Genomic DNA, 101804 nt, shown 5'->3' with positions numbered 1-101804 from the left:
AGGTATTAGTAGAGGTATTAATGTAGATTACAGAAGGTACTACAAAATGCCAATGCAGAGAGGTCCAATGTAAGGATCTTCAAAACAAAAATAATTCCTATATAAGAAGTCATTCCTACAACTGTATAACAAAGAAAGTTTTGTTTGTTTGATTTTTCCCTTATCAGGACATAGGCTCCACTTGGAGGAAAAGCAGATTAGTTAGACATTAGACAGATAGAGACAGATTGGATTTACAGACTACAGGGAAGCAATCTGGATAAGACGATTAGCCAAATATAGCTGAAAGGCTACACTAATGATATTTACTGTTCTTAGCATGGTGAAGACAAAGACAAATAATGATATTTTAATTTAAGTATCCCATTCTGTTGACAAAGGATGTTTTTGCACACATTTAGGTGAGCACCCAAAATTAATAACAAAAACAAACATAAAAAGATCAAGAGACATTAGTCAAGTTTCTGCAAATTTCTTGACATGCTATTTCAGCAATTGCAAAATTTATATACTGAGGAAGAGTTAAGATGTTAAAGAGCTATCAGTGATAAAGTGACCTGTCCTTTACATATATCTCAATAAAGCTAACAAAAATACATCATTGGATGTTAGGGCATCATGGGTCCTAATAAAAGTATCTTGCCGTCTAGTTTACTACCTGAATTGATATAACAGCTTAGAAGGTTACAAAAAATGAATTTCCATTTGGTATAAGCCAAGAAATATAGTTCTAAAGATATACAAGAAAGAACTGACCCATGGTCAATGGTCCAGTCCAGACACTTGGAAAAACACTGTGAGCCATCTCTAAGAAAGTGAATGTAAGAAAGTTCTTTTGCAGCTGTGGAGTGGTAGGATAGCCACTGCTGCTTTCTTTCTTCAACATATGTACATTGCCACAATATTTTTTAATCCTTGAGTTCAGGAACAATTCTGGCCACTGCTACACTCAAAGTAAGACAAAGAAATTCTAAGAAAGTGAACTCATAAATATATGCAGAAAGGAAAATAACTTTGAGGACCATCATCTTGCTGAGTTCTTAAAAGTTGGAATATGAAGGTAATGTTCCTAACACAATCTCTCCATCATAGGAGAATCTGGCTATCTCCATAGTAGTTTTCATCTTTGCTTAGGTTCAGCAAGGCAGGATTGCTGTCAGCGATGCACTTGAGGATAACAACAATGATTTGTAAGACCACAGTGATTGTGAAATGACAGTTCAGATGAAGTTTGGAAAGTGTCTCTGAAGATTATCTAGTCCGAACCCCAAGGTCAAAGCATGGTCAGCTGGAGCAGGAAGACACTATAACTTCTCTGGGCAGCCTGGTCCAACATTTGACCACCTTCACAGTAAAACAAACAAACAAACAAATAAATAAATAAATCTTTTTACTGTTTAAGTAGAATATCTTACATTTCAGTTTGTACCAATTGCCTCCCATCCTGCCACTGAGCAGCCTGAGAAGAGTTTGTTTCTGTCTCCTTTACTTCCCCATCGGGTGTCTACACATGGGTAAAATCTCCCTGAAACATCTCTCCTCCATGCTGAGCAGTCAGCTCTTTCAGCGTCTCCTTGTATGACAGATGCTCCTCCTATCTCTTTCTCATATTTGTGACCATTCACAAATGTTCTCACTCCAGTTATGTTCATGTCTCTGTTGCACCAGGGAGCCCAGAACCAGATGCAGCTCTCCAGAAAGGTCTCACCAGTGCCGAGTGGACAGCAATGATCGCCTCCCCCAGTACTAGTTTGCAAACAGCACTTATCCAGGTTAAGCTGTGAAATTTATATGCAGATTAATGCTGAATTATACTCCTACCACTTGTAACTTCTGGTTGTGAAATAAAAGTAGCTACTACTCTGGTTTGGCTTTGTGGTCATGTTGTCCATGGCTGTAGGATTTGTTAAGCTCAGTTGGAGTCTCAGCAAACTGCCACATTAGATAACAATACAAATCAAAACAAAACAAAAGCCCCTCATCCACAGTTGATCAAAAGGTTGGTACAAGAAAGGCAATAACTCAGAAAAAATAAGGTGATTGGAATATCTAACAGGGGTCTAGTGCAGGTTCTGTTTTTCTCCTACTCAGCACCTCTATCTTTCATGTGAGTAGACAAAAGAAAATCAACAAAGCCAGTCTAGGGAGAGGTGACTCCCCTATCTGCCATCATTGCTGAATATTTGCTAAACAGAAAATAAAACAAGGTTGTATCTTTTCATGAACAAAGCCCCAAAATCTCCTTGTCTGCCTGGAAAACAACAGTAAGTCATCAATGTGTCCTTTTTGACTTTTGAAAGCCTGTGGAACAGAAATCCTCACATAACCACATTTTATTTCTATCCTCCCTTCACGGACACTGAAAATTACTATTAATACTTTTGTCTTGTTTTAAGCAGAAGAAAAAGATGAAGCAGGTAAATAAAGGCAAGAAAAAATACTAGGGGCCTATATACAAAAGTGTGGAAATGTAACCCTATTCATAGCTCTCATTAAGTGCCTGGAGAGGGGGAAAAAAAAAAGGTAGCTGAGACTATGCCTGATGCTATTTTCCCAGATGCACAAAACAGTGCCTTTTTGTGTGTTTGTGTGTGAGTCACATTGCAAATATTAATTTTGGTGTCAGAGATGTAAACCGAAACTAGGTCATCAATATAGAAAATCTAATTCTTACCTCTTCAGTGGCAGTGAGGTTGTGCATGTTCTTAGGTGCCATTATGTAAGATATCAAAGGTAGTTTTAACCTTTCATGCTGAGTGAAGGGAAATAGGAAGCTCACCTGTGATAATACTCAGTTCTGTTCCTTACCTAGTTGACCACTCTTACTCTTACGATCCCTAAAGAGCATGGGCAAGAGCTAAGCTGCGGGGCTACATACCTTGGGATAGGAATAACTCATTGACATCGAGTTGTACTAGTTACCAGGTCAGCCAAATTCGAGGAAGATATAAACCTGCTCTGCTCCAAAATTAACTTTAGAAAGATTCTCAGTAGAGGATGGAATATTTCTCAATCACTGCCTAATATATTACAGATTTTCCCTCCATTTCAATTTTACTCAATTTTGGAAGTTTTTGTAAGCACAAAAAATATTATAAGTGAAACTACTAATCAGGACAACTTTGTCTAATACAAAGCAAGCACGTACATGCAGTGGGTACAAATTTATATTTGAATACTTATGATTATCATTTATGAAATTAAAATGCTGTGTCAAAAAGACTCCTGCAAGGGTCTATCCTAGGCCTGGTATAATTTTATTATTGATTTGAATTATAGTCTACAGTGCACAACTAGAGGTGTTATGGGTGTCAACAAACTAATAAATGCTAGAATGATGTGGTACAGGTCATGAAGTGAAAAAAATCTTATAAATTGGAGACACTGTCTTCCCAAATGTGAAATTCACTTGGAAAAAAATATATCAGTTTTATAAATATTGGGCAATAGTAGTTGACTAGTACCTGAGTAGATCTGTATCTTTAGGTTATACCTATAACCTGAAGTTATGTATTTATAACTTGACAATGAACCAACTATTTTATTAGGTATTAAGGATAAAACACGATATGTGTAGTGAGTATACAATGATTGTATCTGCATCACAGATGAAGAAGATCTTCCGCTGTAGTCAGGACTGGTATAATCTCATTGTGTATTTTATGCCTAGCTTTTAGTACAGAACATCAGGGAATAAGAAGTGGAAAATAAGGGAAAAAATAATAAAAAACACAAAAGAAAGCAACAGTAACTATCAGAAGTCTAAGAAGTATTCTCTTATAGGAAGGCACATACAATTGCAGGTGCCTGTCTCAAAGAGAAGGCTGAAAACCTGAAATTCCTTCTTGCACACCTAAAATATTAAGAGGAGAGGCATTATCTTTGCTGAGTGTACATTGTGGGAAATACAATACGATGTTATTTGCTGCAGCAAATTAGATAAAAGGAAATAATTTCTAATACAGAGTGACACACTGGAAAATGTAGCTTGGGAGGACTGTGAAGTGTCCAAGAATCAGTGAGCAACTGTCACTGAGCAACTGTCAGAAATAAAAGGGGTACAATTAACTGTTGATAATGGGTGGAGGGCAACAAATAAATGCTGATGTCTAGATACTGGTGATTAGCACAGAATTATAGATCAGAGAAAATCTGTGTGCGCAAGGGAAGAGTGCACTACACTTTGCAATTAGTAACATTTTTGGAACAATCTTCCACAGCATTTTCGTTTGGGATCTGAGGGAGTATGGGCAGGATCAGCAGGCCATTAGATGTTTGAAAATTGGCTGTAGCATGGGGTCAAAGCACTGCAGTTAACAACTCAATGTCTGTGGACACTCATAAAGGAGAAGAAATTCCCAGGGCCTAATACTTGGTATAATTTGGTGTTTTCAGTAATAACCTGGATGACAAGACAGAATGTTCCCATAGCTTGTGTGATAGACGCTAAGTTAGGTGGAGGGTAGAGAGACAAAAGTAAGATATTTGGTTCCAAGGGACTTTAATAAACTTGAAGATTGGGCCAAGATAAATTTCATGCAGTTTGTCAAAAAAAATGCAAAGCAGAACAGATACTTGCATCAGCATGGTCTGGGAAATGACTGGCTTGAGCCCTCCTGCAAAGGACCTGGGGCTTAGGGTCATCTTTCCCAAGTACTGGGTGACTGGGTGCTTAAAGGCAAGTCCATTGCTGTGTCCAGAGCTTAAGAATAAATAACATTCTGTAAGCAGCTGGGGTTTCAAAAAAAAAAAAAAGCAAAAAAAACCACACCCACCAAGCACATCTGGGTTTCCAACCAAAATATTAAAGAGACAAAGACAAAAGCACAGCAGTAGTGTCTGGAGACACTGACACGATGCATACCACCATTTTACAGACTTGGCTTCCTCCAAAAACAGACAGCCCAAGACAAAATTCAAGACATTTCTATAGGCATGCCTACAGTAGATTCATTTCTTGGAAAACTATGCCCCAGAATGACTGCTAGGATTGAACAGTACTTTAGCTGCTTTTAAGTATTTACAACTGCATAGGAGTTGGCAGAGTTCAGCAAGAAAACTTACTGCCCAGTGCAGCTCTGCAGGACCCCAGGCAAGGGAAAAAATTTAACAGTCTCTGCTATGTAGGAAACTTCATGCTTACAATGTATTAATGAAAGGTTTCTCTAGTTTAAACAATGGTCAATATATCAGGAGACCTGTGCTGCTTCAAATGCCAGTTTAGAAAGCAAAGTAAGAATTTAAGAGAAGCAGTTAAGTATCAGCAGAGTTGTTGAGCAGGTGGTTGGCTGCCCCTCACCTGAATGTAGGAACAGATATGCATGGTGTGCTCCAGAGCTTTGACCTCCATCGACCACCCTGCTCCTGGAAAACCACTTGAAGCAACTGTTGGTGAGATCTGACTGGGCTCAATCCTTTGTTTTCTTCTTGGAAGAAGCCCAGAGCCCAGGGAGGACAACATGGATGGGTAAGGTTGTACCTGTCCCCAGTCTCAACTTATTGTCCCGTCCCTTCTCTGCTGTTTCCTAAAACAGTTTCATGTGAGGAACTAGGTACGCTAAAATCTTCCCAACTCCCCAGTACTGGTCGAGGAGCTCCTCCAGCCTTTCTTCATAGAGGTATTCAGCTACACCAGCTATTCAGTTAACCTGCCAGCACCAGCCCATGCCTAGGTAGCCTGGGGGAATTGCCAGGCTGCAATCACAAGTGGACGTCTCCTAAGACTGTAGAATCATAGAATCATAGAAACACAAGGCTGGAAACGACCTACAAGATCATCTAGTCCAACCATCCTTCTATCACCAATACTACCCACTAGGCTATTATATAGTGTAGTGACAGGGGAAAGAGGGACCTCTATATTTCAGCTAGCCTGCAGCTGGTATATGATGCGATGGGGACAAGGCCCGTGGAAGCCTTCTCCTTACAAGGAGATTCACTACTCCAGAGGCATGCTAGTCTGACCATGAACTTCAGTCCTGAGAGCTGTTATTGTTGTTGTGTGTGAGAAACACCCTATAAAGTGTGTTTTTGTAATTCTAGCACAAACAGTCTTACCCGGGCCTCCGAAGGCTCGTAACCTGTAGAAAGACTACACAAGCTGCAGGTCTCCCCACTTTCTTCAAGGTGCTCTTGTTTTTTCCCAGCTTTTGCACCCCAGACTTCATTCTTTTTCTTGTCTCGTGGTTGTTTTGGCTGAATCTTGGGGTTGTTAGCACAGCATACAGGACATTTTTTGGTTTGCTATAGTTTGAATTTTTGGTCCAAACTGAAAAGCGTTTCAGACTATCTACCGTGGCATCAGCACCAAAGTGTGTTCCTTCATTCTTGCTTTGCCAATTATTTAAATCTGCCCCTAAGGTGGTCCCAAATAATGTGGGGCTATTCTTGAGTTCTTGTGGTAGTACAGTCCAACGTATTTGAGTCATTTTTCCTGTTGTGGGATTTTCCCGTTCAAAAGCAAATGTAGTCTGGCTATCAGGCTCCAGGCTTATACAAAAGAAGGCATCTTTAAGATCCAATATTGTGAAATAAAAATCTTTTTCAGATAGTGTTGTTAGGTATATGGGTATAAGGGTATATGGGTTTTGCAATACAGAGTGGATGTCTTTGGTTATTTTGTTCATAGCTCACAAATCTTGCACAAATCTGTATTCACTGCCTTTTTTTTTTTTTTTTTTTTTTTACTGGCAGTATTGGGGTGTTAAAGCTAGATTGGCATTCGTGGATTAGTCCATAAGATAAGAAATTGTTTATCAGAGGCTCCAGCCCCTTCCTTGCTGTAAGGCTAATCGGATATTGTGGCACCTGTACAGGTACAGCTCCTGGTTAAAGCTCAGTCCAAACTAGAAGTGTGTTTTTCACTCTCCCAGGCTGTTTTCCTGCCCATACAACAGGATTCACTGCATTCAACACCTCTTCAGGGATCTGTAGCCTTTTCTCTGCCTTTGGTTCTGTCAATAAACAAATTTATGCCTTCCATGAATTCTCAGATGGAATTTTAACTGTTATCACGTTTGTGGAGAAGGTTACTTGTGCATGCAGTTTGCACAGCAGATCTCTTCCCAACAAAGGGAGAGGACATTCAGGCATATATAAGAACTGGTGTGTCAAAACCTTCCCTCCATCTCACAATCCATAGGCTGTAAAAGGGGTTTTAAAGTCCATTTCCCAGTCACTCCTATAATTGGAACTTTTGTTTTATATAAGGGTCCTTTGCAATCTGTTATTACTGGATGAGTTGCTCCAGTGTCTAAAAGAAAATCAATTATTTCCCCCCCTAGCTTAACTGGAACCAGGGGATCTGCTGGGGAAATTGGAAATTCATCCCCTGGTCTCCTTCAGTCTGGGTCCTCTAGCATAATCAAAGCCTGCTCCTGTTTTTCACTGCCTGATGTTTTCTTTTTCTTCCTCAGCAGACAGTCTTTCTTCCAGTGCCCCTCCTTCCTGCAGATAGCACACTGGTTGTGGCCCAAGTGAGTTTTTCACTGTGCCTTCCTCGCCTTCTCTTGCCCTTGCCTCCCTGAAAATTCCTCGTTCACCCCTACCCCTACCTCCGTCTCTCATGACCACTGCTATCAGTGATGCCTGTACTTCTATTCTCTCCCTGTCTTTCTTTGCTTCCCAGTTGTTATAAACCTTATAGACTTTGTTGATCATATAGGATTAATTGCCGATATTGTTTTATTAATCGCTGACCCCTGCTAGTATTTGGGTCCCACTTAGGATCTTTTGTAACAGGTAATAGTTCTTCTGCATCCTCTCTCAGGTACAAGTTCTTTGTTTCTGCCTGAGCTTTTTCTACAACTATTCTCTTTTCTTCTACAGTCAGCAATGTATTTAACGGGGCTTGCATATCCACCCAGTTAGGGTTATGAGAAGTCATAATACTTTATAACAACTGGCACATTTCTGTTGGATTCTCCCTATAAGGCCCGACAGAGTGTTTCCAGTTTAACAAATCCAATGTTGTAAACGGAACATGAACAAAAAGAGATTCTCCTCCTGGTCCCACTTCCTATCTTAACAGAGCCTGGATAACTGGCCCTGGCCCTACCCTTTGTCCCTGTAGTTTGACCCACAAGCTACAGGCCTTCCTATTTTCTTCAAGGTTTCCTTGTTTGTTGTGTTGTTTTTTTGTGTGTGTGTGTTTTTTTTTTCTTCCAGCTTTGGGACTACACATTCACAACTACTAGTTTGAAAACTATAGACACTTTTCTAGAAGTTTATTTGTATGTATTCATACCATAGGAAGTCTGACTTTTTTTTCCTTTTCCTAATATTGATCTAAGAGCTGATGCTTGAAATGATTTTTCCATTTCACTAATGATATTAGTTTTATTTTTAAGGTCAGGATTAAATTAAAAACTGTGTATTCTAATTACTTACTCTGAAGTTATCAATGCATACATAAAACCCTCCAGCCCTATCAAATAGTGCGAAACACATATGAAAAACTACATTAGTTAACTGGAGGGTGAAAAAAAAAACAACAAAAAACAAACAACAACACAAACAGAATATAAGTGTAGCAGTCAAAATCTTACAAATGGAAACCAAAAAATCCAGAGTACCTATCACATGCATAGATAGCAAGTGTTGTCAACACACCAGAGTCATTTGCTTCTGTCTCACAGAATTAAATCAGTCTTGATTCCATCTTGTTGTGAATCTTTCCTTAGTATGCATTTGTACAAAACATTAAAAAAATGTTAAATGCTCTTGCAAGAGCACTGTCACTACTAAGTATTGGCTGATGTTGGGGAGCAGAAGTGAAAGACTTCTGAAATGTGTTCTGTTGCTAGCAAGGTACTACTAAATGAAATAAAGACAGTATGACCTATCAAACAAACAAAAACCTTACACGGTACTGGAATCTTCCTTTAGGTTAGTAACGGCAGAAAATGCCCAAGCTTGTGTAGTGTTTTGTGTCTTGACAGGAACCGAAGCAAGTATAATACTTGCAATCATAATAATGAATACATATATACATTTTTATTTTTTTTTAATATTTTTAAAGCCCCAGTATTGTACTTACATTGCCTGTTAACTCCTCCCAAGTAGAGAAAGGAGGTATTAATAAGACCACAGCAAATCTACAGGAATGTAGATTATACCACTATATCTAACATTACTTGGTACCTCTGGAACAGCAAGCAGAGTTGGTACAGCTTAGAGAAAAACTGTGAATGCTTCTACTAGGTGTAGTGTAGCAGTTGATTAGAAGGTTTCAGTGAGGGGTGGTTCACATAGGAAGACAGAAAAAACAAAGATAATTCCCCTGTTTTTTAGTATACTGCTTTCCTGCGGTAATGCATGTTAGATAGAAAAAAAAAGAAAAAAAGAAGAAGAAATTCAGCTTAGTAGTAATAATGGAAATATGATAAAAGATAAGAAAAAAGTGCTCAAATTAGTAAGTGCAAATAAGCAAAATAAAGGTGATCACCTAATATAAGTATAAATAAATAAATAAATAGATTCAATTCTGTCTTCTGGTTAATGTGTGTATATAGACTGAAACTTACGTATGTAAAAATGGGGAAAGAGTATCACAGTCACCTTTTTAGAAACGAGAGCTGGAAACCAAAAGGCAAAAGCAATATATCAGAAAATCTATCAGCACAAATATTGTGAAAAATCCTCCGAAGTACAAAGCCAGTCAGGCATGATATCAAAACATTAAAACTTTTGAAGAAAAGTTCATCAATCTCTAAATATAAACAAAATAAACCAGTAAACGAACAACAGGAAGAAATTAATAGTTCAAAGTAACTTAAACCTCAGTCAGTGAGAGAGAATAGAAAGCAAAAAAGGCGGGAACCGCGCCCCTTGCCGGCGCAGTCCCCAACCAGGTCGGCTCCCGCGCTATAAAGGCCGCGGCGCGGAACCGGGCCGCTCACAGCTCGGCTCAGGCGGCGGCGGCAGCAGCAGCAGCAGCAGCAGCAGCAGCAGCAGCAGCAGCAGCAGCAGCAGCGCCATGTCCGGCAGAGGCAAGGGCGGGAAGGGGCTCGGCAAGGGGGGCGCCAAGCGGCACCGCAAGGTGCTGCGCGACAACATCCAGGGCATCACCAAGCCGGCCATCCGGCGCCTGGCGCGGCGCGGCGGCGTCAAGCGCATCTCGGGGCTCATCTACGAGGAGACGCGCGGCGTGCTCAAGGTCTTCCTGGAGAACGTGATCCGCGACGCCGTCACCTACACCGAGCACGCCAAGCGCAAGACGGTCACGGCCATGGACGTGGTCTACGCCCTCAAGCGCCAGGGACGCACCCTCTACGGCTTCGGCGGCTAAAGCGCGCAGGCAGCTCTCGGACCCTCTCGACACACCCCAAAGGCTCTTTTAAGAGCCGCCCACCTTGTCTTCAGAAAGAGCTGTGTTGCTTTAGACGTAGTAAAAGAGAGTTCCATGTATCTAGATTTTGTTAAAAGTTCCTATTTTAATTCGTAATTTATTTGCTAAGCAGCCTCAAGTGAGACATACTTAAGGACCCAATTATTGGTTATTTTCATAATAAGCAAGTTAATTCTGAAGTGGGCAAGAGAATATACAGTGTAATTGATTTCCCTTTCATCAGTGTAACGGAAATCTTAAGGTTAGGATTGGCTTATTTTCCGAAAAATACATCGAATGTCAAAGGGGAACCCCCTGAACTTACTGCTCCAGGCTGGAGCTGTTGAACTAGCCTGGGGGCAGCTCTGCGCCGCCTAGCAGAGGCCTCCTATGCAGGGCAGTTGTTCTCAAACGCTGAGTAACCAAAGAGCGGATGTAGGCAGCTATTTGTATTTAAATCACCGTGCTCCCTGCGTTGCCTTACAGCAAATGGAAGTGTGCTGGGGGGGAGAGGGGTGCTGGAGGAGGGGGAGGGGACATATACCTACAGCTGCTCGTCCACTGAACACCTCATAAACTTGCAAATACTGGAATGACCCCAAGTGTCCGAACGTATTTTTGAGAAATCATCCCCAAACGCTCTGTATGTCCAGTGTTTTAAAACTTCTCAAGTCTCTTCTTTCAATGCAATGCCTGAGCAGTTCCGTGCATCCAGTTTTCATCACCGTTCTTCATTTCACCCGAAAAACCCTCCCTCTTTCAGGATCTCTCCCGGCTGGGGAATGTAGCACAGAAATAAGCGTGATTATTATAGCAAGCTTCATAGTAATCTCTGTGCTAAGAGAAATTCCGTGTGTTCAAAACCTCATTCATTGGATTAGAGCATCTTCAATTACAGTTTATATCGGTTGGAAGGCATCTAGCACACACGATGCGGTATTAATTTATACTAGCTAAGGACTAAGTTCTCTTTGTGAGAAAGGATCTGTTACAAGGATTCCTGTTAAGGAAAATCTGCGGCACGCTTAATGTTCAGAGCTCGGTTCCAAGTGAATTGAAAGAAAAGGAACGTGAATCGCCCATGCCCTGGAGAAAGCGTAACAACTTCTTTCCCGCAGACCGCTACAGGTCTCCATTTTGGAGATCCAACGTGGAGATCTCCTTCCGCAAGGAACAGACGCAGCTGAAAGCAGCAGCGGCGAGTCCGAGGAGGGGGAGGGCAGGCGCCGCTGGGCGGTTAGCGAAGAGGCGCGCTTCCGAGGCGGGCTTTTTGAATTTGAAAGCACCCAATGGGACCGGAGCATTCCTGCCAGCCAATCGAGGAGCGGGGCACGCTATAAGAGCGGCCGCGGAGCCGCAGCGCTCTCGTCGCACGGCTCCCCTTGCAGCGGCGGCTGACCCATCGGTGGCGGGCGATGGCGCGCACGAAGCAGACGGCGCGTAAGTCGACGGGCGGGAAGGCGCCCCGCAAGCAGCTGGCCACCAAGGCGGCCCGCAAGAGCGCGCCGGCCACGGGCGGCGTGAAGAAGCCGCACCGCTACCGGCCCGGCACGGTGGCGCTGCGCGAGATCCGCCGCTACCAGAAGTCGACGGAGCTGCTGATCCGCAAGCTGCCCTTCCAGCGGCTGGTGCGCGAGATCGCGCAGGACTTCAAGACCGACCTGCGCTTCCAGAGCTCGGCCGTGATGGCGCTGCAGGAGGCGAGCGAGGCCTACCTGGTGGGGCTCTTCGAGGACACCAACCTGTGCGCCATCCACGCCAAGCGCGTCACCATCATGCCCAAGGACATCCAGCTCGCCCGCCGCATCCGCGGGGAGCGCGCCTGAGGCTCCTGCCCAGCCCTTCCCCCCTCTTCTGCTCCGGCAGAGGAGGCTGCACTCAGACCCAAAGGCTCTTTTAAGAGCCACTCCATGCACAATAAAAAGAGCTGTAGCACTGTTCTTAAATAGTTTTCAGAAATATTAACTTTAAATGTTTATTTTTTCCAGACTGCAGCACTGGGTTTGAGGCCCAGCCCCTCCAGATTCTTCTTCAGTTATTGCGCGTATAAAGATATGTATTTCCCGAGTATTTTGAGGTGCTGAGGATTTCTGTTTTATTAAGAGGTTTATAAAAATCTTAGAGCAAAGATTGTATATTTTTCCAATAATCAGCATATCTTACCTGTTTGAACTTGCACTTCCATATGCATTAATGAAAAGATAGGTACTCTTAAAGAGTTAAAAAATATTGAGCAGCATTAGAATTCTAGGATTAAATAGCAGGTAGCGGTAGCATAAATGTATGTATACATGGCTTTCTCAGTTAAGAACATCTCCGATATAAGGACTTGTTCAAATCTTCACTGACACATACGCAGGCCTTGTATTAAGCTTTGGATTTGTAACAGAGAAATAGGAATTTCTCCTATTAATTTGAAAAACATTTTCCCCTCCTCCCTTGTTTGCGAAAGCTCCCATTCATTACCTGTGGTATGACACTAAACCTGGGATGGCACTGAACATGGGCTAGGAGCAAAGGGTGCTCCCCTGTCAGAGCAGTCACCTGATTCTAAGTGGTATTTGCACTTTCTCTTAGACATACTTGCTGTGCCTTACAGTCTCAGAGATAACACTCCAATGGATGAGAAAAGGAGAGGGCAACAAACACTGACTGTAGCAATCTGCCCAGAATGAGGTTGTGGATTCTTTCCTTCTTGTGCCCACCCCACCCCACCCCCACCCCCCAAATAACAAAAGTCTGCCAACACATTTATTATCTTCTTGTCCTTAGTTTGAAGTTAGGTTGTGAATGGAGTAGAGATGAAAAATTACCAAACGATAAATGGAATGGACGGAGGAGCTACTCTGTTTTTTGGTTTTTACGTGTCAGGAACAGAATGTGTGTGTATATATTTATATATATAACATAGATTTCATCCCTATTTATGTGTAAATAATGTAATAACGTTTCTAAAGTCATATTCAGTCAAAGAAAAAGAAACTCAAAGGATACAAAAGAATATATTGGCAGTTTTCGGAGTTGAAGCTTTATGGTAAGTCATAACAAACATTTCTCTTTATCATGCCATCATGAAGTGAGAAGAAATATTTAATTTACAATCTGGAAGTGAATAAAAGTTCCGTGTTCTCTCAAAATTCAGGTGACAAAAGCATAGCCTGACTTCTTATTTGTATTTCTGTTCTTCTAGAGCATATTTAACATTCACCAGAAGGAAAACAAACAAACAAAAATGCTGCACTGTTTTATTTCAAGTTCTATCCTGCTAACTCATCATATCTACCTAGTCTTTTTGGAGCGATTTTGCTAGATACTGCAGATACATGACCTGGGAACACAGACAAGATATTAATTAATCATCAGTCAAGATGAAAAATTTCCACATTTGTTGTAGCAATTAGATTCCATGGGCTACTATCAGTGCAGGCTCCACACCGTGCCCAGGCATGGCACTTTACATAGGCAGCAGTGTCTGTTGCAGTAAGGTAATTTTTGTTCACACCATGATCTTCCCCTTCATTTAGATACATACATAACAAGGCTGCCTGTTTTGCCATTTTAACCTTTGCTAACCTCAAAGTGGTACTTTGCTACAAATTTAAGTCATTTCAGCAAAGAATCTCCTGCCAGCATGGAACAAGGAGAACAAACGGGATGTAGCCTATTGTCCAAAGCCTTAGAGTATAGTCAGATACATAGTTCCTTTTAAATTACAATTAATAATAATTCCTTTTAAATTACAATTATGGGCACAGTCTGTATGTTACTCTAGCCCAAGCAGTTCCATTTAATCAAATTTTCACCCCTTATTGTGCAAGTGTTAATGCACAAAAAGAGTAGATTCTTTTATTTTTTTTTAATCAGTATAACAGAATAGATCAGAACCTCAAAGAGTAAAACCAGATAGAATAATCCAGGTGGTTCTGAGACATAGGGAATTTGGAAAGAGAGGATGGTAGATGGATACTGTGTGAAGGATAAAGCATACATATATGTATGTGTATGTACATTCATGTCTACATATAAGATACGTATGTCTGTATGTATGTACTGCTACCCTACACGTGACCTTCACAGCAAAAAAAAGAATTGCTGTTTTCTAGTCTCTATCCCTTTCATATCTATAATAATGTTGATAATATTTCTTGTATTGGGTGTTTTATGTCCTGTGTAGTGTTTCTGAAACATACCCTGTGAAACTTACCACAGAGTTCCCCAGATGCCATCCTCAAATAGCTAAATTTTCATTTCAGACCAATTTGGATGATAACATTTACAGCAGCTTATTGGATAGACCGGACTGCGTGATCAAAGGCAGAGGAAAAGATGCCATAAGAATCAAAATCACAGGAATCTGAATGTTTTATTTGTGAATGAAAAGAAATGGTGACTTCTCTGAGACGTTAAATAGAGACTGAAAGACTAGACAAGATAAACTGGGAAATGAAAGTGAACTACAGGCCAACTGTAATTTCCTGTCTACAAAAATCTTGCACTAACTAAATTCTAGTAAATGTTGACCTCACATTGTATTCCTCTTCTGACTCTACCTTCTTTTTAGAATCAAATACAAACTCTTATCCTCAATTCTCAAAGCCATTAAAGATGTTTCCTACAGGCCTCTAACAGAGCCTCAAAGGCTTGGCAGCTGCTTCCCCTCCCCTAGCTCTTTTGGTCCGAATGAACCACAAATATTTCCCCTGTGCCAGCGCTTCCTCTTTGCAAAGGGCAGGAGGGGGGGTGGGGGGGTGGGAGAGGGGCCTGAAGAGGGGCGGGGGGCAACTACACTTCCCAGGAGCATCCTCCAGCTTCTCTTCCAGCTTCTAGTTTGTCTCTAGCTTTCCCAGTCTCACTGTTTTCCAGTACTCCAGCCGGATTTCTCCAAGTCAGGCAAACAACATTGAGAATATAAAGAGCAAATAGATTCATTTGCTTGAATTTCCTATTAACCCTAACATAAGGATTTCTTTAGTAGCGTTTTTTATTCATGTGAAACTTAAGGAAGTAGGACTCTCAGATATCTGATTAAAGTCTTAAGTGACCGAGTATATTTGTATCAATTTCTTCAATTAAAAAAAAAAAATGTAATGTTAATCATCGATATCCTAACACAGATCATGCCTTCCATGTCCCTTAAAAGTAGAAACCAGTGCACGGGACAATAAAACTGCCAATCTTTTTACTTTTTTTTCTTTTTAATGAACAGTATAGTTCTCAACATTCTTAATGAAGAACTCATTTGCTGATTTTCTCAATTTCTTATTCAGTGTAGCTGAACAGATATATTTCCAAGCCCTTCAACTAACACAGCACATAATGCTGTTTGCTTAAAAACCCAACGGGATACTCCTTTAGAAACATTTATAAACACTTTTCTCTCTCGACTGTCGGTAACGAACTGCAGAGTACAGGGTGGGGAAGCTAACTAAAATGAAGGTTTAGGAGTACTTATAAAACAGTCCAAAATTTACAATACCTTCTAAGAACTCAAGAATTTTGTCATATTCAAGTATCAGGTAAGGCAGTGTCACAGCTCTCTCGAGTGGCGAAGTGGTGGCTCTTAAAAGAGCCTTTAGGGTGCAGGGATGAAGTTGAGGATCAAGGAGCGGGAGGCTGGGCAGGAGCCTCAGGCGCGCTCCCCGCGGATGCGGCGGGCGAGCTGGATGTCCTTGGGCATGATGGTGACGCGCTTGGCGTGGATGGCGCACAGGTTGGTGTCCTCGAAGAGCCCCACCAGGTAGGCCTCGCTCGCCTCCTGCAGCGCCATCACGGCCGAGCTCTGGAAGCGCAGGTCGGTCTTGAAGTCCTGCGCGATCTCGCGCACCAGCCGCTGGAAGGGCAGCTTGCGGATCAGCAGCTCCGTCGACTTCTGGTAGCGGCGGATCTCGCGCAGCGCCACCGTGCCGGGCCGGTAGCGGTGCGGCTTCTTCACGCCGCCCGTGGCCGGCGCGCTCTTGCGGGCCGCCTTGGTGGCCAGCTGCTTGCGGGGCGCCTTCCCGCCCGTCGACTTACGCGCCGTCTGCTTCGTGCGCGCCATCGCCCGCCACCGATGGGTCAGCCTCTGCAAACAGGAGACTGCAGCCAGTTGCGGAGCGCCGCCATTTATAGAGCCGGCCCATCGCTGATTGGACGAGAGGAGCGCCAACCCCATTGGGTGCCTTGAGAATCCCGGCCCGGGCCCAAGGAAGGCGGATGCTCCGCTGCCTGCCCTTCCCCTCCTTCCCCCCGAGTTACGGCGCCCTCCGTGTTCGCACCAGGCGGGGGGGGGGGGAGGGGGCGCGTTTCAGACACAGCGCTCACGTCGCTTTTGCTTCTCTGGCTTTCCCTCTCTCCCAGGTTCCTGACCAATTAAGAGCCGTGTGGAGGCTGGAAGAAGATGCAGTTTTATATAAAGTAGTTTAATAGTTTATTTTGGTAAGCTGATTACAGAATAATTATAATTATAATTATCATACTACTACTACTAACACTATTTTATACATCCCCCTCTTACAGTAACAGGCACACTAACCCCACAGCCTCAAAGAAAAATCCCCTAATTCCCCAAACAGAGAGAAACGCCTAAGAAATCCTATACTTGCCACGGCTACAAATTTGCATTATGCTATGAGCTGTAACAATCAAGATGAGTCTTTTCAGTTAACTTTCTTTAGCAACAAGTAAATGATGTAACAAAAGTAACGTGAGATCATAAGCATTGTCAGCTAAAATCTTGACTGAGAAATTTTAGACAAGGGACATATTGGTGTAATAAAAAGCACTTTGGAATAAAGACTTATTTGTTTTGGCTCTACTCCACTGGTGAGAGCTTAATCTGTAAGAAACCCAGAAGTGACCATGAGCATCTATTGACACCCATTTGTGAGTGGACATTTGTAACCAATATTTTTATATAAATATAAAAGAAGTTTTATCTGTTTTTTACATTTGATCTTCCTCTATGATGAAAGGAAGAAAACATTAAGACTTCCTGGACATCTCAGTTGGGAAGGAGAGCTGTATAATGACAAGAGCCTGTGGACAAATATCCTTCTGATAAAACAACTAAAGAAACGGGATTATTTTTTAAGATGTGTTGCCAGATACATGAGGGAGAAAGTTGAATTAATATATTTTTTAAAAAGTACTTTAAAAAAAATCTGTATTAAATACCTACACTTGAAAGGGACTTAAAAATAATTCACAAGAAACTGAGACCAGATTACAGTTAAGAAAATTTATTTAGAAATATTATCAGAAAGGTAACATTCATATGGGACGAATTTTCATTTTTTTCATGAGTTTCCCCTTTTTCTCTAAATGTAGATAACCTGTATTCAGCTATAAGAAAAGATTGTAAGTATTAATATATTGAATAGTATTCCAGATTACGCATAGTTCTGTGAAAAGGAAAAATTTGTGATTAGGAAATCATTGTTTTGGTCACAAAGCACACTAAGTCTTAGCAGCGTGCTCAGCATTCACAGGGGAATTAAAAAACCGAAGAAAGAATCTTTTACACAACACAAGCAACTTTGTAATTAATATTGGGAAGGGAAAACATGAAACCACCATTACCATAAGCTCTTAGGAAACAGTAATTGACAATACAAAGACTCTACTAAGAGACAGAAACTTCAGCAGACGGCCCTTTCAAACAATACACGCAATATCACAGCTCTTTCATAAGACAAAGTGGGCGGCTCTGAAAAGAGCCTTTGGGGTGTGTCGAGAGGGTCCGAGAGCTGCCTGCGCGCTTTAGCCGCCGAAGCCGTAGAGGGTGCGCCCCTGGCGCTTGAGGGCGTAGACCACGTCCATGGCCGTGACCGTCTTGCGCTTGGCGTGCTCGGTGTAGGTGACGGCGTCGCGGATCACGTTCTCCAGGAAGACCTTGAGCACGCCGCGCGTCTCCTCGTAGATGAGCCCCGAGATGCGCTTGACGCCGCCGCGCCGCGCCAGGCGCCGGATGGCCGGCTTGGTGATGCCCTGGATGTTGTCGCGCAGCACCTTGCGGTGCCGCTTGGCGCCCCCCTTGCCGAGCCCCTTCCCGCCCTTGCCTCTGCCGGACATGGCGCTTCTGCTGCTGCTGCTGCTGCTGCTCCTGCCGCCGCCTGAGCCGAGCTGTGAGGGGCCCGGTGCCGCGCCGCGGCCTTTATAGCGCGGGAGCCGACCTGGTTGGGGACTGCGCCGGCAAGGGGCGGAGCCTGGGTTTCGCTCCCGCCGAATCTCCCTGCCGTGGCTTTAGCGAGGCTCGGTAGCACAAAAATGAGGGGTTCGAGAGACTAGTCCTTCCTGGGGCTCAAGCTTTGACGCTACGTTCGGATTTTTGGTGTGTGGTCTTTTTTTTTTTTTTTTTCCAGATTAAAAAGGTATCGGGTAAGATATACCTGTAGAAGTTTTTATTTTTCCTCTTTTTTTCCCCCCCTAAATCTGCTATGTCATGCTCAGTTGGAACTAAAATCTCTGTAATATAAGGGTATCCTGGTTACTGCAACTCTGAAATTTCTCTTTCACCTATAATTTTTATTTTAAAATATGGGTACGTATTTTGTACTGGAATTTAACCTCTTCGATTATTTTTCCAGTAGCATTGATTCTTATATATGGATGTAGTATTTTAAAAAGCTGCTCCTCGGGGTTTTTTAATGGAGTGTCTTGCAGCAAAATCTGTCCAATAGCATTTCTAAGAATTTTTTCCTCCTCCTTGAATTTCTTTCTAATCTCTATTTCCTGCCTTTTCTGAACGTTCGTTCAATGAAAGTCTAACAACAAAAAATGTATGTTAAACGAGTTTAATCTTATTTACTGCATTTTATTATTTTTTATGAGTAAATGTTTTCTTTAGACAAATACTTGCATAATATTTTCCATTCCTATGGTAGTTTAAACACCAATTTAGACATTTTTAAAATAGGTTGAAAGATTAAAGACCTAAAAAGCAAGGTGTTTTTATCCTTAGGGGGAGGGTATTCACTTCTTTCTTTGTTTTCTTTTGGGGTGGAAAATCTGCTGCGGTATTACTGTTGCAAGCAGTATTTAACAAAGATCTCGGCGACCGACATTAAGTAGCTGGCTTTCAAGCTGAAAAGGATCATGTGAAAAAGATGTTTCCATTGTTGAGTGTTTGCTGCCCTCTCATGGACGTTTTTTTATTCCCCCCTCCCTTCAAGCTGAGAGGCTTCATAAAATGTATCCTTCCATAAAGATAGCACATCACATTAATCTATGAACAATATACATTTTCGGCCTTTGATTTCACATGCTTCTTCCCACCACCACTGCCCCCATTCTCTCTCACTGCACAGCTTTTTGTTTGACCGTACCCAGCCAAATTCCACTCCTTTTTAACCCGGTGTAGGCAGCTGGAGAATCGCATCGGACCCAGTCTCATCGGGTCAGTGTCAGCAGTAGGGTGAAACTCTCTAAAAATTAGTTGGTGTGACACCCGACAGCCTTCACTTACGGTAACCACAAGAGCGTGTTAGGCACACCTCCACTCCAGAGGCAGATGCGTCTCAGCTCAAGAATTTGAGCTGTCAGGGTGCAGGGACGTGGCCCGAGAATCTTAGGGGAAGAAAAAAAAAAAAAAAAAAGTGATGTGCATGCAGGTTTGTACGTTATGTAGAGGAAGAGGCAATTTCAAACAAGGGCCAAAATGTCAGCTGTATTCTAAGTGGACATGCAGAAGAAGCATAAGAGAAGCGTTTCAGTAAAATGTCTTTATTTTAAGACACCTTCCGCAACCACAAACAGGGAAGGGTCTGTTTTGTATTCATTCCCTTGTAGCACAGGGACTTAGAACGTTTACTTATTGTTTTTTTCAACAACACGGTAATCAGGTCTCAATTTCTTCTCTAAACTGCAGGGACCCCGTTTTGGGGTAATCGCTTCGGATTTACGAGCTACTGACTTGAGATCAAGCGTTTTTGTTGAGAGCTGAGCAGATAATTCTACGAAATTCTTCCTTCTTCCTTCTGCTGGGGAAACGCTGATACCAGAGCCATGACTAGAAGCGAGGAAACAGCTTTCCCGTCCCGTCCCTTTTCCTTTCTCCTGCCACCAAGCACCCAGCCACCGCTAAGGAGAGGGAAAGCATCCCTTGAATGCGGTAAAGGCAGCGGGAGGAGGGCACGGTCAAATCGCCGGGAGGAGGCGGCGGCTGCAGAAGGGTGGGGGGGGCGATGTTGGGGGGCAGGCGGGGGACGCTCCGACCCCCCCGCGGGTTCCGACAGCGCCCGGAGCCGCCTCCCCCAGCGAAACGAGCCCCTGGCTCCCGGCCAAGGACTGAGCCTAGCGGCTCTAAGGGACAAAAACCTCAACCGGACAGCGGGGATACGGGCAGCTCAAGGGGCGGCACGGAACACCCCCTTGCCGCGCGGAGCCCCCCCACCCTACGACTTCCAGGGGGGGCAGAATTAGACTGGGAGTGAAAAAGCCCGCAGAGGTGAGGCAGGCTCGTAGCAGGAAACTCATAAACCTCCTCCTCCGAGGGAAGAACCTAAGTCCCCGCCTGTCGGATTAGAGACGGGACGTCTGTTTAACCCGAAAACTCCCGTGCACCAGAAAAGCCCGAGAGGCGCAGCCAATCTACGAGCAGCGCGGGCTTTTCGAAACCAGCACGGATCCAGGGGCGCGGGCGGGAGCGGCCCCGAGCGCGGACCCCCCCGGCGCAGTGCCCGGGCTGATGAGGGAGGGAGCAGCGGCTGCGAGAGCTGCCTCCCGCCACCGGCCGGGTCGGCGAGCGCTGCCCGAAGCCCAGCGTGTCCGGGATCGCACCCGGGGGGCTTCCCGCGGCTGCCCTGGAGCTTTTCGCACAGCGCCCGGCTGCAGCGAACGGTGCCGCGCTCTGCCGGAGCCGCCCGCGGAGAGCAAGGACGCGGAAGTGCTTGTGTGCACCGTTATCTGAGGGACTGCCAGCAACAGTAGTGCCAGAGAGCGGGAGTTACACTGACAGCCATATATAAAAAAGTAAGAAACAGTGTTTCAGCTCTTTTGCGGAAAAGTTGGGTGGCTCTTAAAAGAGCCGTTGGGGGTTGTCTGCAAGGCAGACGGGAGTTTTTTAGGACCGTTTACTTCTTCTTGGGCGCCGCCTTCTTTGCTTTAGCCGCTTTCGGCTTGGCCACTTTGGGCTTGGCAGCTTTGGGCTTCACCGCCTTCGCCGGACTCTTCGCTGCCGTTGCCTTTTTGGGCTTGGCAGCCTTGGTCGCCTTCTTGGGGCTCTTGGCCGCCTTCTTGGTGGCAGCAGCCGCCGGCTTCTTGGCTTTCTTGGGGCTCTTCTTCGCCGCCGGCTTCTTGGCGGCGCCGGCGGGCTTCTTGGCCGCGGGCTTCTTGGGCTTGGCCGCGGCCGCCCGCTTCTTGGGCGCCTTCTCCTTCACCTCGCCGGGCTTCTTGCTGAGGCGGAAGGAGCCGGAGGCGCCGGTGCCCTTGGTCTGCACCAGGGTGCCCTTGTTGACAAGGCTCTTGAGCCCCAGCTTGATGCGGCTGTTACTCTTTTCCACATCGTATCCACCAGCAGCCAGCGCCTTCTTGAGCGCGGCGAGGGAGAGCCCCTTGCGCTCCTTGGAGGCGGCCACGGCCTTGGTGATCAGCTCGGTGACGCTGGGGCCCGCGGGCTTGCGCGCCTTGGAGCCGCCCGCCGCCTTCTTCGGCTTCTTGGCGGGGGTTGCCTTGGCCGGAGCCGAAGGAGCGGCGGCGACATCGGGCGCAGCGACGGGAGCGGTCTCAGCCATGGCGCCTCCTGCGGAGCCGGCGAAGCAATGGCGCGGCTGCTGCCGCCGCCCCATTTATAGCAGCGCCGCGCGCGCTGATTGGTGCGGCCCGGCCCGGCCCGGCCCCGCCGCCTTCCGCCATCTCCCCCAGGCGCCTTCTCCTCCCAGACTCTCCGCCCGTGCTCCTCAGCGGCAGGGGGGGGGGACGCGGGTGCTGCCAGCGTTTCCCGCTGGAAGGAGGAGAGGCGAGCGACCAGCGACTCGAGAGGCCCCGCCGCGCGGGGCCGTTCCTACCCAGGGCGAGGGAAAGTTTGGCTTTGTCTTTTAGGTTAAAACCCTCCCAGCTTCGCGCCGGCACGGCCCGCGGGGCATCCCGCGCTCTGGGAGGTCCCCTCCAGAGCAGGGCCAACACCGGAGCGGTTCCAAGGGCCGGACGCCGCGCGGAGCGGGGGTAACGCCGAGGAAGTAACGCAGCGGGGCCCCCCGTGCGGGTGCGGGAGCTCAGCGGCCCTCCGGCCGCCCCCGCGTCTGGCAGAAGTCGGCGCTCCAGCAGCGTGTGGGAAAGCCGGCGTTACATTGCGCCCGCCTGGGTGTGAAGCGGCGCAACGCACCGCTGCGCCTCTCTGAGGGCTGATGTTCCTGGGAATGTGCTTTCGATACACACTTCGGGGAGCTGCCTCCGTCTGCTGAATTCGCGAGTCAGGATACTTACTATTGCAGTACACCGTCTTTTAATCTTAAAATGTAAGAAGTATGTCCTGTGTATCGCAAACTATTAACATTCCTTGAGAAGCAGAATCTGGGGCGTAGTGAAAATTTGACCTGAGCTTTACCTGGTGAGGTAACGCTGCAATCCTTTCCTTGGAGAGTGCGATCAGGGCCCTTTATTATGCAGAATTGATTTCCCTGTTCTAATGAGGGAATGTTGATGGTTAAGTGTATTGCTTTGCTGACAGCATCCGATGACTTGCCGCTTTGATCTTTTTAGAAGAAAGATAGCTTTTTACACCATTTCAAGAGGTCTCTTTCTCCTCGACAGTGGCAGCTCCATATCCAAACAAACAAACAAACAAAAAGAATTCTCAGTTTCTGCCTTCAAGCCTTCAAAATCTTCCCTTCCTTTATAATGGCATGTTGCCTTTTTTTTTTTTTTTTTGATATGAAACATTTAACAGCCTGCCTGCGATAAAACTGTTTCACGCAATAGATAGTAGGCTATCATCAGCCACTGAAAACAGCAGAGCAGATCTATCCAGGGCTACAAGAAATTGTAACAAGGTAAATCAAATGACTGTACGGCATAGAATTCCAGAAGCCCGGGGCTGGGAAAATATACAGATACATTGTCTTGAGTCACCATGTTACATTCAGGAAGTGTCATGTTCTTTTCTATTTACACATGTTTATATGAAACTGCATGTCTCTAAGAAATATCAGTAACTATATCCTGAGAGTAACTCCTGCTAAACGAAAGATGGGAATATCGTATGACCCCTCTGAACATTTTTTAATAATTGTATTTTCTTAAAGTCACTCAAGAAGCAAATCATGTGGAATCTCTACACCATGGTATGGACTTGAATTATTCAGTAATTTAATATGTGTATTTTTTATTTTATTTTTCTGTATTTGGAGGTGAAATGAATGAAGAAATACATGGCTATGTGAGGTGTCCCAGAGAATGCAGATCAGCCTGTAAAACAAAGGTAAATATGTCTTTTGAAAGATCTGGCTGTGATAACAAGCAAGACAGAAATGCTAGGTATGAGGCTGCAGTATTGCGTATTGTATGAACACAGAAACTGAAAAATAATTTTTATGCCCATTTTATCTGGTGGTTATTTCTTAAAATTCAGGGAATTAAGTTCCTCAGTGACATTATTGAAGACTGTCTTGTAAGCAGTTCTGACACTCTGAGGAAAAGATTTTTCTAAACTAGTAGCAGTGACCCCATTGTAACAATGAATATCAAGTCCTCACAGAGACAGAGGAGCTAAGAACTCTCTAGTTCATCAACATTTGCACACGTGTGTTTTTCTTTCTTGCTCACTTTCTTGCTTTCTTTCTGTTCAAACTTATTACATTAAATGCCAGCTTTCTGTCAATTCTCTGAACTTGTACAGTAAGCAATATTGTCATCCTTATCAGTCTTTGAAAGATTCTTAATAAACTTCACCATAAATTGTGGCTTATTGGCTGTAGTTCATGGCGAGATATGCACAAGAAAATGTTCCAAAGAACCTGTATTCTACATTTGAAGGAAATTTCAAAATCACATTGTTCTTCATACAACAGAACTTGACTTATCAGGAAAACTTACCATTTTTAAATCACAGAAATGCTATTAAAATACAGATGAAACCTACTTCCCTGTCCTTCCAGCCTTTTTCACTATCACTCTCAGAGGACTGAAACATTGCTACTGAGGAAACAGAAGCTGCATGCTGCATGGGCTGGAACTTCTAATTTTTCTCTTTCTCCTGCGTGGAGCAAGAACAGTTTCTGATAAAGAATTAGACCAAACGTCTGCAGCTGAATCTGACACAGCGTCACGAGTGGAAATGAAAAGAAGGAACAATTTTTGCTTATTCAACAGTATAGGTCTAGGAATAAGGATGGGCTAGAAAGAATTGTTTTTCAGTTCTCTATTTCCCTAAGCTGGCTGAAGAATGAGGTGACTTAGAGCACTTTTCTAAATATCAGATTAGAGCTCCATCCAGAATTGCAGAGTTAGGACATGAATGGGGCCATCTTGCCCACAGGCAGCTGGTAGTTATTGCCCTTTGGAAACTCCAGTTATGACACAAGCAAAGTTTGAGTATAGTAGTGAGGGAAGCCAAGGATGCTTGGGGAAAATCCTAATGCACTTGGAATGTCTTTTATTTTCCCAAAAGTGGCAAAAAGCAGTAAATGGAGTTCCCCAACACCACTGATACCAGTAAGCCTAATTCCTTCTATGGTATAATCGGTCAAGCTCTTCTGCGGCCTACTGCAGCCCAAGCCTAGGTATTTCTACACTAAAAGGAGTGCCTCTCTAGTTCAATGCCTATTAGTTCACTGCTTTAGTTTGACTATTTAATAAACAAACAAATTAATAAATGTAATTGCAACATAAAAACTTAACAAGAGTTTATTTTTCTACTCTATCAACATAAAATGTTATTTGGATCTTCTGCTAGGATACAGAGATGGAAATTTGTCCTATAATTCTTAAAGCTCCTCTTCTCCTTTAACTCCGTGACTGATGAAACCTTCAAATGATCATTTGCATAAAAGAACTATTTACTTAAAATCTAGTAACCACAACTATGAGACCTGACATTGGAATCAGAGAAAGCTTTCAAGAGAGCTTCCATCCAGTTCTTGAAGCTTGGCATTCATGAATAATCCCCCAAAATTCAGGGGACAGTGGATTTCTGTAATCTCAAATAGGCCCCCTGCTGCTTTGCTATTTTGTGAAGATTTTAACCCTTGCACTTATGAATAGATTCACAGATGAATATTTCAGCATATACTGAAGTGGAAACAGTAGGGAAAAGTAGCAAGGTGATACATAAGTGTGTGGAAATATATTTCAGAAAGGTGTGAAATAAGATGTGCATGAAGTACTGCTTTCTAAGGCTCCAATATTTGAAAGAATTTAGGGAGATAAACAAGAACAAAGGAGAAGGCAGACCTTTTGAAGTGATTTCTACTGTTTATTGCTTCTGTGTGTAACCTTTTGACATTCATCTTACATCTGATGATCACGTTTCACATCTTCAACTCTGGTCTTCACAAGAGGTTGACTTTGTGTTTGCAACCTATAAATAATATTTTCACCCTCATTTAAAAGTATTTCTGCACTAATAAAACCTCTCTGGTCTCTGTAGTAATAGTCTATATTGATGATTTATGAAGGTGAAGCTAAGAAGAGTATTGTAAGAACAAGTAAAAATGGAGACAATTTAAGAGAACAGGGAACAGTGATCATTAAGAAAATCTGCAAGGAATGCATCCAGAATTTACACAGGTACTTAAAAGGATATTTGCTATAGTTGGCCTATTCTTTTTATGAATTCTTTACAAAATATATTAGTTGTAATTTATAAAAGAACTACAAAAGAACTACAGATGAAAAGTTCAAGGATTCTCTGCAATGCACAAATGAAGAAAAGAAATCAAAAATCTGTAAGACCTGCAATCTGTCTTACAAATAAAACTTACTCAAGAGCTACAGGGTAATTTACACCCAAGGGTAGATATGTTAATAATGAAGAAGCCGTGATGCAGGGAGACGAATAAAGTAATAAACAAAATATTCATGATAACTACGAAAAAAGATCAGCAGAACCAAAAAATTCAATACATGCTGCAGAACTTTCTCATCAAATCTAAAAAGTCTCGGAATTTATTGATGAAAATGAACTCACGCCCAGCAGATGGCAGAAGACTACAAGCCAGGCAGAGGCAGAGGAGCGGGGCTCCCGCACCGCTCGGAGCCGCTGTCCTGGGACGAGCCCGGGGCCCGACGAATCGCCCCGGGGGCCGCCACCGCCACCGGCTCCCTGCGCAGGGACGTACTGGGGCGTCCACCGAGGCACGGAGAAGGCAGCACGCCGACCTCGGGGGCGCGCTCGGCCCCGGAGCGCCACCGCCCCGCCCGGAGCCGCCGGGGCTTGGGGGGGGCGCGGCCGAGGCGGGGCCGGGGCCGCGGCGGGGCCCGGGAGGTGGCCGAGAGCGGCGGAGGAGGGCGAAGGCCCCGCCCCGCCCGCAGGAGGGGACGCGTCGCCGGCACCGCCCCCGCCTCGCGCCCGCCCCTGCTTCCAACCAGGTCGGCTCCCGCGCTATAAAGGCCGCGGCGCGGCACCGGGCCCCTCACAGCTCGGCTCAGGCAGCGGCAGCAGCAGCAGCGCCATGTCCGGCAGAGGCAAGGGCGGGAAGGGGCTCGGCAAGGGGGGCGCCAAGCGGCACCGCAAGGTGCTGCGCGACAACATCCAGGGCATCACCAAGCCGGCCATCCGGCGCCTGGCGCGGCGCGGCGGCGTCAAGCGCATCTCGGGGCTCATCTACGAGGAGACGCGCGGCGTGCTCAAGGTCTTCCTGGAGAACGTGATCCGCGACGCTGTCACCTACACCGAGCACGCCAAGCGCAAGACGGTCACGGCCATGGACGTGGTCTACGCCCTCAAGCGCCAGGGGCGCACCCTCTACGGCTTCGGCGGCTAAAGCGCGCAGGCAGCTCTCGGACCCTCTCGACACACCCCAAAGGCTCTTTTAAGAGCCGCCCACTTTGTCTTCAGAAAGAGCTGTGTCGTCTTTGTTTCGTGTTGTGAAACCTTAGCCGCGTACAAAATCTTGATTCTTTTAACATCCGCCCCACCAACGTTTTGGTGCCTAGCACCGGATCAGTTTGTCGCTGTGCTTGAGGCCGTTCTGCAGTGCTGTGTTACGTGATTCGTTTCCCACTTCCCTTGCTGCTCCTTGCTTTTAGTAGCGACTTTAGGGAGACTCAGCCGGGCCGCTTCTTAACTGAGAGCGCTGTACGAGCCGGTGGCTTTCCGAAGGAGGCACCCACCCACCGCTACGAAGAGCAAGCCCGCAATGTGTTGAGGGCAGGCTCCGCCTCTCCCACGGCTGTAGCCGCACCCGGAAAAGCCGCGAGCGAAGGGGCACCGAGCCCCTGGCTCTAGCGACCAAGGCGGGGGGAGGTATCCGCCTTGCCAAGCACCATGAGGGCGCGGGGGAGCCGACTCTTTCCTCCCATTGACTCTGCAGCCCGCAGAGAAAAAGCGCAGCGACCACGCGCGCTGGGCTCTCTTCAGCAGGCAGAGTCCAGCAGCTGCAGGGCCGGGCCGTGGCTCTGGCGGCGAGTGGGTTGAGCGCCCTCGCCCTTCGAAAAGCCCGCGGGGGGCAGCCACAGGCTCCAGCTGCTCCCGCACCCCGGGAGGCTCAACTCGAGCCCGGCTCGCCGGAGCTGGTGGTGCCTGGGCTCAGAGCGCTGCTCCGGGAGGCAAGTGCGGGGCCCACGAGAAACGGCCGGTACTGCTCGGCCGCAACCGAGCTCTCCCATGTGGAGCCTGGACCCGGGTGCAGGGGAAGCAATCCCACACACTTCCAGCCAGAAGGGCGAGTGCACCCCCACTCCCTCCTCTACCCCTTCAACAGGAGCGTCTCAAGCTCTTTCTCGAGGCTGGGGGTGGCTCTGAAAAGAGCCTTTGGGTTTTACTGGTCTGCTCCGCGCCTGTCTCCGGGGCCTCTTTACTTGCTCTTCGCCTTGTGGCTTTCGGTCTTCTTGGGCAGCAGCACGGCCTGGATGTTGGGCAGCACCCCGCCCTGCGCGATGGTGACCTTGCCCAGCAGCTTGTTGAGCTCCTCGTCGTTGCGGATGGCCAGCTGCAGGTGGCGGGGGATGATGCGCGTCTTCTTGTTGTCGCGGGCCGCGTTGCCCGCCAGCTCCAGGATCTCGGCCGTCAGGTACTCCAGCACGGCCGCCAGGTACACCGGGGCGCCGGCGCCCACCCGCTCCGCGTAGTTGCCCTTGCGCAGCAGCCGGTGCACGCGGCCCACGGGGAACTGCAGCCCGGCCCGCGACGAGCGCGACTTGGCCTTGGCCCGCGCCTTCCCGCCCTGCTTCCCGCGCCCAGACATCGCCGATCGCTCCCTGCGCGCTGCACACACACGCCTCACGAACCGCCCTCTCCGGGTGACTCGCCCGCGCCCTGCGGCCCGCCCTTATATCCCTTCCCTTTGCGCGGCCCGCGCCTCCTGATAGGCCGAGGCGCTCCCGGGGAGGGCGCAGCCAATGGCCGAGCGAATCTCGCCCTGACCAATCGCCACGGCCCAGCGACCCTTCCCGCCCCACCTCTGCTTCTCGGCCCAGCCAATGACGCCGCTGTTTGCAGCGGGCGGCTCCGCTCCGAGCGTGGTGCGGTTGCTCGGCGCCGTCCGCCGCTGCCCGCTCCCGCGCCGCCCCCGTCCTCCTCGTCCCTTTTGTCACCGCTCCTTTGTCCTACGGCAGCTCGGCCGCTGAGGCGGTTGGGGGAGGAGGGCAGACCTGGAGGGGGACTTCAGTATGGGGCGGGCTGTCTGGGCGGGCGCCTCTTAGCGGGTAGGGAGAGATCCGGCAAAGGAAACGTCATACTCCTTGTTTGTACTAATTAATAACCAATTTATAGACTACTTTCAGAAGGGTAGTCTGTTTTACCCAATACCTATACCTTAAAGTAAGGTTTAGTTTTGAATTAAATTCCAATAAAGAGTGCCACAGCTCTTTTGATTGTTTATGTATTGGCTCTTAAAAGAGCCTTTGGGATGATGATAGTTTCTTCTCCAAGTGAGTTTTTGTGGCTTAAAACTGCTTATGCACGCTCCCCGCGGATGCGGCGGGCGAGCTGGATGTCCTTGGGCATGATGGTGACGCGCTTGGCGTGGATGGCGCACAGGTTGGTGTCCTCGAAGAGCCCCACCAGGTAGGCCTCGCTCGCCTCCTGCAGCGCCATCACGGCCGAGCTCTGGAAGCGCAGGTCGGTCTTGAAGTCCTGCGCGATCTCGCGCACCAGCCGCTGGAAGGGCAGCTTGCGGATCAGCAGCTCCGTCGACTTCTGGTAGCGGCGGATCTCGCGCAGCGCCACCGTGCCGGGCCGGTAGCGGTGCGGCTTCTTCACGCCGCCCGTGGCCGGCGCGCTCTTGCGGGCCGCCTTGGTGGCCAGCTGCTTGCGGGGCGCCTTCCCGCCCGTCGACTTACGCGCCGTCTGCTTCGTGCGCGCCATCGCCAACAAGAGCTACAGCGAGTGAAGTAACTAAGGGAAGTGAGAGCGCGCCTGCACACTGCCTGTATATATAGCAGCGTTCCCAGCTCTGATAGGCGGATACGTAAACGCTTAATCTCATTGGTGGATTCTAATTTTAAATTTACCGCCTTTGGAACGGACCACCCACAGGTTTGGTCTTTGTTCTTTCCATGCACTTAGTCACGCGGACAATTTCTTATACACAGTATCAAGTGATTCTTCTATTTCTGGATTACATTCCCATACTATCTCAAGAATCTTTACAAAGCATTTAATATATTTTACTTTAAGTTTTCTATATTTCTTTATTTTCCCTATACAAAAAAATTATGTATTTTTTTTCGACATCGATGTTTTCATGCAGAAAGGCTTAAGTTTATCACTAATTTCTAGGAAGGCCTTACTTTAACTTTTTTAAATATTGTAGTAAGAAAATAATTAGGAGGTAGCAAAAAGTGGTATCGATGGGACATAAAAAATGGAAAAGAGCGTAATGGAATTAAAGTGAAAATTTCTACTCTCTTTTTCCGATAATATTGTAACAATGCTTTAAATTTAGTCAGAAAATGAGGACTAGGCGCTGTTTAAAGTCATTGAATTTTTGTGAATTCGACTGAAGTTTACCGCGTTTCGTCTGCCAGACACCATCCCCAACCCCCGTACTCCCCCCCAAGTCCCCCCGGCTCTGCCTTTCCCTCCCTTCATCCCCTCCCGCCTCAGCGGCCGAGCTCTGACCGCGATAGGTCAGGGCGAGATTCGCTCGGCCATTGGCTGCGCCCTCCCCGGGAGCGCCTCGGCCTATCAGGAGGCGCGGGCCGCGCAAAGGGAAGGGATATAAGGGCGGGCCGCAGGGCGCGGGCGAGTCACCCGGAGAGGGCGGTTCGTGAGGCGTGTGTGTGCAGCGCGCAGGGAGCGATCGGCGATGTCTGGGCGCGGGAAGCAGGGCGGGAAGGCGCGGGCCAAGGCCAAGTCGCGCTCGTCGCGGGCCGGGCTGCAGTTCCCCGTGGGCCGCGTGCACCGGCTGCTGCGCAAGGGCAACTACGCGGAGCGGGTGGGCGCCGGCGCCCCGGTGTACCTGGCGGCCGTGCTGGAGTACCTGACGGCCGAGATCCTGGAGCTGGCGGGCAACGCGGCCCGCGACAACAAGAAGACGCGCATCATCCCCCGCCACCTGCAGCTGGCCATCCGCAACGACGAGGAGCTCAACAAGCTGCTGGGCAAGGTCACCATCGCGCAGGGCGGGGTGCTGCCCAACATCCAGGCCGTGCTGCTGCCCAAGAAGACCGAAAGCCACAAGGCGAAGAGCAAGTAAAGAGGCCCCGGAGACAGGCGCGGAGCAGACCAGTAAAACCCAAAGGCTCTTTCAGAGCCACCCCCAGCCTCGAGAAAGAGCTTGAGACGCTCCTGTTGAAGGGGTAGAGGAGGGAGTGGGGGTGCACTCGCCCTTCTGGCTGGAAGTGTGTGGGATGCTTCCCCTGCACCCGGGTCCAGGCTCCACATGGGAGAGCTCGGTTGCGGCCGAGCAGTACCGGCCGTTTCTCGTGGGCCCCGCACTTGCCTCCCGGAGCAGCGCTCTGAGCCCAGGCACCACCAGCTCCGGCGAGCCGGGCTCGAGTTGAGCCTCCCGGGGTGCGGGAGCAGCTGGAGCCTGTGGCTGCCCCCCGCGGGCTTTTCGAAGGGCGAGGGCGCTCAACCCACTCGCCGCCGGAGCCACGGCCCGGCCCTGCAGCTGCCGGACTCTGCCTGCTGAAGAGAGCCCAGCGCGCGTGGTCGCTGCGCTTTTTCTCTGCGGGCTGCAGAGTCAATGGGAGGAAAGAGTCGGCTCCCCCGCGCCCTCATGGTGCTTGGCAAGGCGGATACCTCCCCCCGCCTTGGTCGCTAGAGCCAGGGGCTCGGTGCCCCTTCGCTCGCGGCTTTTCCGGGTGCGGCTACAGCCGTGGGAGAGGCGGAGCCTGCCCTCAACACATTGCGGGCTTGCTCTTCGTAGCGGTGGGTGGGTGCCTCCTTCGGAAGAGCCACCGGCTCGTACAGCGCTCTCAGTTAAGAAGCGCCCCGGCTGAGTCTCCCTAAAGTCGCTACTAAAAAGCAAGGAGCAGCAAGGGAAGTGGGAAACGAATCACGTAACACAGCACTGCAGAACGGCCTCAAGCACGGCGACAAACCGATCCGGTGCTAGGCACCAAAACGTTGGTGGGGCGGATGTTAAAAGAATCAACAGATTTTGTACGCGGCTAAGGTTTCACAACACGAAACAAAGACGACACAGCTCTTTCTGAAGACAAGGTGGGCGGCTCTGAAAAGAGCCTTTGGGGTGTGTCGAGAGGGTCCGAGAGCTGCCTGCGCGCTTTAGCCGCCGAAGCCGTAGAGGGTGCGCCCCTGGCGCTTGAGGGCGTAGACCACGTCCATGGCCGTGACCGTCTTGCGCTTGGCGTGCTCGGTGTAGGTGACGGCGTCGCGGATCACGTTCTCCAGGAAGACCTTGAGCACGCCGCGCGTCTCCTCGTAGATGAGCCCCGAGATGCGCTTGACGCCGCCGCGCCGCGCCAGGCGCCGGATGGCCGGCTTGGTGATGCCCTGGATGTTGTCGCGCAGCACCTTGCGGTGCCGCTTGGCGCCCCCCTTGCCGAGCCCCTTCCCGCCCTTGCCTCTGCCGGACATGGCGCTGCTGCTGCTGCTGCTGCTGCCGCCGCCTGAGCCGAGCTGTGAGGGGCCCGGTGCCGCGCCGCGGCCTTTATAGCGCGGGAGCCGACCTGGTTGGAAGCAGGGGCGGGCGCGAGGCGGGGGCGGTGCCGGCGACGCGTCCCCTCCTGCGGGCGGGGCGGGGCCTTCGCCCTCCTCCGCCGCTCTCGGCCACCTCCCCGGGCCCCGCCGCCGCCCCGGCCCCGCCTCGGCCGCGCCCCCCCAAGCCCCGGCGGCTCCGGGCGGGGCGGCGGCGCTCCGTCCTTCATTCCCTCCGGGGCCCAGCGCGACTGCATACACTTCTCCGATATTATTTTAAACTCTTATTTATTTATTTATTTTTCAATATCTTTTTTTCTTTTTTTGTTTGGGGATAGCTGTCATCATTGGCACTTAGAGACAGCCAACACTTTTACAAAACACAGATATTAATTTCTCATGCTTTCCTATATAAAAGCACTAGCGGTAAAGTGATGTCTGGGCATGTCATTGAGAATAGCAGGTATTGAAATCAGTTTAGAGACTTCATATTATCCAGAGTTTTTCTTTCTTTTTCTTTTTTCCTTTTCCTTTTCCTCTTCCTTTTTTCTACCTAAACATCCAGATGATTTCTGCTACTGTTTACGTGAATACAGTATACGGTTTATTTCAGACATCTGATTATCTTCAAACATTTTTTAGCTTTCTCATTATTATTTTTTCACTAGGGACTCCAATATTTACAGTTTGCAAGTTATGATCTACGGTAATAATATTATTGTAAATACTTCATCCCATTATTTACATTTCTAAGTAAAATGCAAATGAAGCTATAAAGAGGCCAACCCAATGTACTTTTGGAGCAATCTAATCTTGAACCAACGACATATTACCTTTGTGTGAAATTATGTTTGAAGTCTGATTTCATACTTCACTGATAAAATCTCCAGGAGTTGTTTCCCATGTCATATATTGCCAAAACTACTAATTTTTCTAGGTAAGTTAATGATGACATATTTACTTTAAAGGACTTCTTAGTTGCACGATCAGCAACTTTTCAGCAAATAACTGCCTCTGTTGTTCCTTGTGAATTGTATAATAGATTATAATTTTCTCTTATTTGTTGTTAAGTGGCCTGTTTGACACACAGAGTACTTGGTAAGCCAAGGAGTACATGGGTGGCAATCAATTGTGTGAAATCAATCTGTTTTCTTGCACCTGGAACCAAAACTTTGAACTTCACCTACACAGATCATGTATTTATTAGTAAGTATAATAAGCAGATACAGTTTTCTAGCCTAAAATACCTGTCCACTAATTTGGGTACATGCTTACTATGCATGCTACTCACAGGGAAGTTTGTTTTTGGTGTCCCTGCAGATCTCTAAATCCAGTCCTACAGTCTCCTCAATTCATAAATGAATGTGGCATGTAATAAAGTTTGTGGCTGGGACAATGCACACAGCATGTCTCCCCATATCCCCTGGAGCACCCATGACTTTAGAATTATCATGGCCACTTCCAGTGGCTTGTTTCGGTCATGTTTACACGACTCTTGGGGACTGCTCTTGAGAGCAGAAGCTGGGAGGTCACCTCCCACTGGGCCACTGTGTTTCCACATGATAACTTCTCTGAATTACTGCATTCAAAACACCCTGCATGCTGCACTAGGCAACTGTAGGAAAGCCATTTTCCCCCAATCCATTGCTGTAAGTTCAAGAAAGCCTTTTGTCATTCATTCCAAGATATTTGTCTTCATCATAGATAACCCATTTCCTTATATAAGTGACTATGCTACATCACTTTGATACACATGAGCCTGGGAACTAACTTAAGCACAAGTAAGAGATAGAAACAATTTCCAGATGGGGAAAGAAATTCTTAGCTCACCTCTGCACAACCATGAATTAGTCAAAGACCCATGTTAGGACCCACTTTTTGAAACAAGCAACTTGTGTGTGTGTTGCTGACGACTGCTGTTGCTAAGATGTGAACCATGTCTCAGTACTTCTGAGGTCACGTTGCAGGAACTAAATGGTAGTGCTGAGAACTGGCTGCTAAATGTAAGGTGTGATGGGTCACCTCCATGGCCTTATGCTAGCATCTGCTTTGTGCTACAGGGCATTAAGAAAGCCACTTCTATGCTTTCGCCTCAGGTCAGAGAAAAGTGTACATCTTGTTGTAGAAGCTGGCTATGCCTGACTCTCAGACTGTGGTATCGCTGTCGAGTCCATGATGGGTTTTAGCAGCATGGAGCTGGAGTTGATCCTTTTCTTCTCTCCTGTGTCTGGAGTGTTGCTTAAGATTAAGTCACAAATATCCCGGTCACGCTTAAAAAGGATTATACATCCATCTAGATCACTGCTACTAATTGGATGAAAATTAGTCATGCACATCAAATGCACAACAAAAGTGGCTACTTCAGCTATGTGCATATGTACCTCCATGACTGCAAAGATCTGACATCATTCTGAGTGGATAGGTATTTTTTTTTTTCCATGTAATATGTCTTCGTTGCTGTGATACAACCTCATGACTGAAAATCAGTCATCACAACAGTTAAAGCCATACCTTAGTTTCTGCTGTCTGTCCTTGTAGGGCTCCTTTCAGTAGCTCGAAGCCCTCTGGGGCTGTAAGATTTGCATAATTCCAGTATGGAGAGTGTGACTACAATCCTGATACACACCTCATTATCCAGAGACAGAGGAAAGCCTGTCAAGTTGAAAGGCTCTGGGAAATCTGACAAGCCTTTCTCTCGCTGGCATTGGCATTGGTTCTGCCTCAGTCCTGGTGACTCCAGGAGGGAAGGTCTGTGCAAGTGATGGGATCTAAAAATATAATGATGAGGTCATTCTTTCCCAGCATCTTTCAGCTCAGATATTTTATACAGAAATCTCTCTGCCTGGCCTTGAAGGCTTCTGATTTTTTCCTCTGTCCTTTCAAATTACTTGTCGTTCCCTCCCCTATAGACATATTCTCTTCACCTCTCCTCAGCCACAAGAAAGGGTGTTCAGCTCTCCCACTGTTCTGGTTGCCACTTTGTCCTGCTTCATCTGCACCACAGAAAGTACGTTTTCCAGCTTTTTGCAAACACACACAGACAAGTCACTTAACTGCATATAAACGAGATTCTCCTCAATGAAATGGATAAACCCCACTTAGTATACATGTCCATCAACTGTTTCCCCATCTCCCACACTCACTTTCAATGTCCCTGTTTCTCAGCCTCTTATTATTTGTAATGCTAAATCATATCCTAAAGCAAGAGAAATGAGAGATGCTGTATACAGAGAAAGTCAATAAACACTGGATAAAAAATCCATTCAGGGCTCTCCAGTTCAAAGACATCCCCTCTGACTCAGGGTGCCTCCGGCCTACAAATCATTAGGAGCTAAGGGATCATTTTGGTGAGATAGTCTTCTTATACTCTTTTTTTTATTTTTAATTTTTTAATTTAACTGGCCTCTGTCACAGATGGGATATTGGCCCACAAGACAGTTTTTTGTAAATGACTCAGTTCTTGCACTGTTATGATAACAAGTCGCTATCTAGAATCCATTACAAAGGGCAGCGGAATCTCAAGGCTGCCCCATTCATATTGCTCATTCATTTCTCCCTGCTCAGGATCCAGGATTCCCTAACTGCAGAATCAAGTTCTACTACTACACCTTGTATTCCTCCTCTGTCCCCTCCCAGAGCTACATCTTATGTGTCCCTGACCTTATCTGAGCATGAGCAAATGTCTCCCTCATCACTGAAGAGGCCATAACCAGGTGGTCCTATCACCTTAGTGGGAAGGAAGTTACAAAAAAGAGCTAAAATCATTTTCAAGAATCACCACGTTATGAGAATAAGCACATGTTGTAAAATAAAAACAGAAAAACCTAAAAGTAATATTTTTTAAGTACAAGAATCCGTAACATTTTCCTTAGTGTCAAAAGCAAACAAATAATTCTGGCCTTGTACAGTGATGTGGCTGACAGCAGTAACCCTTGAAAGCCTTTCCATGCACCCAAGCATGCCAAAGCCTCTTTTCTTCTAAAGAATTAATTAAAGAACAAGCAGAGATTACACCTTTGTCTCCACTTAGGTTTTGGTACAACTGTTTATCCTACACTGTTTTTTTTTTGTTTGTTTGTTTCCATTTTTTCTTTCTCTCTCTTCCTGCCCCCCTCCCACCAGAAGATGCTTATTTATGTGAACATGCATTAAATCTAGACAGTTGGTATCAGAATTACTCAAATAATGAGCAGGCCCTTTTATCAACAGATTTGGATTATGGGGCCTATGAAGTTTCTTTCCTTGTAAGGGCCTCCTATTGCAGTTTGGGTAAATCCACAAACCCCAAAACCCACCTGGCTTCTCTTTACTTGCTAACTCTATAGAGCTGGACAGAGGCCCATCCCTGCCCATAGCTGCTCAATGCTGGCTTTGTTTCCTGGTCTTTAAACCTTATAGTTAAATGGAAGGTGTTACAGACGTCTAAATTCAAACAACACACTAGTTAAGCTTGTTATTCTGCTCTTTATTTCATGTACAAATCAACAAAAGATTCATTACATTTTCAGTATGTAAAAAAAAATAATATCTGTATCAGGAAGGCCAAGGTTTAGACTTTAATACACTGTACTTAACTACTTCCTCAGACTAGCATACACATGGCAAGTTGCAGGCAAAATACATGAAATAATAAAACGCCAGGACTTCTTGAATGTGCCCACACTGTACACACATATCTCACTCATCAGCCTGTGAAGCCAAATTCCTGGCTTCCTAGCTGTCTGATAGCAGAAGTGCTGAGTGACCGCCCTCACTTGTTTGTTGTGGGAAAATAGGGGCACCAGCCAGCCATACCACTGTCCCTGGCAGTCTGGGTGACCTCCTAACCAGGGACAGTGCCTCTCCAGCACCAGCACTTAGCTTGCACAGCTACAAAGCATGTGCTATAAAAAACATAAGCTACAGCACAACATTGAATCCTCTTCAAAACTTTCTTTGCTGTCTTCTGCAGGAAGGCAGCCAGCCTACATCGCTGCCAACCTAATGCTACTTTGTGATACTCCTGCTCTAGAATGATGGCATAAACAGCCCTATCTGGAGCAAGGACTTGTTTCACCCCCACAGCTCAGTAAAACTGGCAAGGCAGCATCCCTTAGCAAGAGCAACTTCACAAGGTGTATGACAAAACACTTTGGCTCTCAGTGATGGCACGTGCCCAGCCTACATGGTATTTGGGTACCACTGTCACTGCCTGTGTGACAAAAAAAATGGGTGGTTGTTGGGTTTCAACCCAAATCTACCTTGCGTCTTGTCTCATCAGCAGCTGGGGTGTTACCCATCAAGGAGATGGTGAACTGTGGACCTGCTCTGTATGCATGTACCAGCCCAAAGTCACTTTGTCCCCTGAGAAATGTCAAACATAGCTCTAACTGGAGGTAGGGGAACATGTAGATTGATCATATTGTTCCCTGCAAGCACCAGTGCTGCTCTTAGCAGCATTCATGGGGAGCACTGGCACACAAGTAGGAAAGGGTGGAGAGCAGAAAGGGTGCAGAATTGCCAAGGGGTTGTGGGGAGTAAGAGCAGGCTGCTCAGCATTGCTCTGTGTGGGCTGCTCACTGGTCTGAGCAGTCAGGCTTTCGTGCTGACGGAGACACTACTTTGAAAGGACAATGTGGTAGCCCACTTTCTTGGTGACATTCACTGCTATTAAATGAGGGTAGAAGAAAAGCACTGCCAATTTGGGTGGAAAGGCGTTCTTTGGGGAGCCATGGTTGGTTGAGCTTCTGTTAATGTTTCTTACCTATCACAGACAGCTTGCCTCAGGGCCTGACATTCTTGATCTCTGGCTGGTGACTACATTCAAAGCGTGCCAGGGTGGTCCAGAAGTTCATCTGTCAAATGCCTTACTTTAGTTTTGGAAGACCAAAGTTCTTTAAGACATGAATAATACTGTTCTTTGATAGCTGACTGACAATGAGGACCTTTTCTTTGCTGGTGTGTGAGAAAAGTAAAAATATTTTAACCCGGTCGACAGTGAAGGCTCCTGTATGGTATGGAGCAAAGTGCATCTTTTTTTCCCCTTGCTCCAGGGGAAGGTTTTGACCTCCAAATTTTTGTTGCTTATTTTCCCTTCCCCTACAGACAACACCAAGAAGGGCATCCTTCCCTGTTCCTCTATTGCCATATCCAGGTTAAGGACTAGGTTTTCAGTTCCAAAATAACATGGCATAGCAATGATGCAGGGAGGCCTCAATAAGTGCCCCATCCCTTAACCAAGAGTACAGGGAGGAGTGTGCAACATTCCAGGAAGCTGAGTCTACAGAGACAGTCACCCACTGCCCTACCCTACTTGTCCTGCCCACTACAGATGCTTAGCCCTATGCTGGCTTAAAAAGCCCTGCATGGCCTCATTACACCTGGGAGTCTTAACAACAGCATCGGCAGCAACATTGGTATTATGCAGGCAAAGACTTGCAGAACTGCAATGAGTTTGTAGTTTGGTAGGTACTACTTTAAAATTGCTTATCAAAGGGTTAAAAAGCTGTTAAACTGTGCTGGCTGGTTGGATCACAAGAGCTATTACATTTGTAACTCGGATAAAGGATGAAGTCACTGAGGGCAAGTAAGACATGGGTGTAACGTTGTAATATGAGTGTAATCACGGTTGCAGGGAGTATTTACACCTCATTCCTGGGGAACATGTACACAGGAGTGCAGCACACAGCGTAAAGACCCTCACCTAAATCTCTGGAAATTGTTGCTTGGAGGAAAGGAAGGGGCTGTGCTGCTCAGGCATACCCACTGTACTTTCTCCAGGTGTCTAAGAAAGATCCATCACAGGACTCTCCTACAGCTGGTAGAGTAGCCCATGAACCATGTTTGCATGGCTAGCTCTCATGCTAATGCCTCCTAACCCAATTCCTTGAGAACAACTGCCATGTTACCCTGCATTATTGCACACACATCTAAATATAACCCAAAGATCATTTTCTGAGGAACAAGTACTGGCAGGTCCTAAACTGGAGATGGGAATGTTTGATAGTTCTCACGTGCTGCACCATCTCTTGGCTGTAGTTCGTGTCTCCTTGCTTATACCAAGAGGTCTTAATAGAAAAATGCAAAAGTGGGACAGAGCTGGGCATCTGAAGGGAAGTGACTTGTAGTGCTCAGATTGCAATCACGTACAGGTTTGTGATGTAGTGTGGCCTGCTGGGCTGCCCATGAGGTGAGAAGAATTGAAGTCATTCAGATATAGCAGATATTACAGTGATGATCTTTCCAAAGGCATCTCTGGAGATCCTGATGTCATTCTCCTCCTTTTCTAATGAATGAGGGAGTCTACCTCCCTCCACTCTCCTTATTGGGAAAACCAAACTGCAGGCAAGAGTTTAGGTAGGGCCTTCTTGTTGAGGTCTTTCTATAACAAAATATGCCTAAAATGCCTAACATGCATAAAATAAGATTTTTTTTCCTTTTTCTCATTTGCTGACCTAGAGGTGAAACTGTGATTCCTGTTTTCTTTAGAATCCTTCACCACATTTTTTAATTGCCTGATTACATTTCTCCATTCCTTCTTACCTATCTGTTCTGACTGTGGAGCAAACACCTTTTCAAACTGCCAAATGCATTATAGCTTTCCAAAATATTGGTCCTGCATGTATTTCTTTCACATAGAGAAGATGTGTTCCAAACATCAGTTCTGTGTTGCTGAAGTTATTTGCTACCTTTGCTGCAGAGCCACTAGAAAAGAAAGAGCAGAACTTAGTGTTATCCCCGTGTCATGAAATTTCTGAAGTTACTTCAGTTTCTTTTAAGGTGGCAAGCTGTAACTGTCGTAGATCAGAAGCTGCTACCCATATTATTAGCTGGCCCTGCTGGGAAAGGTAAAGGGTAGCAAGTGCTGGGAGAAAAGCTAGGCAGACAACTGGGACAGTGACCATCTTAACCACTTCAATTTGAGCCCCCAATAAACACAAAACAACACCTTGTAAAGCCACAACTGAGGGGTGCAGTATTTAAATCTCCTTCAGTGAAGGTTACTGAAGTTAATGCCTATGAGTTCAAAATAACAAGATTGGGCAGGAACAATTTTAATGCTGCGGGCACGTCATACATGATCTACACCTTTCTTCTGTCTTGATGTGCCGTGAAGTCTCTTGGCAGCTGTTAAATGTCATCTCCAAGCCCTGCTAGATATTGCCCTATGTAATCAAGTCACTGAAACATCTCATTCATTGGTTTATGAACACACGTAGAAAATGAGCTAACAAAAATTCTTATTTTACTTCAATTTTGGTAACTCATAGAGGTATGTCTTCAATATCCCCATTCACTCTGATATATTTCATTCTCATATCCTTATCTTGTGCTGCATAATTTTTACAAATAAGATCCAGAAAGCTCCAATGAGATACCTCCTTCTATCACCTTCCTCTTGTAACATTACAGAGCTCAGGTGCACTTTTCCTGCAATCTTTTTCCTTATAGTTTTGTCTTCTAGGATGCAGGTTGCTTTGTTTCTCTTTATTGTATTTGGTTTACAGTTTTGTAACCAGTGAAACCCAATTTAACAGAAAACTAATGTTTTCATGTTGTATACATGTTTAGTATTGACAAAACAGCAGCTGTAAATTAAAAACAAAATGAGGTGGAAATAGAATTACACTTATCTAAAGCTAAGCATTCATACAATTTGAAATTTTGGTTGCCAATATCTGCATAAACTGTGTTTACATTATGTGCTATATCTGGTGATATCAAAGAAAATGAGAAAGCTAGGTTAAAGTGTAATATTTGTGTGATTCTTAAATAACTATTAAAAGGCAACGGATAATATACTTCTTTATAATCAGGTACAGATTCAGTAGTATTATTCCAGAACTCCATCCTGTTTTCAGCAGATTACATGATCTTCAAGCAGATATCAATATTGATTGAATTCTTCCTGGTTCTTTAGGAGTGAACTATGGCCTACCACTCCCCTAATTGAAACCCAGGTTATCACAATGAGTTCTTGTCAGGAAAGCAGTTCCTCGTTTCTATGACTGTAAAATGCGTAAGAAAGAATTAGGTGGGCTTTTTTTTTCTTTTCTTTTCTCTCTTTTTTTTTTTTTTGACAGACAAGAAGATTCAGCATTGGCTTTATTGAAACCTTTGTCTACATACACTGTGTGAGAGGTACAGGAAAAAAAAAAGTAACGTGGTTTTAAATTTTCCAGCTATTACAGAAAATACACAACAAGATAATGCTTTCTGGGCAGTAAGAACCTAACTACATAACTGCTACGTTAGGTCCTCCACATCTTAAATTACTAGAGACACAAAAGTAATATCAGTAAAAATAACCAGAAGTTTAGGAGATTGCTTTCTGTTAGAAAGCTGCTGTTTTGTAATGTAGGGTATTGAGTTACTTGAAATAGAAATGCAACATGAAAAAAAAAATCTTGATCTACTTAATAATTAGTACAGAAATTCATATGGAAAACAAACAAAGGAAAAAAGCACAGGGCAGCAGGGTAAGTTTGCCTCCCTTCTAGTGAAATTCCAGGAAGACAAAATAAAACAACTACATGTTCATAGATTTCCAAACATTAACAAATTGCTTATGGCTGTATAATAAGTGCAATAGGAGGTAGTATGAGACGCTATTTCAATAGACTTTAGCGTTTTAGGAGGTAAAACACATGGTCAAAGGAACCAGTTCTTAATCCATATTCAGAGCTGAAAGAGGAGTCTGTGTTACTTCCTCCTCTTCAAAATCAATTTAAACAGTCAAAATAGCTTTAAATCGGCAGATTTCGGTTTGGACCACAAGAAAACCCTCTAAAGAATCAGACATAGTCGTTGCCGTGACATTTATGTCTAAAGGAAATTTTTAATTTGCAATGAAAAACAAAAGTTTCTCTGTTCAGAGGTCTCTCCAGCAGCAGCACACGGGATTTCTGGCTTCTCCTTTATCTCAGGGCGCGTGTCCGCGGCTGGAAACTCTCCCGAACGCAAGTACCTGGTCTTCTCCTCCCTCCCCGGGGAGATGGGGCGATTTGGTGGCAGAAATTCCGAGGAAAATACACTTTTGTTAGTCCAAAGAAACACAAATCGAGCACACCGAAGGGCTCCCCGGCCGTGCAGCGGGGCGGGCTCTGCAACGCACCAATCACCGCGCGGCTCCTCTCTAAAAATACGAGCATCTGACCCACGCCAGCCCAATTGTGTTCGCCTGCTCCGCAGAGGACGCCGCCGCGATGTCCGAGACCGCTCCCGCCGCCGCTCCCGATGCGCCCGCGCCCGCCGCCAAGGCCGCCGGCAAGAAGCCGAAGAAGGCGGCGGGCGGCTCCAGGGCGCGCAGGCCCGCGGGCCCCAGCGTCACCGAGCTGATCACCAAGGCCGTGGCCGCCTCCAAGGAGCGCAAGGGGCTCTCCCTCGCCGCGCTCAAGAAGGCGCTGGCCGCCGGCGGCTACGACGTGGAGAAGAACAACAGCCGCATCAAGCTGGGGCTCAAGAGCCTCGTCGGCAAGGGCACCCTGGTGCAGACCAAGGGCACCGGCGCCTCCGGCTCCTTCCGCCTCAGCAAGAAGCCCGGCGAGGTGAAGGAGAAGGCGCCCAAGAAGCGGGCGGCCGCGGCCAAGCCCAAGAAGCCGGCGGCCAAGAAGCCCGCCGGCGCCGCCAAGAAGCCCAAGAAGCCGGCAGTGAAGAAGAGCCCCAAGAAAGCCAAGAAGCCGGCGGCTGCTGCCACCAAGAAGGCTGCCAAGAGCCCCAAGAAGGCCGCCAAGGCTGGCCGCCCTAAGAAGGCAGCAAAGAGCCCGGCCAAGGCGAAGGCGGTGAAGCCCAAAGCTGCCAAGCCCAAGGCAGCCAAGCCGAAAGCAGCCAAGGCGAAGAAGGCGGCGCCCAAGAAGAAGTAAAATATCCTAGAAGAGTCCTGCTGTACATATTTTGTTATCCAACGGCTCTTTTAAGAGCCACCCACACTTTCCCTAAAGGAGCTGAGGCACCGAGGTCGTCAGTCACCTGCAGCAAGGATCCAGAAATTCGTAAGTCGTCAGAGGTCAATTGTCTTTTTCCCCTGCGATTTCTGAAGTGAACCCTAACAAGCATGGTATAGCGCGGCGGCTTTAGGGAAGTGTAGACTTTTGCATCTTTTGCCAAGTAATTGGTTTGACTGCCATGACGAAATGTTTTATAATGATTTGATAAAAATCGGATGTAACTTTTTTTAAGTATATATTTTGTAACAAAAATAATGGATTTGCCAGGCACGCTACTACTGAGCCATGTCTAATGTATTGTATTATTTCTTAAGGTGCCTCCTTAAATGCTTCTGTGTACTACGGGGGGAGGAGGGGAGGCTTTTCTTACCGACCCGAAAACAGCCCTGAGCTCTCCAATTCCTTTTGTCCCCTTTGAGAAAGAAAAGCAGTTCTAGGTATTGGAAAAGCCCGCCCTGACCAAGGATTGGCCAGCGCCGAGCCCAGCCCGCTGCCCCCTTCCCCCTCCCCGCGCGCTTTCCCGGAGAAGATCGCGGCTGGTGCGGCGGCTGCTGCCGCTCGTAAGGAAGGAAAACGCGGAAGGGGGACGGGATGGAGGCGGGACCTGACACCGAAGTGGGTTGTTTTCACTTTCTCCGGTTTAAGAACTAAACGTATTCTGCCTCGTCCCAGGAAGAACTTGTTTCGGGAGAACGTTATGGCACGACTTTGTTAACGAAAACATGGAAAGCGTTGCTACTATGGCCCAAACAAAAATACCGATAATAAACGTATGAAAAAAAAAACCAGCACGGGTTGAGTAATTCATGCAACTGCGTAACTGTATTACGGATTACTGAGCTCTTTTATGATTTTGTGGGTGGCTCTGAAAAGAGCCTTTGGATTATCGTCTCCAGGCACGACAACGTGCAGCTTTTCTGTTGCGTTCACTTGGCCTTGGCCTTGTGGCTGTCGGTCTTCTTGGGCAGCAGCACGGCCTGGATGTTGGGCAGCACCCCGCCCTGCGCGATGGTGACCTTGCCCAGCAGCTTGTTGAGCTCCTCGTCGTTGCGGATGGCCAGCTGCAGGTGGCGGGGGATGATGCGCGTCTTCTTGTTGTCGCGGGCCGCGTTGCCCGCCAGCTCCAGGATCTCGGCCGTCAGGTACTCCAGCACGGCCGCCAGGTACACCGGGGCGCCGGCGCCCACCCGCTCCGCGTAGTTGCCCTTGCGCAGCAGCCGGTGCACGCGGCCCACGGGGAACTGCAGCCCGGCCCGCGACGAGCGCGACTTGGCCTTGGCCCGCGCCTTCCCGCCCTGCTTCCCGCGCCCAGACATCGCTGCGAGCCGCTCCGCTCAGCAGCCAGCGGTAGAAGACAGTCCGCAGCCAGGGGCGCTCGGCTACACCCCCTCTATGGCCCGGAGCCCCCGCGCTGATAGGCTGGCACGTAGGGCTTCGCCGCGCAGCCAATGAGGGACCGAATCCAAATCGGACCAATAAAGGACGGCTGTAGAAGAGGGATGACGCGACGCCGCATACTGACCAATGACAGAAGGCAGAAGGAATGCTGCTCATTTGCATAGGGGAGCTATAAATAAATGGCCCGCGGCCGCTTCCCCCTACGTTCGCTTTCCTGTTGTCAGCTGGGCGGAAGTTGGTCTCTGAGACGTTCCCGCCGCGAGCAATGCCCGAGCCGGCCAAGTCTGCGCCCGCGCCCAAGAAGGGCTCCAAGAAAGCCGTCACCAAGACCCAGAAGAAGGGCGACAAGAAAAGAAAGAGAGCACGGAAGGAGAGCTACTCGATCTACGTGTACAAGGTGCTGAAGCAGGTGCACCCCGACACGGGCATCTCGTCCAAGGCCATGGGCATCATGAACTCCTTCGTCAACGACATCTTCGAGCGCATCGCCGGCGAGGCGTCGCGCCTGGCGCACTACAACAAGCGCTCGACCATCACCTCGCGGGAGATCCAGACGGCCGTGCGGCTCCTGCTGCCCGGCGAGCTGGCCAAGCACGCCGTCTCCGAGGGCACCAAGGCGGTCACCAAGTACACCAGCTCCAAGTAAGCTGCCTCTGCAGCCCATGCTAGACCTGCTCGACCCAAAGGCTCTTTTAAGAGCCACCCACCTTTTCAATAAAAGGGCTGTATAGTCATATAAGGAGGGGTGGGGGGGACGATTCGAGATGTTATTTAGTGTGATCGTGCTTTATAGAGTCATCTGAAGTTACAGTTAAAACTAATTACAGTAAAAAATTCCCAGCTAGTTTTGTGTACCAAGAAATGAAAACTTCTTTAAAAAAAAGAAGTATGTGCAAGTAATGTCTTTATTGTCATGGAAATATTTTTTTTTTTCTGTAGGTGAAACTCTTAACCGTTTACTTTTTCACTTTTGTTTTAAAAATTATATATTTATTGTATAATGCATTCTGATCAATGTCCTGTTTCAGTTCCCCTACGGTTTTCATGTATCTGCTGCAAATGTAAGGAAAACTTTTGTGTAGATTATTAGCTCTTGAGAGAGAATTCAATTTGCTTTATTGTTAACGGAAGCTCTGTGTACGGTGTTGTAGCTGCTGTAACAACGTCTACTGCTCGAGGGTGCCTCAGTCCGTATATATTTTCAGAATTGAACTGAAGGAGGTGTCCACAGTGCACTGTAATGTAAAAACTTAAATAGTAACAATTGCTTTCTTGATAAGCTGTTAATCACTGTTACTAGCTACCAGCCTCCACATCTAAAAAAGCATATAATGGTTAATAAAACACAAGTTTTTTTCTAAAAGTTACCTATCTTCAGCAATTTTCTTCTGTACATGTGAATTTTGCAGTAGTTTGCACAGCTTCTCCCTACATCTTCTTTAGGAGAGAATATTCCCCTCATTAATGCCAAGTGAAGATGAATATTATTTCATATGTACTTCATGTTTCCTATATTTATATCTCAGTTACAGTGAAATGATTCAGAACTTCAAAAGTAGCCACTGTATATCATGAGCTTATTGTGGTTACTGAGCAGCCCTGAAGTCTTTCATTCCCCAAATCACTGTTTTTCTGAATTTCCCCATCACATATATTCTTGGGTAATTAGACATTGCTGCAAATGCAGATCTGAGCCATAATCATCCTCTTCCCCAAATGGATCTGAATAATCCTTAATTCCAAATGTTAACTGGTAGCCTCATCAACACGCTTGGCCCCATGCAAGGACAGCCGAACCCCAAAGTCAAGCTTTCTGGTACTGACTGACTGTTGTTTGGTAGTGCTGGTACAGGGGCAGGGGCAGGCACTAAGTCTCTTACATTGGTCATTAATGTACTGGAATTAATTTCAGCTTGAAGGCTGGTGGGGGACATCTTGGATTGGATTTTAGACATCTGATGGTAAGAGCCACACTCCCTGTTCTGCAGTTTCAAATTGTGTCTGGAGATCCGCTCTCAAAATGCCTTAGTATAAACTCTGAAATAGTTTTCATTTTCTGGGCCTCTCTATGCATCCAGTACTTAAAAGGATGAATAAAATATGCTGTGTTCCAGTCTCTAGGCTCTTATGTAATGGAATATGTGGGTGGCTAGAGAGGGAATTTAGAAAATATCTAAAAGCGCTCATATTTTGACAGTGGTGATGATCATTAGAACAATTTGTCAGAAGCTATTATTCTTAGTAATCAGTTATGTAAAAGTCAAATTCATTCCTGTTGTTCTTAAATAAATAAATGATAAAAACCTTAGTTTAAACTGCAGCTATCACAGGAGCCCAATGGTGCATTTCCTCCCCCTAACTCAGGAATCCACAAGCATTATTACAACCTTTCCTGTCTTTGTATGCTGGCTGCTTCATTTATGTAGCTTTCACATAAATTTTGTGTGATCGTTCTTTCAGTCTCTCTATTTTAAGACTGTTCAGTATATGCAATAAGACTGTTTCAGTATGTGCAGTTCTTGCTGGAGTCCTGAAATTTGTCTCCAGAGAAAATATTGTTTATGATTTCTTCCTCCAATCTTAGTACAATATTTAAATCTCAGGAACATTACTGGGCTATAATGTGAACAAAGCATTTCAACCTGCACACATGCATCCTCAGATCTATTTGTAATCCAACCATTGCTCTGTATCCCAATGCTGAGACGCAAGTCACTGCAAAGATGAAACCCAACTACTGTGGAAAATGTGTACTTGCTTTTTTCACCAGCAGCAGTAGCAGTAGGATTTAGGCTGGGCAAGAATAGCAAACGTAACAATTTAATTCCACAGGAGGATGAACATTGAAAATTAATCAAGACAATAGTGTGAATATAAAATCACACGATAGTGCATTCATACATCTTTCATGTCATTTAATATTTACTATTCAGTTCAAAGCAATTTTCTTTGTCTTATATGAGACATTTTTCTCGGATTATATTGCCCAGGAACTGTAGGGTGGCATAATCTTCAAATACATCATCCTAGGAATTGCTATAAACCGTGATCTTTAAACAGGCCATTTATACTGTATTTTTTCTACTGTCTGTGCCTATCTTTAAAATCTCTCTCTATTCACAGCAACAGAAATACAGTGTGTACATATATATATTTTTATACAAATGTAAAAATACTTTTTTTTTTATATATATATCCGTACCTTCTTCTATAGGAAACGGTCAGAGTTATGCTGTTATTTATGCCTGTAGTGCATTATCAGCCACAATAATCTGTAAAGAGAACAATCTAAACAGTCAAAAAATGCCATTGTTTTTTTTTTTTTTTTTTTTTCAATAGACTAGTAGAGTTTGTAGCATTTTTGGAAACACATACCTTCTCTAGATCAGTATACCCGCAGTAAATTTTATATTTATCATACGTTATGGGTTAAGCAAAATGAAACAAAAACATGCTTTTATTTTTTTGCTAAAGTTAAATACACCACCTAGAATAACAATGCTTCTCTGATTAACTGATGGGGCGCTAAATTAGAATAAGTTTCAGAAATGATAAATAAAATGATCGATGTCATAGACCGGATCCAAAAACTGAACAAAACACATGCCTGCTATAACTATTTTATACTACTTCATATTTTATTATTGTTGTTGTTGTTGTGTTTTTTTTTTTTTTTGAGTAAGTCAATATTTACTCACCTACTTATCAAGTTATTTGTCCTAATGGCCAGAGACTATTTATTATTAAAAATAGTGACAATTATTGCTATTTTAGTCTAGCCACTTTCTCAGAGACTTTATTTTCCAGTTTTATTAAGAAAGAGTATATTTCAAAATAATTAGAATTCAGAGAGAAATTATTAGCAACAAGTATGGAAAAAGATTTTGTCTTATTTATACCTTGATGTAATGTTTTGATCAATAATGGAAATACGCCTAGTTCAGATTTTAAATGAAAACGTGGAGTCCTCAGCACCAAAAATGTGATCTCCGGGTTGCGCTGTATCCAAACACAGGGCAGCTCAAGACATGACACAAATCTCACTGCATAAAATGTCTGGAAGTAGAGAGGAATCCAGCTGGGAATGCTCCTTGTTCACATATATACAAGGAGAGAAGAAACATAAAGAGCAGGGCAGCTCTGTCCTTGGGGACAGGGGTCACAGGAACAGAGGCCTACATAGGTTCAAAACAACCTCTGGAAGTCATCTGCTGCATTATCGTTTTTATTACTATTACTATTCATTACTATTACTATAATTTTGTGGCTGCAAGTAACTTGTACTTCATGACCCCTCCTCCTGCTTCCATCAGAGAGGTTTTAAAAAATATTCCTTGTAAAAAATGACGTTGAAATTTAACTAAAAAGTTAATTCCACTTATTTTTGACAAACACAAACACATGCACTACCTTTGTGCAGCATCAGAGGTATGAAGAAATGTATACCTCTCTTGTGTGCATTCACTTTTCCTTTTGCAGCAAGTAGCAACCACTGCGATGCCAACCCATTTGTTCTCTGTTCTGCAATTAGTGTGTGGTGGTTTTTTTTTCGATCATTACCATAGGAATGAGATATCCCCAGTCTTTCTACACATCAGAATAGTTCCTTGGATAGGTCAGCTCCCGGTGTGCTCTGCACAGGACCAGGCTAACAGCACTGCAGGCAAATACAGTTGCCTGGGCTGAGCCAAGCTGGCTCAAGAAGCCCAATTTGTCCAAATCTGTTTCACTCCCTGCACAGAGAAACTCGTAAAGTCTGCTGTTTGAAATCACTGATACAAGCCCATGGAAGAACAGAGCTGGTCACATGGTTGTAATGCACATTTAGGTCTTGGAGGAAAGAGCAGGCCAGTTACCAAAGCTAGAGCAATTTTAGTCTTACACTGCTACTTAAAATGTCACAAAAATCCCATGGAAAAACAGCGTGTGTTGTACTGCAGGTTTATAATAGCAACCGTCAATTGCACGTTTATTGATACGGACAAAAATCAGACATTGATGTGGTCTAAAATGCTGATAAAAACAATCAGAGCGATTAACCCTTCTGACAACACCACGAAGGCAGAGGAGTCTTCAGCAGCTCTTTAATTTTGCATAATTTTCCACTTGGGAACATTTGCATGACAGAACGGATGTCTCAGGAGGAAATGGTTCAGGGCTTAAGGAACAGTGGACATCGGGAAGCTTCAGAACAACGGGTGGTTATTTACAGTTTTTATCTGCCCTTCGCGGAAACCCCCGACCCTTTTCTTGCACTTCCCAGGCGTCTCTTGCAACCCCGGGCTTTTCGGAGGCTTGGGCCCCGAGTCCCTCCCCGCTTGTCGCCTTGAATCGGCCCGAGCCGTGCCCTGCTGGCTCCTCCGGCTCGTCCCTGGCGGCCGCCGGCCCCCTCCGCCCCGAGGCCGGACCGGTCCTCACAGCCCCGGAACGGGGCCAGGCCGCCCGCAGCCCCGGTTCGCCCGGGGTGCTGAGTCCTTCGTGACTCCTTGTGGCAGGCATTCGATCCTTCCTCCTTCTTTATGCCTTTTCAGAAACCAAGGTGACAGTATGGAAGCGACCGATAATTTCTCTGGGCCCTTTAGGCGAGACGCTGTGTGTTCACGCTCACCTTATAACAAAAGTTTTCAAAAATAAAAACAAAAGTCCATCCACTTACCTAGTTCTGGAAGTTCACATTTATGAAGCACCTCCACGGAAGTGTCTGGCTGTACAAAATGCATTCGAGGCCTGAGACCCTTCATGGTTCAGACCTCACACAGCCCTATAGGCTTATTTACTGTTTTTAAGGCTCTGTTTTCCGAATATATGATTGGAAACTACAGATATATAACACAAAAATTAATTGTGCAACAGGGAACTAGGAGGGACATTTACAAAAATAATTATGAATATCGTATCGTCCATACCTTTGCATTTGAACTTTTGATCCCAGAGTACTCATTTATAAGGTAAAAAAATCCCCAAAGGTTGTTCTTCTGAAAGTCTCTACAGTATAGGAGCTAGAATTAAGATCCTCTCACACAACATCGGGATGATCCAGGTGTACCCGGGGGGGTTCAAAGGGCCCCTCCTGTATTTCTGCTGCAATCCTCAGTGGCCGATACAAAGACAGTTTCACACCGTGGAACAAACAGATGGGGAGTGGAGACTTTCCTCCCACGGACTGGGAAAACATTCCCAAGTCAATTTAAGGAAAGCTAAAGTCAATTAACACCAGGTGTACAGATGTGTTAGCCCACATCTTTCTTGGGAAGTACCGGGGGGTAGAGGAAGGGAAATCCGAGGAGCCTCGCTGAAGCCAGGAGAAAGACGCCGGAGGCAAACAGAGCGACACAAAAGAAAACGCTGAAGCTGCCATAAGGGCGCATCGCATCCCGCTGGGAGCCCGACAGCCCTTCTTCGAGCCGCTCCCGAAGCCGGCCGGGAGCTGGGAGCTCCCCGCGCGTTCCGGGCCAGACGCGGCGCATCCGGCCGGGAGCGATGGAAAAACGAAACCGAAAGCTGCGGCAACACCGCAGCGCGGGGGCAGCGGGGCGACGGCAGCCTTCTTCCGCCTGAAAGCCTCGGGCAACTCTGCCAAGCTATGTAACAGCTTTAACGAGCCGATATAAAAAGAAAATTACTGAGGGGCCTGAGGCAGGGAATGATAATCCTTCCCCCTGGGAGAGAACCAGGGCTGCATGTTATTTTTTTGGTATGTTTTTATTTTGTTAGCGTTTTTTGTTTGCTTTCCTTCCCTCCCCCTGTTTGGAAATGAGTTGCCTGTGAGAGGCTCCGTACCCCAGGCACACGCAGCCAACAAGCGCTGTGGGACGCCGGTTCCAGATCGGTGGAAACACCACAACCCCTAGTAGAACTCATGCAGCACCCAGGCTGAACGCCTCAGCCCTGCATTTGACAGGCAAATAAGAGCAAAAATAATACAGAATAATGCATTGATTTTATTATGTATTACCCTGTAGTTACAGCCATATGGAGACTTTACAGCAACACCAAAGTACTAAGATATGTTGCAAAAGCTTAACACCCTGAAAGATCTGTTCTCCCACCCCACCCAAAAAATAAAAAGTCACAAAAGTAACTATCACCACCCAGACAGGTAGTGTTAGGACAAACACTAACATGAAACAACTTACACATTTGCATCAGCATTCATTATAAAAAACAAAATTACAAAGTATGACTCAACTCTTTATGAATTTTGTGGGTGGCTCTGAAAAGAGCCTTTTGGGGTTGTTTCCAGATCTGTTGTAGACGTGTTTACTTGGCCTTCGCCTTGTGGCTGTCGGTCTTCTTGGGCAGCAGCACGGCCTGGATGTTGGGCAGCACCCCGCCCTGCGCGATGGTGACCTTGCCCAGCAGCTTGTTGAGCTCCTCGTCGTTGCGGATGGCCAGCTGCAGGTGGCGGGGGATGATGCGCGTCTTCTTGTTGTCGCGGGCCGCGTTGCCCGCCAGCTCCAGGATCTCGGCCGTCAGGTACTCCAGCACGGCCGCCAGGTACACCGGGGCGCCGGCGCCCACCCGCTCCGCGTAGTTGCCCTTGCGCAGCAGCCGGTGCACGCGGCCCACGGGGAACTGCAGCCCGGCCCGCGACGAGCGCGACTTGGCCTTGGCCCGCGCCTTCCCGCCCTGCTTCCCGCGCCCAGACATCGCAGCCACTCCGGAGAACGCAGCACGCAGCGACCTGGCCGGGGCCGCCCCCGCCCCCTTATATTCAGCTCGGGCGGACCGGCGGCGGCGGCGCTGATTGGCTGCGGAGAAGGCAGAACGCCGGCAGCCAATGGCAGCGCGAATCCAAAGGCGTCCAATGTCGAAGTCCGGCGTTCGGTGACGACACAAAGCCAAACTTCCAGCCAATGGCGGCGCGCAGCGGTGGAGCCGCTGCTCTGCATCGCGCCGCTATAAGAGCGGCTGCGGCGGGCGGGTGCGGCACTGCGCTGCTGCGAGTGGGAGCGAGAGCGGTGCTGTTGGTGGGGGGAGCGTGATCGCCATGCCTGAGCCGGCCAAGTCTGCGCCCGCGCCCAAGAAGGGCTCCAAGAAAGCCGTCACCAAGACCCAGAAGAAGGGCGACAAGAAAAGAAAGAGAGCACGGAAGGAGAGCTACTCGATCTACGTGTACAAGGTGCTGAAGCAGGTGCACCCCGACACGGGCATCTCGTCCAAGGCCATGGGCATCATGAACTCCTTCGTCAACGACATCTTCGAGCGCATCGCCGGCGAGGCGTCGCGCCTGGCGCACTACAACAAGCGCTCGACCATCACCTCGCGGGAGATCCAGACGGCCGTGCGGCTCCTGCTGCCCGGCGAGCTGGCCAAGCACGCCGTCTCCGAGGGCACCAAGGCGGTCACCAAGTACACCAGCTCCAAGTAGAGCGCCGCGGATCCTGTTTTTAACCCAAAGGCTCTTTTAAGAGCCACCCACCTTTTCAATGAAAGGGCTTTAATTTCCATTAAATATTACCAAGGGCATGTTTTCTGAACTTAAATACATCTTCAATATGGATGACTTAATAGTCCTTGTGTTATAGCTATAATTTTGTCTGCTGGTCCTGATGCTTTGGTTGCACACAAATTAATTGCTTTCTATGCCATAGTCATGACTCGATTTTAGTAGCTTCTTTACCACCACCCTTTACTGTACTACTCTGGGCTACACTGTTAGTTACTTGTGGCAGTTCTTGCGCATGTGTGATACTGCTCAATGAGCATCCCTGGTGTGTGCAAGGGCAGAAAGGGAAAGTTGTGTCGATGTTCAGTCCTTTGTTCTTGCTCCTGTATCGGCTTTACTTTAGCAGTAACGTACATAAGCAAATATACTTAAACCCTTTGAAATCTTTAACAAATCCAATAAGAAAACATTTATCTTATACTTAAAACATATATTAGAGGAGATTATTAGGTATTTCATAATATTTCTCTATTCTAAGGTTGCTAATGCAAGACCATGAATTATTTTAGCGGGGAATAGTATTCAGATGGATGAGGTCTAGCATTGTTACTGTTTGTGATTTCCCAGCCTCTACTGCCCCCTGACGGGCTTTCCCGAGTTTTCTAGGCACCGTACGTTTTATAAGGTCAAGTAACAGATCTCATCTTCAGTGGGAAAACTGCAACGGCAGAATGAAAAAAAAATATATATTTAAGGTGGTCTTGAAAGGCATTATGCAAGCTAGGTTTACAGGACAGAGAGCACTGAAGAAGCCTTTCAAATGAAAAAGTGGGTGGCTCTGAAAAGAGCCATGAGAGTCACAAAGGTTTGATATGGGAGCGATGTACCTGAGCTGGTGTAATGGGTGACCACCTTAGTGCCCTCAGAGACAGCGTGTTCAGCCAGCTCAAGCCGCACGACTGTCTGGACCTTCCGCAAGGTGATGGGCGGTGCCTGGGCTGGCACAGCTGCCACCCGGGAAGAGCCCCGGGCCCACGACACACGGAGCCAGGAGGTTAAATCCTAACGGAGGAGGTTAATTGTCTAATGAGGCAATTTAAGCCCGTGCGGCGTCACTCCCCGTTGGCCGGAATGGCGGTGGACGCTGCCGCCAAGGGTTGCGTCACTCATTGATGAGAAAAACCAGCGGCGGGAGGGCCCTAGCCCGTGGCCAGAGATGTTAGGGTATTTGTTACCCACGGATGTTACCGTTAAGGGGGTGTACGGTTGTTTTCTGGATGAAAATTGGGATGCAGCAACACCAAGCAGTCTCAAAGATCACTGTAATAAGCCTTCCGTGCTGGGACCCCGGAGCGCTTGGGCAAGGACATCAGGTCTTCCTTCTGCTGCGTCAAGACACAGAGTGCTGTGGTGTCCACCTCACGTACAGCATCGTTCACCCCTTTCTTACTGGATTACTGAGCCCATCCCTCACAGCAAATAACCACAAATGAAGAATCAGAGAGGACAGCCCGCAGCAATCAGACTCAGGACTGAGTCACAGCAGGGCACTGACCTGCTTGCACAGCACCAGCCCCCACTGCTCCCTCTCCTCCCCATTTTCCCCAGCTGTTTCCTCCTCAGTTCCCTTGAGTTTTAGGCCTGCACACTCACTCCATTGCCTCACATGGTAGCTACACCTGCAGCTCCAAGCTCCACACACGGACAGCCCGGCAGGAGGGATCTCCGCATGGGAAGGGAGGCTCCAGCAGAGCTCCCAGCAGGAAGTGGCCCCTCACCCTGTGTGGCACAGGGCAATATGCATAGGCGGCACTCGGGACAACCCAACACCGTGCCTTTCATCAGCCAATATCCTTCACCCAGCCCACACTAGGGGCAAGTTTTCCAGGAGTCTTCCAACCTCCCATCCATCAGTAACGCTTTCTCATTTGCACAAATTATGCAGGAAATCCACCCTCTGCCTAATTAAGAGGTACACATGATAGTTATCATTCATTGATTTTCTGTGCTATCGTTAGCCACACAAGAACAAATTCTTATGGGCCCAGCATAGTTGAATAGTTAACAACTGTAGGAACATCTTGGCATGAGATGAAGATAAAGTGTGAAAGTGCCTCCTTTCCTCAGAACTATGACTACCATCACTGATATGAGCAAATATTTTACCAAAAAACTTAACACTTTGATTTGCATATGACCCGTACCCTTAGAAACTCTCATTTTTTACTATTATTATTATTTATAAGAGGAAGAGTTTTTAAATTTAAACCCTATTATTGGATTTTGCAGACAAGCAATTGTCATCTCTCTGCCACTTATTGCCTGCCAAATACTCTGTCTAATAGACACAGGTGCGTATTACACATTGACTGGGAGAGAAGGGTAAATGCCATGGAAAGAGATGGTAAAAAACAGCTGGAATCAGCAACATAAGGTTCACCAGGCAGCATAAACCAGTTTTCTTTTGGGAGTTCACCAGGCAATCACAAGCATAAGAAAACAAAAACATATTAGTCACCAAGGTTTGTTAGATGCCTTGCTAGACACATTGTGCTAAATTAGATGGAAAGCTGAGAAAGAGGAAGCTGAAATCATTCCTCAGGCACGGGTCTACCAACCTGATGTCAAAGGAAATGGGAATTTACTTAAGACAAAAAAGAAATCTGCACATTTTAAAGAAGCGGTTTTAGCACCCTTTTGTTCGCTTGAAGCACTGTCTTTCCCACAGGAACAGCACGCAGAGACACAACCAGCCTGTGCTTCCCCTGGCCTTTTGTGTGCTTTCCAGTTTTACCGAAGAGTGGATTCCCTGAGCACAGAATGACATTTGGAAGAAGAGTTTTGGGTTCTGGTTCCATGGGATGGAAAATCCGACCCTTATCCAGCAATACAGAACAAAAATGCCTTGTACACCGTGTTAACTGCATAGAGGAAGATTTCACTCCAGTTCTGCTTATGCCTCTGCACTCGACAGGACTCTGTTCCCACAAGGAAACCATGCTTCATTTTTCTAGGTCCTTTTCCCCCCTTTCTGTTTGCCAGACTGGAAGGCAACTTGTGGCAGGATATCTTGGATTCTCAAGATACCCGCTGCTGGGTTAATATCAGGGTAGATTCCCCTTGATTTGTGTAAAGATGACCTATTGCTTACTTGGAACGACCCAGTTCAGGATTGCTGTTTGAATGAATATTGACTGTAAAGTATCATAGGTGTCAACAGTACCGCCCATCGGCCTGCTCTGTCTTTGCTTCCTCTTTCTTTCGCCTCTTCTCCCTCTCATCCACCTCACTCATTTGAAGGTGCCTCCTGCTCATTTTTTCTCGTTTCCAGGAATCTGCTACACACCAGCACTCCTTCTCCCAGGGATGAACCATTTCTTCTCTACAGCATGCAAGCAAAGCCTGACATTATTAAACATGTAAAATCTACCGCCTCCCTGCCTCATCAAATGCACCCACTTTGTGTCCCTGGATTGAGGTTTTGAACTATAGCAACTCAGCAAAGAAATGTGCTGAACATCACTGTGGTTGGTCTAGACAGACAGGTGAAGCTTGTAGCAGGTATTAAGCACCAAAGAAGATATTTTTATCATTCCTTTGTCCAACTGAACAAAGAATAGATACCACCCTCCCCACCCTGCCTCAGTTGTCTGTATGCAGTCAAGCACACAGGGGTTGACCTACAGCAAGAAAAGAATGGACAAAGGAGGTAGACAGTGGCAGAGGTGACACAGTGATGTAAATGGTTGAATAGTTTAAGGAGAGACCAGAACCCCAGGGAACCTGTGAACCAAAGCTGAGCAGCACTGACCACCTGCCTCAGGTGCCCATATGCCCAGGAGATAGTTGGCAGCGTCCTACAGGGAAGTGGATATTTCTGGTCACCCACACAGTCCTATGCAGTGGTCCTACTGACTGGTGATGTAGCCAGGGTAAGGACCCACAAGCCATGTTAGGAAGGCATCACCAAAAATAGGAATATCCCGGTGCTTTTGCTGGTACCAAGACTCATCCTGTGAATACTGGGCTGCATGTAGAGAAACCTTGCTAGGGAAGTTTCCAGAATGCTGTAAGGCCTATAACATTTATTTATTTATTTATTTATGAGGGGGAAGGAGGAAACAGAGGATAGGGACTGGAGGAAACAAGTGAAAAAGCTTATAGGAGGAAAAAAAACCAACCAAACAACCAAACAACCACACACACAAAAAACAAACAAACAAACACAAAACATAACAACACAATACTATAATTCGCTGGGTATCACCAAGAAGGAAAGGACTACCAACTCCTGAAATACATAGGTTTCCCAACCTCAAAAAGTCTGGGAAGGAGCCATGAATACCAACTTTTCAGCATCTCATCTGTGTTCTCAGTGCTCATCTTGCAGTCCTCTGCTGCTCATACACCGCAGGCTACAAGGAGGAAGGGTAGCATAGATGTCTTCCTCCTCCTGAAGTACCGCAGCTGGTGGCACTATTCCCATCTATTTAGTACTTCTTTCCAGAACTGATCAAAGATTTTCTCCTGAGCCAAGGCACCAGGCAATTAGGAAGCAGCTCAACCACACCGCATCTGCCTGCACTGCCTACTGATGTAGAAGACCATGCAGGACTTTGGAGTTCTGCAACGAGGTGTACTGTCACACATCTGCCAATTATTATTTCACCCTGACAAAACATATTCCCACACTCCTGCAGGTGCCAGTTAGAAGTCAAAATTAACATCTCGTTCTCACAGTCTTGAAGTGCAAGTAAAGACTTGGCCAGGTAAACCAGCACTTCTACTGAGGCTGTTTGTGGAGTGGACAGCCTAGGAGAATGCCTCCTCCTTCTCCAGAGTAAAGCTGCAGTGGAAAGGAGCCGCTGTTCCACCAGGGACAGGACAGAGAGCAGTGGTCCAAACATGCAGCACTGGGAGATGCTGGATGACACGCGCAACGTGTGCTGCAGCAAAGAAACAGTCAAGTTAATGTGGCATTGGAAAGTGATTTTTGACATGTTCGCATTTGCCAAAAAGATCCTGAATGTTTGCCTGAACGACTAGAAATATTCAAATTCAGTATCAGTGATACACAGAGTTTCCATTCTACACATCCTTCTGGTCTCCAAACTGCTGCATACTTTTTCCAGACATGTCATACTCTGTGTCTCCTGTGACATGCCCAGCTTATTAAAGGAATAAGGTAAATGGAAAAGAAAAATGATGAATGGCTACTTTCTACTTGAATCTGCACTTCTTATCAGTAAAGTTAAACTTTTTTAGAAATCATTGATATACACATATAAAGTAATCCAGAACAGTAGTATTTTCATATTGTATTTTTTCATTTCATTTTCATATTTCATTTTGTATTTATATCACATTGAAATGAAACTTTATATTGACTGATTGAGCTGAACTGACTCTTGAAATTATGCCTTAATTTGGAGCTTGGAATCTAGCAAAAACTACACGTTTATTCTGTTTTTTCTTGGAAAACATACAATGCTTTCACTTCCTATTCTTGCAGATGTGCCTTGTTAGCCTATTCTCTACTTCTCTAGTCTCCATTGTTTCTTCCTATATTTCTAATTTTATTTTATTTTTTTACTTTCATATTTTTAGCTTGTCAGTAGCTCGAGTTCTATGCTACTTTTGTGCTGATTTTTTTTAATAGTCATCTTCCCCACATGCAACTTCTGTCAATTTCCACACTTGCTTTTAATCTTTCCTTAAAATGTAATTTTCTGGGGGGCAGGGAGAGTGTAATGATGTTGATAGTGCAGAACCAATTACCTGGAATGCAAGCTTATATGGAGGTACCAATGAAGTCAAGAGGGATAACTTTAGAGTGTAGAATAGAATTTACAATTGGAAAAAATATATATATTACTTAATAGTTAATAACAAGTTTTATAAAATTCAACTTTTATATTAATTATGGGGAAATAGGTTGTATGCCCATTTTGGAAAAAAAAAAAAGTTAAATCAACAATTGCCGCAAAATCTTCAACTATTCCATCTTTTGTGTCTTGCTAGTGTATTCTTCAGGCTCTTTCCAAAGTAATTCATCAAATGATATGTAACTATAAGAAGCAATTGGCTGATGTTAGATAGCTATGCTGACACCCCTTTAATTTCAAAGGAAGCTGTGAGATAGAAATTGGCCAACAGCAACTCTATCTTTTGCGGGTTGACTGATAGCCCTGCTTGAAAACTTTCATTTATTTAACATTAGTTATCTTGTTTCTAGTTAGACAAAGTGGGCAAACCATCTTGTGGTTACATGGTTATACTACCTGGACAAGACTGAGAGCACTGGGGATGTTCAGCCTGAAGAAGGGAAGGCTCCAGGGTGACCTCAGTACAGCCTTTCGGTACTTAAAGGAAGCTTATAAAAAAGATGGAGAGTGACTTTTTGCTCAGGCAGATAATGACAGGACAAGGGGGAATTGTTTTAAACTAAAAGAGGGGAGATTTAGATTAGATGTTAGGAGGAAATACTTCACTCAGAAGGCGGTAAAGCACTGGAACAGGTTGCCCAGAGAAGTTGTGGGTGCTGCATCCTTGGAAGTGCCGAAGACCAGGCTGGATGAGGCCCTGGGCAACCTGATCTAGTGGGTGGCATCCCCGCCCATTGCAGGGGGGTTGGAACTAGGTGATTTTTAAGGTCCCTTCCAAACCAAGCTGTTCAATGATTCAATACGTGGCCCGGAATGATCAAGGAGCTATTTCTCTTTTGCTTTGCATCAAACTAAAACTGAATGTTTGAAATCTGAATAATTTTGCAGGGAGTTCATTTTAACAAAAATGGAAAAGGTTGTATAGACCTCTTTAACTAGATAATGGCAAACTTTCTGCCTCTGGCTATCATTTTCTTATATAAAGATAATACTGATCTATCTGGGAATTTTAAAACTCTATGAATAATAAAATCCTTTTATTATGGGGAAGAATCGGTCCCGGGCACTGAGCAGTATGCAATAGTAACTCTTTCCTATCGAGATACAAAAGTTTTTTTTTTTATTTGTATTTTTTTTTCATGTAAAAATGTATTATGATTTAGAACAGCAAGATAAATCAATTTTTAAATAAAATCCCACACCCATAGCTGAAAAGTGTACCACAAACCATCCTAAGCCTGACAGATTTCCATTGCCTTGAGTGACTTTGTGACTTCATTTATTTTCTGGGTATATCTGGACTACCCAAAAGTCAGAATTAATCTAAATGAATCACATATAAAAAGTGTTAATGAAATTCAGCATCGGTATAGATATTAGCTCCAAATTCACTTGATCTCCTTCTGTTGTTGCTATACTTTTGCATGTGATGCCATTCTGCTGTTTGTCTTTTGTAGAAAAAAGCCACTCTTGAATGCTACCACATCTCTTGGCAGTTTCTCACACTGGGTACTAGCACCACTGACGATCTTTAAACTGTCCCCACTATTGCCCCAATCTACAAGAATGTCTGTGTGATATTATATTATTGAAAGAAGAATTGAAGAAAGTCAAATGACTGCATTTTCATAACATCAAATGATTTACTAAGGTCTCCTATTCTTTCCCGCATTGTACTGCATGTTTCTGAACAAGTAACTCCTCTATCCAGCCCATCCTAAGAAATTCATTTTATACATATTCAGTTTATCCCACATCACAGACTCCCGGCTTGGAAAAAGAAACCGCACCCCCTACCACCCCCGCCACCCTGTTTTTTCTCATCTGCCAGTTCAAAACATGAGCTCCTTTTCATGTATGTGCGTGTGCATGTTTTGCCATTCTCTGACCTTGTAACAGGGGAAGGGAAATTCATGATAACAGGAACAAACAATGCTCTGCCTCAGCAACGTGGACAAGCCAAGAGAAGAGGCCATAGCAGCTTTTGGAAAATTCATTTCTTTGTTTAAGCAGTTTCCTCAATGACCTACGAAAAAAAAAAAAAAAGGAAAATAAAAGCCTGCTGGCTTTTTATGTGCTGAGAAAAGTGCTGAGAAAAGGAAAATCTGTGCTGTGGTTGTATGTTATTCCATCTCATGTGAGGCCTCATAGCAAGACAAACGCCTGCTGCTGCATCCTGTCTTCTTACCTTAGTTATATTTATGATCTCTTCTGCAGCAGCAGTTAATAACTGGAAGGCAAAGTGGGGGTTATTTTCTGTTTTCATGAGGGTTCATCCAGTAGCCACTAGACAGATTCTGTCTGGACGGGTCCTATTTGGATCCTGTTTCTACAAGTCTCATAGGCTATGGCACTGGCCATCTTGATCCATGCTTTAATGTTTACATACAGAGAAAAAAATATGTGCTGTAAGATGGAAGATTTGTGGCTATGTTTTACATATTTAATGCTGTGTTTCATGTATTCATGGACAAATGAAATACAGGATTATAATAATAACTTGAATATTAAAATGAGTATGATATAGAGGACATGCCAATGGAAACATCTCTCTCATTATAACCTGGACATTATTAAAACTCATAATACTAATTATGACTTTAGAGATCCACACATGATCTTCTGGAGTAAAGAAGTGCTAAGAAGGAGAGGAGACAGGAAGTACATGCATATGAATTGAGAAATCTATTGGTCGTATTTACAAAACTTAGCAAATACTGTGCCATATTGAAATTCAATTTAGAAAGATGCACTTATATGCAAAATAAAGTTCTCACAGGTTATTTAACAGCATTCTTGACCTGAAATTAAAAAAAAAAAGACACTTTAATGAGAAATAGTGAACTATCCTTGTATTGTAGAATTTCCTCTTTACGGTTTCCTTTAATTCACTGCTCTAATTTACCTCAGTAGTACTAAGGAGATGATTGATTAAGCCACTGGATTTAAATCATAATATTAAAGAACTTCCTGCAGTCTAACCTGGCTACATTTTATTATTTGTTTTTCATAGGGAAAACATGCACATCACACTTTGATTATTTTTTGCTCAAGTGCTCTATTGGGCTGACAAAATGCCCTGAAGTACAGTACAAAGATAAGCACAAAAATAGACACTTGGTCTTAAAATCCAAAAACATGAACAAATGTGCCTATCTTGCTTAATGAAAAGAACTCTTTTGGAGAAAGAAACAGAAATATAATTAAGCAAAAGGTTAATGCAAGAATGCAGAAGAATAAAGGAAACAGGAAAAACTTCTCTATCTTCTTATAAGATGTTGAACATACCAGCTAATTGAAAAGACTTGGTTTTAATGTAAACATTTCTGGTGAAATACATCTTTCTTTTACTTTTTATAAGCCCTGTGTAAAGCTATATAGGGCACTATGCCCGAAGGTTTCATTATTTTTAAGAGATGAAGCCGTATTACGGGAAATAACTCATAACCCAGTTTCAGAGCTCAGAGGCTACTTTGTGTTACTTGCTTCTTTTTAAAACTAATTTAAGCGACGAAAATGACTCGGGATTACCTCCATTTTAGACTACCCTGATGAAAAACCGTCTCAGGAACACGAATCCGCTGCCAGTATGGCAGTGCTGTCAGAAGCAGAGTTGTAATTCAAAAGTAAAAATAAAAATCTTACTGTCCGGCTCTACGTGCAATCCCCAAACTCAAGGATTCCAGCCCCGCACGAAAACCATTTTAACCCTGAGGCGAAAGAAACGCGAAAAGACCAAACTACCTTCCGTCCCCAGCACCGCCGTTAAGAAACGGGGTGCCGCGGTGACGAATTTTTACGAAAAACACACTTTTTCGAGGAGGAAGAAACACAAGCCGAGAGGTAGAGCCGGGCGGCGGGGCGGGGCGGGGCGGGCTCTGCAGCGCACCAATCAGCGCCCGCTGCGCTCCCATAAATAAGGGCCCCGCCGCCCGCCGCCAGCCGCTGCGCCCCGCTCCGCGCCGCGCCGACATGTCCGAGACCGCGCCCGCTCCCGCCGCCGAGGCGGCGCCCGCCGCCTCCCCGGCCCCCGCCGCCAAGGCCGCCGGCAAGAAGCCGAAGAAGGCGGCGGGCGGCTCCAAGGCGCGCAGGCCCGCGGGCCCCAGCGTCACCGAGCTGATCACCAAGGCCGTGGCCGCCTCCAAGGAGCGCAAGGGGCTCTCCCTCGCCGCGCTCAAGAAGGCGCTGGCCGCCGGCGGCTACGACGTGGAGAAGAACAACAGCCGCATCAAGCTGGGGCTCAAGAGCCTCGTCGGCAAGGGCACCCTGGTGCAGACCAAGGGCACCGGCGCCTCCGGCTCCTTCCGCCTCAGCAAGAAGCCCGGCGAGGTGAAGGAGAAGGCGCCCAAGAAGCGGGCGGCCGCGGCCAAGCCCAAGAAGCCGGCGGCCAAGAAGCCTGCCGGCGCCGCCAAGAAGCCCAAGAAGCCGGCAGTGAAGAAGAGCCCCAAGAAAGCCAAGAAGCCGGCGGCTGCTGCCACCAAGAAGGCTGCCAAGAGCCCCAAGAAGGCGACCAAGGCTGCCAAGCCCAAAAAGGCAGCGGCAGCGAAGAGCCCAGCCAAGGCAAAGGCAGTGAAGCCCAAAGCTGCCAAGCCCAAGGCAGCCAAGCCGAAAGCAGCCAAGGCGAAGAAGGCGGCACCCAAGAAGAAGTAAACCCCCATGGAAGAAAAGTCTTGATCCGCACTTAAACCCAACGGCTCTTTTAAGAGCCACCCACACATTCTCTAAAGGAGCTGAAATACTCTCTTCAGTGTTAACATAATAAAATACAGTAAAATCTGCTGAATAACTCACATTGAGGCAACTCACACTGATGCATATGACTTTCCCATTGAGATAAATATGGACACTTCTTGATACTACTCCCAATTTTCACTGCAATTATGGCAAAAAACCTTTCGCTTTTATTTCCAGAGAAGTGAATTCTTATCTTGTCCTACAAAATAGGATAGCAGCCATTACTTACTGCTTTCCCTTGCTCATCGACATGTGCAACTACCCCCAAAAAAATGAGACTAGTAAAGGAAATAATGTTCACATGTAAGGGAAAAATAATTTCACATGCAGTTAGAAATTGGTATTTCTTTTCGTAAATAACACTTAAAAAAAAAAAAAGCAATCTAGCTCTTTTACAAATTTTGTGGGTGGCTCTGAAAAGAGCCTTTGGGTTTCAATGAGAAGGACTTCCCTGGGCACTATTCTCGTTGTTCACTTAGCCTTGGCCTTGTGGCTGTCGGTCTTCTTGGGCAGCAGCACGGCCTGGATGTTGGGCAGCACCCCGCCCTGCGCGATGGTGACCTTGCCCAGCAGCTTGTTGAGCTCCTCGTCGTTGCGGATGGCCAGCTGCAGGTGGCGGGGGATGATGCGCGTCTTCTTGTTGTCGCGGGCCGCGTTGCCCGCCAGCTCCAGGATCTCGGCTGTCAGGTACTCCAGCACGGCCGCCAGGTACACCGGGGCGCCGGCGCCCACCCGCTCCGCGTAGTTGCCCTTGCGCAGCAGCCGGTGCACGCGGCCCACGGGGAACTGCAGCCCGGCCCGCGACGAGCGCGACTTGGCCTTGGCCCGCGCCTTCCCGCCCTGCTTCCCGCGCCCAGACATCGCAGCCACTCTGGGGAACGCAGCACGCAGCGACCTGGCCGGGGCCGCCCCCGCCCCCTTATATTCAGCTCGGGCGGACCGGCGGCGGCGGCGCTGATTGGCTGCGGAGGAGGCAGAACGCCGGCAGCCAATGGCAGCGCGAATCCAAAGGCGTCCAATGTCGAAGTCCGGCGTTCGGTGACGACACAAAGCCAAACTTCCAGCCAATGGCGGCGCGCAGCGGTGGAGCCGCTGCTCTGCATCGCGCCGCTATAAGAGCGGCTGCGGCGGGCGGGTGCGGCACTGCGCTGCTGCGAGTGGGAGCGAGAGCGGTGCTGTTGGTGGGGAGAGCGTGATCGCCATGCCTGAGCCGGCCAAGTCTGCGCCCGCGCCCAAGAAGGGCTCCAAGAAAGCCGTCACCAAGACCCAGAAGAAGGGCGACAAGAAAAGAAAGAGAGCACGGAAGGAGAGCTACTCGATCTACGTGTACAAGGTGCTGAAGCAGGTGCACCCTGACACGGGTATCTCGTCCAAGGCCATGGGCATCATGAACTCCTTCGTCAACGACATCTTCGAGCGCATCGCCGGCGAGGCGTCGCGCCTGGCGCACTACAACAAGCGCTCGACCATCACCTCGCGGGAGATCCAGACGGCCGTGCGGCTCCTGCTGCCCGGCGAGCTGGCCAAGCACGCCGTCTCCGAGGGCACCAAGGCGGTCACCAAGTACACCAGCTCCAAGTAGAGCGCCGCGGATCCTGTTTTTAACCCAAAGGCTCTTTTAAGAGCCACCCACCTTTTCAATGAAAGAGCTGAGGCAGTGGTGATGGCTTGCCAATACTTTTTTTTTTCCCCTTCAGACATTGCTCATTTGCAGTAAGGCAGAAGTTGCATACCTATCAGGGCATGTTTTACACGTCACTGAATGTACACAGAGTCCACTTCCTCTTTTGTTCCTCGTTTGAGACTTTCAGAATATAACCAGGGTTTGTCGGTGTTTCCACGGGTGCCTGAAATAAAGGTGTTCTGGAGAGGGAGCGTTTGCTTCCCCTATGAATTTCTTATGAGGAGTAAGACCTGTCAAGTACAGAGGATTTAATATTCCCCTGTGTTTATAGCAGGCATTAGGCTCACAGGGCAAACAGCCTTACCGTTAGCGTTGTTGGGGGCGAGCGGGAAAGCGACCCGTTCGATTTCATCGTGCTGATGCTCCCGTGCCGCACAGCATCGCCAATGCCCCCCGAGCACGGTGTACCCGCGGCCCGCTCCTGCGCTCCCGGCCATTTCTCTGCTCAACCCCCGCAATGGAAATCAGCGCGGCAGGGGCATCGGAGGGGCGGGCGGGAGGACGGCGCTGGCGAGCCCCGCCGCAGTCCGACCTGAGTGAGAACTGCGCGGAGCCTCCCGGCAGGCGGCCCCGCCACGGCTCAGGGAGGGGGCGGGGACTGGCGGCGCTCGGCGGCTCGGAGCGCGTCCCCGTTTCCCCGCGAGGGGCAGGGCCTTAAGGGGAGGGGGGTGCGCGCTGTGCGGGGGGCAGCATCCAGGAGGCGTTCCCGGTGCCGGAACGGCGGCCGCGGCCTACGCTTGGGAGGGTCGTGTCGTGGCCCTGAACCGGCAGCGGTCGGCGAAAGAGCAGAAGCAGCGATCTCTCGGGAGAGACGGAGGCCGCCGAGCCACAGATTTTTTTCCGGCAGCCCCAATGTGTGCGCGGGGCGGGGGGAGGGGGGAGAGGGACCCGCGCAAGGGAGCGGTGGGGAAGAGGCCGAGGCGCGAGCGGCGGGGCCGTGCTGCTCCCGTCCCCAGCATCCGCGTCTGCCGGCCTCGCCAGGCTGCACGCCTCCCACGCCGCTACTCGTGGGGGCGGCTCCGGCATTTCTCCTTGGGCAGCACGGCAGCCGGCGCGTAAAAGCTCCGGAGGGCCGGCCCGCCCGCGGAAATGAGCGGAGCGCTCAAGCACGGGGCAGGCTGCGGCGGGCGGGGGCAGGGGCAGGCGCTGCCGGCTCCCGGGGGGCGGGGCAGGCGGGCGGGCTTCCCGGCCCCGAAGCGCGGGCTTTTCGAGCGCGCGCCTCGGCCAATGGCAGCCGGCCTCCCGCGGGCGTCCAATGGGCGGGGGCCCTCGGCTATAAATACCGGCGCCGCCGCCGCGCTCTCGCCACTGCTCGGTGCCGGGGGCTGAGAGAGGGCGGCGGTGACTGGCGGGCGATGGCGCGCACGAAGCAGACGGCGCGTAAGTCGACGGGCGGGAAGGCGCCCCGCAAGCAGCTGGCCACCAAGGCGGCCCGCAAGAGCGCGCCGGCCACGGGCGGCGTGAAGAAGCCGCACCGCTACCGGCCCGGCACGGTGGCGCTGCGCGAGATCCGCCGCTACCAGAAGTCGACGGAGCTGCTGATCCGCAAGCTGCCCTTCCAGCGGCTGGTGCGCGAGATCGCGCAGGACTTCAAGACCGACCTGCGCTTCCAGAGCTCGGCCGTGATGGCGCTGCAGGAGGCGAGCGAGGCCTACCTGGTGGGGCTCTTCGAGGACACCAACCTGTGCGCCATCCACGCCAAGCGCGTCACCATCATGCCCAAGGACATCCAGCTCGCCCGCCGCATCCGCGGGGAGCGCGCCTGAGGCTCCTGCCCAGCCCTTCCCCCCTCTTCTGCTCCGGCAGAGGAGGCTGCACTCAGACCCAAAGGCTCTTTTAAGAGCCACTCCATCCTCAGAAAAGGCTGTTATTACTTAACGTTTAGCAAGGACGTTACATTAAGTCCTAAATTCCTGAAAACTCATGAAAAACTAATTTTTTCACTGAAATTAATTATTACAGTACATGTCGTGGACAACGGAGGCCTACATACCAAAAGCTTTCCAAAATCAGACATAAACTAGCTTTTTCATATAGATTGTGTGATTTCTAGAAAAAATAATGTGATAGTATTAGTAGATGTGATAAGAACTAACTACTCTATGAAAATAGTAATTAGCAGAACCATTACACTATGCCTGAGGCTCCTGCCCTGCCACCCCCAAACCCAAAGGCTCTTCATTTTAAGAGCTACTCTAGACACAACAAAAAGCTGTTGACACAGTGTAACGGTTCTGCTAGTTACCATATTAATACAGTAGTTACTATCACATCTAATATCCATTTTTTCTAGAAATCATACAATAATCCAGAGCTAGTTTATGCCTGATTATAACTGATTTTGGAAAGCTTTTGGTATGCAAGCTGCTATTATCCATAACATGTACTGTAATTAATCCCATTGAGGAAATCAGTTTTTCATGCATTTAGAGAGATTTTAGGACTTAATGTAACGTCCCCGCTAAACGTTAAGTAATAACAGCCTTTTCTGAGGATGGAGTGGCTCTTAAAAGAGCCTTTGGGTCTGAGTGCAGCCTCCTCTGCCGGAGCAGAAGAGGGGGGAAGGGCTGGGCAGGAGCCTCAGGCGCGCTCCCCGCGGTCGGATGCGGCGGGCGAGCTGGATGTCCTTGGCATGATGGTGACGCGCTTGGCGTGGATGGCGCACAGGTTGGTGTCCTCGAAGAGCCCCACCAGGTAGGGCCTCGCTCGCCTCCTGCAGCGCCATCAAGGCCGAGCTCTGGAAGCGCAGGTCGGTCTTGAAGTCCTGCGCGATCTCGCGCACCAGCCGCTGGAAGGGCTAGCTTGCGGATCAGCAGCTCCGTCGACTTCTGGTAGCGGCGGATCTCGCGCAGCGCCACCGTGCCGGGCCGGTAGGCGGTGCGGCTTCTTCACGCCGCACCGTGGCCGGCGCGCTCTTGCGGGCCGCCTTGGTGGCCAGCTGCTTGCGGGCGCCTTCCCGCCTGGCCGTTCGACTTACGCGCCGTCCTGCTTCGTGCGCGCCATCGCCCGCCAGTCTCCGCCGGAGCTTTCTCTCTCTCTGAGCACTGAAGGACCAAGGAGCCTGGCGAGAGCAAGCGGCTGCGGCGAACCGCTATTTATAGACCCGTCCGGACGCTGCCCATTGGACTGCCCGCGGGACGGCGCAGCCTTCCATTGGTCTGCGGCGCGGCGCGTTTGAAAAGCCCGCGCTTCGGGGCCGGTAGCCCGCCCAGCCTGCCCCGCCCCCCGGGAGCCGTAAGCGCCTGCCCCTGCCACGGCCCGCCCGCAGCCTCCCCCGTGCTTGAGCGCTCCCTCATTCTCCGCGGGCGGGCCGGTCTCTCCGGATCGTTTAACGCGCCGGTCTGCGCGTGCGGCCCAAGGAGAAATGCCGGAGCCGCCCCCCCCCCCACGAGTACGGCGTGGGAGGCGTTCAGCCTGGCGGGCCAGCGACTCGGATGCTGGCGACGGGTCATCACGGCCGCATCCGCCCGGCAGCCTCGGCCTCTTCCCACCGCTTCCCTTGCGCTGAGCCCTCTCCCGACGCATCCTGCGCGCCCCGCGCACTACATTGATACAGCCGGACAAAAATTCTGCTGGCTCGGTGGCCTCCGTCTCTGACTCAGGCGAGAGATCGCTTGCTTTTCTGCCACTTTCGCCTATCGCTGCCCGGTTTAATTTCAAGCGTGATGGTCCCCTTCGTAGGCCGCGCCGCATTTGTATTTTATTTCACCATACAGACGGGAACGCCTCCTGGATGCTGCCCACACACTTGCGGGTACCCCCCCTCCCCATTAGGCCCTGCCCCTCGCGTTAAAATGATACTTTTTTTCGAGCGCTGCCATTGCCAGTCCCCCTTAATCTCTCTGTGGCGCGATAACGGGGCCGCGTGAACCGGGAGCGCTCCGCGCAGTTGCTCACTCAGGTCGCACAAACGCGGGGCATAATCCCCATCGGAGTACCTCAAGCCCGCCCCTCCGATGCCCCCGCTCGGCGGGCGATTCGCCAAGTGCGCTGGTTGACAAGAATGGCCAGCTGATGTTTAAAGGCGGACGGCGGCATTTTATTAGACACCGTGGTCTGGGGGCCATTGGCGATACTGTGCGGCACGGGAGCTCAGACGATGAAAATCTACCGTGTGTATCTCTATAATTACCCGCAGCTCGGATGTGTGAAACGTGCTCTGGTATGTTTGCAACCTATGCCTTAATGCAAATAGATAACATCTGAAGAAAACAAAGAAAAAAAAGAAAAAAAGAATTTACAAGGCATCAGCACTGCCTCAGCTCTTTTATTGAAAAGGTGGGTGGCTCTTAAAAGAGCCTTTGGGTTAAAAACAGGATCCGCGGCGCTCTACTTGGAGCTGGTGTACTTGGTGACCGCCTTGGTGCCCTCGGAGACGGCGTGCTTGGCCAGCTCGCCGGGCAGCAGGAGCCGCACGGCCGTCTGGATCTCCCGCGAGGTGATGGTCGAGCGCTTGTTTGTAGTGCGCCAGGCGCGACGCCTCGCCGGCGATGCGCTCGAAGATGTCGTTGACGAAGGAGTTCATGATGCCCATTGGCCTTGGACGAGATGCCCGTGTCGGGGTGCACCTGCTTCAGCACCTTGTACACGTAGATCGAGTAGCTCTCCTTCCGTGCTCTCTTTCTTTTCTTGTCGCCCCTTCTTCTGGGTCTTGGTGACGGCTTTCTTGGAGCCCTTCTTGGGCGCGGGGCGCAGACTTGGCCGGCTCAGGCATAGCTTGCCTTTCCCCTCACCTCTCCACAAACCCCTGAGATGTATCCGGCGACTACGTGCTCCCTTCTTATATAGTGACCGTATGCAAATTAGGGGTTCCTCGAGTCTCTGTTTCCATTGGGTGACTTGCTTCCTTACTCTCATTACTCTCCGTCTTTCGTCTCCATTGGTTAGAACTCGATCCGCCTTTCCATTGGCTGTTTTGCAGTATCTCCTTCTCGACCTATCGAATCACGCTGCTTTACTGGGAAGGGATATAAGGCCGAGCAGCGAAGTGGGCGGCATTTCTTCACGTCTTCCGGTGCTGATCTGTCTGTTGCTGCGATGTCTGGGCGCGGGAAGCAGGGCGGGAAGGCGCGGGCCAAGGCCAAGTCGCGCTCGTCGCGGGCCGGGCTGCAGTTCCCCCGTGGGCCGCGTGCACCGGCTGCTGCGCAAGGGCAACTACGCGGAGCGGGTGGGCGCCGGCGCCCCGGTGTACCTGGCGGCCGTGCTGGAGTACCTGACGGCCGAGATCCTGGAGCTGGCGGGCAACGCGGCCCGCGACAACAAGAAGACGCGCATCATCCCCCGCCACCTGCAGCTGGCCATCCGCAACGACGAGGAGCTCAACAAGCTGCTGGGCAAGGTCACCATCGCGCAGGGCGGGGTGCTGCCCAACATCCAGGCCGTGCTGCTGCCCAAGAAGACCGACAGCCACAAGGCCAAGGCCAAGTGAACACCGAGAACAGCGCCCGGAAAGTCCTTCCCATCGAAACCCAAAGGCTCTTTTCAGAGCCACCAACAAGTCCAGAAAAAGAGCTGGAATCTCAGTGTTCAAAGTTAGTAAAAAAAGCAGTTTTTCCTAAAGCTTTAGTCAGTCGGAGTACTGAGCACCCCAGCAGTGCAGGGCGCAGCCCCTACCGGCCCTGCCGCCCTTCCCCACGCCCCGTCCGGGGGCGGAGCCGCGCGGCGCTCGCAGCGCTGCGGGAGCAGCTCGGCAGCCGCTGCCCGCCGCCAATCCCGGCGCTGTGCGGGTGTTTCAAAGCGCCGCTGCGGAGCTTTAACTCCCCCGCCGCTCCGCTTTTAAGCGACGGGGGTGATTTGAAGTCCGTAGAGCGGCTGCTCCGAGCCTGCTCTGCCTGTCCCGAACCAAAACGTACATTGTCCTCAGTATCATTCACGTAGTCTGTAACAAAGCCATCTCAGTCAGTGTTTCAGCTCTTTTTAGGAAAGCTTGGGTGGCTCTTAAAAGAGCCGTTGGGTTTAAGTGTGGAAGGTTTCCTTCCACAGGGGCTTACTTCTTTTTGGGTGCCTTTTTCGCCTTGGCTGCTTTCGGCTTGGCTGCCTTGGGCTTGGCAGCTTTGGGCTTCACTGCCTTTGCCTTGGCTGGGCTCTTCGCTGCCGCTGCCTTTTTGGGCTTGGCAGCCTTGGTCGCCTTCTTGGGGCTCTTGGCAGCCTTCTTGGTGGCAGCAGCCGCCGGCTTCTTGGCTTTCTTGGGGCTCTTCTTCACCGCCGGCTTCTTGGGCTTCTTGGCGGCGCCGGCGGGCTTCTTGGCCGCCGGCTTCTTGGGCTTGGCCGCGGCCGCCCGCTTCTTGGGCGCCTTCTCCTTCACCTCGCCGGGCTTCTTGCTGAGGCGGAAGGAGCCGGAGGCGCCGGTGCCCTTGGTCTGCACCAGGGTGCCCTTGCCGACGAGGCTCTTGAGCCCCAGCTTGATGCGGCTGTTGTTCTTCTCCACGTCGTAGCCGCCGGCGGCCAGCGCCTTCTTGAGCGCGGCGAGGGAGAGCCCCTTGCGCTCCTTGGAGGCGGCCACGGCCTTGGTGATCAGCTCGGTGACGCTGGGGCCCGCGGGCCTGCGCGCCCTGGAGCCGCCCGCCGCCTTCTTCGGCTTCTTGCCGGCGGCCTTGGCGGCGGGGGCCGGGGCGGCGGCGGCTGCGGCGGCAGCAGCAGCGGGCGCTGCGACGGGCGCGGTCTCGGCCATGTCGCGACGGGCGCGGATCGCGGTGCTGGCGGCGGCGGCGGCGCCCCCTTTATAGCAGCGCAGCGGGCGCTGATTGGTGCGGCCGCCCCGCCCCGCCCCGCCGCCGCCCGGCGCTCGGCGGCTGGGCTTGTGTTTCTTGGGCGAGAATAAATCGTTTTTTTAATATTTTGTCCCTCGCCAAGTCGCCCCTTTTCTGCCCCTGGGGGACCGTGGGGGTGTCTGCCTTCGCCCGTCGGGGTCTCGTTCCGGGAAGAGTTGAGTTTGGGGAGAGAGGGGAGCAGAAATCCCGCGTTCTGGAAGCGAGCGGTCCTTGAGAGAGCGAAAGTTTTGTTTTTCTTTGTAAATTAGGAATTGTCCTTTAATGTTAACGTGCGGCAGGACACTCAGTGCTAAGCTTCAGAGGGTCTTCTTCCCGTCAGAGAAGAAAGCTAGCGTTTAGAAACTACCTGTTTGAAATGAAAAGGTTTCAAAGAGAGTGAGGTAGCACAAGCTCCCAGAAGCCGTGCCTCCGCTTTTCTCACCGAGCGTTGTACCTCCGTCTCTTGAGAAACACTGAATTAGTGATTTTTTTCCCCGTACTTTCCGAGCTACGATTTCCAGAGCGTCCGTGTGAAGCAGTAGATAGCGTACACTTTATTCACCTCCTGATGGGCAACTTTCTCTGCAACTCTTTGCTGTTCACACAGCACAGGGCTCTTTAATGTTAATGGGATGAACAGGGACGCAAAGACCAAATATGAAAACGTTTGTGTCGAATCACTGAGCTTCATGTGCGTCTCTGGCATACAGAAACAAACCACACTCTAAATAAAGCACATAGTGCTATTTCTGTAAAACATGTTGGTGTGATTCAGTAACATGGAAATAATTGACAAGAGATCACATCTGCGGGAGACATAAAACACCATTCTGTGCATATTTTGATGCCAAACTAAGAAGAAAAATCACAATCTTTGCTCACTGCTCATTCTGCAGATTACAGATAAAGTCACAGCAATTTCTGTACACAAAATCTTTGACTGCAGTATACAGGGACCCAAAGCTGTTTGTCCATGCTGTGGTGACTACCCTATTAGCATGCATGCCTCCTTATCAGATAAAACTTTGTATATATTTGTGTGAACCTAACAGGATTTCCAAATTTATTTATCTCAAAGGTTGTCTGTTAATAGCCATCACCCTGTTTAGCACCCTGTCATTATATTGCCGCCTTTATGCTAATGTATAAGAATTGTACTTGTACAGTTTGCACACCGTGCTGAACAGAAATTCAACTTCATTGTTTCAACAAAATGATCACCCCTCTCATTCCACTACAGGGCAGGCAAATTAACCTCTCGAATCTTTTGAGTGGCCCATCATCATCAGTTAATTCGTAAAGTCCCATTCTCAAAAAATTTTGTATACATGTTTTGACCTTTTCTCCAATCCTTATGGTAAAAATGACTTCAGGAAAATAAAAATATTCATCTCTCCCACTTATGCTTTCTATCTAACTCTTCCTCATCATTGGGGTTTCCTAGCTGAGGAGTTATTCCACAGGAAAGGAGGGTGTTAGATGGAAAATCCATCACATCTGGATGTGGGCTATCCAAGCAGTGTTGGAAGCAGGATGGTTTATATAGTGATATTCCCTAGGAATTTTACAAGGGCAAGAGTACTTAACTGTAAGCCAGATTTACTGCACATAGCAATAGGGGGATTAGAGAACTGACTAGTGAAATAAGTATCATGTCTCCTAACATTTCCTGAAATCATGTGGATGGCTACCTCTCTCCCATCCATATCTAGGTCTGGTAAAACCCTTAATGTTCTTTAAAAACTGATTTTGTTGCAATGTCTATAGGCTGAATCTCTCAAAACTCACTAACTCTTTTCGCATCACTGGTGCCGAGACTGGGGGTTGGGATGGAAACCTTTCTACAACACAATAAAACAATTTCCCCCATTCTCTGCAAGATTTTTCTCCAGTCTGTAATTTGATATTCTCAAGACCGTTTTCCTCTGAGTATTAAAAATCTTGCACACGTGTAGTCAGATGGAATACAGCTGTCTGTCTAAATCTTATATAGCAGTGATAACTACAACACCAACCATCTCCAGGGAAAAAGCCTCTCAATATGTGCCAGAGCAATGCTACAGCACCTTGCTGTAGCCCTCACTCCACTTTTGAAGGTATTGATCTTCATCAAATGTTAAATGGCAATTTTGCAAATTGAAGCCATTCTTATAATTATTTTAACTGCTTCTGGTTATTTGATTTTCCATTTATGTGTTTACTCCACTGTTCCCTTCCATTCTTGTTTAGAAGACAGTATATTCTCATGACCATCTCACAAACAAGCAGCAAAGCAGTGCGTATGAGGGCGGAGGGTGCATAAATACCAGAGAAAAATTAAGGCACACAGGAAGAGCTGAATATGCTGTCACTTCATTCATCAGTGAATGAGAAACCACAGGGACAGTGGTTTGCCCTCCTCCCCCAAATACAGCTATTCCTTGTGTGTAGCACAAAGAAAAAAACACCCTGAAGTTATGTACCAAGGTTATTACTCTAGTCATGATCAGGCTTAATTAGGATACACAGAAGTAGTACACAATTTCCTGCAATGCAGACACACAAGAACAGCAGATAGGGAGGATACTTGCTGCGAGAGATTCTCCCTCCCTTACCGTTCTCATCCATTTACCATCGCATTTACAGCAAGCTTTGCTGCCTCACATTAGAAGAGGCGACCATCAAGAAATTACAGGACGTCACAGCTGTCGGTCTCTGGACGCTCTTGGCATGGAGTGTCTGGTAGGGTAATCTGCCAGCAAATCATCCAGAATGTTGCTGCTAGTGCTATCAACGTGATCCAGCTTAGACTGCAAAACTAGACCTGAAAGCCTTTACAGAGCACAGCCAGTGTGAAGAATATAGATTGTTGTAACCAATAACACATGCCTACTAACTCTAAAAAAATATAGTAATTCAAACCACACTTAAAGCCTGCAAGACAATAAGAAGTTGTTGCAATATTAGGGTGGTTTTCCATTTATTGCATGTCCCTTTTATGGTCACCTTGCTCTAGGTGATGAAGCATAGTGGCCACTATCAATGTCATTACTGGCCCTAGGGAGATCACCTTACAGTAACCTAGCATTTATCTGTCTACACATACTCACGATAATTCTTCCTGACTTTTTTTGTGCTCCTCTTCCTGCCCTTCCTTATGAGTTTTCCATGTGCCATTAGTGTTTAAGCACACTATGTTTGTTCTTTTTGTGTTTCCACATCATTCCAAAACAAGTAGAGGCCACCCCCACTTTAGAGGTGGGAGAACTGCAAGTCACTTGTCCACATTTCTTAAAAATTGAATCATATTTGGATCCTCAAGCTTTTGTCAGGTTCAGATTTTCTGCCCTCCTGGTGTTAACATGTTAACTCTCAACATTTTCTGTCAGGAGAAAACAGTTCAGAGTTTTTCATTTAATTTAATAGGGGAAAAGAAGAAGAAAAAAAGAAAAAGAAGGAAAAGGAAAAGTCGAAATGCAATGAATTTGTTTGCTTATTTTCACTTCCAATTTGTCACAAACCTCAGCTCCCTTCTGTGCACACACAGGACGAATGGGGATGTCAACCCGCAGGTGGGGTTGGCCCCATGGGGAAACACCTTGAGAGGATGTGGGCTAGCAGCAGCCAGTTTCAGTTGCCAACCTGTCCTTCTAGATAACAGCATTACCATCTCCTCCAGCAAAACACAAACCATAAAGGGACCAGTAGCAAGGGCCATTTTTTCCACCTTTTAGCTTCTGTCTGCAGAAAATGCCGCTGCAGGGCTGTGGATTGGGTGACCACACCAACTCCCTGGTAACCACAGGTGGGAACCCGTGGGCACCCAGCCCGCTCGGAGCCACATCCCCGTGCCACAGGGCTGCCTCAGCCACCTCGGGCTGGCTTCCTCGAAGGCAGCTGGTCTCACGCCGCCAGCTGGTACATGCCCCTCGGGTCTCACCGCCCTGGGCCTCCCCTCCCAGCATCTCCAGAGGGGAAGAGCCAGAGGCAGCGGTGGTCACTGGGTCTGCCAAGGAGAGGACAACTTCTTTTAGTTGCTAGTAGCAGCCGAGCTTGTTAGCTCTCCCCCAATTACTCTAAATGCTTCAGAGCTGTCTTTTGAATCCGTTTCAGCTCTCTTGAGTGTTGTGACCTACGGTTTGATAACACAACTGCTTGGAGAAGAGCACGCGCTGCATTTAGGCACCCTGTAGCCTCCATGGAAAGACCATTCATGGCCAGCTTTGTTCCTTCTTTACCCATAGCTTTGACCCTTCTCAATTCCCTTCTTTCAGCAGCCAGCACCCCACGGTACCCAAAGCCAAGAGCAAGCCCTCAGCTCTGCGCAGAGGCCGGGGAGATGCGCTGCGCCCTGCGCGGACGAGGGGCCGGCTGGCGCCTTGCTCCTGGAACAAATGCCCACCGCCCGGGGAGGGGGGAGGCTCCTCTCCCCGGGCTGCTGGAAGGCAGGGCCTGAGGCTGATGCTCCCTGCACTTTTCCAGGAGGCCGCTGGGATGCAGAGTCTGCAAAGGAAAGGAGCAGCTGGGCGCCGACGTCCAGCCGCTGAAGCGCTTTTAGCTGCTGGCATCACCGCTCCTGCACAGCCAGGGGAGCTGTGTGGGGCTGGACAAGCGGACATCTTCAGAGAAGAGCCGGCGGAGGAGGGATACCTCTAGTGGGTTCTTTTGCCACCTTCCTTTTGAGCACATGGAGCGTGTGTTACGTACAGTGCTCAGTTCTGGGACCCTGAAGGCATCCATGCCTCTTGTTCCTTTTACCTATGTGAGCAACATTCTTTCCTTTTTTATTGCTGGCATGTATTCAAATGAGAAATTCCTATGACAGATGTCCTATTCAGACAAAAATGAAATTTTGTCCCAGAGGACACAGGAATTTTGTCCCTTTCTTTACACAGGAAACATTCCTTTTGGCCTACTGATGCCTTTTCTTTCCCAGTAAATGTAAAGAAAAGAATGCCGTGGCCTTGAAGGCTGAATCAGTATTCCTCACATCCAGCTGTCTAGAATCAGAAGTACGAAGTACACACAGAAATGGAAAGTCTCACCCTCCAGTCTTGAAGGGGCCCAGAACAACACAATTTAAAATCACGACCTGACCAGTGCTACAAAAGCTATGCTGGGTCACAGGGTAGCCTCAGCAAGCAGTCACCTGAAACCGAGGCCACCTACATTCAACATTTGTTTCTGCCCACAAGGCAAAGAGCAAACTACCAGCTTTCTCCTTACCTTTATTTCCCTGCATGTTAAGAGGATTTGTACAAAGAGGCACCTTCAAAGTTCATTGAGCTCTCTAGCTGAAGATTGCTGCAGAACAGCTAAGAAGCGTGAGCAGCTTGTAGCTTCACATTGATATCAGAGGTCTTACATTCACACTGATGCAATTTTTGAGTATACATCAGGAAATGCATCAGTCTCCATATGCTTCTCAGTTCCACTTCTAGCCTGCAGAGCTGCTTCAGGTGTGAAAAAGTTTTTCTAGAGCTCTGACAGTCAATAAAAATTGTTGCCGTCTGATCTGTGTAGTCACTCAATCTCTCGTGCTGCAAAAATAAAATAATACCCCCCCAAAAAATAATAGAGGGGAGCCCTGCCCTAGGACACTTCAAGAGATGTAGGCGTGTATAAATTTAACGTCATGGAATTGGATTAAAATCTAACATAGGCATCAATAATTTGATTTGTTCTTAAAAGCAGAGTCCACAACCAGTCTCCAAGGCAGCTTTGTCAAATTTGGCATCGTGATTCAAGGGAGTTCAGTGGGACCATCTCTGCTCCCAGAGATGTATAAACTCAGTAGCAGTGGCTTTATCACACCTTTCAAGAACATCTGACATAAAGCACTGGTGACAGCCACCTTCAGCTGAAGTTCTCTGCCCCTAAGGTGCAGCTCGGATCACATCCTGGTTCACAGACAAGCTGTATCAGTTTATCCTTTATCAGATCTCTTTGCAAACTTCCAACCTTACTGGCCCACGTGAGACGTAGGAAGCAAGCTGTATTTTTCCCTTCTTGAATGGTGTTAGCATAAATACACATCCAGCTAAACAACTATACCAGCTGCTACATCTGTATTGCAATCTGTACTCCTTGAGAAACAAAAATATGAACCTCCAGTGCAGCCAGCAGCATTTGGCCTCTGAAGAGGGAGAAGACAGAACAGCTGATAAAACAAAATATAAGTTTTGATGGATAGTTAAAGTGGTCAGATATGAGTCCCTTCAGAAAGAGAGAAGCCTGATGAGCAAGGAAGTGCCACCCCCACACCTCTGCTTCCCGCAGAGCTGCACTGGGGTGCTGACAGCACAGCCCTGGGGCTGGGAGCAGGGCTCAGCTGTCTCACTGCAGCCAGCAGCAGGAAGGAGGAAGGCAGACATCACAAGCGATGAAACATGTCTGGGCTGCAACACTGGATTGTTAACTAAAAATGCTCATGGGCACTTTTCTGCAGGGCTTTGCATATCTGCTGCCGGGCTTGTCCCTGCATCTCATTTCCAACCTGAAGAAACATGCACAGAAACAAGCACAGCTTGCACAGCCCTTGTGCCCATCGCCAAGGAGGACAACATTGGTTTAGTCACCTTGTGGGGTTCCAACCTGCATCTGATATGATGTAAAAGAGGACATTTTCAAATGTCCTTCATTCTCAACAGCCCCTCTCAGTTCAGGGGTATCAGGGTGCAAGGTCTCCAGCTCAGCAACTGGCAAGGCACAGGGGGAGACCGAAAGTGGACTTAAAGGCCACCCCAATACACCCCGAATACCCCCTGCCGAACACCAAGCTCAGCACAGATGCTAGCAGTGGTACCTGTATGAGCAATACTTGGGAGTTAGGAAACCTCCACTAAGATCTCATCCATCTGAAGACATCACCGCCATGCACAGCACCAGTCCAGGACGATCTGGGGTTCTTGGAGGTGGGGATGTTCTAAGCAAAAGCATCCTTGCTCCCAGCAGCAACAGCAAATGGCAGAGCAATTTCTTTGCCTCTCATGTTACCTTATTCCAAAGCTTCTTGGAATACATACAGAGGCATATATGATGCTGTGTTTTGGATTTGTGATGAAAATAGTGGTGATAACACATGGATGGTTTCAGTTGTTGCAGAGCAGTGCTCACACAGGGCCAAGGCCATTCCTGCTCCTCGCGCTGCCCTGCCAGTGAGGGGCTGGGGGTGCACAAGGAGCTGGGAGGGGACACAGCCAGGACAGCTGGCCCAGGCTGACCAGAGGGATGTCCCACACTGTGTGGCGTCATGCTCAGCAATAAAAGCTGGGGTAAAGAAGGAGGAAGGGGGGACATTGGGAGTGATGGTGTTTGTCTTCCCAAGTTACCACTCTGCATGACGAACCCTGCTTTCCTGGAAGTGTCTGAGCATCTGCCTGCCGATGGGAAGCAGCGAATGTGTTCCTTGGTTTGCTTTGCTTGTGCACGGCTTCTGCTTTACCCACTGAACTGTCCTTATCTCAACCCATGAGTTCTCAGACTTTTACTTTTCCCATTCTCTCCTCATCCCACCTGGGAAGAAAGAGCGAGTGGCTGTGTGGTGCTGAGCTGCCCGCCAGGGTTAAACCACAACAGTCCTTTTGGTGCCCAGTGTGGGGAATGAAAGGTTTGAGATGATAGCAGATTGGAGTGTGGAGTGTGTTAAAACAAATTTACAGGATTACAAATTTACAGAATTACTAATTTAGCTGTTACTTGGCAGGCTCTTGTGCTTGTCATGGGGCTTGCTTGCCTCGTGGCATGTTAGAATCTAGTGCTTATTAGTGGCTGCTTTTGCTTTTCCAGGTTGCTCTACTCCTTATCATCTTCCTTTGCTGTGCCCTCACACTGCAGCTTTGCTACCTCTCATGTAAATTTATGCCAAATCTTCTCAGCTTAAATGAGGCCTAGGACTGCTAACAACAACTAAAAGGCTGCAGTTTGAGATATGTGATTTCTGGACTGAGGCTCCAGATGACTTCTTTCAAGGCTTCCCTTCCCTTCCCTTCCCTTCCCTTCCCTTCCCTTCCCTTCCCTTCCCTTCCCTTCCCTTCCCTTCCCTTCCCTTCCCTTCCCTTCCCTTCCCTTCCCTTCCCTTCCCTCCCCTCCCCTCCCCTCCCCTCCCCTCCCCTCCCCTCCCCTCCCCTCCCCTCCCCTCCCCTCCCCTCCCCTCCCCTCCCCTTCCCCTTCCCCTTCCCCTTCCCCTTCCCCTTCCCCTTCCCCTTCCCCTTCCCCTTCCCCTTCCCCTTCCCCTTCCCCTTCCCTTCCCTTCCCTTCCCTTCCCTTCCCTTCCCTTCCCTTCCCTTCCCTTCCCTTCCCTTCCCTTCCCTTCCCTTCCCTTCCCTTCCCTTCCCTTCCCTTCCCTTCCCTTCCCTTCCCTTCCCTTCCCTTCCCTTCCCTTCCCTTCCCTTCCCTTCCCCTCCCCTCCCTTCCCTTCCCTTCCCTTCCCTTCCCTTCCCTTCCCTTCCCTTCCCTTCCCTTCCCTTCCCTTCCCTTCCCTTCCCTTCCCTTCCCTTCCCTTCCCTTCCCTTCCCTTCCCTTCCCTTCCCTTTGTCTTTTTCTTGTCTTTTTCTTGTCTTGTCTTTTTCTTTTCCTATTTTATTTTATTTTATTTTATTTTATTTTATTTTATTTTATTTTATTTTATTTTATTTTATTTTATTCATTTTTCTCTATTCTCTTTCCTGTTCTGTTCTGTCCTCCCCAGAGCTGTAAGAGCAGACATGGATTACGGTTACACTTAGTGGACATCAACCTCATGTTGTATTTGTGTTGGTATTCACTGAAACAAAAGCTTCTTTAGACATATAACTGCATCAGCATTTTAACTTACCATATTTTCTGCAAAGCCCATCATCTCACTGTTCACCCCTTTTTCCAGGTCATTTAGTAGCTCTGTTTAGTAGCACAGATCCTAATGCAGACCCCTGCAGAACTCCCTGATAACCTTTCTCTATTTAGTTCTGTGCTTTTTCCATTCTTTTATTACTTACCTATCCATGCTAGATTTTCCCTTTTAACTTGCCGCTGATTATTTTTCTTTAGGGTCTTTTCAGTGAGGCTTTGTTAAAAGCCTTTGGAAACTCAAGCCAATCATGTCAACTAGGTCACCTTTCTCTACGTACCAGATGACCCCATCAAAAAAAAACCCTTCACGATGTTTGTGAGGCAGGACTTCCTTTTGCAAACTGAAACTTTGCTGACTGTATTGAAAAGGCTGTATTTATCCAGGAGGTTGTTCTTATCCTTGTTATAGTTCTACCAGCGCATCTGGCACAGACAGTAGGCTTACAGATCTGGAGTCTTGTGACCTGACAGGCTCTCAGGCAGGATTTTTGCTGCTGCTGTGACAGATGGAGGAACTAGTATTAGTTTTCATTTTTTTTTTTTTTTTTTTACCTAGCTGCTCTTCTAATCCCTTTTTGGTCAATTCAGTTATATTTTTATATTCAATCCACTAGAGTTTATGTTCTTATCTGTATTCCTTGCTCAGACACACCTGCAGCTTTTGGTATGATGCTTTCTTACCCTTAGCCCTCCATGCTGTTACCAGTGCCAGCACCTTCTTTCCCTTTTTTCCTGTCACTGTTTCCCTAGCATGGTCACTTCAGGCATCTCCACCCACCTGTGAGAACTTAATCCTTTCAGCTGTTCCTTTGAGCTTCTTTCTAACCTGCTCAAGGCTTCCAAAGTGTCTACCATATCAGCATCTTCCTTTAGAGCAAGGAAAATAACTTCCATTTTGGTTCTGAACGGACTTGAACAGGACCCAACTGGCCTCTCCAAACAAGAACCAAGAAGCACTATCTGATCTTTTGAAAGGCTACTTTTGATCAAATGCTCCTAGAGAGGTATACCACCCCTCCAAATCTTTGTACCTCCCAGAATGATTGCATTTTTAGAAAGCATTTTTTAAAATTGCATGTGTTTGCACACCGAGAGGTCACTCAAACATGCCCTGCCCTTATAACTTCTGCTAATCTTGCAAGGTGTACCTGCAGATGCAGGGAAGTACACTCCTTCCCAGGTTTCCTTTCCTCCCTCCCATGTTGTGATCATTTGTCCAGGGTGTCAGGAAGCAGGACAAATCCTCCTGGGCCAAGAACACCTGCTGACCACCCCTGTGCTATTAACAATTTGCTTCAGGGACACTGGGCAGCAGAGTGCTCAGGCACAGCGCACATCTGAACCAAGGGCCTGGGAGAAATGTCAAGTGCCAGTCCCCATCACATCCTGGCTCTGTAGCAGGGCATCTTCCCCTCTCCTGGAAACACAGGCTCATGGGCCTTATGGGAGTGGTGACTTGCTCTTGCCAGATCTCCCTTTAACAGGTTTTGTCCTTGGTTTCATGAGTGTACCAGGATATTCTTTATGCCATCCTAAACACCCTCTCTTCATAAATTTCCCTTCAGAGAACTTTATGTCACCAACAGCTACTCTGTCATCAGGTCTGGGGAACATGTAATAATTTCTGAGGTTCTTGCACAAGATTATGCCTTAATGTTAATGCTAAGAAAGACACAAAAAGATCTGCCTGGCTTTCAGCAAGGAAGCATTTCCCTTTCTTCCTCTCTCTAAGCACACTGGCAATAGGACAGAACATTTCTGATTATTGTTCCCAGTCCTCATGTGTTACCAAGAGGAATCACCTCAGAGGTATTTTATTTTGAGAATGGAAAATTGGAGACGTGGTGCATCACAAGCCAGCACACCTGCTTGGGTAGCTTAGCTAGCTGCCGCTCTCATCCCCACCTTCTCTGACCTGCCTGTTCCTGTCCTGCCTGCCAGCAGGCAGCAGGTCCCTCAACAGCAGGGTTGGCAAGTCCTTGTCGGATGCACATCCAAGCATTCATTGGGTGGTATAGGTGCCAGCTGGAGACTGTTTCTTACTAGGAGTCCGTCCCTATTATTTTGGATGAAACTCAAGCCTTAAAGAATGCAACAGGGGAATCCTTCCCTTCCCAAGATGTGCTAGGGATCAGACTTCTACTTTGTTTTTCAGCCAGTTTCAGCTGTGCTGAGAAGAGCTGGAGTAGGAATGGCCAGTTCTCCCTGCAGGCTAGCAGCTCTTCATTGGGAAAGAACAGGGAATACTTAGTAAAAAATAGTTGTAACTAATCAAGGTACGTGGAGGCCAGAGAAAGCCCCAAATGCCCAAAGGCAGGAGAGTCCATACAGAAGGAGGGGAGTTCTGCTATCTTGGCTGTAACTGTGTGCAGTGCCCTTCCATGTCCTTCTCCAGAAGGACCGATAGATACACACAGGAGTATATACAGGAGTATATATAATATACAGGAGTATATACAACACTGCACCTATTGTTTGAACTGTTTTTTTAGTGATTTCTTTCAGTGTAGAGTATACCCTGCAATTTGTTTTCTAATATTGCAATGAGGAGCTTGTGCTTTTTACTTTAAGGAAGGAGTCAAGCCCACCTGTTTCTCAGTGCAGTTCTGATCCAGATTTGACTATGAATCAAACTGTCTTAATCCTGAATCTATTCAACTCCAATATAGCTTGAAAGTAAAAGTCTGACTTGGGGAAAAAAAATAAAAAGATTTGAATTGTTTATTCAGTTCAGATTCAGCCTTTTAAATCTGAATCTTAGTCTCTCTGGACCTAGGAGACACCATTAGGACTGTGATGCAATGATATTACAGGTTACACATTTTCTTGGCATTCCCAGTTGTAACTCAGCAAAGTCCTCTGTTCTTCTGTATGTGTTTGGCTTGTACACATCCTCCACTAAACCAGAAGATGTGACTAACAACTTGTCACTCGCAAGCATGAGGGGGGACCATGTACCACACACCACACAGTGCATAATAACCAAAGCCATGGGTAGGGGAAAAGCAGAACTCTCCTTTCCTAAATCCCACACTGCTATAACAAGGGTCACTCTATGAAACTGGTATGTTAGCTGAAAACAAACAAAACAAAATACTTTATATCTAGAGTAACCAAGAACTTCTGGGCTTTGCTGTCACAGCAGGTGGTAGAGGCAGCTGGCATCAGCAGGGTCAAAAGGTACTGGGTAAATCTGTGGGCAAGAGGGCCCTGATCATCAAGGGAATGGTGAGGGATGTAGCGCTGCACCCCTAGCCTAGGCCTGTGAGTGCTGGTGGGGTGCACAGGGAAGGCACTGCAGAGAGAGAGCAGACTCCCACACTCTGCCAAAATGGCGTCTCCTACTGGTGCTGTAGGACTCCAGGTGATGGGTTACAAGGACCATCTCTGGCCAAGAGCTCTCTCTGTGGGATGAGGCATTTGAAACTGGAGCATAAACCTAACAAGCCTTGGGGACATTGAATGAGGTGGGAGAGAGATAAAGAATTAATGTACTGCTGGTTGATCTCTCAGCTTACACCGCAGAAACGTGACAGACACACAAAGGCCTAAAGGTCAAGGAGGAGTTAAAAACTGTTTCCTCGAACTTCAGGCAGGGATGTATCTCACCTAATTTCAGTGCTCTTCAGAAATTTGCACCCGGCCCGTTAATTCATTTGCTGAGGCTCTCTCCAGAGCAAGAAGGAACAACAGCCATCTCCAAAGGCTGGTTCAGCGCATCTCTTTCAGGCACCTGCTCTGTAATAAGTGATTTTAATTCTGGAGGTGCCTGCCCATAGAGAGAGCCTAGACAACTGTTCTTAGATAAATTGTTGATAGCTAAAGATAGGTGAAACAAATCCTGCCTTTATGAGTAAAGGCTGAAACAGCAGCTTATCCACTCATAGCGGGCTCTAGAGGTGTTTGATCAACCAGATTACCCCCCTGTAACAGGTAAAAGACCACTGTAAGGGTAGGAAGAGGTGTTGACTTCCCATAAAACTTTAATTTTCTCTGGTAGCAAGCAGAAAGTACTGTAGACTTTTTTTTTCGTTTGTTTCATAAACATGCTCACTGACAAAGGAACTAGGTTGAGACAAATTCATTCTGAATTTAATCAGTATAATGAATTTCATTATTTTGTTTTTATCACAATGTATTTTCATACAGAATGGTTCCTGCTTAATCTTAAACCTAGTAGGAAAACTTTAATATGAAAGTAAACAAAACAACAACATCCGCCAAGTCTTGGAAGTGTTTAAGAAACCCTGCAAAACAATGAGAGGAGACCAGAAGATTTTAGAGGAGTCCAGGATTGTGGTTTTCATCACAATGCAAACTGCTCAACTTTTCATTCATCTTCAAATGTAGCACCAGTTTCTTTATGAACTGTGGATAAAATCTTTGATGATGAAGGAATGCAACTGTGACACATGACTGTGACCATCCCAGGGCAAGTCAAATCCCCCTTTCTGAAATTCCAGTTTTTGAAGCTGGATGACAGCACCACACATATTATCAAAAGTCATCATCATTGGTAAAACTGGTATGGAATTAATATGCAGACCTGCAGTGCAGCCTCCACCTAAAACTTTCCACCTCCAATAACTATATTTGATAGCTAGTTCTCTTATCTAAGTTATTTTTCAATTAAATCCCCGTGTATTGTTATGAATATTAAGTACCTCTCTCAAGAAGCTGCAAATGTTGTGCAATGCAACAGCTGGTTAATCTGAAAGAAGCAAGAGATGAACTCTCTCTCTCTTTTCTACTAAAAGAGAGAGAAAAGAAAAAGAAAAAAAAAAAAGAGAGACAACTTTTAATCTTGGGTTCAAGCAGTTAAGGACACCAAACATGACAAAATATGCCTGTTAAAAAGATGGTATTTGAATGTGAATGTACTTTTTATCAAAATAGTGTTAATAAAGGAAGTGCATCTATGAAACTCCACCATCAAATCCTGCACTGCAGTAGATCCAAACAGCTTCACTCTGCTCTACATCCCTTCTGCCGGAGAGATCGAGAGCAGAAAGTCCAGTCACTTCTGCCAAAATCCACTGGAAGGAAGAGAGCTGAGGCCATAAAACATCCTTCCTTCCTGTTGCTTTTCATCTGTTCTCTCAAAATGCCTTCAGGGCAGATTTTGCATGGGTCTGGCTTCTGCACATTTCAGGAGGATGTGGCTAGATGGGAAAGGGTGGAGCAGAGGGATGGTTTTTGGCCAGTGTAATCGTGAAACACCTGCTGTACCTCCCCCACCCTCAAGCACCAGCTCTTCACGAGCCAAGAATGAAGAGACTGCAGCAGCAGCAGAGGGGTTTGGATGAACATGTACAGCAGGCAGGATCGCTAGGCCTCCACTAGCTTGCAGGACTGCCCAGGGAGGGTGAGACGTAACACAACAGTCTTGAGGTCCCTGGCAGCTGGTTCAGTCAGCGTCCCTGGGACCTGCCTGGTGACTCAGCAGATGTGCTCACATCTGGGCAGGTGTGCTAATGGCATTGAAAGCCTTTCACTCCCTGGGAGGTGTTCAGAGAAGATGTTCCTTGATGGTTCTGCTCCCACTCCTGCCTGTTCACCTTCACTGGTGTGGTCTCTATGGGAGTGAAGACCAATGCTCACAACAAAGGGATGCTTGTAAGGGTGTGAGCAGGAACAAAACCAGACCACAGCATACTGCTGTTTGAAGACTCCATAGGAAATAAAGTTTCTTATTCTAATGTACATTTCCTTTTAAAAATCAAGTTGATATTATTATTTGTAGCACTTAATGGGAATCCCTTTTTTTCTGGGATATTTTCTTATTTTCCCTTCCATTCCCTTCCCTTCCCTTTTTCTTGCCCTCCTTGTCTTCCTCCTCATCCTCCTCCTCCTCATCACCATCACTGTTGTCGTCATCCTCCTCCTCTCCTCTCCTCTCCTCTCCTCTCCTCTCCTCTCCTCTCCTCTCCTCTCCTCTCCTCTCCTCTCCTCTCCTCTCCTCTCCTCTCCTCTCCTCTCCTCTCCTCTCCTCCTATTTTATGAAAACTCACTGTTCTAACAAGATCATCTATGCCAAGACAAGTCACAATGCAGGTGCAATTACATCAAGAAAGCTTTTTCTGTTGGGAATGTGTGAAAGAACTCTCGTGTCTATCAACTGCAAACCTTTGCCAAAGCAGATGGGCTCCAATTCAAGCATATTTTTGCTAAAACAAAAGGAAAGGCTAAAGCACAATTTCCCCCAGTGTCAAAAGTCATCTTCCTGTTAACATGTAATATGTACAAAGTGTAACAGACCAAGATTGCTTATTTAAGCATCTTCAAAGCAATGTTTTCTCTTTCCATTCTGTGACAGGTTGAAGAAGCTATTTAATGCTATCGATTTTTTAGTTCATGTCCAATCTCATCCACCTATGACAAAACACTTGGCATACTGTTTCACAGTCAGTTTAAGATGTTCTAAAACCAAGCTGAACTGAAATGAGCAACCCCAGCCTTCTCCTCTCCCTGCTTGCTGTTTCACAGTCCTTGTCCCTTCCCTGGGTCTGCTGCAGCAACTGCGTGGCTACACAGCTCACATATTCAACAGTAAAGACTTGACACTCAGTAAAAACTAAGTGGCTTTCAATTAGCCACACTGGGGGGACCCTGAGGCAGAATGAGAGGCAAGCCGTCCCGAAGAAACCACCAAGCAAGAGATTTTCTGTCTTCCAGCACAGCTGCTCAAAACAGATGTCCCTGGCACTGCAGACCCTGTGTCAAGAGGGACACACACCACTCTGGTTTGAGGTGAACTGCACCACTTAGTGCCACCAAAAAGTCATTTCCTTTTCCTGTCTTTAATTCAAGCTGGCCCTGGCACAGTGTGAAAGGCAGCACCGGGAGTGTCACTCAGACTGTTCCTCCCCAACGCCCTGACAACCTCCTCCTTCTGGCCACATCAGTAGGTGGGCACGGCTGCCAGGCAATAGCAGGCAGCAATGGAGAGGATCCCAGTGACCCCTTCTTTCTCATCATCAACTGCTGGGCATGCATCTTAGGAAAATAACAGTGCCCATGGTTGAGAAACAGAGCGAAAACACAGGGATGCTACCCCTTTTGCAGGTTGCTGCATGGTTTTGTCTACTGAGAAGGGGCAGGGATGGGAATCCAGAGCCGTCACCTTGCCATTTGCTGCTTCCTTACATGGGCTGAGCACCACTCCATCTGTCACGCAGCACTGCTGCGTTCCAGCCAGTCACAAGCACGATCATCCCAAAGAGCTGGGATTTTAAAAGTACACTGGCCTTGAATGAAGTAGCTGGCTGGCTGATGCTCTAGATGTGGGGTGGGGGGAAACTTCAGTCATCAAGTAATTGGCGGCTCCAGCATAGAGTAAAGTCAGTTGCTATTTCAGGGAAAGGAAAGGCAACTGTTCCCTGGAGGGAATGACTGCACTAGCTCAGAGCCAGGAATAGGCCGAGATTTTTTTCATTATTATTTTTTTCCCCCCTACACTTCAGGAAAAGCGAACACACAATGTTCATTCGCAGGGATCGTTTCCTGAACATGATGTGTGCTCGCTGTCCCTCAGGTCACTTTCCAGTGTGTCACATCCTTCTGCACAAGGGAGAGCAGGAAATGGCAAACTCCCAGTATGAGGCAAAGCATTCCCATTGCAGCAATTGGTCCACAGGAGCTATAAATTGGTCTCCTCCAGAAACAGACCAAAATCTGTCTGTTGGGAGGTCAGCTGGAAACTAAAGGTAAGTTTGAACCAGTATTTCATTGGAATCTGTTTGAGACCTGCATTAGGAAAGCATGTGCATTTTAGAAACCGATTTGAGACTATTGTGCACAGTATTTAATAATAATTTTAAAGCTATTATTTATTAATGATTTCTTAATAAACTGTATTTATAATTTCTTAATAATAGTAAATTAATAAAACAATGATTGTTGGGAAGATTTTTCCCTAAAAACAGGAGATGGCTTTGTTTTCTTTTATGCTGGCATAAATCAGTGTAATCAAAAGAAATGTTTCACTGTACGGCTGAGGCTATATATTGAATGACTGTTCTACTAACTGTGCAGTTAGATGGCTGCTGGTATTACTAGAGTCTGTTCTCAGAGAGAAAATCTGCAGAACAAACAGTTAAGATGCTACAGAAATTGATATAGTTAATGATCATCATATTGATCTGTTGCTAAGTCATTGATGATGTGCTCATTGCTCATTTCGACACTGGTATTTATTTAGCTTAGTGTCCTTGTCCCTTCAGCTTCATCTCTGACTACAGTCATATTAAAAAAATAAGAGGACACTGCCTCCAGCTAAGAAAAGCTCAAGTGGCTTAAATAGCCTGATGATACCAAGGGCCTCAGAGAGAATGAGATGTTGTTCTGACAGTCACAGGAGACAGGGGAGGCCCTAAAGGATTCTGTGTGAGATGGATTAGGACAAGCAGAAGGAAAAAAATGCGACAAGAATAATTTATTTACACACTTCAGGAAGGAAAGACTCTTTGGTAGGTGATTTCTTCCTTCTGTAAGACAGGGAGTCTGCAGTATTAAAGCCCCAGGGGACCTAGTCATAGTGGGCCAGTGTGAGGGACCAGGCCCCTCCAGTTCACGGTACAGAACACTTAGAAGAGAAAAGATGGCTGCATTAATGAACAGTTTTGCTTAGCTGGTCCTGAGACAGGTTTTTTCTACTACTGAGATCTCCTCAGAGTCTGTCCTTTCTTGTGAAAGATGCCCTTGAATATTGCAAATTCTCTGAATCCCACTGTGGGGACAAAACGTATTAGTTCTGGCAGCAATCGGACACCAAGTCACTTAATCTTAAGGAAATTTTTGTTCCCAGGGCAGGAGGAGCTTTTTTGTGTCCTCACAGAAGTAAGTACAGTACCTCAGATGCCAGCCCTTAACGTATGTTATTCTTCTCAAGGATCAAGAAAAACATTTAAAAATTCCTCTGTCTGAAAGTTGGAATGTGGTAATTAAACATATACGTGTGTACGTGTGCGTGCACGTGTGTACGTGAGCATGTGCGTGCGTGCAGACAGCCAACCTTTCAAGTAGCTGAGAGAAACTAGAAAATTGGCTGGGTGCCATCCCTGAAATGGAAGTCCGGGCTGAGCATGTCTCGTGTTTTTTTCTGTAAATCCCAACCCAGCTTTTTCTGTTTCTGGACAGAGGCCATGGAGAGGAACGGTGCTGCCCTTCCCCAGGCAGTGGACCCCACACACCACTTCCACATAGCACTGCTGGATCAGAGACGGAGGCTGCGTGGTCAAATTGCTCACCTTCACAAGGCAGCTCATAAAATAAACAAGCTCCGCAAAAGGTCCCTGATTGCCAACATCAGCGGGAGCTCGCTGACTGCCGCGGGAGCAGTCACAGCCATCGTGGGGCTGTCCCTGAGCCCGGCTACACTGGGAGCCTCCCTCCTGGCATCGGCTGTGGGTTTGGGCCTAGCCACTGCTGGGGGGGCTGTCAATATCACCTCCGATCTCTCCTTGGTGCTCTGCAATTCCCGGGAGGTGAGAAAGGTGCAGGAAATTGCAGCGACTTGTCGGAAACAGATGAGGGAAATCCTCGGCTGCCTGGAATTCCTCCGCCGGGGGCAGGGCCCAGGGGACCCCACACTGCTCCAGTCAGAGAAGAGGGCCTCCATCTCGCTGTACAACTCCGTCTGCTTCTTGGTCTTCTGCGGCTCCCACAGCTTCCTTGTGCCAGAATACACAAAGGAGGTCACAAAAGTGAGCCAGGCCGTGCTGAAGGCCAAAATCCAGAAGCTGGCTGCCAACCTTGAGACCTGTACCAGGGCAATGGACGAAGTCTGTGAACTCCTTGAGTCCAGGACACAGCTTTCCCCACGAATGAGGAAACAGCCTGGGTGCTAAAACCACCACCGAGACCCCAAGACCATCCAGCTGAAACAGTGTTTGTCCCATAATTTAACCAGGTTATGATGGACACATGGACTATCGGGTACACGGCAGCAGATCCCAGAGCCTGATCACAGGGGAAGGTGGCCATTCCTCAGTCTCGTTTCCCCAGCCACCTAACTCTGCCTCCACATGGCAGCAGAAAGGAGTTGGTCAGTAGACCCATGAAGTCCCTGCAGTTTTGGTGCTGACTCACTGACCCTAGATTGTAAATAACTCATGAATCTATGAACAGTGAGGGGGCTGGGATACCCTCAAAGAGCCAGCAGCCACCAGTTTCCAGTAGAGTACAGTCCCATTACCAAGGTACATCTGGAAAGGCTGTTGAAGCAAGCAGCCCCAGATATGATAGACTCTATGGATGGCTCATCATCCCAGGGTGAAATAGAGGGGCCAGAAACTGTTGTGTCTTTTAAAGAAACTTCTCCTGGCTGAGAACTGTGATGTTTGTATTTTATTTATTTACAGAGGAAAATTTTAGGGTTTTGATGTTGTATTTAAAAATTTTGCTTTTTTTTTTTTTAAAAAAAAAAGGAGATCTCTGCTCCAAGGTGATACAGCTGTTCTGAGAGGCAAAGCAAGTCTGTGGCATGTGAGAGCAAGTTACACGATCTTTGTCTGTGAGGGAGGGCAAACCCCTATAGGAAATGGAAAGCATGGCCTGAATGACGGTAGTTATAAGATATGGGGAACTATGGTTAATCAGTGACAGATCTTAGGAAACAAAATAGGGAGAAAGATTGGTCAGTGACCCTGGGACCAGGGACTGCCTTGGGGTACTCTCAGGGGAGAAAAGTAAGTGTACCTTTTGGAGCAGGGAGGGAAGAGTAGGCTTGTGTCACTGGTCTGTGTTGGAGCCCAGCTCTGATGGGAGCACATCTGAGAGATGGAGGTGCCACTCTCCGTGCAGTCAAACAGCCTGAGAAACCCACAGTGACTTGTCTGGGAAGGGAGGAGGCAGTGCTCGCGGAGAGCTACACTTACTCTTAGCAGTGCTTCCAAGGGAAGGCTTCACATTGACAATACATACACTGGTACTAATAATCAAGAGGGGTGCAGAGGAGCAGGATGATTCAGTGGTCAGAGCCCTTAGGAAGCAGGAGGAATGACTTGGGATCCAGTTTCAAGTGACTGTTCTGCTAAGTACATACCTAGTGACTTTCAGCCCCTCAGTGCCTCAGTTCCCTGTCTAAAAATGGGGATAGTAGCACTTCCCTACCTCACAAGGGTGTTTCTGGGACAAATATCGCAGAGTGCTCAAGTGCAGTGATGATGGGGATCATGTCAGTACCTGGAAGAGGTACATGGAAGACACCCCGGAAGCTAGCTTGAGACAGCTAGAGGACTTAACACAGCGACAATTCCACCTCCATAGGTAGACCCCAATCCGTAGGGGAACTTCCTGCAGAAACATGAATCAAAATTATCAGAAAAGCCAATCTATAATTCTGTAGCACCAAGAAAATCGTGGGAAGGGCAACATTCCATCTCACAAAGCTTGACTACTTCTCCTTACCTTGTCTCTTTCTCTCATGACTTCAACTTTTGTTTTGGCACGTAAAACAAAAGCTTTGGTCCCATAGAATGTGACTCAGATTTCTGTAATGCCCATGTTTGTTTGCCATAAATGAACAAGTACATTGCTAGTTTGATTAAATGAATATGAAGCACTTTTGTGTCAGTGTCTCTCTGCAAACCTGCATGTGATCACATTCCTGCCCCCCTGCCTCACCCCACAGCTCCAGACACTGTATGAGCAGCTGGATGTGCTCAAAAGGGGAGAATGAAAAGTGAGATCATCAGCTCCATGCTACCCAGATGGTGTTTGTATTTGAGTGTCTGCATTTACGTCTGTGTGACTACATATCCTGGTGTGCACATGAGCCCATGTACCCTGTGCATGTTGGTCTCTGACATGCAAATGCTGCGAGGTGCATACATGTGAGCACATACGTGTGTTTTTGGAGTGTGAACTGCATGCTGTGCAAAGGCAGGCATGGTATGGAATTTTTCTTAGTGCTCCAGCATGTCACCAGACAGCTCCGTACCATAAACACTAGATTCTTTGGAGACAGCTGTTTTCATCATCACAGACAAAATTATATAACTTATTTCTTCTCTTACCCTCTCCCCAGTTTTTCTGGCAACGCATCTTTTGTGTTCACGTCCCATCATAGGGAACAACATAGGAACAACAACAAAGATCTGAATGGACAAATCTGAAAGAAAGATCTGAATTTGATAGCTCAGAGCTTCATGAGGGCTGGTTTGTTCTTCTTAACACAGTCCTGCACTGCAAGCACAGCCACCTCTTCAGTAGCTGAGGACAAATCAGGGATACTTTTACTTCCATTCTCAGCTACACAAGCAAAAAAAAAAAATTTTTTTTTGGGGGGGGGGCGTTGGGGTGGAGCACATACTCCAGTATTGGCTTAGCTACAATATTGTGACTCCCTTGGAGTCAAAAGGAACATTTAGGGAACTGTCTTATCTAAGCAGCTTTTTTTAATAGTAGTTATGCTATTAGTCCTTCAAATCAGTAGATGTGTTGGCTGAACTCTTCCTTCAGTAGCTGGGCAGTGGGGGAGATAAGTGTGTATGTGTGAGTTGATGAATAGCCTGGGTTGGTAGCTATGAATCCTGGCCTCCTCATACCATCCTTACTCCCCTTTTGCTGAAACTGCTGCAGGGAGGATTGATTCGGTGATGAGGTAGGAATGCAATTATCATTTTAACACAAAATCCCATAGTACCTTCTGAAAGCATAATAAAAAGTATATATGACAAAGGAGTCTGAATAGAGTCAGGAAGCGAGGATATTCTAATAGCCTCTCTGTGCATCCCAATGAATGGACTGGACCATTTAACATTAACTGTCACCTACTATACACATCTTATTATGCATCACTTATGAAACAGTTGCTATTATACCTGTACTAAAGGGAGCCTGTACACAAGGAAATCACCTAAACTGGAACTTACCAGAATAACTAGCAAATTGCTTCCCCTGCCCCCACAAAAACAGCACCTATCATATTATCTGTGCAGTAAGCTCAACAAAGAATCAGAAACAGTGACTTCCCTCACATCCCTGACTCCATTTCCCGAGGCGTCCCAGTGACCCTTACATGGGTTCATGTCTATGTACTGGCCAGGCCTACCCTTCAGATACAGCAAGCTCATAGCTCAAACCCTTATAATTTTTTTAACATATGGTCATAGCTAGCATCTACATCGGGTGCTGTGGTATTTTTTTATTTTTTTTTAAATCATTGCTCCTGATCACAGTGGGATGCAGCAGTTTAATTTCCACTGCTGCACAGTGAATTGTTTCAGGTTTCCTCTCCTTTCTCTGTCATGCAGAGAGTTTGTTCGGATTTCCTCTCACTTTCCTCATTGTTCTGGGAGCACAGGAAATGGCACACTTGGAATCCAGTGACAGATGCTCAAGTACGTCAGCTTTTCCACTATGAGCACACCCAGACAGGCTTCCCAAGTGGCAAGAGATGGAGGTCTGCTCAGAAACGCAGTTATGAGTTCTGTTTTGCAGTCAGCTCTGCTGTCCTTTTCAGGCTCAAACCCTTTGATATTGTAGCACCATTCTTCCTTAAAGTAAAGGACATTCACCTAGCTGCAAGGGTGCCCTGCTGCAGTCGGTGTTGGGACTGCAGATCAGAGGGCACACCCAGACCTGATGGACAGCGGGGAGCTCAGGAACAACAGCCATGACATGGAATTTTGGTACCGCTTTCCCTCAAAGTGCACCACATCCACTGCCATTTTCACCTGTCACTGTGCACCTGCAGGCTGCCTGCCTGGGTGGTGACAGCACCTATCGAGAGAGCTGGGGGAGTGTTTGAATCACAGAATCATCAAGGTTGGAAGAGATCTTCAAGATCATCTGGTCCAACTGTCCCCCTACCACCAATGTCACCCACTAAACCATGTCCCTAAGTGCCAGGCCCAACCTTTCCTTAAACACCCCCAGGGACGGTGACCCCACCACTTCCCTGGGCAACCCGTTCCAGTGCTTGATTACTCTTTCTGAGAAGAAATGTCTCCTCATTTCCAACCTAAACCTCCTCTGGCACAACTCAAGGCCGTTCCCTCTTGCCCTGCCATGAGTTATCTTCCATTCCCAATGCCCATTCTCGCATTTTGCGCTCTGTCGCTACAGTTCAGCGTGTTTTGTTGTGTTTCTGCCACTTTGGTAGTTACCATAAACAGGAAAACAAGGGGGAACAATGAGAGTTTTTGACGTTTGTGATTTCTTTTCCCCACACTGGTACTTCAAAATGAAGTTCTGAAGACGTTAAATTGTTCCTTGCACGCTTGCATTTTGGGGGCTGGCTCGCTCATTTGCTTGCTTCTTCCATAGCCGCAGGATTCACGAGCAGGGACAAACTGCCACACCATACACAGTGCCCAACCACCACGAGGGCCGACCCACCCCACGGCACTACAAGTCCCACAGCCGCCCCGGGGCAGACTACAGCTCCCAGCGTGCTGCGAGCCGCGCTGGGAAGGGACGGCCCAAAATGGCGGCGGGAGAGGCGCCGGGGCGCCCGGCCGAGCAGGAGGAGGCGGCGGAGGCACCGGCGGCGGAGGAGGAGGCGGCGGCGCGGAGCTTCAAGGAGCTGGTGAGGGGCGGCCGGAGCCGCTGCCGCTCCCTGCCCCGGCCCGAGGAGCGCCTCGGGCCCGGCGGAGCCGCCGGTGCTGGGGGAGGACACGTGCGTGGCGGCGCTGCCCGGCCCGGCCCGGCCCGCGGGTCTGCAGGAGAGCGAGGCCCCAGCCCCGCTGCGGGGGTGTTGCTGCTCCGGGCTCTGCCTCTCGGCCGCTTGCCCCTGTTTCCAGTTGCAGCAACTTGCCTCGGAGTTTTCCTTTTTTCCGCCCTAATACCATCCGCCCGCGGAGGAAGGAAGGCAGCTGTCTGTGTGTGGAAAGTTGCTTGTGTAAACTAGGGGGGGAATGACTAGTCTCTTACTGATGGCAGTCACTTCTAAGGGTTTTGAAAGGATCTAGGATGTTACTGGTGGAGTTGAGCACCTCTGTGAGCAACCCACACTTCCGTGTAGGTGATTTGAGGGCCTGATGGGATTTGGCTGTGTTAGAGACAAGCTTGGCTCTGTTGCAGTATGTATGTAAATCAGTGTCTTAATGTAGAACTCCCTGATGACATTTGTTTCCATTTCTTCTTTTCACTAATATTCAGGGAGTGACAGATGTCCTGTGTGAAGCTTGTGACCAGTTAGGATGGAAGGTACCAACAAAGATTCAAGTTGAGGCTATTCCCGTGGCTCTGCAAGGTGAGTAGCCTGCTTCTCTGATCCCAGTATGGGTATGGGTGCCTCAAGAGCTCTGAGGGAGTTAACTTTGCTGAGTGATTATTGACAGGGCTGAAAGCGTTCTCATTTCATCATGGAAGATTTCTGTATAAAAGTAATCTCAGTGTTCATTCTTATGTCCTTTCCTGATGGAGCTTGAAATGTTAATTTCCCCTGTGACACTGCCTGCAATTTCAGACTTTCAGATTAGCGTGTGGGTTCTTACGTGTTCGCTACTGTTGGATAGTTCTGGCACTCCATGTTAAATATAATTGTTTTCAATTATTTGAGCTGCTAGTCACCCTTACCCATGGTCTTTCTGAAGTACTCAGGGATATGCTGAATGCTTCTGATAGACTTAGGACTGTGCATCTTCTGTTAGGGATCTACAACGTGCGTCTGAAATTGGAGATACCTTGACTGATTACATAGCTTGTGTAATCTGCTTTGTTGTGAGCAGACAATTTCTTGAAATCAGAGTTCTAGAGTGAGAAATAATGAAGCCACCATGACTTTCTATAATCGTACTGGGATGCTGGAAAATACATTATTAAATTCAGCAAATATTTTTGCCTCTGGAATATTTTTTATTAAAAAAGAATCTGTCATGAATTCACAACAGCAGTTTAATGTAGTGACACTGGTTTAAAAATGGAAATAAACTTAGTGTCTGCTCTGTCCTGGTACTTAACTGTTATCATACTCTTTTAATCCACATACAATATTTTCTTCAAAAACAAAAGTAAGATTGCATTCCTGAGTTTTCTCTTTAAGGCGTGTTGGCAGCACGTTCTTCTCAGATGTTGGAATTTAGGAAGTTAGAATGGATCCTGCTGATGAATTCTACTTTGTTGCATATATTGTGGGTTTTTGGTTTTTGTGTAGAAGACTTGCTGTTTTAATCCTTGCTGGCTGCAAGCAGGTTTAGATTACTGTTTTAATCTATGGAACAAAATACATTGTGGTTTGTGAGATGTATGAAAACTTGTATATTGGCAGAAATTTAACTGAAGAATGAAAGAAATCAGGACTGTAATTATTGCTGTTGTACATATGAAGTTAAACTCTTAAAATTCTGTAGACGTGTTTTGAAGTTCTTTCTTCACCCTTTGAGTATCTTTTTTTTTTTTTTTGGTGGAGTTACTGCAGAGGCTGTTCTTTTTATCCTTAGGGAATTCTTGTGCTTTTCGCACAGTTCCTTGAAGCCCTCTTTCTTTAGTATAGATTTGTAAGTGTTCTTGCCCTTCTTCCTCTTCCTTGTAGGTAGAGATATAATTGGACTGGCAGAAACTGGCTCTGGTAAAACAGGAGCTTTTGCTTTGCCAATTCTTCAAGCACTGCTGGAGGCACCTCAACGATTATTTGCTCTTGTCCTCACACCAACAAGGGAGCTGGCCTTCCAAATCTCAGAGCAGTTTGAAGCTCTTGGATCTTCCATTGGTGTCCACAGCGGTAAGTAGCCTTCCCTAGAAGACAGACATATCAGTTGTGGGAAATAAACCATACTTGTGACAGTGTGGTCTTCCCTTATAGAACACTCTGCAGTTCTTCTGCATTTTATGTCCAAACCATTAGAAATGGAAGTATGAGAGAATCTTCCCAATAATGAGTTCAGTTAAATTGCATAGAGATATGCTCTGTAGCATGTTGTAATTTAATCTTCCCTTCAAACTGTCCGTTATTTTTTTTGTGGATATTTTTAGAATTCTGAGACTCTGCATCTGAGTTAGGCTGCAAGGAATAGATTCTGTCTGTAGCTCTTGAACTGTGAAAAAATGTTTGGGGCTGGTAAGGGCTTCAGTGTATAGCTTAGGAGGCCTGGGAAGGTCAGGTGTGTGGAAATAGAGTGAATTCTCACAAAGAAAACAAGTTTTTAATTTGTCTAGTGCTGTTGTGGGTGGCAAGGAGTAGGAGGAAGCACATTAAGGTTCCAGGGGTTGGCTGTTGCTAAACTGAAAGATTGACACTGTTCTGTTTGTCCTGCAGCGGTTATTGTGGGTGGAATTGACACGATGTCTCAATCTCTGGCTTTAGCCAAGAAACCACATATTATAATTGGTAAGTCAATGTGCAGGAGGTATGGGGTATGAATATGATAAAATTGCAGTCATCCAAAGAGTGACACAAGCTTTTGCGCGTTTGAAGAAATGAAAGTACATCTTTCATTTGTTTTAATCCAAAGAACTGAGTTCTAGCTTGTTATGTTTGTAGAGTAGGCATCAGTAACCTTGCTGCTATGAGCTCATTCCAAAGCATGCCTGTTAGATTGCCTTTGTCTTGGCTTTTCATTCTCCTGAAGTATTCAAAACCCTGGTTTCGTTCTTCTCAGTGCATCTCATATGCAGTCAGTTTTGTTTTGCTTTTTGAGGGGCTGCTCTTCAGAGAGTCTGACTCCATTAGTCTTACTTCAAAACACTTAAAGGATAACCTCTGAAAGAGTGCTTCCCACAAAGCAGTCTGCCTTCTCTTCAGTGAAGAACTCCATTTCTGTGACAGATGACATACCTCTGGATCTTTTCCTTTGCTTTCATTCTTAACTTCCTCTCTCTGATTCTCTTGGTAGCAACCCCTGGCCGTCTAGTTGATCATCTGGAGAACACAAAGGGCTTCAACTTACGAGCTCTGAAATTCTTAGTGATGGATGAAGCTGACCGGATCCTCAACATGGATTTTGAGACAGAGGTAGGAATGTGCTAAAGGAAGATTTTTTGGAACACCACAGGAGCGTCCCTTTAAATTGCTTCATGCAGTCATGTAAATGTTTCAGTGAGTAGTTCTGTAGAAGTTAATAGCAAATTGTAGTGAAGATCTGATAATTGCATGGAAGCCTGTGGTGAGAGCTGAACTTTGCAGCAGAGTACTAGGAGGCATTTTATCTGTGAAGTCTACTGCTTTCTCTGGAATGCCTGACATGTTCTACAGTAACACATTGGTCAATCACATACACCTTCCTGCAGGAATATTGATTGCTATTTGCACTGCTGTTTGACTTCTAGAGTGCAGATCGCATGACTATCAACAAAGTATCAGCCCAGAACTTCCCATGAGAAGATGGGAAATTTATTCCTAGTGTGAACTGAAGTTGCATATGGGGCAGAACTCCTCATTTGGACGACTGTGATGTTTGGAGGGGGGTTAGATCTTGATTGCTGTTCTATACAGCATTTCTTTCTTTTGTCTTTTTACAGGTAGATAAGATACTGAAAGTGATTCCTCGAGACAGGAAGACATTCCTGTTTTCTGCCACTATGACCAAGCAGGTAAGAGCAGAGTACTCTGCTTTAATTATCCTTCCATCAGGCTACACTGTTGTCTAGGCTGCCTGGTGCATGCCCAGGCTTCTGACAAAGTCTCTGTCCATGTGGCATTAACTTACTTTGATCTTCCAAGGTTCAAAAACTCCAGCGTGCTGCTCTGAAGAATCCTGTTAAATGTGCTGTTTCTTCCAAATATCAGACAGTTGAAAAACTACAGCAGTACTACATTTTCATCCCATCCAAATTCAAGGTAATACCCCTTATCTTCTCTATTCTATATCTTGTCTTCTTGTTCCCACATCTGCAAAATATCTTGTCATTTTCTCTGGCTTATACTGAACTTATTCTTTAATGCAGCATATGTGATTATCTTTTTTTTTCCCCTTCCCTGTTTTTCTTTACAGGACAGCTACTTGGTTTATATCTTGAATGAACTAGCTGGAAATTCTTTCATGATATTCTGTAGCACATGTAACAATACTCAGAGGACTGCTCTGCTGCTCCGAAACCTGGGGTTCACTGCCATTCCGCTTCACGGGCAGATGAGTCAGGTATGGGCATATCCCACAGAACGGAATAGACAGGAGACATGTCTCTTGGGAAATGGGCTGTACCATACTTAACTGCCTTGCAGAAGGAGTATTTCACAACTAGTGGACTGGACTGATCCCTAGAAGCTAATCTAATGTGAATGCTGCCACTGATTTCTGTAATAGTTCAAAAAACAATCAGAGAAGTGAGTTTTTTTATTTTTTTCAGTGGTTTCTCCTCCAGTTCTTCTCTAACAGTATTTCAACAAGAACATATTAACCAGAGTGAACGTTATTCTCTCATTCTCTTTTTGTTGTCCTTTGTTCCAGAACAAACGCTTGGGCTCTCTAAACAAGTTCAAGGCAAAGGCACGTTCTATTCTGCTGGCTACTGATGTTGCAAGCAGAGGTCTGGATATCCCACACGTAGATGTGGTGATAAACTTTGATATTCCTACGCACTCTAAGGTAAGTTAGTCTGTGTGCCAACTGAGGGTTTTCTGTCACTGCGAGGCATAGCATTGAGTGTTGAAGCTAGACAAAGAGACAACTTGTGTTCTGCTGACTGGATGTGTAGTTCACACTTTTGTTAATGAAAAGAAGTTGTTCAGCCTCTGCGATTGAGTTATCTATTATTTGGTTGGATGTTCTGATCTGGATTATAGAACTGGTCCTATAAGTTAAGAAAAGTGAGGGATGTTCTCTGTCTTCATATTTCTGCTTAGAGCATGTGTTTTGTTGTACTGCATGAAGCAGATTACAGACTTTGGAAATAGTTTTACCTTATCACAAGCTTCAGGAAGGCATCTCTGTTCCTGTGATACAGGTTTTGCCTTTGTATTTTGAACTGTTGAAAAGGGAAAAAAAGAATCTCCCACTCCAATGTTCTTTGAGGATTTATTTGATCAAGAAAGATGTCTTTACGTTCCACGTTCATATCACAATATTATAGCAGACTGAAAAAAAAGCGAGTTACTAAGTTTCTTCCTTACAGAAAGCATAATATTATCTTAGGGTTGTGACTGTTCACCAGCCTAGTTTCAGAAAGCACACTATTAACGTGCAGTTAAGGATTTGCTGTTGTTTCTTGTAATGCTCAAAGGTACTGTACACTGCAAACAGAAGAAAGTATGGTTCATCTTTGAAGACATTGCTTTTGCCATCATAAAAGGACAAAAGTTAAAGTTGGGGGGCCAGGCACATGAACGACATCGTTAACTTTTGTGCACCTCCTTCTCAGCTCACCATGTCACAGAACATGTCCTTTGATTTCTCGTGTTAAAAGTGATGTCCACAGATACTGCTTGGAGGTTAGAGTGTTTTAACTTCTGTAATGCAGTATAAAACCTGGAAAACAGCCCAGAGCTGTATAAACTGAAGGTGCTAGATAGAAGCTTCCAAATTGTTCTCATCCATCCTCCCTTTCACTGTGTTTGCCAGTTTTAAATCTACTTGCTAGAGAGTTTGTATGGAAGACAGATGATGCAGAGCACTAGATCCTTAGAATGAAAATGGAGGCATTGGCTCGCTTTTATTTTAAATATTAGCTTTCCAAGGAAGTGATAGTTCCATTAACATGTCATGTGGCACAACTTCTGTTCTGTAGTCTTGAATAATCAGAAATGATCTCTTCTTTTAAAAAGAAAAAAGAAATGTTAAAGATGCTTCCACAAGCCACGTCATATCAAACCCTAATGCTGCACACAGTTTAAGTCTATAATCCT

The 101804-nt window shown here is 47.1% G+C and overlaps 21 protein-coding genes, 1 long non-coding RNA gene and 2 pseudogenes across 22 annotated transcripts in view; 13 read left to right on the top strand and 11 right to left on the bottom strand.

Annotated features, from left to right (window-relative positions):
• Positions 1–9911: 9911 nt before the first annotated feature.
• Positions 9912–10361, top strand: LOC126913138 (histone H4). Its single transcript, XM_050708163.1, has 2 exons — positions 9912–9937; positions 9974–10361. Exon 2 carries the CDS (start codon positions 9977–9979, stop codon positions 10286–10288), a length of 312 nt encoding a protein of 103 aa, XP_050564120.1. The 5' UTR covers positions 9912–9937; positions 9974–9976; the 3' UTR covers positions 10289–10361.
• Positions 10362–11697: 1336 nt separating this feature from the next.
• LOC118250533 (histone H3) lies at positions 11698–12273 on the top strand. Its single transcript, XM_035551761.2, has one exon. The coding sequence runs from the start codon at positions 11743–11745 to the stop codon at positions 12151–12153; it is 411 nt and encodes a 136-aa protein (XP_035407654.2). The 5' UTR covers positions 11698–11742; the 3' UTR covers positions 12154–12273.
• Positions 12274–13511: 1238 nt separating this feature from the next.
• Positions 13512–16398, bottom strand: LOC118250596 (histone H3). The gene is made up of 2 exons (XM_050708158.1): positions 15804–16398; positions 13512–13655 (listed from the first exon to the last, which is right to left on the bottom strand). The coding sequence occupies exon 1, from the start codon at positions 16362–16364 to the stop codon at positions 15954–15956; it is 411 nt and encodes a 136-aa protein (XP_050564115.1). The 5' UTR covers positions 16365–16398; the 3' UTR covers positions 13512–13655; positions 15804–15953.
• Positions 16399–17528: 1130 nt separating this feature from the next.
• On the bottom strand, positions 17529–32485 carry LOC118250617 (uncharacterized). The gene is given in 4 exon segments (XM_035551876.2): positions 17529–18392; positions 29437–29795; positions 31775–31790; positions 32161–32485. Coding segments are annotated over 4 exon segments (987 nt in total). The 5' UTR covers positions 32445–32485; the 3' UTR covers positions 17529–18064.
• LOC126913136 (histone H1.03) lies at positions 21376–22055 on the bottom strand. The gene has a single exon (XM_050708155.1). The coding sequence runs from the start codon at positions 22033–22035 to the stop codon at positions 21376–21378; it is 660 nt and encodes a 219-aa protein (XP_050564112.1). The 5' UTR covers positions 22036–22055.
• LOC126913137 (histone H4) lies at positions 26879–27367 on the top strand. The gene has a single exon (XM_050708162.1). The coding sequence runs from the start codon at positions 26911–26913 to the stop codon at positions 27220–27222; it is 312 nt and encodes a 103-aa protein (XP_050564119.1). The 5' UTR covers positions 26879–26910; the 3' UTR covers positions 27223–27367.
• On the bottom strand, positions 28188–28644 carry LOC126913098 (histone H2A type 2-C). The gene has a single exon (XM_035551863.2). It carries the CDS (start codon positions 28642–28644, stop codon positions 28255–28257), a length of 390 nt encoding a protein of 129 aa, XP_035407756.1. The 3' UTR covers positions 28188–28254.
• Positions 29768–32177, top strand: LOC118250604 (histone H2A type 2-C). Its single transcript, XM_035551861.2, has one exon. The coding sequence runs from the start codon at positions 30709–30711 to the stop codon at positions 31096–31098; it is 390 nt and encodes a 129-aa protein (XP_035407754.1). The 5' UTR covers positions 29768–30708; the 3' UTR covers positions 31099–32177.
• A 10203-nt stretch (positions 32486–42688) lies between the features above and the next one.
• On the top strand, positions 42689–46194 carry LOC118250594 (histone H1.01). Its single transcript, XM_050708156.1, has one exon. The coding sequence runs from the start codon at positions 42689–42691 to the stop codon at positions 43343–43345; it is 657 nt and encodes a 218-aa protein (XP_050564113.1). The 3' UTR covers positions 43346–46194.
• LOC118250607 (histone H2A-IV) lies at positions 44125–44745 on the bottom strand. The gene has a single exon (XM_035551866.2). It carries the CDS (start codon positions 44743–44745, stop codon positions 44356–44358), a length of 390 nt encoding a protein of 129 aa, XP_035407759.1. The 3' UTR covers positions 44125–44355.
• Positions 45093–46194, top strand: LOC118250611 (histone H2B 7-like). Its single transcript, XM_035551870.2, has one exon. It carries the CDS (start codon positions 45093–45095, stop codon positions 45471–45473), a length of 381 nt encoding a protein of 126 aa, XP_035407763.1. The 3' UTR covers positions 45474–46194.
• Positions 46195–51748: 5554 nt separating this feature from the next.
• Positions 51749–52543, bottom strand: LOC118250601 (histone H2A-IV). The gene has a single exon (XM_035551858.1). The coding sequence runs from the start codon at positions 52475–52477 to the stop codon at positions 52088–52090; it is 390 nt and encodes a 129-aa protein (XP_035407751.1). The 5' UTR covers positions 52478–52543; the 3' UTR covers positions 51749–52087.
• A 203-nt stretch (positions 52544–52746) lies between these two features.
• On the top strand, positions 52747–53473 carry LOC118250612 (histone H2B 7-like). Its single transcript, XM_035551871.2, has one exon. It carries the CDS (start codon positions 52818–52820, stop codon positions 53196–53198), a length of 381 nt encoding a protein of 126 aa, XP_035407764.1. The 5' UTR covers positions 52747–52817; the 3' UTR covers positions 53199–53473.
• A 3865-nt stretch (positions 53474–57338) lies between these two features.
• Positions 57339–62828, bottom strand: LOC118250621 (uncharacterized). Its single transcript, XR_004779503.2, has 3 exons — positions 62633–62828; positions 60991–61127; positions 57339–58162 (listed from the first exon to the last, which is right to left on the bottom strand). It is a non-coding gene; the product is annotated as an uncharacterized LOC118250621 (long non-coding RNA).
• Positions 62829–63047: 219 nt separating this feature from the next.
• LOC118250592 (histone H1.11L) lies at positions 63048–63887 on the top strand. Its single transcript, XM_035551848.2, has one exon. The coding sequence runs from the start codon at positions 63074–63076 to the stop codon at positions 63749–63751; it is 678 nt and encodes a 225-aa protein (XP_035407741.1). The 5' UTR covers positions 63048–63073; the 3' UTR covers positions 63752–63887.
• Positions 63888–64165: 278 nt separating this feature from the next.
• LOC118250603 (histone H2A-IV) lies at positions 64166–64731 on the bottom strand. The gene has a single exon (XM_035551860.2). The coding sequence runs from the start codon at positions 64694–64696 to the stop codon at positions 64307–64309; it is 390 nt and encodes a 129-aa protein (XP_035407753.1). The 5' UTR covers positions 64697–64731; the 3' UTR covers positions 64166–64306.
• Positions 64732–64954: 223 nt separating this feature from the next.
• LOC118250613 (histone H2B 7-like) lies at positions 64955–65736 on the top strand. The gene has a single exon (XM_035551872.2). The coding sequence runs from the start codon at positions 65037–65039 to the stop codon at positions 65415–65417; it is 381 nt and encodes a 126-aa protein (XP_035407765.1). The 5' UTR covers positions 64955–65036; the 3' UTR covers positions 65418–65736.
• A 1093-nt stretch (positions 65737–66829) lies between these two features.
• Positions 66830–67420, top strand: LOC118250600 (histone H3). The gene has a single exon (XM_035551856.2). The coding sequence runs from the start codon at positions 66875–66877 to the stop codon at positions 67283–67285; it is 411 nt and encodes a 136-aa protein (XP_035407749.1). The 5' UTR covers positions 66830–66874; the 3' UTR covers positions 67286–67420.
• Positions 67421–68025: 605 nt separating this feature from the next.
• On the bottom strand, positions 68026–68522 carry LOC126913152 (histone H3-like; annotated as a pseudogene).
• Positions 68523–69784: 1262 nt separating this feature from the next.
• LOC118246794 (histone H2B 7-like) lies at positions 69785–70233 on the bottom strand (annotated as a pseudogene).
• A 323-nt stretch (positions 70234–70556) lies between these two features.
• LOC118246793 (histone H2A-IV-like) lies at positions 70557–70947 on the top strand. The gene is given in 2 exon segments (XM_035544212.2): positions 70557–70634; positions 70636–70947. Coding segments are annotated over 2 exon segments (390 nt in total).
• A 233-nt stretch (positions 70948–71180) lies between these two features.
• On the bottom strand, positions 71181–72214 carry LOC118246792 (histone H1.10-like). Its single transcript, XM_035544211.2, has one exon. It carries the CDS (start codon positions 72187–72189, stop codon positions 71506–71508), a length of 684 nt encoding a protein of 227 aa, XP_035400104.1. The 5' UTR covers positions 72190–72214; the 3' UTR covers positions 71181–71505.
• Positions 72215–90219: 18005 nt separating this feature from the next.
• On the top strand, positions 90220–90924 carry APOLD1 (apolipoprotein L domain containing 1). The gene has a single exon (XM_050708153.1). It carries the CDS (start codon positions 90220–90222, stop codon positions 90922–90924), a length of 705 nt encoding a protein of 234 aa, XP_050564110.1.
• A 4548-nt stretch (positions 90925–95472) lies between these two features.
• Positions 95473–101804, top strand: part of DDX47 (DEAD-box helicase 47) — a 7874-nt gene continuing 1542 nt past the window's right edge. Inside the window, exons 1-9 of the mRNA XM_035544204.2 lie at positions 95473–95609; positions 96182–96275; positions 97557–97745; positions 98280–98351; positions 98857–98975; positions 99482–99553; positions 99684–99800; positions 99955–100101; positions 100411–100548. Coding sequence (XP_035400097.1) covers positions 95508–95609; positions 96182–96275; positions 97557–97745; positions 98280–98351; positions 98857–98975; positions 99482–99553; positions 99684–99800; positions 99955–100101; positions 100411–100548 — 1050 coding nt within the window. The 5' untranslated portion in view covers positions 95473–95507. The remainder of the gene's footprint in view (positions 95610–96181; positions 96276–97556; positions 97746–98279; positions 98352–98856; positions 98976–99481; positions 99554–99683; positions 99801–99954; positions 100102–100410; positions 100549–101804) is intronic.

The sequence above is a fragment of the Cygnus atratus genome, chromosome 1, assembly GCF_013377495.2.
Source record: "Cygnus atratus isolate AKBS03 ecotype Queensland, Australia chromosome 1, CAtr_DNAZoo_HiC_assembly, whole genome shotgun sequence".
Classification (NCBI taxonomy): domain Eukaryota; kingdom Metazoa; phylum Chordata; class Aves; order Anseriformes; family Anatidae; genus Cygnus; species Cygnus atratus.
Note: the sequence above shows the minus strand (reverse complement) of the source record. Positions and strands in the feature narration are given on the sequence as shown.

Coding starts and splice junctions, on each gene's coding strand:
- LOC126913138 (XM_050708163.1), top strand. CDS start 9,977: ATGTCCGGCAGAGGCAAGGGCGGGAAGGGGCTCGGCAAGGGGGGCGCC.
- LOC118250533 (XM_035551761.2), top strand. CDS start 11,743: ATGGCGCGCACGAAGCAGACGGCGCGTAAGTCGACGGGCGGGAAGGCG.
- LOC118250596 (XM_050708158.1), bottom strand. CDS start 16,364: ATGGCGCGCACGAAGCAGACGGCGCGTAAGTCGACGGGCGGGAAGGCG.
- LOC126913136 (XM_050708155.1), bottom strand. CDS start 22,035: ATGGCTGAGACCGCTCCCGTCGCTGCGCCCGATGTCGCCGCCGCTCCT.
- LOC126913137 (XM_050708162.1), top strand. CDS start 26,911: ATGTCCGGCAGAGGCAAGGGCGGGAAGGGGCTCGGCAAGGGGGGCGCC.
- LOC126913098 (XM_035551863.2), bottom strand. CDS start 28,644: ATGTCTGGGCGCGGGAAGCAGGGCGGGAAGGCGCGGGCCAAGGCCAAG.
- LOC118250604 (XM_035551861.2), top strand. CDS start 30,709: ATGTCTGGGCGCGGGAAGCAGGGCGGGAAGGCGCGGGCCAAGGCCAAG.
- LOC118250594 (XM_050708156.1), top strand. CDS start 42,689: ATGTCCGAGACCGCTCCCGCCGCCGCTCCCGATGCGCCCGCGCCCGCC.
- LOC118250607 (XM_035551866.2), bottom strand. CDS start 44,745: ATGTCTGGGCGCGGGAAGCAGGGCGGGAAGGCGCGGGCCAAGGCCAAG.
- LOC118250611 (XM_035551870.2), top strand. CDS start 45,093: ATGCCCGAGCCGGCCAAGTCTGCGCCCGCGCCCAAGAAGGGCTCCAAG.
- LOC118250601 (XM_035551858.1), bottom strand. CDS start 52,477: ATGTCTGGGCGCGGGAAGCAGGGCGGGAAGGCGCGGGCCAAGGCCAAG.
- LOC118250612 (XM_035551871.2), top strand. CDS start 52,818: ATGCCTGAGCCGGCCAAGTCTGCGCCCGCGCCCAAGAAGGGCTCCAAG.
- LOC118250592 (XM_035551848.2), top strand. CDS start 63,074: ATGTCCGAGACCGCGCCCGCTCCCGCCGCCGAGGCGGCGCCCGCCGCC.
- LOC118250603 (XM_035551860.2), bottom strand. CDS start 64,696: ATGTCTGGGCGCGGGAAGCAGGGCGGGAAGGCGCGGGCCAAGGCCAAG.
- LOC118250613 (XM_035551872.2), top strand. CDS start 65,037: ATGCCTGAGCCGGCCAAGTCTGCGCCCGCGCCCAAGAAGGGCTCCAAG.
- LOC118250600 (XM_035551856.2), top strand. CDS start 66,875: ATGGCGCGCACGAAGCAGACGGCGCGTAAGTCGACGGGCGGGAAGGCG.
- LOC118246792 (XM_035544211.2), bottom strand. CDS start 72,189: ATGGCCGAGACCGCGCCCGTCGCAGCGCCCGCTGCTGCTGCCGCCGCA.
- APOLD1 (XM_050708153.1), top strand. CDS start 90,220: ATGGAGAGGAACGGTGCTGCCCTTCCCCAGGCAGTGGACCCCACACAC.